The sequence below is a fragment of the Aricia agestis genome, chromosome 21 (assembly GCF_905147365.1).
Source record: "Aricia agestis chromosome 21, ilAriAges1.1, whole genome shotgun sequence".
NCBI lineage: Eukaryota > Metazoa > Arthropoda > Insecta > Lepidoptera > Lycaenidae > Aricia > Aricia agestis.
The window spans coordinates 7,909,203-8,031,098 of NC_056426.1; the positions used below are offsets into that span (position 1 = coordinate 7,909,203).

The 121,896-nt window shown below is 37.7% G+C and overlaps 4 protein-coding genes and 1 non-coding gene across 5 annotated transcripts; 1 reads left to right on the forward strand and 4 right to left on the reverse strand.

The window, feature by feature from the left end:
• Positions 1 to 11,511: 11,511 nt before the first annotated feature.
• Trnan-guu lies at positions 11,512 to 11,585 on the reverse strand. Its single transcript has one exon. It is a non-coding gene; the product is annotated as a tRNA-Asn (tRNA).
• Positions 11,586 to 51,116: 39,531 nt separating this feature from the next.
• Positions 51,117 to 56,602, reverse strand: LOC121737813 (fumarylacetoacetate hydrolase domain-containing protein 2). The gene is made up of 5 exons (XM_042129521.1): positions 56,061 to 56,602; positions 55,095 to 55,314; positions 53,253 to 53,417; positions 51,870 to 52,036; positions 51,117 to 51,534 (listed from the first exon to the last, which is right to left on the reverse strand). The coding sequence occupies exons 1-5, from the start codon at positions 56,339 to 56,341 to the stop codon at positions 51,375 to 51,377; spliced, it is 993 nt and encodes a 330-aa protein (XP_041985455.1). The 5' UTR covers positions 56,342 to 56,602; the 3' UTR covers positions 51,117 to 51,374.
• A 306-nt stretch (positions 56,603 to 56,908) lies between these two features.
• LOC121737814 (39S ribosomal protein L35, mitochondrial) lies at positions 56,909 to 57,683 on the reverse strand. The gene is made up of 2 exons (XM_042129522.1): positions 57,546 to 57,683; positions 56,909 to 57,465 (listed from the first exon to the last, which is right to left on the reverse strand). The coding sequence occupies exons 1-2, from the start codon at positions 57,565 to 57,567 to the stop codon at positions 56,954 to 56,956; spliced, it is 534 nt and encodes a 177-aa protein (XP_041985456.1). The 5' UTR covers positions 57,568 to 57,683; the 3' UTR covers positions 56,909 to 56,953.
• Positions 57,684 to 58,404: 721 nt separating this feature from the next.
• LOC121737815 (MICOS complex subunit Mic60) lies at positions 58,405 to 76,057 on the forward strand. The gene is made up of 19 exons (XM_042129523.1): positions 58,405 to 58,512; positions 59,074 to 59,240; positions 60,396 to 60,543; positions 60,769 to 60,850; positions 61,389 to 61,409; positions 61,697 to 61,771; positions 62,104 to 62,267; positions 64,035 to 64,161; positions 65,770 to 65,933; positions 66,331 to 66,456; positions 66,747 to 66,819; positions 67,293 to 67,381; positions 67,782 to 67,892; positions 70,747 to 70,864; positions 71,684 to 71,818; positions 72,526 to 72,629; positions 73,241 to 73,342; positions 74,516 to 74,601; positions 75,759 to 76,057. Exons 1-19 carry the CDS (start codon positions 58,468 to 58,470, stop codon positions 75,934 to 75,936), a joined length of 2,115 nt encoding a protein of 704 aa, XP_041985457.1. The 5' UTR covers positions 58,405 to 58,467; the 3' UTR covers positions 75,937 to 76,057.
• Positions 76,058 to 87,910: 11,853 nt separating this feature from the next.
• On the reverse strand, positions 87,911 to 121,216 carry LOC121737812 (attractin-like protein 1). Its single transcript, XM_042129520.1, has 26 exons — positions 120,905 to 121,216; positions 118,056 to 118,268; positions 112,173 to 112,339; positions 111,590 to 111,670; positions 110,817 to 111,078; positions 109,891 to 110,034; positions 109,421 to 109,551; positions 109,002 to 109,120; positions 107,812 to 107,961; positions 104,374 to 104,482; positions 103,743 to 103,857; positions 102,834 to 102,941; positions 101,635 to 101,782; positions 101,098 to 101,170; positions 100,377 to 100,489; positions 99,527 to 99,631; positions 95,536 to 95,615; positions 94,993 to 95,146; positions 94,415 to 94,650; positions 93,899 to 94,062; positions 93,191 to 93,337; positions 92,244 to 92,466; positions 91,064 to 91,274; positions 89,676 to 89,781; positions 89,026 to 89,243; positions 87,911 to 88,211 (listed from the first exon to the last, which is right to left on the reverse strand). Exons 1-25 carry the CDS (start codon positions 121,135 to 121,137, stop codon positions 89,035 to 89,037), a joined length of 3,801 nt encoding a protein of 1,266 aa, XP_041985454.1. The 5' UTR covers positions 121,138 to 121,216; the 3' UTR covers positions 87,911 to 88,211; positions 89,026 to 89,034.
• Between the last annotated feature and the right edge of the window lie 680 nt (positions 121,217 to 121,896).

Genomic DNA, 121,896 nt, shown 5'->3' on the forward strand with positions numbered 1-121,896 from the left:
ATACTTGGAGCTTGAAAAATGAGTATACTTCAAGTCTTAAGAAAGGAATATAAACTAGATTTTATCCCGGAAAGGTGTACTGTTACCGCGTGATAGACGATTTTTTAAAATGAAATAAGGGGACAAACGAGCATACGGGTCACCTGATGGAAAGCAACTACCGTCGCCCATGGACACTCGCAGCATCAGAAGAGCTGCAGGTGCGTTGCCGGCCTTTTAAGAGGGAATAGGATAATAGGGGAGGGTAGGGATGGGAAGAAAAGGGAATAGGAAAAGGGAATATATAATATCCTTACCCTCCGTAAGGAAGGGAATAGGGTAGGGGATTGGGCCTCCGGTAAACTCACTCACCCGGTGAAACACAGCGCAAGCGCTGTTTCACGCCGGTTTTCTGTGAGAACGTGGTATTTCTCCGGTCGAGCCGGCCCATTCGGGCCGAAGCATGGCTCTCCCACGTATAAGTTTATTATAGAATTACGATTTTCTGTTTTTTGTGAGGTCCGGTTTTCTGTGAGGCCGTGTTCATCCTGTAGAGTCCATCCGTGCCGAAGTTAGCTCTTCATGCCCAGGTTAGGTTTCATCGAATAAACTGATCCATTCCAACTGATTTGGTCAGGTTAAGTCAATTCAACGTTAGTCGTAAACTATAGGCTGGGTTTGATATAACGCGACCAAATTACATAGGTTCGCCATCTGCCTATGAATCAACTTCTCTGATAGTACATTTAACTCTCGAGGTAAGTTACGCAGGAATTGGAACAAATATAGAAGACACTTGAATACACAAAACCACATGAGCGCAGGGCTGCATTGGCATATTTTTTTTTCTATGCTAATCGTGTACCTTACTTTCTTTCATTAAGTTGCCTTGCTCTATCCTGTTTTTTTTTTTCACGAACTTAAAAGCGATAAATGAAACGTCTTGACTGGGCAAATATTATTTGTAATTCACAAATAAAAGTATTTTAAAAAGATAAAACCGACTCCAAAATTATACTAGTAACTACTGAACCGATTTTGATGTAACATCCAGTATATAAGTTGAACAATACCTAGTACAACAAAAAAAGAATCACTCAGTCCAATTTAGGATTTGTAGTTCTGGAGATATATGCGAACACAAACATAAAAAGTATAAACATCATACACCCTTTTGAAATTTGGCATATTTGTTCAGACGCTGAAATAGACTAACATAATATTATACGAAAATTGGGCAGTTCCGGAAATATTACATACATAAGTGTCGAATTGATAACCTCTTTTTTAAGTCGGTTAATAATATATTAAAATGAATAATCTGCTGCAAATACAGCCCTGCGCGAAGGCTCTATTCTCAAGACCTACATTGCCGAACCGCAGGCGCTATCCGACTCAGTACAGCCACGATCACCTCTAATAACAGATATTGTATCAGTGTGAACTGGCAGGTAACAATTATTATTATAATATTCCAACAAAAAAAAACAAAGTGTTCGAATTTCAAATAAAGTTAGATTACATATCACGTGACAAGCAAAATGGCGAATATGCTTTAGTGCAAGTTACAACTTTAGTAATATTATTGATTTAGAAATAAATAGTTCATTTGTATTTTAATCGCAATTTATAAAAGCTTAATCTAGATTCTTTGTTAAAGAATAACTTGTTTACATTTTAAGAGAAACATTACAATTATACAAAGGTACGTGTCATATTTTAATAAAATCTTCAGTTCTAAAACCGGAAACAGTAGAATATTCTAGAAAACATATCATTATTACTTACTTAGATAAAATTTATATATTTACATTTTTAGTAGCAAAAAAAAAGGTCACAGTTTTGTCGCAGCCTCTTGGACTATGTTTGATCAATTGTGAATTTTTCAGTTTTTTTTTGTGTTAAAATATTTGTGCTTATATGTAATGGTACAAATAATAAGTACTTACTTAGAAGTACTTTTAATCATGTTTTTAATACGAATAGTGTAAAGCACCATTCTCTAATTGTATTGCCAAGCCAAATCATAATTAACATAAAAGGTATTTAGTATATTTTGTTGATAACAACAGAAAAGCGGCAAGAGAAATACAAAATCTGTGAAAATTTAAGTGGTTTTTGAGATAAGTACAGCCTGGAGACAGACAGACGGGCAGACATCAAAGTCTCAGTAATAGGTACTAGGGTCCCGTTTTTAGGGTTCCGTGGTCAACAATGAACCCTTATAGTTTCGGTCTGTCCGTCCGTCCGTCCGTCTGTCTGTCTGTCCGTCTGTCTGTGTATCTGTCTGTCTGTCTGTCCGCGGTTTTATTCAGAGCCTGTAGGACCTACAAAGCTGTAATTCGGCATAAATGCAGATATTAATTATGCCGACAAAATGGTACTTATATAAAATCTTAAAAAATATTTTTTTTATGGTTCCTCCCCTACACATCAAGCGGGGATGTTTTTTTTCGCGTGCACCCCACCGTGTGGGGTGTCGTTGGATAGATTTTTTAAAAGTATTACGAGTATTCATAGGTCATTATTCGATTTAGGGATCCATTTGTGAAATATGAAGTTTCAAAGCGGAAAAAATCGTTAAAGTCTAGTGTCCCCCTTTCTACTGGCTAAACGGCTGCTTCTGGAAATGTGAAAAAATTCATGAGAGTAAGAAATGTGCTGAATTTAGAAGGAAAACTATCACGGCTAAGAAGACTTCATGAGTTATTGAGTATTATAGTCGGTCAACTAAAAAAAATATTCGGCGAAAAACAAATGGAACTTTTTTTCAAATTCCTTTGAACGTAACTGAAATGATGTTGTTAGTAGTGTAAAACACGTTATAAAATAATGTACATTCATTGACCATACAAAAATTATAAAAACTAGCGGTATTACGGAACCCTATATTGCGCGTTACCCGACACGCACATGGCCGGTTTTTACCCTAATGTATGGAACCCTAAAAAAATAATACTACCAAGTGACTATTTTTTGACTAATCATTTACTAGTTCAATAGCCAAGTTCATTGTTATTTGCTCATCCATTAATGCCTTTTCATGACGAATCATTACGCTAATCATAATTAGTTGATTATCATCATTACGATAATAATTAGTTTTCACTCTGTACTTTTAGATAAGAATTCAAAACTCAGAAATTTCGTACGACGTTTTGGTAAATAATAATCGTCAAAGAAGAAATAAATTGGTACCTTAAAATATTTCAAAATATTCCCAAAAATGAATTGCCCCAAAATAATTTGAAATTTTTTTTTTTTTTTACAGACCAAACTGGCGTTTTGTCAAGATTTTGGTTCGTAGAATACTTAACTAGCATCACGCTGGAGCCTGGAACGGTACGTTTTCTCGAAATGATTCGCATATTAATAATTTTATGTATTATTATTTATTATAATAAGAATGATGTTGTAAATTATGGTTTTCAGCTACCGATTCCTCTGAACTCGCGCGTGGAGGAGGAACTACTTTATCACAAAAATAATCATAAAATTTGTAAGAAAGTAAACAACATTAAAACAATTGAAGATCAGACGAGGTCATTACAATAATTACAGTTGTACAAACATAATGTAATTTTGTCAAAATTTTTTTTTTAAGAAGAAGAAAGTGGAACCAACCGGCAGTGGGATCTTGGACTACATTATCCTAAGGGAGCATACCCAAACCCCGTGTCGTCCTTTAATTTTTTTTACCCTCTATATAATAATATTTTCTTTTTCAGAATTAATCTTGTACTTAGTATTTACTGAGGATATCACGTGCGTATTTACGAGATTTTGTCTAATACAAGGGGCCATCCATAAAGTATGTCACACGTAGACGGGTCGAACGTAAAGGTTATATTACACAATATTTAGGTCGTAAATATATTTTTTAAGGGCCCTTTGTGTCATCTTAGAGAAGTTTTTAGAAAACTTAAGAAGACATACAGAAGATACGTTAGCTAGAAATAAGCTCTGTCATTTGTAACCGTGTTGCTTATGGTGCGCTTAAATACGGGCAGCTAAAATAGCTCAACTCCAGTCAATTCTCGTCAACTTTGACGTCACGACTACATCAAGCAATTTGAGGCAACAAGCAGCAATATTGCGCAATACAATATTGAGTGATGTGGCCATCGAATATTTGAGCGATATGACATTGAGCGATATAAAATAAATTGCTCCATATTGTCCCACTAATAGGGATGATGACAAGGTCAAAGATTAGCTAATTTTGTTAATAAAATAAAGAAATCACGGTAAAAAATAAGTGTTCCCAAAATTTCAGCTTGATAGCATATTTTGTATTTTTTGTTATGCGCCTTCAAATTTGGATATTCAAGTCGAATTTTTTTTTCAATTAAATTTCGTAATATTTGTATACCATTCGATAACCTGTGCAATTAAAAGCAACTTTTGTTATGAAACCACTTTCATAAGCGCAATATTTAAATACCTGTCAAGCAAAGTTCTCTCCCGATGCGTACAAACTACGAAAGACTGACGTCATACTTTCGTAGCACTTTGTATGGAGCGTTTCGGGCAGGTCTTTTCTATGAGATATTTGAATTGTCATAACTTGGTGAATTTTTAAGCTATCAGAGTCATTCTTTCAGCGATGTTTCTATTTTTTAAGTGTCTTTCAATTACCGATAAGAAAAAAATAGTCATCATGTCTATTGCTCCAGATCGCTCAATTCGTATCGCCGAGCAATTATTGCCGTAATTATTGCCCGTGTAAGCGCTTCATTAAGCCCTCGTCATCATAGAGAAAATTCTAGGAGATTTTTAAAGACGCCAGACGACATCTTTGGAGGTTACCTAGCGGTATTTAAACTCTGTCATTTGTATTCTCTCTAGTCTCTTATTTTTAACTAGATGATGCCCGTTGTTACGATTTGATATTCGTTTTGTAACAGATATTAAGTATGGATGTACCTACTCATGTTGCAACCCTTGTCATCACAGAGAAGATTTTAGAAGACGCTAGAAGATATCCAGAAGATACATCAGCTAGCGGTAAACTCTGTCATTTGTATAATGTATTCTTTCTAACTTCTACTGTACTCATGTTGCTTTGACCTTTTGTTAACACAGAGAAGATTCTAGAAGACGCTAGAAGACATCCAGAAGGTACATCAACTAGCGATAAAAACTGTCCGGTTTTTGTTTACATTTTTTTAAATAAAGGGACAAACTTTTATCAAAGGGGTCAACTGATGGAAAGCAACTAACGTCGCTCATATACACTCGCAACATTCGAAGAGCTGCAGGTGCGTTGCCGGCCTTTTAAGAGGGAATACGCTCTCTTCTTGAAGGTTTGCAGGTCCAATTTATCCGGAAATACTGCTGGCGACAGCCTAGATACCTTCCTTATTTCTACTGTGTTCATGTTGCATAGAACTTTTGTCATCGCAGAGAAGATTCTACAAGCTTCTAGAAGATGCAAGAACACATCCAGAAGGCAACCAGTTAGCGATGTTGGTTTGTGACCGTCACTAACGGGCAGTTTGATATTTGCTCGTTTTGACGATCGCAAAATGAACTCGCTTGACAAAGAATCGTCTGAAGAAGAAAAGAAGAACTAGAGACATAATAAAAGAACCAGATAACTTACATTTTATAATATAAGGACAGAACTTACTCATTTTTCTTCCTTAAAAGTAATTTAAACAAACCTTATTGTAACTTAACCCTGTAACCTTCATTATCTTGTTAATATTATATTCTAGATCTAGTTATGTAACATAAAATCCACATTTTTTTTAATTATAAACCATTTTCACAACCCTAAAGCCTCCATACCGCCTCTTGGACAAAGTCCCTTTTGTCACCTTTCGTTAAAAACGATCACGAAAATCGTTATCAAAATGTATGGGATTTGACATTAGTCTTTGCAAGCGAAATGTCATTTAGCGATGACTTATGTCAAACCGCATAGGGACTGTGCAGAGCGATGACACTGCCACTAGTGACGAGTAGCCGAAACTTTTACGAATATTTTATTGACAAGCTCAAGTCAAGCTACGGAAAATAAAAGGATTTCTTGAGAAATTTGAGTATTTTCAAGCATTGTTGTATTCCCGGATGTTCTAATACATACCTACAAGAAAAATAAAGGCAAATCGAACGATCTACAATTTTACTATTTTACTGCCAAAAGTATTCACATGCCATGCTTATTGAAAAACGAAAGAAATGGATAAAAGCCAGTAAAACATACGTAAGTAAGTACTTAAAAAGTTCCATGAATGTTATGTGTAGACCATAAATATAGAATGTACGCAGAGCGCGAACCTTGCTAGATCTGTGGTGTAGACTCGTAAAAACACTTAATTTTGTAGATTATAACCGTATATTCATTTAGATGAACACAATGTGAACCTAACCTATAACCGTTGCTTCTTTCAGTAAACATTTTATCAGTTTATCTTGAACCATCTTGTCAAAATGCTGGTTCTCAAAAGGATGATTCTTCAAGTAGGAAAACTATTAATAGTGCAGTCTTTGTGTGTTATTTAAAGAGTACTTACTTATAAAGTGTTTGCACTGATGAGGTACACTAGTTAAAAATAGTGACAGACAAAAGTTGTAAAGATGGTATCGAGCGAATCGCAGAAGGTTGATGAAATAAAAGCATTTATTTTAGTGAACTTGTTTTATTTTATTAATCCACAAGCATTTTCAGTAATTACTTATTATAAGTATTTTTGCATCTTCATTATTTTATTGCAACATTTATCAAGTTTTTACTTTCTATGCTGATGGATGCTACTAATTACTTTTTCAGATATTTTCTTAGATAACTAGATAAGCTTTAAACATTTTTATTCACGCTTTCGTTCTTTGTTTACGGTTAGAAACTCATCCATACTCAATATTATAAATGCGAAAGTGTAGACGTCTGTTAGCACTTCACGCCCAAACCGCTGAACCAATTTTGCTGAAATTTGGTATGGATTTACTTTGAGCCCCGGGAAAGGACATAGGATACTTTTTATTCCGGGAAAATGTACGGTTCTCGCGCGATAAATGATTTTTGGCGCAACGGAGTTGCGGGCGTCATCTAGTCTTTTACTTTAATCCTTCGATCGCGGATTCTTGGAAATCTGTTGTTGTTCTCGCGGCCGCATGTGGCAACTTGGGAGTGTAAGTATTAAATCATTTTATAGTCTAAAACATATAAAAAACACTTATAAACTAGCTGGGGTCAAAGAGAATGCGAAGCCAAAGACACTCACAAGTTACTTCTTTTACTCGCATCGTGTCGCTGCTGTCGAATTACGACGCCCTCTATAGTTTCTGCACGGTCCCTATATCGAATTTTGTCATCGTTTTTAACGAAAGGAACTTTGTCGAAGGGGCCAGACCTTTAAGCCAAGACCTTTTCTTTATCACTTTGTTATATTATAATTGAAATGTATGGAGTTGACATAAAGCCATCCCCTGAGTAAACGACCTTGACCATACATTTGCCACGTTGCCGAGAACGCAACAAAATCCTATTTTTTTTACTTAATCTTCAGTTTCACTAACAATCAGTAAGTAGGTATCTACTAATACTTACTGAGTGTTAGATATCCGAGTAATAAAATATTCTTCAATTAAGTAACTATATGTATGGGTACAAAATGAAACTAAAGCTAATCGATGTTTTTTTTATAAACTTATTTTTTGTAAGTAGAATATCATTGTGAGTTACTTACCTATTTCATTAAAATATTCCAACTGCATAAAATTAGTTTGCAGAAAAAGTACTATTATCGAACTCTAGCATTTTCTTATTCCTACCATTTTAGCTGGCACAATAATTTATTTTTACTTGGTTTAGTTTGGTCTCAGGAGTGAGGAGAGAGAGAAATTCTGCCCTTGATTTGTCTCTATTTCTCTCTTTCGCTCTTACATAAAATACAAAAAAAACCGATATTTAAATACTATGGTACAATTGCAATTTGCAAGTGAAAAAAAAGCGGCCAAGTGCGAGTTGGACTCGCCCATGAAGGGTTCCGCAGCAGTAATAAGGTTTATTTGATGAAATAAAACGTTTTTGATTTATTTTTATATTTCAGTTGATTTAATGAAAATTAATTTAAGGTTTACCATTTATGACGTATAAAAAAACTACTTGCTAGATCTCGTTCGAACCAATTTTCGTTGGTAGTTTTTATAGTAATGTACATCATATATTATTTTTAGACTTATCATGACTACTTTAGAAGTTAGAGGGGGGGGGGCACACATTTTACCAATAAACTTGCTATAGATTTCGAAAACTTTTTTTAATTTAAAACTGCAAATTCGACTACCGACTAGATTAAGTAGTGGTTCGTGTATCGACAACTTTGCTGCGAATTTTCGCGGCTGCGTTAGCAATGTAAAGGAACTAGCGTTGTCTGATCACACTGCTCAGATTGTGCAATGTTCTGTGAAGAAAACGTGTCTTATTACTTCATGGCGAATGAAAACGCGAGACTACTGTAAAGAAAACATGCTGAAATTTAAAGAGGCTATCGAGCAAATTAGTTTCTTGGATGTATATATGACAGACGATGTTAATATAGCCTACCGCTCTTTTATTGAGACTGTAACACTATTCCACGATTTATGCTTTCCCTATAAGGAAATAAAAATAAATAATAAAAGAAAACCAAAGTGGGTTTCTAAAGGCATACGCATATGCAGCAAAAAGAAAAGACAGCTACTATGGACGTATAGATTATCACCAACTGAAACAAATAAAAAGGCGCTTAATTTTTTTTCTTGCCGATATAAAAAAATAATCAACCAGACAAAACGAATACAAAATACCTAACTACTTTATAAAACATGCGACGAACAAATCGAAGGCAACTTGGCAAGTAATAAATAAAGACAAAAAACAATGTCCTACATAAACTGTGCACCATATTGTGAGTGAAGGAAATGTAATATCTGACGGCCAACACTTAGCTAATCTCTTTAACAATCACTTTGTGGACTCTGTAAAAAAATCTAAAAGAAAGACGGAATACTCAAGTTCAGGGTTAACTCAGACTGAAAACTGTATATTTATTTCACCAACTACACCCGAAAAGATAATTAAAGTCATTAAATCTCTAAAAAATTCAAAAAGCGTCGGTATCGATGGAATACCCACAAAGATAGTGAAACAATTTGCCCAGTATTTCGCTAGTCCATTGAATCATATTATAAATTTAGCAATATCCAAAGGCATATTTCCTGATGATCTGAAGATTTCTATTATTAGAACCATTTATAAAAAAGAAGATAAAACCAGACTTACAAATTACAGACCAATCGCCCAACTACCTATATTTTCAAAAATAATTGAAAAGATATTGTATGAAAATATATACAACTTTTTTGAAAAATTTGAAATTTTTACAAAGGAACAATTTGGCTTCCGCAGGAATAAAAATACAACAAAGGCAATACATGACTTTTTAGATTTAATAATGACTTCTGTGGATAAAAGACAACACATATGTACAATACTTATGGATATGACGAGTGCTTTCGACCACGTATCACACAAAATATTATTATCAAAGCTCTATGCCTACGGAGTTAGGGGAATAGCGTTTAAACTATTTGAAAGTTATTTAAGTTATAGAAAACAATATACGGCTATCTCCAAACTTTGTACGAAAACCAAAACTAAAAAAGAGTACATGTCAGAATGTAAAGACATAGAGTCCGGAGTTCCACAAGGAAGCATACTTGGCCCTTTACTATTCATTATTTTCATAAATGACTTTCCAAATTTAATTGATTATCCTTTAATATTATTTGTAGATGACAGTACAGCAGTAATTAAATGTAATAAAATATTGACATACGAAAATGAAATTAATAACGCAATGAATAATCTCAAAATATGGTTAGAAAGAAATGAATTAATACTAAACCCGAAAAAAACTAAAATTATGCACTTTAGACAAAATACTTCAATGCCGAATGTCACAATCAAATACCAAGAAGAAGTTATTGAACCTGTCGATGTTACCAAATTCCTTTATACATTGATTACCAACTCAACTGGAAGCCCCATATTGAAAATGTATGTAGTAGTGTAAGTAGTTTTCACTTTGCCCTAAGTAAGCTGTCTAAAATAGCCAGCACAGAAACTGTGATAACAGCATATCGTGGTTATGTTGAGTCTGTATTGCGTTACGGAATTATCTTTTGGGGCAATTCAACTAACAAGACTCTACTATTTAAAACCCAGAAGAGATGTATTAGAGCTATGAAAGGACATAAGTCAACTGAAAGCTGTAAACCAATTTTCAAACAAATGAATATCTTAACCTTGCCGTGTTTATACATTTATGGATTAGCACTGTATGTATTCCAAAACAAACACCGATTTGTGTCTTTTCCTGAAATGAATCCTAATAGAAAGCACAGAAATGAGCATAGAATATGTGCCTTATCATGTAGAACGGAATTGTTGAATAGTAGTTTCTTCGGTATGGCACACAGAATCTATAATAAAATTCCGAATAAAATGAAAACTTTGCCAATCCAGACTTTAAAAAAACTACTATTATTATTACTAATTGAAAAATCGTTTTTTTTTTTTATGAAATAAGGGGGCAAACGAGCAAACGGGTCACCTGATGGAAAGCAACTTCCGTCGCCCATGGACACTCGCAGCATCAGAAGAGCTGCAGGTGCGTTGCCGGCCTTTTAAGGGGTAACAGGGGAGAGTAGGGAAGGAAATTACAGGGGAGGGTGAGGAAGGAAATAGGGGAGGGTAGGGAAGAGAAAAGGGTAGGGGATTGGGCCTCCGGTAAACTCACTCACTCGGCGAAACACAGCGCAAGCGCTGTTTCACGCCGGTTTTCTGTGAGGACGTGGTATTTCTCCGGTCGAGCCGGCCCATTCGTGCCGAAGCATGGCTCTCCCACGTCAAAAATTACTCAGTGACTGAATTTTTAAATGACGATGCCCTGAAATAATTTGACATGTATTTTCAATTGACACCAAACTAATAATTATATTGTTATTTTATCTATTCCATATTGACATTAATTGATATGAAATGTTTTAATTATTTAAGTAATATTGTTAGTTTAAGTAAAATCGTGATGTACTTTGAAATATTTGTATACCTTGACGAAGGTGTAAATGTAGTGAAACCATTATTAATTTTAACACCTGTTACATGTATTTACCTGCATTTCACAAATAAATTAATTCTATTCCATTCTATTCTATACTGCGTGGTAAAAAGAGACATGTGATACATGACAGCAGCACTCTTTTATTGACGTCCAGTCGGCACTTGCCGCACGTTGACAATTAAATCTCATAGAAATCAACCAATTTCGGTTTCGTTTGACAGCTCGTGATTGTTGCTCTATTCCGCTAGGTACATTTTTATGGATTAGACATAACGCATCGCTAAAATATTATGTCATGTTGCGACGAGCCATCAAAGGTAGGATTAAAATTGTATGGGATTACCACTATCTTCATGTTTATGTCATGGTCCTATAATTTCAGTTTTTTTTTACATTTAGCCGCTATCTGTAAAAAGTCCGCCCCCGGGTGGGCTCGAACCACCAACCTTTCGGTTAACAGCCGAACGCGCTAGCCGATTGCGCCACGGAGGCTGCTGATGATCGACATGGAACTTCCATGAGCTACTTAGTGATGGTAGATACTGCTTATGAAATGTACACCTGGATAAACAAAAAAAAATAGTTTTATTCAAAGACATCATGACGTATCTTTCCCTATCTATAACCTTCGGCACCGATTTTGCTGAAAGGTATGATTATACTTTGAAAAACCTGTGGTTCTCGCGCCATATTTTCTTATTTTTAATTTATCAGGACGTACAGTTACAAGAATACATGAACCAAGTAAGGTAAAAGCACTAATGGTAGACTCGGAACTAATAGATGACACTTACGACAAAAATACCATAAAAATAAGAATTAGTCTAATTTTTTCTCAACACTATAAATTTTATAAGCTTCTCAAGCTATCTGCTGACGTGAAAAAATATATTAGGGACGCCTTCGGGAACAAAATTTTAAAATGGGATCAGTTTTCGTAAAAAATGTGACCGCGTTAACACGCGCTCGGCAGTTTCTTAGCAAATAGGTTAAGGAAGGCGAAATTTTGCACGTAAGTTTTGAATACATTTATTTGATTTTTTGTAATTTCTATTGATTTCATTGGATTAATGGTCATGTTCTTTACACCAATTAATGTTTATTTATGATTTTTTATCCATTTTCCCTAACAATATAAAGGGTGTATACTATTAGTTCTTGAAAATGTAAAAAACCTAATAGATGACATGGAATTCATATCATCATTTTGCAATACATACTAAAGTTATTTTGTAGTTTATTCTACTGCAAATATCATCAATATTCTCTGAAAATATAATTCTATTAACAAGCTAACCAATTAGAACTACTGTACGTAAAAATTGATATATTAGACCTTGTCTGATCTAAAAATCGATTGCTTTAGTTTTTTAGCAGTAAAAAGAAGAAAAAGGAGAGCTGAGAAAAGAAAGAAGAAAAAAGAAGAGGCAAGAGAAGCATGGAGACTAAAGACTGAAAATAAATTTGCTAGGAAAAATATATGAAAAATAAAAATAAAAGGAAAGATAGTTTTAGCATGGAAGGAGATGGATAATATTTTATATGCATGTAGTTACTATGATGAAGTAAATGAAATCTTTTGAAAAAACGGCAAATAAAGACCTAATACTTAATAGGAAAAATGTTAAATGTAATGTAATGTTCTATGTCAACTATTAGTTCATATTGGTGTCTACTATTAGTGATGTTCGTTTACTGTGATGTCATCTATTAGTTGTTATGACTAAGTTTACAAAAAGACCAATAATTTATTTTTTAATTTATTTGTCAGTGAATAATCATAATAGTTTTATTTTGTAAGAGTTAATGAAGACATGGAAGAAGTTATCAATCCTTTATTTTAATAAATATATATTTTACAACATTCAAATGTTCCATGTTTCCTTAAAGCGTCTGCCATTAGTGCTTTTACCTTACTAGAAAGCACGAGACGAATCACAGAATTTCATGTGTGTCAATAATTGTTGTTTGCACCATAAAATACAGAAAGCACCATCTTATTTATTTTAATTAATACAATAATGTGTAAAAACATAATATTATTTTGTTTCATTGTGGTATCAATAATCAAGTTAAAACGTTTTTGTCTTATTTTGTAACAATTCCATTGTTTGAAAAAATAACAACAATCATACCTAATCACTTAAGCGAAAGTGACAAACAATTTAAAAATATTACGCTGATCCTTGTTGTAAACAACTTATTAACAATAAACAAACAACAATCAGTGAAAATTATGAACATCAACTAATGACCACAGGAGCTAAACATCGAAACAATGAGCATAAATCAAATATATAAACTGCAGTTTAAATAATCACATCAGTTGTAACTTATCTCGAGAGAGGTAAAGTACTTAGGTGCATTAGTGTTAAAGTAGCAGTAGCCGCTTTATTTAAAAAAATTCGTGAAAGGTTAGCAAATCTAAAAGAAGTTATTATCGCATAATAGTTGTGTGTTCTAAACTTGTGGCCATAGGTATCAAAGAAGTGCTTAGTGATGCAGGAAAGCAGTGGATAAAGTAAGTGATAGTTTTAAGAATACTGTAACGATTAGTAATAAGTTACTCTTAACTCTAAAATGTAGAGTTTAGAGTAACCCCTGTTTTCCAATTGCAGGGCATTATGCGAACCAGTGGCGCACAATGTCGAAGTTTTCTAATGCTTTATTGGAACTTCATATTCAACGTTAAGCTAGCCGCATAATGTCCATTGTCCTCTAGTGCTGCAATTGGAAAATAGGCCTTATTTTCGGGGTCCGTTTTAAGACATGAAATGACCTTCGCGGTCCAGGACACATTTTTTATACTTTTTTTTATTAAACATAGGTAATTACGGAAATTAAAAAGGTATTTTTTAGATATCAATGAGAAAAGTAACTTTTTTTTGTAGCTAATTGTCTCTCTGAAGTTTGAAGTGAAATATTGGTGCAAGCTATAGATATTGACATTAAATCCTGGAGATGTTGAAGTCCTGAGATGAACGAAGATCATCTTCGAACATGCTTGGTCCGCACACAATGGGTCGGCGGTCCGGATGCGGACCGCGGTCCGCCATTTGGTGACCCCTGATCTAGACCTCTTAAATGCCTCCGGATTAAGTAGAATCCACTTGATTTGTATTAAGCCAAATCATTAGGTTTCTACTTTATTTGGTGGCATTTCATTCTCCGATGTCACCTAGTATAATATAATATTTATCAACATTTGTGGGGCTTATTTATATTACTATTGTCTAAATGTTGATTTCATTAAAATAGCAACGGAATTAAGTAGGAACCTTTCGATTTGTACAGTCATCAAATCGTTTGGTTTTACTTATTTCCGTGCTGTTTTCTTCTACGATATCGCCATAAAGATAAGTGCAAAAGAAAAAGTAAATGGCAACAAGAGTTAAGTAGAATCCATTAGATTTGTTATTTAACTTAAATCCTATGTTTTCTACTTTTCTCTGCGTACCATATTGCAACGTATATATAAAAACAACGGCAATAAGTTACTTGTAATTCTCCAGAATTCTTTTGTAACTTTGTAGACTTTAATTAAGCCTTTGATATGTTAATTAATGAGAAGCGGTCCAAGAACTGAACCTTGTGGTACTCCAAATTTTTACTCGTGTAGGGTGTAAGTAGATATCTTTCGGTTTGTTGCCATTCAAACTGGAAGTAATCTGCTTTCATCCACATGCAGTATTGTCAACGATTAATATTTTTTGGTTGGTTTTGTTGTAGATCAGCAAATACGGAATCGGTTATATTCCGTATTTGCTGATCTACAAGGTCAAGGATGCTTTTGATCGTATTTTGAATCAGAAATAACGTCGCCATTATCTGAAGAATCACTGTCTACTGTCTCTTATAAATTATGTAGTTGTTTACATATACTCTCGTATATAACTGTCATTCAAGGACAAATCCTTGAATGACAGTTATATACGAGACTGACAAATCATTGGCTCATTGCTGGTGACTCATTACTCCAAAAATATCACTGTAGGCAGAGTAGACAGAATTATATTATGTTTATTGTGTGGTCTGTATTTCTTCTGATTATGTGTTTTTTTAAATCGTCATATTGAAAAACATTTACGTTTTCAGAAAGTTACTTTATATTATGGCGTTTCCTTACCTGTTTATGATTTGATGGTTAAATATTTTGGTCCTAATTTTAAGTACGTTCTGGATGGCTATTATTATTTTAGTCCTACGGTACATACTTGATCTGACGGCCATAATTTGTACAGGCAAGAAACCAGAATAATATTGTGGAAATGAGGAGACAAGAAAGAATATGAGAAGAAATAGAAGTATACAGGAAAGGCGAGAGAAGAAATAAAAATAAAATTGGACTTAAGTAGAACCCATACGATTTTGTTCTAAGTTCAAATCGTGTAGTTTTTACTTATCTCTGTATTATTTTATCATCATAAGAAGCAATAATTTATAGCGCTATCAGTAAAACATTACGGTTTCTTCAAAATATCCACGTTTTATTCACACACTGATGTAACTTACTCTAATTTTTGTTAACCCCCGACAAAAAAGAGGGGTGTTATAAGTTTGACGTGTCTGTCTGTCTGTCTGTCTGTCTGTCTGTTTGTCTGTGTGTGTATCTGTCCGTGGCATCGTAGCATCCTAACGGATGGACCGATTTTGATCTAGTTTTTTTTATTTGAAAGCTGACATGATCGAGAGAGTTCTTAGCTAAAGTGCATCATCATCAGCCTGCTCAGTGCTGGACAATCAGGGTTTATCTGGTTCATGAAAGGCCGTTAGCAACTTGTATTCATTTGATAAGTTTTATATTTCATTCTAGTTCGTGACATTTGTGAATATGCAATATACGTATATACATATTAATGGAAAGTTGACCAGGTGCTGCAGTATCACCTGGTAATCAATAGGATATCCAACTCCTCGCCAACTTAGAGCAGAGGTTTCGTGTTTGGGCTCATTTTAATTGCGACAACCAGTAAGAAGTAGATAGACAGTAAATATTTACATGCTGCTGCTGCAGCATCACCTGGATTCTATAGGAACCGAGCTTCGTATGAACCCAGTGGAGGTTTCATGTTTGGGCTTATATTGACGGTCTCATCGAAAAGGACATTGATAGATGGTAATTACGTTGATAGCAATTATTCTGCAATCTGCACTATAACCAACACAAGTTTAAAAAGTATGGGATAAAATTAAATCAAGAAATTTAAAAAAAAAACCCCGCCAAACAACTTTAAAAAGTAATGACATAATATTAACTGCCTTTAAGTTCAAATAATTCCTAACTTGTGTAAAGTAATATTTTAGTCCATAATAATGTTGTCAAGGTGTGTCGGGGGACCGCTAATGTAGATGTTTGATTTGAGATTTCACATAACATTATAGTTTAAGGATCAGTTCAAAGCGAACCGAATGGAGATAATCAGCGACTTGGCGGTTGTAGGTTGTAGTTTACTTGGCGGTCCCCCGACACACCGTAACAACAATTATGGACTAAAATATTACTTTACACAAGTTAGGAATTATTTGAACTTAAAGGCAGTAAATATTATTACATTACTTTTTAAAGTTGTTTGGCGGGGTTTTTTTTAAATTTCTTGATTTAATTGTTACTTAATCTAGCTTATTATTACTTTTAGTGTGCAGGACTGCAGGAGTCAGAGTCCTGACTCAGCCCTCAGGACATTGCTCCAGTTACCCTGACTAGACTATATAAGGTAATCTATACTATAATATTATAATAATATTATAATAATATTATAATTGGGAAGAGTTTGTTTGTTTGTTTGTTTTAACGCGTTAATCTCAGGAACTACTTGTCCGATTTGAAAAATAGGAGCGAAGAAATAGAGGAAAGTGTGGAAAAAACGGGGGGAAATTATTTGAAATGGCTTATTTGAACGCGCTAATCTCAGGAACCACTGATCCGATTTGAAAAAAAATTTCAGTGTTAGATAGGCCATTTATTGAGGAAGGCTATAGGCTATATTTTTAAACGATAAGACTAATGGGAGCGAACAAATAGAGGAAAATGTGGAAACAAAACAAAAATAGGAAATTTGGCACTGATAAGAAGTATTTTTGTGGACTAATTTGTGTGTGAAATATCTAATTTACGCGGGCGAAGCTGCGCGGAACGTTAATATATTTCGCGTGGTCACGACATCACACGTAAATAAACGGCTGGACCCATTTTGCTGAAATTTGGTATAAAGATACTTATACCATATACATAAAGAGTCCCGATAAAGAACATAGGATACATTTTGTCCCGGAAAATGTATGGTTACTGTACATATATTTATATACTTTTATGATTTGCGCGTAAACTATTCAATCTATTTTGATGGAATTTGGAATGGAGATACTTTGAGTCTCGGGAAAGGACAAGGAATACTAATTTTGTCCCGGAAAATGTACGGTTCCTGCACAATAAACTTTTATAATTATCGCCTAAACTATTCAATCTATTTTGATGAAATTTGGTATGGCAATACTTTCAGTCTCGGGAAAGGACAAGGGATACTTTTTATCCCCGAAAATCTACGGTTTCCGCACAATAAACTTTTATGATTCTCGCCTAAACTATTCAATCTATTTCGATGAAATTGGGCATGGAGATTATCTCTAAAATACTAATTTGAATCTGGGACAACGAAAGTATTTTGTTCCGGAAAAATGTGCGGTTCACACACAATATACCTTTCTGATTTGCGCGTAAACGACTCAATCGATGTACGGGAACAACTATAAGTAAACTAAAGTCCACACGGACTACTCTACGCAACAGCTAGTATCTTATATTTCATTGTCGCTGAATATGACGCAGAGAAAACTTTAATTTACGTAAAGAGGACTCAGAATACTATAGGAATCACGTCAACAAGAATTTAATATTTAAATATCGATAATATAACACACAGACATGCAAGGATGTTTTGTGAGTAAATGACATTGATAAGGAGGCTTGAACGCAAAAATGATATTATTAATAACATCATAATTTTAACAAAAACCGACTTCAAGATCATTATCCACTTATAGACACATTTTTTCACAAATATCAGCGATTTTCAAGTACCATTTTAAAGAATTAGGAGTCACACTGCGAGGATATTTTGGTTTCAAATGAAAGATTATAATATATATTTTTTTTAAATGAAATAAGGGGGCAAACGAGCAAACGGGTCACCTGATGGAAAGCAACTTCCGTCGCCCATGGACACTCGCAGCATCAGAAGAGCTGCAGGTGCGTTGCCGGCCTTTTAAGAGGGAATAGGGTAATAGGGGAGGGTAGGGATGGGAAGGGAATGGAATAGGGAAGGGTAGGGAAGGGAATAGGGTAAGGGATTGGGCCTCCGGTAAACTCGCTCACTCGGCGAAACACAGCGCAAGCGCTGTTTCACGCCGGTTTTCTGTGAGAACGTGGTATTTCTCCGGTCGAGCCGGCCCATTCGTGCTGAAGCATGGCTCTCCTATACTTATACGGTATATTATATATCTCCACGTCTACACCATAACATTTTTATAGCCGCATACAAAATCTTCACATAAATACGTTTTAACCATCACAATAATCGCAAAAGATTAAAAAAATGGGGTTTGATTAGGTACCATTATAATAGCTGACGCCTTCGTGGTCTAGTGGTATAGAGCGCGGCTCTTGACTCGGAGGTCGTCGGTTCGATTCCTGCGTTGGAAACATGTTATTTCCAAGTTTGGTTAGGACAATGCAGGCTGATCACCTGATTGTCTGACATAACAATTAGATGATCCATGCGTCCAATGGGCATGTAAAAAGTCGGTCTCATACTTAGATTTGTTACACATGCTATAATATCAATATGGATGTGGATGTTTCGTAAAACGGATCACTATAATATTATTTTCAAGTTGGCAACCCTGAGACTAGTTTAACCATGGCTATGAGAACTAGCGCTAAGTGGTGACATCCTTATTGCGACCAATCTCCCACTTGTGGTCTGATTTACTTTGCAGAACATAAAACAATCTAGAATATAGATATTGCCATTTGCCAGCAACTATAATAGCGCAGATTTTTTTATAATAAAAAAATACGTGTAAATCCGGTCGAAACTCGAATGAGGCGACCTGCATCGACTGATTTGTGCAGACGCGACGTGTGACTATTTAATTAAAAAAAATATATTCAAAAGAATGTATTTAAAATAAAATTCGAACTGAATAATAATCCTTTTGAAAATTCAACAAACGATTTTTTAAATAATATCACTGTTCCACAGTCCACTATTGGGCAAAAACCTCTACCAAGATCTGACCAAGATCTGACATTTCTCTTCCACAGGCCAGTCTGGCTTGAATGGCCATCATTTTCGAGGCCAGTGGTCAAATGAACAAAATAATATGTTATTATAACATTTAAAACATAATAATACTGACCACACCACACCTTAAAGACCACGCGCACTTAATTTTGAGAGCGTCTCAATGAACAGTTAATTAAGTTAATGTAATAACCGGTAAATGCTCCATCCGGTCCGGAATAAGCTACTTCCGGTGTCTCCACTAATTTGGGGTTCCGCATACAACGTTATAAAACAAAACGCCATGAGGGTTCATACGGGTTCAAGATTTTTTTATAAAATAAGGGGGAAAACGAGCAAACGGGAGCAACTACCGTCGCCCATGGACACACGCAACACCAGAAGAGTTGCAGGTGCGTTGCCAGGCTTCTAAGAGGGGAAGGAATACGCTCTCAGATTCTTAAAGGTCGTATTGGTTTAAATTTGAATCTCTTAAGAGGATACACCAAGGGCGAGAGAAATTGAAAATAGGTATTTGAAAATGTATTGCTGTCTCACCAATCTCACCGCGCGCGCAGAGTGCGATAGAGACAACACGACAAAAGTTCTAATAAAAGAACAGAAAATCTTCGATTCGTTGTCCGCTGATTCCTTCTCCAAAACTTAACCGATTTAAGTACTTTTTTCATTACGAATTAAAGCAAGGCTTGAGCTGTGTTCCTATGTTTTTTTTTGTATATTTTAGCCAGTTTTGTTTTCTGGGTGTTTTAGATTTTAATACAGAGGAAAATCCGTTTTTAGGGTTCCGTAGCCAAATGGCAAAAAACGGAACCCTTACAGATTCTGTCTGTCTGTCCGTCCGTTTGTCACAGCCACTTTTCTCCGAAACGATATTTTGGGTTTTTGCACGTTCTTATCTTTTTTAATAATAAAATTATGAAAAAAGAAGAAAACATAGCGACATATGCTAATAGTGGCCATATGCTAATAGTGGCCATATTCAGGAAAAAATTATAACTCTAGTAGCATTATCCAGGGAGGAAACAGGGGACAACGTTTGTATGGAAAAACGGCGGTGTGGACTCCTCTTAAAAACGCAAATCTGACCGAATGAGCGCTTGACCGTTTTATTGCTCTCTCTCTGAGAGCCAGTCGGCATGTACCCTAGCCAACCTGGCTTAGACAAGAGTGCAAATAACTAGATTTTACAAACGCACTTGAAAATAAAATAAAAATTATCAACTTAAGTGCATGCTTGAAACTTACAATGCTCGCGTATCCTCCCAGACACGTTGGATTCCCTTTGACGCACGAATGCACTTTAGTCGAATAATTTTAAAGTTTATTTAAAATCATCTCCGAGTACACTCCGTTCTGTCTGCGCTGTCCCTGAGCAGCCCTGAGGGCCGGGACACAAAAACGACGTCGTGTCGTGGGAATCTACGACGAGCATCGTATAAAACTACGACACGACATCGTAACGTGAAACGACGCCGCGTCGTGGTACGGTACGACACGACGTCGTATCGTGTTTTTGTGTCCCGGCCCTCAGAAGTGTCGGAAGTGTCAAAATGTTGCTAACTCGTACTGTCAATGAGGGGTGTTCGGCCCTGCGGCTGTAGGGTCTATACTCTATCGTGTCAAATAGCTGTCATATGTCACGAAATAGCTTTCACATGTCACTATATAGCTGTCATATTGTCTTTCTGACACGACATTTGACACGAAAGACCACGTACGCATCGCCAAACATTCGTAGCGTGTCGTAGGCCGTAGCCCGTAGGCCAGGCCGTAGCTGTTGTGGACTGATGAAAAGTGTAGACTGTAGACTATTACCTTTATTATAGCTGAATTCAGGCATTTTAGTCAAGATTCTTTATCGCTTCTTTTTAGAATCGCCGATAAAAATGTATGGAATTGGCGTTGGCGTTATAATATTATGTTGACGTTCGACTCGTCAGTCGTCTTATGTCAATTCCATAGAGAAATATAATAGTCAATTCCATACATTTTGATCGGCGATTCTACAAAGAAGCGATAAAGAAAAAGTCTGAGCTACAAGTACTGTAGAGAACATAAAGTTAATAATAGACTTATTTAATATATATAAGTTTATGAAGTTAATATACCAAGCGGAATAGAGAAACAAAGGCCTGAGCAAGAGAGATGTCACTATCAGTAACACTGCGTGGTAAAAAGAGACGTGTGATACATGACAGCAGCACTCTTTTTTTGACGTCCAGTCGGCACGTGCCGCACGTTGACAATTTAATCTCATAGAATTCAATATGTTCAATCATGCTTGTGTAAGTGTATACGTACAAACTGCACATATTTTTCACACAGATGCAAACCAATTTTGGTTCCGTTTGACAGCTCAAGATTGTTGCTCTATTCCGCTAGGTATATTAACTTTATGGTAGAGAAGGGTCTAGGCGAATATTATAATTTCTCTATTATTAACGCGAATATTTCCAAAACACAGGAGGTTTGTGTAACCTATTCACGCTAACTTGTTTTTGATGAATCAATGTAAGCACGAATATATTTAAAATTCTGGAAAAGGACAATATCACCAATAATGTCAATTATTTCACCGAGGAGTCATCCGTTAGTTAGTTTTAAAGAGCATATTATATTAGGGTAAAATAGTAGTGAATAGAAGTACGGTAGCGAATTTCTTTTAATACCATGTAGTGATTGTAACTATTAATATCTATGTAAAATATTGTATAAACAATATTTTATATATTATTGTTGTTAATATTGGTTAGAGTAGTCTACAATTTAAATTGCGGTCTTCATTGTTTACCTGTAACAATTTTCCTGTAGTGTTACAGGAAAATTTAAAATGTTCTTTTTACATTGGCTTATCACGGGCGTATGACATTAGTTTCTGCGGTTTTTAAAATACTTTATCAGCTATTCCACAACGTTGTTAATGACGTTAGCCAATCAAAAGCGTTGATGAATAAATAAACTTAAGAAACCGGCCAACATTCGTCTATGATTGCACATGATCGTCTTTAATAATTGTGCTGTAGCGTCGTAATCATAGTGACAATCATTGTTACCGATCTGATCCGATGGCTCGAAGGGCCCTTGAAACAACTTGGGTCTAGTTGACAATTCAAACTAATTTTATAGGTACATGATACGTTCAGAAAGTTTACATAATATTTAGTTTTACCTTACCTTAGTCTATAATATTACCTAATACTTACCTTAAAATTTAGAAAATTAACATATTATGTACCATAGACTTGTAAGTTGATATAGACATGGCATATTGCGTCAAACGCGTGGACCAAAATTGGTGCCACTTTTAGAGCCTTTTTTTATTTCTTAAAAATAAACCACAAACATATTATTTCTATTCAACTTAATTTTTAAATCTTTGGTAATTACTTAAAATTTAAAGTTTAAATCAAGCATGTAATTTAAGGCTTTAAGAATTCAAAAAACTATTATTTTTATCATGAAAAGGTGCGGAGGGACAATAATGTTGTAGTTAAGGTTAGACGTTAAAAATAATAGGTCAGATAGTCTACTCAGGATCATGCACACCAGTCCCTAGTCAATGAAATAAGTAGATAATAGGCACCAGTATTTAAAGCTAATCAAACCGAGTTAACGAACAGTCTGTGTGCGTGCGCGGGCGCTCGCAGCCGCCATATTCTTTTCAGTTTCCATTCAAATTTCGAACGCGACGGTCGTTCAAAAGTGCTAATCAGTGATATTTTATTTGGATACATTTCCGAACGTTTGTAAGTTTTTTATTGAAGTTTTTTTAATTTCCTAAACGAACCTATTATGAGGACGAGTTTGTTTTATTTATTTTATGTCCAGATAATTATTATCTAAGTTGTAATAGTAAATAAACTAAAATAGAAATAATTTATTATAGGTATATTAATAAGAAATCGGTGTTATAACTTATTCGTAATGTAGAATTAGAAATGTATAAGAAACGGCGCGTCTATAATTTTGGTTGTACGTAGAGACGTAGCTAAGAAACGTTACTAACATTGAAACTATAATATTTATTTTGATACTTATATAAATCATATTTTTTATTTAAGAACTTAAAGTATTATTTTACATGATAATTATTTTTGTTTTATATACTTACTTAAAGGAAAAACCTTTAGGGCCGATTCGACCAAACTGGAGTAAAATTTTACTCGAGTATAACTGTCTCCTAATCTAAGAGTAAGCTAGTTTTGCGTTTTTCCAACTTCTAATCCAAGAATGAGGTAATTACACGGGATATTTTGGTGGAGTAAATATTAAACTGAGAATAGTTGCACAACAGGGTTCAACTGTCACTGTCGGTGTCATTGTGAACTATAATTGACATTTTATTTCATACTCTTTGAGTAACTTGGTAAAATGAAAACGATAATACCCTAGATTAAATTAAAGGAGTAAAATTATTCTCATGATAGTTATACTCGTGTAACTTCAAGTTTGGTCGAATCGGGCCTTATTGATATAAAAAAAGAAAACAGGAAAATGTGTAATAGAACAAAAAATAGTTATGCAAATGTATTTATAGTGTTAACATACTCATTACAGACTAGGCATTAAGTATTTTAAGCCTTTTCCATGTTAAAATGTAAAAAATGTTAATCATACAGTACTGTAACAGTAGGTAAGTATGCTTTTAGTCACAGCAAGTCTCTTGAATCACTCTATTGAATGAAAATCACATTTTATTCCGTTGCCTTTGTAAAGATAACGTATAAGGCAAAAGTTACTGTTTTTTGTATTCTATAGTAATAAAATATACTAACAATATTATTTACATTGTTACATTTGTGGTAAAAGATCACTTACACGAATAAAACAATTCAGTTCAATGAAATTATGTAACTGATTTTTCGATAATTTCTTCTTTTTTTAGTTTTTCGCTCTTTTCTAGCTTCATCTATAAGTAATTTATCATAAAATGTTATATGTATAAGTGTTAATAAATTCTAGTAGCACTTATTAAAATTATGGAATAGGGGTCCAGAATCCAGATATCATTTTTTCATTCATTTTACATCCGTACAAATGCCCTCGCCCGTATGACGCTATGCCGGCATTTAGACCAGACACATCATATTGTGAATCATTAATAAATTCAATGCTAAACGCTCATCAACTCCCCTATGACCAGCTGCGATGAGTTATACTCTTAGAATCATTATCAAGTTATTCTCGACATTATGGAGAATTCACGTTTGTATTTGAAATTCCATGAATAATTATGCAAACTCCGCATGTTCTGTACCTCTTGCAATTAAAAATGAAAAAAAAAAACTATATTTTTGAATTTTGAACGCTTTAAAAAATATTTTTAAATTGGGAACACTAAACATTTTTATATTTGGAACGCTCTATGCTGTCAATGAATAAAACGAAGAAACGGTTGTTCGCCGGGCGTTGGCGATAATGCAGGGTGCCAACCTCAGATAAGAAGGGCAAAAGCTAAAGATGAGTGTGAATATTGATAGTGACGCGACAGTGTGTTGAACTTATAACGAATAAACAGGGCTGTTATTTAGGACAATCACATTTGTATACACTTGGCCTTATAAAATAAATTGTGATAGTAATAAATCAACTGTTGTGAGGAAAAATACTTTAATAATAAGATAGTCAACGCCCATTTTACTTGAATAAAGCACAAGTGAATATAATTTTTATTTTATGAGTAACAATAAAACAAACCCATTTTAACTTAATAAGTGCTTATAGTAATTATTTCCCTAGTGACTAATCTCTATATTTTTCTTGATAGTGATAAAATTAGTGTCATACTTTCTTAGCTGAATTAAAAAGCTTGCTTTACTCTACATTGCTAAGTGACTCCACAAAATATGTGACTTCCTGAATATATTAAAAAGTAGGTATTTGTGGCTTATCCTATGGCACTAAATGCCCATACCATTGCATTGCAACAAAGCTTGGACCACCCTAGTTTAACCCAATTAATTAAAAAAAACGCGCAAAATTCCTTAACAGCTGCGTCATAGCATTTTTTATCTGTTGAAGCAATTAAAAAGTATAAATTCGAATTACAAACGGGACATTGCTCCCGAAAACTCTTTGGTCATTCATCCCAGTACCATATGGACACTCACGCTTTATGTAGAGCTAATATTGTTTAGACACGACACATTGATGATATTATGATCCTTAAAATAATATTTACATATATCTCTATTCAAAAAACGCATGAGAATTTCATATTTTTAAAGATAATAATATATAGGATAGAAGGTCTAAAGTGACTTTGCTTCAAACTATTTAGTGATAATAAGATTACTTTTACCTCTGGAAAGTCTTTTTCGTAGAGAAGCGAAATTATTTTACTGTACTCCGACTTCCGAGATAAATAAGCTCTGGATAGACTTTCCATTAACTTGTGCAAGACAAATGACATGATGGTTTACTTTATAAGGCTAAATGATGAACCTTCTTTCTTCAGTTTCATTCGGCATAATATTATTTATTTTTTATATTAATAATTTTCTTAAAAATATTAAATGGTTTAGTGTTTTATTTTGTGGTATTGTACGAATCCTTATTTACTATAACGTTAGAAATACCTACACAATCGACTTTGTTATTTGGCATTATTAGTTAATTTTTTCCTTTACATACTAAATTCATCTTTCTGCACTCTTTACAAGGAAATCATTTTATTTGGCCTAAATAAATTTATAATGGAAAATAGTTTATACCATCATCAGACCAAAGATATGTAACAAAACTAATTATAATATTATAGAGGACAAAAATTATTGATGTCCTAATATATTGCATTGACCTAATGCCCTTGTGTTTAACAAACGAGCCGAAAGGTTTGATAAAATTATCTTTGTCTAGTTACATTTGAACGTTGATAATCTATAAATACAATATCTTAATGATTATTGAACTTTGCATACTAGCTTTATGATTTGCTTGATGTGTGAAATAAACAGAAGTTTATCTACTTCATATGATGTTGTTTAACGCTTTTAATGTTAGCCAATCCAGAGTCCTAGTGAACTGCTGTGTTTGTGTGCTGTCAAAAAACATCAGAAACCTCAAGCCAGGCATAAGTCATAACTAGTTCATGCAAAGATGATATTTATGTATAATCTTCTCTAAATCTAAAAAAAAAATCTAAATTGTAAAGACCTTTTTTTGTATTTAGTAGGTACAATTTCCGATAACGTCAAAAAGGAGAGCCTAAAACTCTAAAGTAAGCGAATTAGCCGTAAGCACCTAAGTAATAAAAATCTGCCAAGTGCGAGTCGCACTCGCGCACGAAAGGTTCCATACCGTTCGCGTTATAGTGAAAGTAGGGAAAAATAGTTTTTTTTTTGTATGGGAGCCCCCTTAATTATTTATTTTATTTTAATTTTATTATTAACTATTAAAGTACACACACGATTGAGTATATAAGTATTATGAAAATTTCATGTGTCCACAACTCCACATGTTGCCATTATGGATAACGAGCCAAAAAAGACAAAAAAATCACGTTTGTTGTATTGGGAGCCCCCCTTACATATTAACTTTATTTTGTTTTTAGTATTTGCTGTTACAGCGGCACTAAAAATACACAATCTGTGAAAATTTCAGAAGTCCAGCTATAGCGGTTTTTGAGATACTGCCTGGATACAGCCTGGAGACAGACAGACAGACAGATGGACAGACATCGAAGTCTCAGTAATAGGGTCCCGTTTTTACCCTTTGGATACGGAACCCTAAAAATACATATTATAATATTCCACTTTGGTCCACGATAAACCAATGCAAAGTGTCAAGTGATGTTAGGGGTGTCTATGGGCGACGGTAGTTGCTCTTCATCAGGTTATCCAAAGTGATTACAAATGTTACATGTATAACTGTAGAGGACTTCCGGACATTCAGAAGGGATATTCCTCGTCTGTGATCGTCCATCGACGAATGTGCATGCCATAATTGCAATCATGGTGGCAAGCAAAAATGTGCTATGATAGCCTAACTCAACCAATCCTCTGAAAATTTTGTATTTAGTCACAACGATGATTCATTAAAATTTTTAAAATGAAAAAATTTGAACAAATTAAGTATTTATTGTTTTTGCAAAAACAAATACAATAACAAAATACGACAATAGATGACTAACAAGAATCACAACTACGATTGAACGTTTAAACAATTTAGCTGTAACTGTCATCAAATCTCGGTTTATTAGTGCCGTGTCTGATCGTTTCTAGCTCTGTGCGGATGTTACCAATTGAGTAATACTTACAGAAGCTCGTTGTCGCTTCATGGCGTTTCATTAAGTTTTTTTTTAAATACAGAGTGTTTTAAACTTTAATAATCGGCCAAGTGCAAGTCGGACTCGCGCACAAAGGGTTCCGTGCCATTATAGAGCAAAATTAGGCTAAAAATTGTGTTTTTTGTATGGGAGCCCCCCATATTTTTTATTTTATTTCAATATTATAATTATTATTAAATATTAAACAACACATACCTATAACTAAGGGCTTTGAGAAAAAAAACAATTACCTACCTGTTGCCATTATCGATATAGAGCAAAAAAGGCCAAAAAAATCATGTTTGTTATATGGGAGCCCCCCTTAATTATATATATATTTTTTTTTTAGTATTTGTTGTTATAGCGGCAACAGATATACTTACACAATCTGTGAAAATTTCAGATGTCTAGCTATAGCGGTGCCTGAGTTACAGCCTGGAGACAGACAGACAGACGGACAGACATCGAAGTCTCAGTAATAGGGTCCCGTTCCCGTCCCGGAACCCTAATAAACTAGTAAATTATAACTTTAACTATAACTGCAATGCAAAATGTCAAATCTTTGGTTTATCGATAACCATAACCGCAACAGCAACAAATGTCATCTGTCAAATTCTGTGGTCAAAGTTAAGGTTAAAGTTATGTTAGCAATGTTAATGTACTTATACAGATATGTTACGTCCATACTATTTTCCGGCTTGAATCTCTTCCGAACAATTTTCAAATGCAAAATTGCAGACATTGACAAATTTGCCAGATGAGTGAAACAAAAGATACGAAAAACCATTTACGTAAAAGAGACAGTTCTATTTATAAACGTCGAATCGTATCGCTGTCTCTTTCTTCGCCTGAGCTATGACGAAAAATGAAAATTCGATATTTTCCAGATTGTTCGAAAAAATAATTGAAAATGTAAATAATCGAGGTATTTATTGCAATCAAGACATGTGGTAAGAGATTCCACGTGTTTTGTTTACTTTCGAGTCATAATTGGTACATTTTCGATACACGCACGACGTCATTTTCAATTTATTTAGGTAAGACAAGACGCGGCACGTTCGTGACTGCGCTCGATGCAGACTAAACAACAGACGGCCCAATTGGGCCGTATTTGAAGCTTCACAACGCGCGCGGGTGTAACATAATATCTGGTTTGAGTATTTCATCATTGTATTTATTTAGCCTTAAGTCTTAACTATAATATAATCATAACTTTGACCATAACTGGAACTATAACCACGCCTCTTCTTTTTTTTTATTTTTTTTTAATTTTTTTTTGAGGAGGGGATATGCATTACGCATCCACCGCCCCCTCGGGGGAAGGGGCAGGGGTATGTCGGACTCCTCTCTATACTCGGACTCTGTCACATTTTGGCAGCGGTCCCTCATGTCGGCGACGGCCTCCTTTATGTTGGTGACCGCCTCCTTGAGGTACCGCTGAAAAGTCCCCTTAAGGTTGGAGGATTTGCTGGCGACCATGGAAATGGTCTCCAGCGACTTCTCCACGCTAGCGCTCAGCGCCGCGCTCGTTCTCGCTGCATCCTCTGCAGCCGGTGTGGGGCTTTTGCGAAGGAAAGCTCGCGCCTCCCTCGCTGCCCGAGCCGTCTCGGCGACTTGCTCCTCAGCAAGCAGCCGGAGGCTCTCCGCCTTCTCCCTGTTGTAGTCGGCCTTGGCTTTCGCCATGCCGACGTACTGGCCGGTCGTAGGAGGCCGGCCTCGTCCTCGTTTGGGTGGTGCCGGCGCCGTCACCTTGCTGGTGGACGGCACCAACTCGTCGTCATCTGGTATCCTCCTCATCAGAGGTGTCGAACGTCCACAGGTTGCGGGCAGCCTCTCGGAGTCCAGCGACATGTTGCTGCCAGACGCCGAGTAGGAGACCTCGCTGTCACAGTCGGTGGAGCGGTCGCGAACCGGGCGGCCAAGTAGGCAATCCAGTCGGCGCAACGCTTTGGACACAGAGAAATCTGTGTCCTCATCAGTTATGGGCTCTCTGGCCGGTGCGGTAAGGTGCACCGGCTTGGGATCCGCGCGCTTTTTAGCGCTTGCCTTTTTTTTCTTCTCCTCCTTCTCTTCCCTCCTCGCAGAAAGTGGCCCCTCCGCATACACGGACCGCCCGTCACCCGAAGGTGACGTATGGGATTCTCCGGCCCCATCGGGACCGGTACCCACCCTAAGATTATTTTCCTTGCTACGACCTTTCATCTTACAAAACACCGACACCCCGGATCGCGGGCTCTCTCTCGGCTGTGAGCTCTGCCATACACGCACACAATCACACACGCATACCGGCGTTCAGCCACACCTCCCGTGTCACCGTGAAAAAGCTCACGATGGCACGGGGGAGGTGCCCAGGAACACGACGTGGACGGACCGGTATCGCCCCAAATAACCACGCCTCTGGTGCAACCCACCCTAACATAACAAAGTATGATGTTTTAGGGTGTGTATGTTCTGTAAAAGCTATTTACGAATTTAAAAACCTACGTTTTTTTTTCGATTTTAAAATTATTAGTTACTATTTTAACTGCGTACAATCAGTTTTCTATTGACATAATAATTTTGTAAACAATTTTTTTGTAAGTAAATCCACAGCCGAACATAACCTCCTCCTTTATGGAAGTCGGTTAAAAAGGTGTTACGAATTACGATAACAATCAATATAAAAATATCACAGATTTAGCAAGATCAGAATAGTTTAAAATGTAAGCCTTAGAGTTAAGTCCCAGTCTACATTCAGATATCTACGGTATCCATGGGTCATGAAGATCTAGGTCTTCTAAGCTAAATCTTATTCCTAAGTACTAGTGCCGCAGGAGTGATTCACAGTCTCCTGCTGCTTGAGTGCTTATCAATAGATTTAGTGTTACTACAGTCCGTCGAGATGAGAAGTAGAAGAAGAGAGAAGAAATAGAAGAAAAAAGAAGTAGAAGAAGAAAGAAGAAAAATCCCACATGCAAGAAAGGAAGCGAAAAGTTATGTTTATCGATATAAGTTATGTATATACATATAATCTATTTTGTGTTTTACAAGTTACAACTGAGTCCGTACTCCGTAGTTAAAATAAATTCGAGTTCGCCAGTTTCGATAGCAAAGACGTTATATTAAGCACTAGCTGTTGCCCGCGACTTCATCCGGGTCAACATAGTATAATAACAAAGATGGATAGTCCGCTAACAAATATGAAAAAAGTAAAATATAACCTCCTGCTTTTGGGAAGTCGGTTAAAAAGTAGCCTAAGTTACACCTTACTAGAGCTATCTACCAAAAAAAGTCCCGGCAAAATAGCTCCAGCCGTTTCAGAGATTAGCCGGAACAAACAGACAGACAGACAGACATACAGACAAAAATTGTAAAAATAGCTGTATGATACGATTAAGGAAATTTAATATTTAGTTTATGGAGTGCATAGCCACGTTTTTAAGTATGTATGTTGAACAAATTACAAACTATTTGGACTAGGTAGATCAGGGCCCGATCTAAGGGGGGGGGGCGAGCCGGGCATTTGCCCAGAGCGGAAAAATTGACGGGCGGCAAAATGACTTATTCCTATCTTCCAACCTAGCCATTACCCATCCACCACCCAAGTTTGAAAATTATACCTTCCAATCTACTATAGGTTGGATAGTGGAAATATATTTTAAGTATTTTACAGTATGACTTAAATATTCCCCCATTATCCCCCAACAAAACTAGCTTATGACTTGTATGGTTTTCTGTATGTCAAGGGCGGCAAAAATTATCTTTGCCCGGAGCGGATAAATACCTAGATCCTGGGTGATTCACTAAGCGTTTCCGCGCGGAATTTTTCCGATGTAGGAATCTATTTCACTTTCAAGCAAATGACAAGTGAATACTTTCCGATTTTGCTGTCATTTTGACAGTAGTGACATTTTTTTTGTATGAGTGAAATAGTTTCCGCCACGGATTCGAGATCTCACCGCGGATGGGAGTTTGACAACCGACGTCGGAAAATTATCCGAGGATTAGAGCCGTTTTTACGGAATCTTCCCGGCACCTCCGAGACTCGTGAAATCTTTTCACTTCGAGAACCGTGTCATGGGCCATGGCGGATATTGTTAGATGGAATTATTTAAGTAATGATAAGAATAAAACAAAGCAATTATTAATACTTAGTCGTGTCTTGTATACCTTTTTACCATTTTGAATAAATGTCGTACTGTAATAATTATTATGTGTTAAATCTTTAGGAAGTGTTCATTGAACAATAAATATTTTTTATTTATAAATGCAGTATTTGTGTTAATATTTGGTACTTTAAGGTTTAGAAATATAATATTTTTTAAATTTTGTATTAATACTTGTGTAATATGTATATTATGTTAAAACATTATTGTGCTTTTACAATAATTTTCTTCCGAGCTTCCATAGTATCTAATATTTTTTTTTTTAATGAATTAGGGGGGCAAACGAGCAAACGGGTCACCTGATGGAAAGCAACTTCCGTCGCCCATGGACACTCGCAGCATCAGAAGAGCTGCAGGTGCGTTGCCGTCCTTTTAAGAGGGAATAGGGTAATAGGGGAGGGTAGGGATGGGAAGGGAAGGGAATAGGGGAGGGTAGGGAAGGGAATAGGGTAGGGGATTGGGCCTCCGGTAAACTCACTCACTCGGCGAAACACAGCGCAAGCGCTGTTTCACGCCGGTTTTCTGTGAGAACGTGGTATTTCTCCGGTCGAGCCGGCCCATTCGTGCCGAAGCATGGCTCTCCCACGTAAATATAAACTTATATTAAATGAAAAACAAATTTAAAACAAATATAAAATAGTAATAAGTTTGTTTTACACATAAATAAAAAGTGTTCTCACACAACAAGATTTACCGATATAATATACTTAATTGTAATATAATTATGTATTACCTATAGGGACCGTGCAGAAAATATGAAGTCTATCTATACTTCTAATTACTGAAAATACTTGTGGAAAATAATACAAGTTCACTAAAATAAATGCGTTTATTTCATCAACCTTCTGCGATTCGATCGATTCCATCTTCATAACTTTTGTCTGTCACTATTTTTAACTAATTTCAGTCTCAAGATAGGTATATAGGTAATTTTTCGTAGCTCGACTTGAGCTTGACAATAATAATTAATATCTTTGACAACACACAAGTCACAACTTACAGATTTGACAGATTGTTATTGTCGGCACATAGACAATATTTTTTGTTTTAATTCCACTCAACTCCTAAACGGCAGCCGGCAGCCGCGCTATTATATTTGTAATTTGTACTTTTGTAGTTTGTACTGCGCGGTGCGCCATTCACTCAAGCCCCAAGCGGCAGCCGGGTTATAATACTAGCTGTTGCCCGCGACTTCATCCTTGTTAACATAGTATAATAACAAAGATGAATAGTTTTCTCCTTTTTGTTTTTGTGGTTCCTTATACAAAGAGTAAAAACGGACCCTATTTAAGCAAACGTCAAACGCAAACGTCAGTAAACTTTCATGTTTCTAACTCAAGAAATGACGGACTTTCATTGAAAATTTCTACCCCAATTTCACCCCCTTGGGAGTAGAATTTCTAAAAACGCTTAAATACCTATCCATTCATTTTTAATCAGTAACCCAAAAATAAAGTTTCATGTTTCTAACTCAAGAAATGACGGACTTTCATTAAAACTTTCAACACTTATTTCACCTCCTTCGGGGTAAAATTTTCAAAATTCCTTCCTTAGTGGGTGTCTACTTAATAAAACAACCCTACTCACCAAATTTCGTGGCTGTAACTTTTACAGTTTTTGCTCAGCGATGATGAATCTGTCAGTCAGTCAGTCAGTCAGGACATGTAATTTTATAAGTATAGAAGATGTAACGTATTTCGCTGACTTACAGAGTACTTTTGTATTTAAAAGAAGTTTCATTAGGTAAGATCTTTGATGTATTGGCTACATTCTTAATAGTAAATAGTGTTTTGTATATTTTTTTTTTAATGAGTAGCAAATTTTTAATATTCAATGAAATACTCAAAATCATTCGTTGATTAAAACTCAGCTGAAATATATATTTTTTGTATGGTAAGACTAGTCTTAGTCTTAAAAATTTTGTTCATTAAATTAAGAGGTGCAGGAAAATTTGGAGACAATAATTATTTTCCCATCTTTGATCTTGATACTGACAGCGATGAAATAACCAAGGCTATATAATGTTAAACCGTAGCACTTATTGCCAAAAAAAAACTAGTGTCAATTATTCTCTTTGGTTTCGGATTCATTTCGGCGACGGAAAGTTTGTGATACTGACAGATGAAATCTTTTCACGTGAGATCTTTCCGACGATCGTGCATCGTAGGTATTTATAAATTACCAGATTTTTAACATTTTTGAGGGTCCTATAGTATTACGTCAAAAAGCACAGTTGTTTTCAATATATCACCTTAAACGTTGAACCAAACATTTTGTTTACTGTCTGTGCTGGTGCTGCCTCTAGCGGGAAAATATTGCAGTAATTTTATTCTATTGTATTTTTTTGTTACAATAAAAAGTATGTTAATTTTTTTTTAAATACGACTATGCAGCAAAGGCGGATCTCTAGTAATTATTGTCCTTAATTAACTAGTCAGAGCTAGAAAGACATTAGGATTTATTAGGAAACCTAACGCTAGCATGTAGTAGGTAATGCAATACGCGTGAGGAATTCTATGTTGTTCTAGAACTCTAGTATTTGTCTATATCGTTTTAACTTGAAGTACTTTGTTAAATAAAGAAAAATATTATAGGAAAAAAACAGGTTGTATCACCAAACTGAAATTTGGTAACTGTTTCATACATACTTCGTATGTCGTATCACTAGAAAGGATATGATAGTTTCTATCCCGGAAAAAATTACGGTTCCCGCGCGGTAAATGTATTTTTTCACAATCATAACTAATACAAACAGCAGCAAATGGAGCAAACTAGGATCCTTTACAGACATTTAAGCAACTCTTTAGTTTTCGGAATTCAACTAGTATCTCTACTTAGCCTTCGTCGATTGTGCTAAAGCCTTCGACATTTTTAAGCACTTCACTATTATAATATTAACACAATATAATCAAGACACAGATTCCATGTACGTACATAACTCTTTTAAATCGTATATGCCAATAGCACAGCTGATAGAAAGCTAAGCTCTACCAGCCTTTAATTACGAATACTCAAGGGTGTCAGACAAGGCGACTTGCTCTCTCCCATTCTTCTTATCTGTGTGCTTGACAAGTTTCAGAAAACTGCGTGGCGATGGACATAGAAGTTGGTCAAAGAAATAGGTGATATTAAAATAAAAAAATGTTTTATTTCTCACTAAGTTTAAAACAAGTGTTTTCAGAATTGTTCTGCTTCTTGTTGACCGAAAATCTTATGCGGGCCCCACACTCGCGGCGCGAATTGCGGCTGCGATTCACGGGTGCAACGCGCCGTGAACACGACGCGAACAAATACCGCGGCCTTCTACACTCGCGGTTCGCGGCCTTCGCGGGCTTTCGCGCCGCGAGTGTGGAGCCCGCTTTAGTACGAACTATGTTTTCCAGATCACATTGTTTTCTCTACAACAAAATACCAAGTATACGACATATCAACATAATATGTTTAATAATATGTTATGTGTTAGAATAATATGTTTAATAATATTATCGCTTGGTATAATAATAATCAATCTATCTTATCTTATAGAACTCCTACTGCATTTCTAATATAATATAGGTATTAGAAATTCATACATTATGAATGAATGAATGAATGAATATACTTCATTGCGCACATCACAGTTACAAACACACACATAAAATAAAGAACATATAAAATGAAGAGTTGACAACAGTAGGCGCTCTAAAATAAAGGAGTTCGAGTGTACCGTGTTGGCCTATATTCCATCCAGAAAATATATCAATGCAATCAACATTTTAATTCTAATATATGAAAACAGATGGCGTTTTATTTTTTTACTTCATTATTGTAACAGAACTAATCATACCTACTATATTATATATTGTTTTTATTCATAACTAGCTGTTGCCCGCGACTTCGTCCGCGTGGACTTTAGTTTATAGCGCGCGGTGTCAACAAAATTTGCGTGCGTCTTCTACATCGCGCTGACGCTTGCTCAAAAGTCTTTCTATAAGAGGTGGTATCATCTTCCATCTAAGTTTCGATTTTTTTCGATTGTTGATCTATTCTACGGTAGGTATTAAATAACTCAGTACTTTATCTGTGCAGTGACGTAACCCTAAACCTATCAATGATAAATAGTTTATGGGTAAAGTTGTGTAATTGGGGGGCTAAATAAGCTTTAAAATTTGGCATAAAATATAAAGTTTAATATAAAAAAATGAAATACTTATTGTGTGCACACTGGACAGCTGTATTGATTTAAGGGGTACCAGGGTTTTTTTATAAAAGCATTTGACACCAATTTTGTTGACATCGCGCGCTATAAACTGAAGTCCACGCGGACGAAGTCGCGGGCAACAGCTAGTAATTTATAAAAATTAATGTACGGTAATTTATAACATATTAATATTATTATGGTCTGAAAAAAAAATTAAGTACGTATGTTTATTATTTTCTCGTGTTTGTTCGATGGTGATAATAAAATACTATGTGCCTATTTCTTTATCAACACCGGAATTTAATTACAAAAGAGCTCTTCTAAAAACTTTAGTTTTTTTTTTCATGTTAAAATAAACATTACACACACTTATTCAACAATTTGAGTCGTGACTACTGTCAATTAATTTTTATAGTTGGGGGTGAAACATGCGGGCACTGTCATCCGCCGTATTTAATTGATAAGAGGGAGTTCAAAAGGAGGGGAGAGTTTCGCCAAAACTTGGATACTTTAAGTGATAAGTAAATTAAATAGTGTGTGAAAAAATATTATAATATTTTGAAAGATAAGTATACTTACAGAAAGGAACATTTTTGAAAAATCCCCCTTATTATAAAAAATGCAAAACTGTCCGTCTATCTCTTCAGGCCCAAACCGCTGAACTGACTTTGTAAAGTTTTGTATGTCGACTTTGTCGAGATACTTTGAGTCTCGGGAAAGGACGTAGGATGTGAGTAATTTTTATTCTGTGCATAGGGTATTTTTAATTTAGAATTTTGGCGCAACGGAGTTGCGGGTGATAGATAATAATTATGTTGCCTAATCGACTAAGAGCTAAAAATGACAAAAAAAGTAGGTTCAGCTGTATTAAAACTCCGTTAGCTACTTCCTTGAACAACCCTTTCTGATAATCTGCGTGCTGGCAGGCCGTGGGCGGTGGGTGTGGGAGTAGTGGGGTGGGGAAAAGAAAAGAAAAAAAATAGATTCAGCTGTATTGAAACTCCGTTTGCTACTTCCCTGGACAACCCTTTCTGATAATCTGCGCGCTGGCAGGCCGTGGGCGGTGGGTGTGGCCTGTGGGTGTAGTGGGGTGGGGAAAAAATGGAAAAAGTGTCATTACATCAGTTTTCATAAAGTAATTGAACATTTTAATTCTGATAAAAACTGACCAAGTTAAATCTAATCTACTTTAAGGTCTCACATTATTTAAGTAACAGCAATTGTTATAGATATTCAATAAAGAAAAGAAAAATATATAGACTATTATTTGTTCATAATGTTATTTGGTTCCTTTAAACATATATTTCGATTTTCCATAGAACTTGGCACTCATTTAGATCTCCATTCTTTTTACGGCGAAGTCCTTAGATAAGCATAATGTTTGTATTGAACTTGGCTCTCCTTTTTTTACATTTATGTTTTTGGTGGGATATCATTATTTTTTGTAAAGAAAATACTAGCAAGTTTAGACATCTAAATCGTCCCAGTTCAAACTTACATAATATTCGACTATAGTCGCTCGCAACCTTAAGAGGCTGTGAACGTAGACAGACAGACAGACGGACGGACGGACGGACGGACGGACGGACGGACGGACGGACGGACGGACGGACGGATGGACGGACGGACGGACGGACGAACGGACGAACGGACGGACAGACAGATAGACAGATGCCGTTCGCAATTCTTTGTCTATTCCCGGAACTCAAACGATATCTTCATACCAAATTTCAGTACAAGCAGTTTGGGCGTGCAGAGGTTTAACAGACAGTCAGACAGACACACTTCATAAAGTCACTCTCTAGTCTCTATTCATTGCATAAAGTTTCTTCACTTCACTTCAAGTAAGTGATACAACAAACGTGATTTTTTGGCCTTGCTCATTATCAATAATGGCAGCCGGTAGGCACTTGAAATATTCACAAAATCTTTAATCATAATTTTAGTTTCATAATTTATAATAAAAGTAATATAAAATAAATATTTACAATTACACAATTTTTACTTTTTTTCGCTTTGTCCGATTTGAACTTGACCGATTTTTTTGTTTTTTGATTTTTAACCCCCGACAAAAAAGAGGGGTGTTATAAGTTTGACGTGTCTGTCTGTCGGTCTGTCTGTCTGTCTGTCTGTCTATCTGTCTATCTGTCTATCTGTCTATCTGTCTGTCTGTCTGTCTGTCTGTCTGTGGCATCGTAGCATCCAAACGGGTGGACCGATTTTGATCTAGTTTTTTTTGTTTGAAAGCTGACTTAATTGAGAGTGTTCTTAGCTATAGTTCATCATCATCAGCCTGCTCCGTGCTGAAAAATCGCAGTTCATCTGGTTCGTGAAGGGCCGATTAGCAACTTGCAGTTGTTTGGTGGGGTTTATTGCATTCTAGGTTGTGACATTCATGAATATTTACACATTAATGGAAAGTTGACCTGGTGCTGCAGCATCACCTGGTAATCAATAGGATATCCAACTCCTCACCAACTTAGAGCAATGGTTTCGTGTTTGGGCTCATTTTAATTGCGACAAGTAGTAAGACGTAGATAACCAATAAATTTTTGCATGCTGCTGCTGCAGCATCACCTTGGTTCTATAGGAACCCAAAGTGGAGGTTTCATGTTTGGACTCATATTGACGCGTGACGGCTTCATCCAAAAGGACATTCCTAGATGGTATTCATTGGGATATAATATGATCCTGTTGATAGGAATTATTTTGCACTATAACCAACACAAGTTAAAAAAGCATGAAATAAAATTAAATTCGGAAATTTAAAAAAACCCCCGCCAAACAACTTTAAAAAGTAATGAAATAATATATTTTACTGACTTTAAGTTTAAATAATTCCTAAGTGTAAAGTGATATTTTAGTCCATAATTGTTGTCAAGGTGTGTCGGGGGACCGCTAATGTAGATGTTTGATTTCACAAAACATTATAGTATCGAGACAATCAGTGACATGGCGATACAAAATGCAAAAGACACTGTTGGCGGTCCCCCGACACACCGTGACAACAATTATGGACTAAAATGTCACTTTACACTTAGGAATTATTTAAACTTAAAGTCAGTAAAATATATTATTTCATTACTTTTTAAAGTTGTTTGGCGCGGGTTTTTTTAAATTTCCGAATTTAATTTTATTCCCTATTCTTACACACAATTGCCAAGCTGGATTCCAAATTTCATCCTTCTAGGTCATCTGGAAGTGGATTAGAATTTTGATCTATAGGTCAGTTAGTCAGTGAGAAAAAAGGAAGATTTTCGGACGTTATTAATAATAATATCTTAATAACCGTTCAAGATCTGTTTATAAAATTTAGAGCATAATATTATAATATTACGTATCTCGCAAGTCTCAATAATAAGTATATCATATATGAGCCAAATTTGAAATGTTTATGAGCAATAGTTTTTGAATTATGAGGGGGTCAAAAGTGGCTGCAAATGGTTCGTGTAATATTACACACGGTGCTGCTCGCCAGCGGGGCTAAAATGGTCGCTTTGAAGAATCATGATATGAATCATTACATGATTCATTTTTCTAAAATCGCAAAATGCAACTCTGCTTGCAATTCATTTCTGTATTTTTGTACTGATTTGACATTTGTCAGTTTGACAGTTTTGACATTTCATTTGCTGAATTGATTGAGAGGAATTGCTAAATGTGACCATTTTAGCCCCGCGGTTCTGTTATACTTGAACTTGGCTTGACACGCTACCGCGTGTCTTATAGATCTACCTTCACGTGTTCTAGGTAGGTACTTTATATCTGTGACAATTTGACAAATAAGAATAACATAAAAATTGCTTCAGTAACCTGTCTACTCTGTCAGTAGTTTGTGAGATACATAAACCTATTAGACCTGGATCCCAGAAGGATAAGACATAACTTACTCTCTGATGGATGAAACCATAGGTTATTAGTAGTGCCTCGTGTACTTAGAATACCTGCGAATTTGTGTAGCTCTAAGTGTGACACCTGGTCAGGTACCAGGTACCAAAGTGGACTAAAAATGAGTCTTACTTTACTTATTTTCAAATGGCTAATCCTACTAATATTATAATGGCGAAAGTTTGTTTGGATGTATAGATGTATGGATGTGTGGATGTATGGATGTTTGTTACTCATTCACGCAAAAACTTCTGAACGGATTTTAATGAAACTTTACAATAATATAGCTTATACATCAGAATAACACATAGGCTACAATTTTAACCGACTTTCAAAATGGGGGAGGTGTTATATTCGTTTTCTTATGTTCAACGATTACTCCGCCGTTTGTTAACCGATTTTCAAAATTTTTCTTTTGGTATGTAGGGTATCATCCCAATTTGGTATTATATTCACAAAAGTGGTGATCTGATGAAGGATCTCCTCAAAATTTATGGGGAAACATGTGGTGACTTCGGTTTCGTGAGAAGTATTCTAAGCATATGCTACAAACAAGTAAGATTTTGCACCGAGGTATACCTGGTATACCATGGTGGTGAGAGAACTCCTGATTCTTTATAGATACAAGTTTGGGAGTTTCGGCGTTGTTTTAAGAACGGAAAGCATATGCTACTATGCAAATTACATTCATCATCATCATCATCACTTTCATAATAATATACCATGCATCGTCCCATGATTATGAGCCTTTTTATAGTCTTTTAGATAGAGGCTCGAGTTTGTCAAGCGATAATTAAAAAAAATCTATACTTATTAATTATTATTATAAACCTGAAGAGTATGTTTGCTTGAATGCGCTAATCTCAGGAACTACAGGTCCGATTTAAAAACTTATTTCAGTGTTAGATATCTCGTTTATCGAGTAAGGCATAGGCTATATCATAATGAAGACAATATACATAACTTTAATCCTTTTACATTACCTAATAGTATGTTTTATTGTTGTCATGTCACCCCAAGCATTTGTGGACCCTTATTGTAATATTATATATTATATTTTTAAAATATTTTATAACTATAATTATTATAACTTATTTTTAATTTATTCAACATCTTCATTCAACTTTCACATTGTGTTTTATAATATTTATCCTGAAGTTAAAATCCTCTTGTTTTATCCTCTAGCATTTCATACTTTATTTTTATATTATAATATTCCCCAATTAACATCATGCCGCTTCTATTTCTTATTGCCGGAATTCTCTAAATGGAATCTAAAATAAATATTTTCTATCAGAACGCCCGAGGATTACGTACCAAGACCTCTTGTTTTAAAAGGAACATGTTACTGAATAATTATGACATAATCTCAATCACTGAAACATGGCTACTTGAGGGAATACACGACGAGGAATTATTGTTTGATGATCGTTATGTGGTGTGGCGTCGTGATCGAAATTATTCACTAACAAATCAGCTGTTAGGAGGAGGTGTTCTGTTGGGTATTCGGCGTGAGTTTGCGACGGTCGGGCGACCTGAATGGGCTTCCACTGCGGAGGACATATGGGTGGATATTATACCTAATTTAACATGTCTCTCAACTATTCATCTGTGTACTGGTTTATCTCTGTAAACAGAACTCGGGCAATTCTGCTAATCTTCAATTAGAAAACTTTACTATCAACCTTTCTGACATAACCACTTCATGCCCGGATGATATGTTTATTATTATGGGGGATTTCAATCTGGCACATATAGACTGGGATCCTATAGGAAATTTTGTCGCGCCCGGTGGATCACCGACAAATGGGACCCAACTTAATTTTGTTGACACCATTGCCCAATGTGACCTGTTACAACGTAGTCAGGTTCGAAATGACAACGGAAGGTATTTAGATGACGTTCCACACCATAAATCGTTACCCTGTCGCATGCCCGGAAGAACATCTTAAAAAATAATAAAATAATTAAATATTTTTATAATCACGGTGATTTTGACTCAATTTGTACATCTCTTGACAAAATAAACTGGGACGTTAGCCTTAATAATAATAATGATACATTGGACGAAGCTGTTAAATTCTTTTATGATATATATACTCTGCGTGATTCTTATTCACCCTGGTACAGTTCTTCTCTCATAAAGGTTTTAAAAGAAAAACATAAGTTCTTTAAAAAGTTTAAAATTTACGGTAATCAGACCGATTACGCGATATTCTCACTTCTCAGAAAAAGGGCTAAGTCTCTAGAGAAGCAATGCTATTTGTCCTATACAGGGTGTAACAAAAATAAGTGATAATACTTTAGGGTGGGTACGTGTTCCTTGTAGAGAGCTCACTGTGAAAGAAGCAGCGCTGAAAGACCAAATTTTTTTTTCACTTTTGTATGGGGAAACTCGTGACGCTCGGGCCCTTGCCCATACAAAAGTGAAAAATATTTTTCGTCTTTCAGCGCTGCTACTTTCACAATGAACTCTCTACAAGGAACACGTACCCACCCTAAAGTATTATCACTTATTTTTGTTACATCCTGTATAAATAAAACTCAGGATTCTATAGTTCATAATCCTAAATCTTTCTGGTCATATATTAATAGCAAGAAAACATCATCTAATTTTCCTTCCTCTATGTTTCTAGATAATGTTACAGCATCTACTGGTGATTCAATTTGTGATCTCTTTGCGACATACTTTCAATGCAATTTTCTGGAACCAAGTCCCAATACACCCTCAACGACATATAATTCTGATGAAGCTAGTTCTTCCAATATAGGAGATATTATTATAAATCACGAAGAACTATTTAAATTATTAAAAAATGTTAACCTTAACAAAGGCCCGGGCCCCGATGACATTTCACCTATAATTATACAAAAATGTGCTAAAAGCCTGGCTTATCCACTAGGCATATGACGGTCTTTAGATGAAGGTTACGTACCAAAAATATGGAAAGCAGCTTTTATTACTCCGGTGCATAAAAATGGTGTCAAAGCTAATATTACGAATTATAGACCCATTTCAAAATTATGCATTTTTGCCAAAATTTTTGAACGTATAGTTTTTAATCAGGTCTACGCAACATTCAAATGTTGGTTTACTCCCGAGCAACATGGGTTCCTGAAGGGTCGCTCAACTACGTCTAATCTACTTATTACCTATGATTATGTCAGTTCATCAATGGACTCAGGCGATCAGGTAGACATAATTTACACGGACTTCAGCAAAGCATTTGATCGCATTGATCATACCATGTTGCTAAGGAAGCTTCATCTGGCGGGAATACATGGAAACCTTTACCGTTGGTTTTCATCGTACATAAATAACCGTTCTCAAGCAGTTGCATTAAACGGCTACGTCTCGGCATGAATGTCAGTTCCATCTGGAGTCCCTCAGGGGTCTCTGCTTGGACCTCTTTTGTTTGCCATATTTCTTAATAATATTTCATCCTGTTTCCGTTACGCTCGATGCTCAATATATGCGGATGATGCTAAAATTTTTAAAAATATAACTTCGATTGACGATTGTCACCTGTTACAGGATGATTTAAATAGGTTCTGCAAATTTTGCCGAGATCATAAACTTGACCTTAATGTATCTAAATGCTTCGTGATTAATTTTACTCGTAAGCGAAATCCACTGAAGTACAGTTATGAGCTTAACAAACAAACCTTGGCGATTCAAAATAAAATTGAAGACCTTGGCGTAATTGTGGACAACAAACTACTGTTCAACGATCATGTTGACTATATTGTTAGGAAAGCCTCTAGGGCGCTGGGGTTCGTTATTAGATCTTGCAAGGATTTCAGAGCACTAAAGCCTATTAAGGTATTGTATTGCTCTTATGTGCGTAGCATTCTTGAGTACTGCTCAGAACTCTGGAACCCAGCTTACAATACGTATATAAATAGGTTAGAATCAATACAAAAAAGGTTTCTCAGATATTTACAATATAAATGCGGGGATAACCTACCAAATTACGTAAGCAGATGTCATAAATATCATTTTCTGCCTCAAAGAGCCCGACGAAACATTTCCGATGTAGTGTATCTAAACAAGATTTACGGGAATGCAATAGACAACACGGACTTACACAACTTAATCAAAATTAATTTGCCCACCAGATACTTTCGCACTTATGCTCCGTTTTATGTACCATTTGCTAACACAAATTATCGACGTAAGTCTTTTATATGTCGGTCTACTTTTCAATTTAACATTTTCCTGCGTGCTCACTCTGATGTAGATGCCTTTTCAATTAAACTTAATTATTAACTCTGTTTTTTATTTTAATATTCTATTGTTTTTGTAAGCACTCTTCTTACTACACAAGTCAGTATTGTGTTGAGTATTTAGTTAATTTTTAGTTTATAATATGTAAAAACTTTTTAATGGCTCGTAGTTAATATTATTAGTTTTAATTGATTTTATTGCATAGCTGTAAGTTTTTCTGGAGAAATAAAATAAAAATAAATAAATAAATATTATATTATTACGCTAAGACTAATACGACCGAAGAAACTCAGGAAAATGTGGTAAAAACGGGGAAAATATTAGAAAGGGTTTATCTCACGAACTACTAAAACAATTTTTATAGCAATATTTGGAACTTATATAGAGTAGACCACGTGAAAGGAGTGTGGCGGTACCCACAATTCACCTAACATTCCTGCATCGCGCTATCGAAGTTTCGTAGAACGGCAAGATATATACAACGTCTGAAATGACGTCAGTGGGCTTCGGCCTGACCGAGCATGCTATCTCGCTCGGTCGGAAGATCTTCCTTTTCGGCCGCCACGAACAACGTTAAATTGGTGACCACCGACAAGAACACGCATCCTTCTGGACATCAATCATCATCAACACTCCCCGCCCCTCCGCACCACGTCAGCAGACATCAAGCATAACCGGGTCGCCTCGACCATAAGCCGCGTTGGAGGTCCGCGCCGGTCGAACCCGCGTCTGGCTTGAACGGGGCAGCCATAGGCTACAACGACCGGTCAACAAGCAGAGCACGGGGTCCCTCTCCTGGTCATTGCACGCGTAGCTTCGGCCCACACCTGACAACACAAGCGCATCGAAGAATACCACAGGTCTTCGGGGGGGAGTGATGTGGCGGTACCCACAATTCACCTAACATTCCTGCATCGCGCTATCGAAGTTTCGTAGAACGGCAAGATATATACAACGTCTGAAATGACGTCAGTGGGCTTCGGCCTGACCGAGCATGCTATCTCGCTCGGTCGGAAGATCTTCCTTTTCGGCCGCCACGAACAACGTTAAAGGAGTATTTATAGCTATTTTTATTCGAAAATGTACGGTTTCTGTGAAATTCCTAATTTACGCGGGCGAAGCCGCGCGGGACATCTAGTATTTATATATAATTTGTAGAAAGACACTTTTCAATGACCAAAACTATTGTCAGACGTTTTAAAAGTAACTTTGTTTCTATTTTTTTTTCAAAGGCATTATTTTTATTTTATAAATTAATATAAACCTTGGAAAACAATACGATATTGCAAGAATTAATTTTCTACTAGCTGTTGCCTGCGACTTTGTCCGTGTCAGCATACTCCATAGTATAATAACAAAGATGGACAATTTTCCCCTGTTTCCTTACCCAAAGGGTAAAAACGGGACCCGATAACAAAGATATTTCAGCCTGTCCGTCTGTCTGTCTGTCTGTCTGGCCATATTCAGACTGTACCTCCCCTTTCTAACGTGTAGTGAATATTATTAAAGTATAGATACAATTGAGTATTTTTTGGTCATATACCTAGTCAAGTGCCTACCTGTTAGACCCAGATCCCAGAGCGATAAGACAACTTACTATCACAATATGGATGAAACCTTAGGTTCTCAGTAGTTCCTTATGTACTTAGAATACCTTCGAATTTGTGATGCTCTACATGGAGCTATACTCACTCTCACTCACTCACTCATAATGTGTAAAAATTTTCCAGGAAGGGACATAACTATATTATCATGATACATTTATCGTTTTGAGGGCACATCTTTAATCATCTCCTCTAGCATTGAAATACTTGGCGTTAACATAATATCGAGCGAAGACCAGTTCGAATATCATCTAGAGGGTAAGGCCAAGTTAGCCTCGAAGAAGCTTGGTGTTCTTAACAGAGCGAGACAGTACTCCAGTCCGGACCAACGAGCTACAACTCTACAAGGCGCAGGTTCGGCCTCATATGGAATATTGTTCTCATCTCTGGGCAGGGGCGCCTAAATACCAACTGCTCCCTCTGGATCGTATCCAACGAAGGGCCGCTCGAATTGTTGACTGCCATAGTGTTTCAAACAGCTTGGACCCCTTGGAATTACGCCGAGATGTAGCTTCACTCTGCATCCTCTCATCATGCATCTGCAGTGCTCTGAGGAATTGTTCGGAATCATACCACCTGCAACTTTTCGCCATCGTCCCACGCGAAAACTATACCATCCTCATCACCTTGATGAGTGGCAGTCTTCCACGGTGCGTTTCTGGCGTAACTTTCTGCCGCGCACTGTAAAACTCTGGAACGAACTGTCACCAACAGTTTTTCCGGACCTATACGACCTGCAAACCTTCAAGAAGAGAGCGTATTCCCTCTTAAAAGGCCGGCAAAGCACCTGCAGCTCTTCTGATGTTGCGAGTGTCCATGGGCGACAGTAGTTACTTTCCATCAGGTGACCCGTTTGCTCGTTTGCCCCCTTATTTTATATTAAAAAAAAACCTTGAATATAATTTTTAGTACAAGGAGGATCGCCGGTAACTTTTGTGGTTTTGTTTATAACTAGCAGACCTTTTAAAACTAGAGATCGCCCAATGGTCCGGTAAACTCACTCACTCGGCGCACGGCCGTAGCTAGAGGGGGGCATTGGGGGGCAATGCCCTACCTTAAAATCATAATGCCCTACCTTAAAAATACCAAAACCCAAGAAATCAATAAATTATGGTTATTTTTTTGTACTTCTGCCCTACCTGTAACCAATGCTGCCCTACCTCAAATCTGACTGTAGCTACAGCCCTGACTCGGCGAAACACAGCGCTTGCGAAATCTACTTTAAGTAGGAGAGTTTGCAAGTTTTTGACGCCGATCCTTCTTGAGTTTCTTACGTCGGTTCTTCTGGCCGGGTTACTTCCCGAACCGTTGAGCCGATAGGTCATCACAGACTTTCTGAAAAGATTTGATTCAAATTAACACAGAAATAGAACAATTTTTATTTTTTTATTTACTCATGCCGGGAGCCCCGTAAGTAGTTGTGCTGGTTGTGTGTTGTTGTTTAAAATATATAATAAAGTGGTTGTTATGTCCATCAATACCTACATCTATGACAATTTGTCAAATAGATTCTTCCGGTACCTACATAATATCAGGATACATTCGTTACAATCAATTTATATTTTGAACTATGATAATATTAAAATGCAAAAGTATATGTCAGTCTGTATTTTTGTCTGTCTATTACCTCTTTACGCCCAAACTGCTAAACCAATTTTGCTGAAGTTTTGTATTCAGAATTAATATTATAATATTAGTAAGTATGGATTTCATTATTCCTGGAAGTATTGGCATTCCAAAAAATAAACGCCTTTCTAGAAAATGAACCGAGATAGTGAAGATACTTCAATGAATACACCAGTGTTTCCCAACCCTTTTCTCATTAGGTCCCCCTCAGAATTTAACCATAATATCGAGTACAAATATTATATACTTAACTTTTGAACAAGACCATGTCAGGACATGGCTTTTAGGATACCTACTTAGTTCTTTTAAGTAGAAATTACAACCCTATTAAGCCTATTAGCTTAGATGAATGATTGGTCTCGCGCTCGCGCTACGACTAGATACCGTCGGAACTCGGAACACTTGAAAAATGCGGCAACAAATCATACGCCTGATAAGGCGTAAGCGCGCCAGTCGCGCCGCAAGCTTCGGGTGAGGTAGATGTGTCGATACCTAATTTTCGAAATTTTAAATTACGTCCGTAGCAAAATGCCAGTTTGCGTAGTGAGACTATGCAATAATAACACTACAAGAAACAAGAAAGGTACTGGCATCACATACCATCAGTAAATATTATATAAATCGTCATAAACACAGAAAAATAATATAAACCTGAAAATTCGGATCGGAGTACCGCTTGATGTTTAGTGTTGCCAATTACCATAAACTAAAAATTCCCAAATTTTTCTGAGATTGTGATTTTTATTTATTTATTTATTATATCTTATTTTTTTATATATACATAGTGGCCGAGTGGATGAGCGCATTAAAATCTCTAGCTAGGGTAGCTGGTTCGAATCCCGCCAACGGAACAAAAAGTTTTCAAAGTTCCTGGATCATGAATGTGTATTAATAAAAATGAATTATGAGTATCATATTATAATAATAATCTTAAATACAGTTTATATTTTATGTAAGTAGGTACACAATACAGTAACAAATGAGAAAACAAATTTAACATTTGCTTTTTTATGACTCATTCTTAACTTTCGTTAAACTTCCTACCATTGTTTTTGTATTGTTTTCTCATCAATATTGTACCCATTATATATCGTTGACCTAACAACGTTGTTATTGTATCGCATTCTTTTCGAATGGACTTTATTCCAATGGTAAAGTTTATCTGGTGATTGAAAAATCAGCACTTACTATACAATAATAATAAATTACAAGACCACAGCAACTAATTTTTCCCCATTGATTTAGTCACGTATCTGGCAATCCGATTATCTACAACAATATTTGTGCATTGTTTTACACACACTACAATATTGAGGTGCCACATTCGGGAATCTGTGTTTTCTATTATATACAGCGCGGTATCTAGTCGAGCGCGCGCGCGAGACCAATCATTTATCTAAGCCTATTAGCAAAATTTTTAATTTTGGAACTTTTTAGGTAGCTAGTGACAAATAACATAAGAAACAGGACCGACTTTTATTACACGCTTTCACATCCATCCATCCGACGCGAAAATCTTTTTATTATCACACAAGCCAAACAGACTGCATTTTCTAAACCGAGAAACAATATTTATTTTGTTCCAACGCGGGAATCGAACCGACGACCTCCGAATTGAACCACGGAGCATCTCAATACGACATATCTATTTCAGCACTCAGCACCCACGGTCCCACACTCAATTGCAATCAATCTATGATACCAAATTGCATAATGCATCGCCCGACCAGCGTATCCTGAGCTGTGGTGTGAAAAGATTCAGAGGATCACGAGATCAAATAACTTTGGTGACCCGTATAATTTTCCCCTTGATTCTATCTGAAAGGGCGGCAAATACGTCTTCCTGCGGCGAACGGAAGACAGCTATTGGCCTAATTGAGTAGGCTATTGACCAATCAGCGAGCTACGTTCAAAACGGTTCTAAAATTGTCTCATTGTCGTTGAATTTGTATCAATTCCGTTGGAGATTTTAATTCGATTCGATCTGTTACTAGGCCCATAGCTACTAATAGCAGAGTTTATGTCTATTGTTAATAGCCTACTAGCTGTTTGACCGAGCTTTGCTCGGTATCCGATGAAAATGACATTTTCTAGAAATGATTCCTAGCTAGATCGATTTATCGCCCCCGAAACACAGGAATTGCTCGTTTAAAGATATAAGATTAGGTCGATGGTCATACGGATTTGATTACAGTGGGTTGGCGCGTTTTTTTTAACACTTTAAATAATTATTGTTATGATTATTATTTCAGACTTTGGTGGTCCATTAAGGGGCTTCTTTACGCTGGTTCATGAACCAATACAGGCGATTACGAACATGTATAGGGAGATTTGCGTCTGTGATTGCTCATGATGACATTTATAATGTTATACCTACTGAAAAAAGTTGCATTTAAAGCATAAGAAACAAACACCTGTCCTGTGTCCTATGAAAAAATACAATCAGGCAAAGATGGGATCAAAATGATAATCCTCAATTACAATTAATCTTTATTAGATACACTTTATACAATAAGTAATAACAATAATCAACTTTAAAATGACAACATATACAATAATATATACAGATTTTGTGATTGCTATATCATTTAGGCACTTTTAATGTTTTTAGAATACAGTAAAGGTTTAAGATGGTTCGTATTTTATTTGAACAATATGATTTAAAAAAAACCTAACCATTAACTCGAGTCCATGTTTAATCGAGTGAGGCCTCTGATATCAGTTTAGGTACATACTCCTGCCAAAACAATAAAAGCAATTTTATACTTGGGTTATTATTGTAAATGTTTCCGAAGGAGTTTGAGGTATGGTGGGCCCTTGTCGTATAAACGTTACTTAACTACTTTTCTCTAATCGAGTGAAAGATACAAGTATAAAGACGTGATCAATGTATCATTAAAGTAATTGATTTATAGGCAGGTGACGGGCCGACGTTATTTGGTCGTGTTATATCAATTTAATGTTACAACTTATAGCTCGACAAGGCTTTAAATGAACGTGGGTGACATTGACGGGAGCGCTGCTGGTAAAGGAGGACTGTCAAACACATGTCAAAAATGACGTTTACTGCCTTTTCTCGCCACGTTCACATAAAGCCTTGTCGAACTGTACTCACGATCTGCTAGGTTTGGCATAACGCGACCGAATTATGTTCGCCATCTGCCTATGAATCAACTTTCTGAGTATTTTTTATGCGGCCCGCAACCAGACTATATGTAATAATAATTCGATTTGTTTCTGACTCAACCCTTATCAAATGTTCAACCACTTACTAAGAAAGGTATTTAGGTACGCAATTAACCATTCAAGATGTACTGTCTTTTCTATCATGTGACGACCTCTGTGGCTCAATTGGTTGAGTGTGTGGCAGCTCAAGCCGGGGGTCGCGGGTTCGAATCCCGCCGACGGAATAAAAAAAAATGTTTTCAATGTTCCCGGGTCTGGATGTGTATTAAATATGTGTATGATATAATAAAAATCTTAAATATATGCATAGTATAAAAGTATTAAATATATTTCCGTTGTCTGGCACCTGTAACACAAGTCCTTCAGGTACTTAGCACGGGGCCAGACTGACGTGGTGTGAAGCGTCCATAGATATTATTATCATGTAGCTTTTTCAGGTATGCCAGATATATACAAGCAGATCTTATATTAGCTGTGTTAATATTATTAAATTATTACTTCAAAGAGTTCCTTTATGAAATGGGCCTATGTCAAATATGGTGTACCAGTGTTTTTCAACATCTTACCCTTATATTTTTTGTTATTGTAAGGTTCACAAATTGACTGCATCACAGAACAATTTGTGCAATATACGCGACTATGTAAATATTTTTATTAGTAAAGGGCAAGATTTTCTAGTCCAGTGTTTCCCAAACTGTGGTCCACGGACCCCTAGGTGTCCGCGGTATCGTCTCTGAACCATAGATAAATGCTAATGTCTCATAATCGCTACGCTTACTTAGCACGGCTTAAAACTGTGCTTGATTTTCTAGGGGACCGTGGCTGAAAAAAGTTGGGAAATACTGCTCTAGTCCACTAACAGAACCGCTCAACACGGGTCTCCAGCACCCCAATGTTCTGTATCTCGCTGGTGATGACGTCATTGGGTTTGAGGTACTCCGGGGGGCTGCGATACATGCCCACTCCGCCGGGGGTGCCGGTGAGGATTATGTCGCCGGGGTAGAGGGTCATTACGCTGGAAGAAGAAAAAAATTAGATAGAGAAGTGTCAAGTTTTTTTTTTCATTATAAAAATGATGCATCCACCCAAAATTATATCAATGGGAACTGTGAGTTACTGAAAAAAAGGAAGTAAACTTTTTAGGATGGGTAGAAAATAAAAATGTAATTACGGAAAACCGCATCTCGGTCGAGCCTTAGTAAATGTAATACTCGTGTCAGAACACGTGACCTGATCCAACTTTGATCCGAAACATACAAAAATCAACAGAAACATGACATTGACATAATATGTTTAAAGACATTGACATAATATGTTTAAAGACATTGACATAAGGTTTTTTTTACTCACCTGCTCAACCGCGCGATGACATCAGGTATTTTATGCACCAGCTGGTTTGTGTTGCTCGTCTGCTTCAGCACGCCGTTGATGCTGCACTTGATATCCAGGGCTTGCGGGTCACCGATCTCGTCGGACGTCGTGATGCATGGGCCGATGGGACAGAAGGTGTCCATGGACTGGCATAAGAAAAAAATACATAAATATTAAATAGTGATGATGATGAACTTCATTATTCATCAATTACATAAGATAAGATTGACACTGATAAACCTAAACTGTGGAATAAACATTAAACCCTTAAATCAGTACTGGATTATTGCCACATTTTTTTTCATATCATCGAATTTTTATGAGTATAGTATATGGGCTTACCTAATTCAGGGTTGACAAAAATCATTATTGTTTTGTTTATGACAGATTTTTTTGGTTTTTTTTAATCAATTAAATCATGATTTATTTAATTTCTTACCGGAATATGGTAAATAACTAATAACTTTTTAATAAAACTACCATTTTTTTATACTAGCAATACTCAAAACGAATGAATGACAACGAACAAAGCATGGGGATTCCCCATTTTCCCGCCGAACGTTTATTCGTTCTCCTACTGTCGCACTGATCTCCATTATACAAGTACGCTGGATAGATGATACCCAGCTGTTTTTTGTGCCTATTTGAAGCGGAATCAGCGCCCCCAAAATCGGGGGAAGAGAACTTGATTTAAATCACTGATTTAAATCATGATTTAAATCAAGTGATTTAAAACAATCAACCCTGTTATCTATGAAAAGTACAGTTTTTGCGTAAACAAGAAATAAACATTAGTAAATAGAGCCTTAAATGACGACGAATTGAAGAAATGAAGTCTTGTATTATATCCAAAGATTGCATAGCGACAAACCAACATGGTTTAAGATAACAACCATACATCATAAGCACGAAATATTTCTCGAGTGTTGACAAGGTCAATCTTTATACAAACACGAAGACTACTGTTTATCACTTTACTGATAATATCTTATTTAAATAATATAATATTTTTGTATAAGTATTCGTAAAATTTTATAAACTAATGACTAATGAGCATATTATTTATATACTAAGGTAAAGTCTGGTTACCAGAGCAGAGGCACCAATGAGCATAATTTTTGGATGTGTTAGTCCGGTACAGAGAGAATTTCGGTAACCCATGGGCCGTAGTTGTTTGTCTCTATCAAACGCGTACGAAAATATCAATATACATATTATCATCCTGCTCAGCGCTCCCATATGATCGTGTGCAAGAGAGTGACAAGAAACAATAATATAGTTTAATGGCTTTTCTCTCTCTATCCGGCGACCGACCTTGAAAAAATAAGTTTTGGGAGCCTAAAACCTTCCCAGACAGCTTACCTTGCCCAGCAGGAACTGTCCACCGTTCCTGGTCTTCTGCCAGTCACGAGCGCTGATGTCCTGCGCCACGGTGTACCCCAGCACGTAGTCGAAAGCGCGCTCCGCCGTCACGTTGCTGCAGGGTTTCCCGATCACAACCGTCAGCTCGACTTCCCAGTCCACTTTCTGTGAATATTTTACATAGTATATTTAACCTGGTTACCAGTATTAAGCGCAGTCTCAGGGAACACATTGGTCATATTGACCCCCCCCCCCCAACAGACTATGTGTATTGTAAATCGAAATTTGAGGCTGGGACCGCGCATAGCTTTAGTCATAGGTAATACGCATTTGGCCACGTAAAGGAATAGAATTTCCTGCCAATTGAGTTCTTCTAGAGCATAATCAAGTTAGGTACGTATAACTAAAACGTTAAAACATCTGTATCTAAGACTTCATGAATCTTTTAATTATTCAGGGAGATGGACAACATAAAATATAAATGTCATGTTCATGTCATGTCAAAATCGTTATCTTTTTGCATCATAGTCGGGTAATAATAAAGTTCGTAATGTGATACGTCCCATGGTCCTACCTTCCTGCATTATATCACTGCCCACGCGTCCACAAATTCAATTTGTCCCCCAATTGACCCCAATTATGTGTGAGGTCATACCAGTGATTCAAGACATTCAGGGATCAGTAGCTTGAAGCAAAAACCCATGACGCCCCATCCCTCATATTATTAGAAATGTTTCATCAGATAAGCAAAACTCAAGAGAGTTTCGATTACATTACATCGCGAATATGTTAAAGTATTTGTTAAACGACCAGAAATAATAGTATTAGGTACCTAAATGTTTTCTCTTTGATATTCTGGCTATCATTATAATTACATTTTATTTGTTATAATATGTTCTGGTAATAAAAATATTTAAACTTATTTAATTAGGTAAGTAAGTATATAGGTACTATATTATCACAGGGACGACCCATGATAAAATGTTTGAGAAACTGATATAAATTCCAGTCCATGACATATTTTTTAATTTCTGCTTGTCTAGATACGAAAGGTTTGTTATAAAACTTTTTTTAATTTCTGCATAACATTTTAAGTATTTAATCTTCTTCTTCGTCTTTAATGGCACTTAACATTTCTTTTTCATTTCTGCTTAAAGGGCCCATTCACGGCAGGACTGCACGGCAGTCCTGCATTGAATGGGCCTCACTGATTGGTTCACACTTGGTGTTGCCGGCCGGAAACACCGAGTGTGAACCAATCAGTGAGGCCCATTCACTGCAGGACTTTTTTTTTATGAAATAAAGGGGCAAACGAGCAAACAGGTCACCTGATGGAAAGCAACTTCTGTCGCCCATGGACACTCGCAGCATCAGAAGAGCTGCAGGTGCGTTGCCGGCCTTTTAAGAGGGAATAGAGGAGGGTAGGGATGGGAAGGATGGGAAGGGAAGGGAATAGAGGAGGGTAGGGAAGGGAATAGGGTAGGGGATTGGGCCTCCGGTAAACTCACTCACTCGGCGAAACACAGCGCAATCGCTGTTTCACGCCGGTTTTCTGTGAGAACGTGGTATTTCTCCGGTCGAGCCGGCCCATTCGTGCCGAAGGATGGCTCTCCCACTCGTGAATGGGCCCTTTAAGACAAGCAGACATACCAAAGTTTTATTTAACTTTTTTTATTGAATTTATTGATTTGTCATCTCAAAGGGGTCCCATAAAAAAACTGTTTGGGAAACACTGAAATACAACTTATTCACCAATTCACATTTATACCCTATTCACCATAATATTTATATATTTTTATGTAAGTTTGTGCTGTTGACAATTTTAAAATTAATAAAACTCACATCAGTAGTATTAGTCCTTAGTTTCAAAGCATCCTTTTGCCCGATGATCGTACTGGAAAACTTGCTGAATATCATCGGAACTTCAGGCGGAGTCAGATTCTGCTCCTGGCAGTGGTCTTTGTAGTTAAGTCCTACACACAGGACCTTGTCATTGCCAGTGATTGGAGCGGCTAACAGAACTTCCGATAGAGGAATTGCAGCTGGATTCTTTGATTTCAGGCTAAAATTAAATGTTATGTGTTGATTATTAATTATGAAATAATAAATATTAAAATTTAAAAATATTTAAACTTATTTAATTATATTCCCTTAGCCCAGCAGTGGGACAGCAATAGGCTTAGGCTTAAAAAAAATAAAAATATAAAATAGTAAAACCATTGCATTCTGGGATTCTGTAAGCCTAAAGTTCTTAACACCTGTATACAGATGCTGCAGGGGGTCCCGACTCCCAACCCACAGGATTTCATTCTGATTTAAATGTACACAAAAGCTTGGCGTATGGCTTTAATTCTATCAATTAAATTGGACACATTAACTGCTGGGTACTGATAAAAGTAATAAAAAGTATTCAAATTTATTGTTATTTAAGTAGGTACTTCTAACAGAAATAATTAATGTTAGTTAATAGTTAATGTAGGCCTCACTACAAGTTTTTAATTAATTTACATACATGATACAACAATATAAGATAGACTTTGGACTGAACATTATGCCTAATGAATTAGGCATAATGGTAAAAGCAAAACCATTGAAGTTATTGAGTAGATCCTAAAGATGTCTGGATGAAGATTGGCTGAGTATTTATTTTAGATTTGAGCTCCAGTTTTATAACATAACTTTTTCTTAAAAAACTGATTAAAAAACTAGAGTATTTTGATATCGTTGGTTAACTCAAGTTTGGAGCATCTGGTTGGGTAGGTAAGGAATTAAAATAAGTACTTATTTATAATCAAGTTCTTAACTTACCTTTTGACTTTTTCAAGAGAATTGCTTTTTAAAATCTCTATCATAGTACATGGTATGCTACTATCTGCTTTGTTTACATCAACCACATTATTTCCCTCCAAATAACCGGCTCGGAGAACATTTGGTTCATTTTTGTAGACAAATTGAACGAGTTTCATGTTTCTTTGGGATCCAACCGAAAAACCTCTTGCGCCGGCAAAGAATTCTGTCGTTTTGAGAAATGTTTTTGATCGAAAGGCACTCTTGGTTGACGTTATCAAATATGGCTTGATAAAATTCATCGTTTCGAGTTTCCAGCAAAGAGTTTTTAAGTGTTTACGTCAGAAATCGATTTGAAGTGCTATTTAGAGGTTATACTTTGGCTTATTTATTTTTGTTCTCTTATCAGCTGTTATGTCAAATTGCTCTGAATAATCTGATAAAAGTTACGTAAGAGTTGCCGCCCTTTTTGAATTAGCAATCGTGTTTCTGTTTCTGAGGCTTTATTAAAGTACTCATCGCTTGCTGCTTGCATTGGGATTGGAAACAAGACTTCCTATTTATTTTTAAATGAAAATCGATATCTGAACTGACAATAATAATCGATTCTGCGAATTTAAAATAATAAAGACATTTCATATAACACCAAATTGCTATTGTTATTCTCCAGGCATTAAATTAGCAATCTTCAATAATAATTATAAACTAAAGTTATTAGTAAATAAGTCTCAATTTTGAATATAGATAATATTATAATGTAGATAATAAGTATTGATTTTTTAGAGTTATAGAATAATATGCTAGGCTATTTTGACATTACTGCGTTATATAATGGGGTAGCAAAATGTATGAAAAATATATAACCAAAATCTATTACAATATTATATTGAACTAAAATAAATAAAAACTAAATTCTAATACACAATTCTTGGTTTTCTTTTAGTGAAGATGAACTCTTCTCTCGTGTGGTAGGGTGCATAAGGATCTTCAACATAATGCTTTGGTTTCTTCCAAAAATTGGTAACCATTTTATCGAGCATGTAACTTTGAGTAGAATTACAGAGAACATGCTGCCTTGCTCTACGTTGGTTCGCAAGAGATTTCTTCCACCTCCTCTTGTTTCTACCGGCTTTGGTCCTGATCCAAGCGCCCCAGTGCAAACGGAAGAACTTTTTCAAGACAACTTTAACAGATTTCCTCTTACCCTTCCTCAAGCTAAACTTAGTAACACTTCTGACTTGAGGAGCTGTTATGTTGCTTGATATATCTAATATCTGCTTATTATTTACTAGTGGCTGAATGTTAACGCTACTGAAATAGTTGACAGAAATATTTTTGAGGTTAGGTGTGCAAATCCTCTTGTATTCGTAAGTGAATACTCTTCCAACATTGCGAGCAACTTGTAGTGGTTGTAATACACGACACGCTGTAAAAAGCGGAATGTTTTATTGAATAATTAACGAATTTAAATGAAAAATATTAGGGCGAGGAAATAGTATTTATTACCCAAGATTGCACTTCGTAGCATTGTTAGTGTCCAAACACCTGTTACGATAGTTAATTCATTAATTAGCACTAAATATTTACTTTATTTTGTTTTAAAGCACAAATTCTGAAGAGTGCATGAAAATTTATTTGTGAATTGTGATTAGAAAGATTTGCTGTCATCGGACATGATAGATCTGTCAATCAACTAGGTATTTTGCCAATCACAGATTACTAGTATATATTTGTAGTTGCCAATAGAAGCATAATAGACGGTTCATACTTTCTTTTTCCGCCTTTTTTAAGAGTTACTGAATTTTGTATATATAAAATGGTGATTTAACTTTTTACTTTTACCCCAGTTTTTCTAAATATCACTAGGCCATGTATTCATTATTTACCATAATGTATAGAAATGACGGAGTTTAGCCGGGAATGTAAAAGAGTGATGTTGTGTTTTTTTTTTGTATTATTTTCCTAAAATTGTGTTAACTGGGTTTTTAATGTGTAATATCGGTAGGATATTAACTATTAGATATTTGTTATCGTGCACGTGCACCTGCAGGTGTAGGAAAGTGATGCAATATCCAGAAACGTTCTATTTTGTGTTCCCTCCAAAACTCCATCGAAAGTTTCAGTAAAGCGTCTACCACTTTTATTGAATCCACGGACTTGACTTCTTGACTATATTGACTTTTACTTAGACTTCGAATAGACTTTAGACCTGACAATATAGAAAAACGATGCTGAAAATTGTATCTAAGAATATTGTTTTCCCTTTGTTTTTCCGCCATAATATACTCGACATTGGCCATGGTTAAATAGCTGAAGTGCCATAATAAAAAAAATGAGTGTTGACATTTGTGATTTGTCAGTTGCAGTCAGTTGTCATTTCGCCATCCGTAGTCCCGATTTTCAAAAATACTATAATTTAGTGATAAAAATGTATAGATTTACAAACCATTTAGCAAATCCTAGCCTAGTCTTGGTGAGTATTTATTTGTAAAATATATTATTTGTATACTGCAGTTTTGTTAGGTAATCAAATTATATATCAGCCGTATTTGAGAGCATCTTTCACACTTTTATTACTTACCATTAAAATAGTTTACAAATTCAATTATTTTGTTCATATTTTTCATATATACCGTCATTTTCATTCAATATTTACAAAAACAAACCATAATTTGTTTTTGTAGACCTTACATAACAATCTTATCGTACGTCATTCTAAACAACCTAACCTAATTTACCATAATCAAAACATTACAATATTATAGAATTTCGCTATTCTTGCTTGTTTTAGCATAACCTTTTTAAATTTTAATCAATATTTATGCATTATGCTGGTTTAAAAAGCTGGTTGCTATCTTAGTGTAAAATAAAAATGGAAAAGTCAGCTTTTATTTTACTAATCTATTCTAATATCTGTATTATTTAGACATTTATAAATGTCTAAATAATGCTTATAAGCATTGAATATTCCACGCATTAAGTATTAATGTCTATAACAAACAATAAAAACTTTACCAGTTATTAAAATTTTCAGGTACGAAAACAAATTGGTGACTCATCATGCGCTGCACTAATCGTGATGCGAGGTCCGCAGCGACAGTACTCTAGCCAGCACGGCTCAGACAAGCCCAAGTCCAGAAAACTCTTATGGAGTACAGTTGGTGCTACGATGCTCACCGGAGCCGCTGTTGTTTATGCTAAGTGAGTATTTTACTGCTTCATTTGGTTGGATCATGTTAATTCAATGTAAGTTGTCATCAGTCGGCTGGGTTTGACTTAACACTACTAAAATATGTAGGTCCGCCATCTGCCTATGATTTTGTTGATAATAAAAATATAAAACCGAAAACTACTTACATAGTAGGTATAGTATTCCTATTGTATCGATGTATGAAGTTTAATAATAAAACTAACATAGAGTCAGTAGGCCTACTACAAAACCGTTTTGAGACTCAAACAATCGGACGAGAATGCTGCGTCCTGCTCTAACAACGTCATTTCACGTTTGTTAAAGTAGGAGGCGGCATTCTAGTCCGATTGTTTGAGTCTCAAAACAGTTTCATGGTAGAAGCCCTGGTTCTAAGATAGGGAGATATTCGTTTTGTCTCTTTAATTCAAGCTACACAAAATATTGATAACTAGCTGTCCCGGTGAACTTCGTGTCACTTTAAAACTTTCCCTGGACTTCTACGAATATTTTAAGACTATAATCCGTTCAGCCGTTTTCGAGTTTTAGCGTTACTAACACAATAGGCATGATGACTTTTTTTTCTTATCGGTAATTGAAAGACACTTAAAAAATAGAAACATCGTTGAAAGAATGACTCTGATAGCTTAAAAATTCACTGAGATATGAAAATTCAAATATTTCATAAAAAATACCTGCCCGAAACGCTCCATACAAAGTGCTACGAAAGTATGACGTCAGTCTTTCGTAGTTTGTACGCATCGGGAGACAACTTTGTTCGACAGGTATATTAAATATTGCGTTTATGAAATTGGTTTCATAACAAAAGTTGCTTTTAATTGTATAAGTTATCGAATTGTATACAAATATTAAGAAATTTAATTGAAAAAAATTTTACTTGAATATCCAACTTTGAAGGCGCATAACAAAAAAAATACAAATGCTATCAAGCTGGAATTTTGGGAACACTTATATTTTACCGTGATTTCTTTATTTTATTAACAAAATTCACTAATCTTTGACCTTGTCATCATCCCTATTGAAAATCCATTTTTTATATATATTATACATACATATACAATTTATTTTACAGGTGTGATAAGCAATGTCTCATTACTGCTGTTACATTAAGTAAAACCAAAACCGTAAATAAAATTAATTTATTTCAGAGAAAATCCAGAAGTGCGCAAATGGCTCCGTTCGAATGCACCATGGGCTGACGACTTTGTCGCTCTAGTTTATCAGGAGAACAACTCATTCCCGGGTAAACAGCTTGGGGAGTTGACAGCCTCTATTAACGACATGATATTTGGAAAGGTAACTTATAAATAAAAATAAAAAAAGCCTTTTTCCTAGTTACACTAAAGTTAGGATGTAATGTAAAGCTCTTTACTGCGAAAGTAGCAAGTCCCCTTGCTACTTTTGCAGTATACGCTAAAGTTCACAATGTTCTGTTACACAGCACACTCTGTAAATATTCTATCATTAAAAACTAGATAATGAGTATACTTACTCATTTAATTAAAACACTATATTTTTCAGGAAAAACCCGCTCCTGAAATTCCATCAAAATTAAAAATGGCAATTGACAAAGACACAAAAAATGCTGCTAAAAAGATTGAAAGTAAGTGTATTCACATAATATACAGGCTGCAATTATACTTTACTGCCAAATTTTGATAAACCTATTAATCCTTGTTAATTAAAAATAAAAATACACGTATTTTTCTTTTATAATTACTCAGTACTAAAATGTTGAGAAATAGCCTCCGAAAGTTACCCTAAAAACACTACAATTAATGTACACTACAAGTCGCCCGCGCGTGACGTGCCCCCGCGTGCGCATGCCTACCCCCGCGTCACCCCCACTCATACCTACCGCCGCGAGTGACCGTTCTGCAACGATTTTAAATGGGATAAATACGTCATTAAAAAAATAACACCCAATTTTTTTTGGTTAAATAAACTCTCCAAATGATATTTAGCTCTGGAAAAATTTGGCAGGAAGATTTAATTACACCCTGTATGATTTTATTTCTACTATTTTAATTTGTGTGTTTTTCACATTATAACAAACTTTATTATAATGTGAAAGTGTGTTAAGCATCATTTGTAGCCTAATAATATTTTTCAATAATTCTTCAAACTTGTTTTTCATGCAGAATCTAAAAATGAGGAAAGAGGTACTTTTATTTCTTTTGATCAAATTAGTATGACCTTAATTATTAAATTATGTAGTTAAAAATACTATGTTATTTGTATATTAAGTACAAGTAAGATTGACATGACCAAATAATGTAGGTCTTCCTTTTGCTAATTGGTTTCTATTTCTACTTATATTGTTACTTATTCATATTCACTGTATGCTATTTCATATATTTTATAACGTTTTTGTAACATGTAACTACATAATTTCATAGTAGATTTACATAGTGTTTATCATGTAACTGTATTAATAACTATCACTTAGCTGCGGTCGCACCACCATTAGAACCGTTGAGAGAAGAAAAGAAAGTTGAAAAACCACCCGTTGTTACACAACAAGGTATGTTTTGTAAATAGCTTTAATAAATAATCTACTATATAAAATTCTCGTGTCACGGAGTTCGTGTGTGAAATCCTCCAAAACGGCTCAACCGATTTTAATAAATTTTGTATGTATTACATTGGTTAGGCCTGAGAATACATTTTTATCTACTTTTGATATTGATACTAGAAATAATTTATATAGCAAAATAACGTTGCTACTAGCTAGTTTTTTTATATATTTTTTAAATATTGTTTCGATGCCCTCTGTGGCTCAGTCGTGGAGTGTTTGGTAGCGCAAGCCGAGGGTTGCGGTTTCGAATACCTTTAAACAACTTTATAACTTTTCAGCTGCTCCAACAAAATCGGAAAAACCACAATCATCAGGAGGAATAAAAATAACGAAGGATTTAGTGGAGTTGGAACACGACATGCACGAGAATACAAAATTGGCTCTAGAGAACTACAAGAAGGCTACAAGATACTGTACAGATTATACTGCTGCACTTTTCAAGGTGAGATACTTTCTATGTATTTAAATAATTACCTCCTTCCCTAGTAGGCAAGTGGCAAGTGATTATCGTAAAAGCTATGTCCACACTATGCAATTTCATCTTCAATTTTCGTCATCATCTTTTTATTCAATTTTCGTTTGGCATATTCAATAATTGAATGCGTCAAAATCCACCCGCGTTGGAAAGAAAAGTGTCATAGCGTCGCGGGCATGCCTCACGTGCGATGTTGACTGCGCTATATCTATGGACGCTTCACACCACGTCAGTCTGGCCCCGTGCTAAGTACCTGAAGGACTTGTGTTACAGGTACCAGACAACGGAAATATATTTAATACTTTTATACTATACATATATTTAAGATTTTTATTATATCATACACATCCATGACCCAGGGACATTGAAAAACTTTTTGTTCCGTCGGCGGGATTCGAATCCGCGACCCCCGGTTTGAGTTGCCATACACTCTAACCATTGAGCCACGGAGGTCGCCATGCCCTTGACGAACAGAAAAAGGCGCAGTGTGGACAAAGCTAAACGCTAACATAACTGACATAAGTCATCGCTTCGCTAGTGAATACTATTGTCAAATCCCATACATTTTGTATCGTTGGCGTTTACACATTGAGTTTCTAAAATACTAGAGTAGCAATGTCTTACAAAAGATTCTCAGAAATGCGTAACCACTTTTTTGTTCAAAAGACACTGTCAAGTCATATATTCGTTATGTCATTATGTATATGAGATATGCCTGCAGGCATCTTCGAAGTGGCAACGCGTTGCTACCGTAAACTTCCAATCTAGTTACGTTAGTAACATAGAATATCATTGCGTTTACAATAATCGCTTGCCGCTTGTCTAGGCCCTCTTATCCTTATTAATATTATTTAAAAGTAAATAATGGCGCAAGTTACAATTTCACATTTTAATATTAGTATCAAATATCAATGCGTTGTGTAAATCAGTTTGTAGGTCTGTTATCTCGCGCGACTAACCCAAAATATTCTATTTTTCTTAATTCATTTGTATACTTGAAAATAAGCCGCGAATTGTCTCATTTTCTAAAATTAGATACTAATATTATATTTCCAAGAATTCGATCTGAGCCAAAACACGATATCTTAAAATTTTCACGATAGACAAAAAAACACAAAGATACATCTAATTTTTACGAATTTTTCATTTATTGCCATAACCGTGCATTGAACTAAGTTAATATTTTAACACATTGTATAGAATTCTATCATTGAGAAACCGACCTAGCGGATTTTTAAAATGTTGTATATTTATCGAGTTAGTGAGAAAAAACTAATTTGGTGTTGAATCCGCGTCGTCCTGTTTCACCTGGCATATAAAGGCGGGCGTGAGCGTGAAGAGAGAAGGACGATGTTTGATTTTTTGGGTTACTCGCTCTCTTAAACGGCTGAACCGATTTAGATGAAATTGATTAAGATACTTTGAGAGATGGCAAAAATGTACGGCGGGGCTAAAATGGTCATATTTAGCAATTCCTGTCAATCAATTCAGCAAATGAATTGTCAAAACTGTCAAACTGACAAATGTCAAATCAGTACAAAAATACAGAAATAAATTGTAAGCAGAGTTGCATTTTGCGATTTTAGAAAAATGAATCATATTATGATTCATATCATGATTCCTCAAAGCGACCATTTTAGCCCCGCTGGTCTCGCTCTTTGTAACGGTGTTGTGGGCACTAACTAGTATGTAATAATATAACGATGATGAATTGATGATGATGATGATTTTCAGATCGTAGAAACGTCAGTGGAGGATCTAGACAAAAGGCACTTCGCGGCGCTACAGAACGCTATAAAAGAGCGAGATAGCGCGATAAAAGTCGCCAAGGACGCCGCTCACAAAGCCAAGTGTGCTATAGGTATGTGATCAGATATACATATTTAATGATTAGTTAACTTTAAGCTTATACGCGGGAGAGCCATGCTTTGGCACGAATGGGCCGGCTCGACCGGAGAAATACCACGTTCTCACAGAAAACCGGCGTGAAACAGCGCTTGCGCTGTGTTTCGCCGAGTGAGTGAGTTTACCGGAGGCCCAATTCTCTACCCTATTCCCTTCCCTACCCTCCCCTATTCCCTTCCCTACCCTCCCCTATTCCCTTCCCATCCCTACCCTCCCCTATTACCCTATTCCCTCTTAAAAGGCCGGCAACGCACCTGCAGCTCTTCTGATGCTGCGAGTGTCCATGGGCGACGAAAGTTGCTTTCCATCAGGTGACCCGTTTGCTCGTTTGCCTCCTTAACATTATAGCAGCGGCCTAACGGGAAACCGACGTAAATTAGTGCCAATGTAGTAAAGCTAAAATAAGTTTTGCAGCATAATATAATGATTGACTTTATTTTCATTGCAATGTCATAACTCATAACGCGTGTAATATTCTTTTCATTTTACTCCAAAACCTGTCTGTCTCCAACCCGCTCCTGCTCAAATCCCTGGACTGATTCTGATGTTTAATAACTTCATTTTGGTGTTACGAATTTTAATAAACAAATTATGTTGCAACGAGTTACTGGGCAACATCTATAGATTTTATTTTTTTCAAAATCGTAGGTGCTATGTTTCTTATTTACAATAACCAAATTAATTCGAAAAATATAATACGTACGCTATTTCTGTATTGGATTGACAGACGTCTTGCAAATCTGTCATATCCATACGTTCACTCGGCGTAACTTGGCGGTAACGGTGATTGACTCCCTGTCAAAAACTTGTCATTTTTTATACAAAGCCGCGATCTACGTGGGAGAGCCATGCTTCGGCACGAATGGGCCGGCTCGACCGGATAAATACCACGTTCTCATTGAAAACCGGCGTGAAACAGCGCTTGCGCTGTGTTTCGCCGAGTGAGTGAGTTTACCGGAGGCCCAATCCCCTAACCCCTACCCTATTCCCTTCCCTACCCTCAACTATTCCCTTCCCTACCCTCCCCTATTACCCTATTCCCTCTTAAAAGGTCGGCAACGCACTTGCAGCTCTTCTGATGCTGCGAGTGTCCATGGGCGACGGAAGTTGCTTTCCATCAGGTGACCCGTTTGCTCGTTTGCCCCCTTATTTCATAAAAAAAAAATCTACGAATAATAAAAACTAAGGAAGAGTAACTCCTTAAAAAAACATGCTCCAAAATACTTGTCAAAAAACCTTACCTTACCTTAGGTACACATTTCAATACATTTGCAATATTTGGGTGACCTTGAGCGGTTCTAGGCTGACGTTACATGACAGTTCGAATGGAACCAAATTTAAAACGGTAATAGTATGAGAGTTATGTTTCCTTAGTTTTTATTATTCGTAGGCCGCGATTGACAATATCTGACACCTTATTGTCAATCGCGGTGTATATAGAAAATGGCAAGTTTTTGACAGGGAGTCAATGACCGCTACTGCCCAGTTACGCCGAGTGAACCTTAGAAATGCATCTACGCGTCGCGGTCTGAGTTGACCCTAAAAAGTCGTATTTAACTTTCAGACACGATAGATCGTATGATCGCAGCGGGCGTGCAGGCTCCGGAGCAGAGTTTGGCCGCTACGGGCAAATACATAAAGCAGTTCAGACATGACATACAGACGGCTGAATCCGTATATAGAGAGTGCGAGGATAAAGCCATACTGAGCGACAGATTTTGGAATAAGGTAAGATCGGCAACGCACCTCCAGCCATTCTAATGTTGCGACTTGCAAGTGTCCACGGGCGATGGTAGATGCTGCATCAGCTGACCCGTTTGCTCGTTTGCCGCCGTATTAAAAAAAAGACAATGTCATCTGATTGGCTTTCCACGTATCTGATTGGGGGGTACAACAATGATAATATTATATCAATGTTTTTGTAAACATCTGGGTAGTAACCACAATGTGACTCCTCCACTGATCCGCTTTTTTAATTTTTGTGATGATTGTTTATATAGATAAACAATAGCCACAGTGTGGCTATACCACAGTTGAGAGGATATCTGGACTCACTCTATCCGAATTTACCCTGATTAAACTTACCCTGAAAGCCCTATTTTTAATATATGACCTTAATTTCCAGGTGGAAGCAGCCCGCAACGCTTACAGAGAGGAGCTGCAAATGCTCTTCCCTGGCGTAGACCTCACCGCGCGGAAACTCAACGTGGGCGGCGACACCGACCTCCTGCTCGTGTATATGCAGAAACAGGTAGGTGGGAGAGAGATGGAAGATGCTCATGTATATGCAGAAACAGGTACGTGGGAGAGAGATAGAAGATGCTCGTGTATATGCAGAAACAGGTAGGTGGGAGTGAGATAGAAGATGCTTGTGGAAAAAATTATTACCCCTCCTTTTTGTTGCGTCGCAATGCGTATAAGACAGTCAGCCTTTCTCGTTCGCGTTATGTATAATATATTTTAAATAGCAATTGTTGTGTTTTACTGTCGCAATGTAATTTATTTTGCTATGATTTACAATAGTGTTATTCCTGTTTCCAGGTTCAATTCTTACAAAACGAGTTGGCCGAACTTCAGACATTGCGGGACATGAAAGTCAGCAGAGCTATTGAATGTAAGTACATCAAGTTTATGTAATTTAGAATATTACACCTCTGAGGAAATTTCAATTAATAATTAGATCTAATAGAAAGAATAATGTATCAATAATAATAATTAAATCAAGATCAGCGGGGCTAAAATGGTCACATTTAGCAATTCCTCTCAATCAATTCAGCAAATGAATTGTCAAAACTGTCAAACTGACATATGTCAAATTGGTACAAAATTACAGAAATGAATTGCAAGCAGAGTTGCATTTTGCGGTTTTAGAAAAATGAATCATATTATGATTTACCATTTTAGCCCCACAGTTATTATATTTTCTCTAAGGTTTACATTTGGGAAGCGCTACTTGTTTTGATTTTGTAAATCGTTTGAAGACTAAGATACGCTTGGCATTAGTATTAACTTAAAATAAGATTCCTAACCTAAAATAAACTTGTAAATCGAAAAAAATAATAATTGAGCCTCTAATATTTTTTGCAGCACATGACGAAAAAGCTTTGATCGATGCAAAAGTTGAAGAAATACTAAAGAGGGAGAGATTGGCCAAGGAGAGGGAATACCAACTAAAGGTACATAACATTTATAGAAACAATATTAACCATGACTTGTTAACTGATTCCCTAAGGGTGGGTTGCACCAACTTACTTTAACTATAACTGTAACTTTAACTACAACTTTAACTACAATCCAAAATGTCAAATCTTTGGTTAAAGTTAAAAATGACATCAAGACGCCATATTTAACCATAATTATCCATAGAGCTCGACAAGGCTTTAAATGCACGTGGCGAAAAAAGGAACTAACGCTGTCATCATACAAAAACGTCATTTTTGACAGTTCTCCTTTACCAGCAGCGCCCCCGCCCACGTTCTTATAAAGTCTTGTCGGACCAGCAACATCATCTTCAAAAAATACATTAGAATATCGAATGACACAAAATAAAATAGTAAAAAACAAATTAATTTTCAGACGTTAGAAGCACAAGCGGAAGCGAACAGAACTCTGAAGGAGCAGCTGAAGAAACAGTTCGAGATACAACAGGAGGTGCTGCAGGAGAAACTCAAGAATAAGGAGAAGGAGGTATGTGACATGCATTTGATATTTTTTATTAGCCTTATCGGTCTTTGGCATTCTTAAGCCACTGCCATAAGTGTCTTGCAGTCGAAGACGAGACACGAGACTAATATTATAAATGCAAAAATGTGCTGGACTGTCTGTATGTTTTTTACCTCTTCACGCTCAAACTGCTGAACCGATTTTGCTAAAATTTGGTATGGAGGTACTCGGAGTCCCGGCAAAGGACATGGGATACTTTTTATCGCGGAACAATGTACGGTTCCCCCGCGGTAAACGTATTTTGTCGCAACGGAGTTACGGACATCATCTAGTCTTATCTAGTCTTATATATATAAAAATTCTCGTGTCACAATGTTAGGCCGCGTATTCCCCCGAAACGGCTTTACTGACTTTTACCAAATTTTATATGCATATTCAGTAGGTCTGAGAATCGGCTACTGGGTACTTTTTATATTGATTTGCATTTGCATTTGTTGAGTATATAATAGTAAATTATTACAATTCGTGACTGACGGCGACCGCGTGGCCGTTGTTTGTGCGACGGGATAGACCTAATGGACGCTGCCATGGTGACATACTTTTTTTTTTTTTTTTTAATTAAATAAGGGGGCAAACGAGCAAACGGGTCGCCTGATGGTAAGCAACTACCGTCGCCCATGGACACTCGCAACATCAGAAGAGCTGCAGGTGCGTTGCCGGCCTTTTAAGAGGGAATACGCTCTTTTCTTGAAGGTTTGCAGGTCGTATCGGTCTGGAAATACTGCTGGTGACAGTTTATTCCAGAGTTTTACAGTTTTCGAGAAGAGAGAGGTTATAGCGATTGGTCTGTAGTTGGAAGGATTTGAGCGGTCACCTTTTTTGGGAATCGGGTGCACCAAGGCTGTCTTCCAGGAAGCCGGGACGATGCCAGTGGAATAGGAGAGCCGAAAAAGACGCGCCAAGACCGGAGCCAACTCTGGAGCACACTTTTTCAACACAATAGGCGGGATTCCGTCAGGCCCACTCGACTTTTGGATATCAAGGGAACAGAGGGCTTTTCGCACTGAGCGCTGATGAAACCGAATATCCGACATGATGCTCGTGCATCGCGGTATGGTCGGCGGTTTCTGCCCCCCGTCATCCAGGGTCGAGTTTGACGGAAAGAGCTTGCCCGAAGAGAAGATCGGCTTTGTCCTTTGCGTCCTGGGCCAACGATCCATTTCCTACGTGTAGGGATGGTAGGGTTGGCTTGCAGAAATTTCCTTCAATAGCTTTGGCCAGAGACCAGAATGCACGGGTTCCCGAGGGGAGGCACTCAAGTCTCTTGCCAATTCTATTGACGTGCTGTTGCTTTGCCCGAGTAATCTCTTTCTTGAGGGACCTAGAGGCAAGGTTGTACTCCTTTTTATATGTGCTGGTATTTAAATCCCGAGCAGACACTGCGTTGGCCCAGGATTGGTAAGCCTCCTGCTTCCGGCGAGAAGCTTTTTTGGGAGATGAACCAAACCAGGGACGAAATCTGCCGCCAGTTGGCACTACCGAGGTCGGAATGAAAAGTTCCATCCCCTGCATCACCACATCGGCAACAGAGTTGGCAGTGTTGTCGAGATCATCCGGCGAGAAGCATACGTGCCCCCAAGGATAGGATGCAAAAAACGACCGCATCCCATCCCAGTCTGCTGACTTGTAGTGCCACACACGACGGTATTTAACAGCGCGCTGTCTTAACACCGTCGTAAGTGGCACAGAACTCCTAAGAAGGCAATGATCCGATGAACCAAGTGGTGCGGTTACGGATATTTGGTAGCCGTCAGGATTTGAAGTCAGTAGGAGGTCCAACAAGGAAGGATTCTGACCATCCACATCTGGGATTCGCGTAGGCGTAGTAACCAGTTGTGTCAAGTCGTTCGCAAGGGCAAAGTTGCAGACAGATCTCCCCGCATGATCAGTTTTACTGGAATTGAGCCAGTCGGCGTGGTGGGCATTAAAGTCGCCAAGTATTATGATCTCTGCGGATGGGATCTGCTGCTGCACAAAATCTGAAGCAGCTTGCAGGTGCTTCAAGAGTCGGTCCGTCTCGGGGTCACCACTATGGGACCTATATAGACACGCATAGACGCGAGGGTGGTCGTCGCAATCTATGCGGAGCCATAAGTTTTATATTTCCATGACCTCAAGATTGCTGAGGCGGCGAGAGCTGATATCATCTCTGATATACACACACACTCCAGCTTTGGGTAGAAAGGAGTGCTCGAGGTGATACCCTGGGTGAGAAAGGTATGATGTGTCACTCGGAGATGATATCTGCGTCTCGGTTAAAAAGAGCAAAGCCGGCTTTGCCGTCTCAAGGTGGTAATGGACGGCATTAAAGTTGGAGTGTCATACCCTGATATTACAAAAGTCCATGTTTAATATCGAGGGGGGTGCCTTTGTGTGTTTGCTCTTGCCCCAAGCAGATGAGAGCGCAGTTTTGCCCTCCCCAGAATACGAGGGGCAGCCTGGACGTCCACGTTCAGTTCCAGGAGTTCCTGAGCCTGGACGTCCAGAGAGGGATTCTCCAACGCAGTTGGTACCCTCCTGGGGTAACAAATTGTTTTTCAACTGCGGCATTTCTAGGGGGGTAGGGGATTGGGCCTCCGGTAAACTCGCTCACTTTTCTGTGAGGCCGTGGTATTTCTCCGGTCGAGCCGGCCCATTCGTGCCGAAGCATGGCTCTCCCACGGACAAAATATATTTAGTCACTTCAATAAAATAATATGGGTGAAATACTTTATATGGCAAAACAACGTTTGCCGGGACAGCTAGTAGTATATAAAATCGTAGAAACTAAAAAGCCATCCGTTGTCACGAACGTAGATATTATTACGTATATTTGCAGGTGATGGGCAAATACAGTCGCGCTGTGTCGGAGCAGTTAGAGCGGGAACGAGTACAGTTCAAGGCGGAGCTGGCCGCCATGTCGGGGAAACTGCAGGCCATACAGCAGACACTTAAAGGTACTATATTATTTTAAATATACTAATAAACTGTATAGAAAACCTTAACATAAAAATAAACTCGGCTCTTACGCTGTGAAAAGAAAGTTTGACAGACAAAGATTATAATCTTTTGTGCGTAGCCAACGCCGCCAATTTATATGTGCGGCAGTCGGTCAGTTGGTTTTATGTACAATCAGAGAAGTTGATTCCTAGGCAGATGGCGGACCTATTAGTGATTAGGTCGCGTTAAGTCAAACCCAGCCGACCGATCACAGCTAACATTGAATTGACATAAGCCGACCACATGACGTAGGTCCGTCAACTGTTTAGGAATAAATTTCCTCGATGGTACTTCATGTATGCAACTTCCAGTGATTTTATTGGATCAATATTTTGTAGTCTGAATATGCTTATTAGAGTTTTTAATCGGATTTTATTTATTTCATATATAACATTTTTATCGACTTCAAAAAGGCGGTTTCTCAATTTAATCAAATATAGTTTTTTGTATGTTCACGAATAACTTCGCCGTTTGTAAATCGATTTTGATGATTCTTTTTTTGTTGGAAAGAAGATGTTTTAAGGGTGGTCCCATGATAAGGAAATACTGTTTGAAGTCGGTTTTTGACGTGGCAATGTCTTATTACTCGCTCGATACTACGGGCTGCATGCACGAAAAAGAATACACGCTCATGTCGCGTTCCGCTAGCGAGAGCGCGCACGAACGAAAGAGAGGCATGATCGGCTCAGTTCGTAGTTGACACGTCAAACTACCGTCCGTAAACCGACTTTACAGACAACCAAGTTTATTCGTTAAAATTATTTGTCTGTTCCCAGAGCGTAGCCTCGCGGAGGCGGCGGCGCGGCGCTGTGTGTCGCTGTGGTCGGCGGCAGAGGCGCTGCTCGCGGCCACGCGCGATGCTGCCGACGTCACACCTGTCGCCGAGCAGCTCAAGGCGCTGGAGAAGGCCGGTACGTGGAATACTATCAGAGAAGTTGATTCACAGGCAGATGGCGGACCAACGTCATTTGGTCGGATCATGTCAATTCAATGTTAGCTGCATAAAGTTAATATACCTAGCGGAATAGAGAAATAAAGGCCTGAGCAAGAGAGATGTCACTATCAGTAACACTGCGTGGTAAAAAGAGACGTGTGATACATGTCAGCAGCACTCTTTTTTGGACGTCCAGTCGGCACGTGCCGCAGGTTGACAATTTAATCTCATAGAAATCATGTTCAATCATGCTTGTGTAAGTGTATACGTACACATATTTTTTACACAGATGAAAACCAATTTTGGTTTCGTTTGACAGCTCGAGATTGTTGCTCTATTCCGGTAGGTATATTAGCTTTATGGTTAGGTGTGATCTGTCGGATGGGTTTGACGTAACGCGTTCAAACTACGTAGTTCCCCCATATGCCTAGTAATCAACTTCTCTGATAGTACTATAAGATAAGTTGATTGGCAGATCATATAAGCAAAAATTATCTTATGTCCTTTATCGGGATAGAGATACTTTGAGTCCCGGAAAAGGACATAGGATACTTTAATCCCGAAAATGTACGGATGCCGTGAGATAAACGAGTTTTGGCACATTGGAGTTAGCATGGACTAGTGTTACGTAAAAAAAACATTTCGAATTCGTAACTTATTAAACTCTTATTTTAATATTTCCAGCGAAGGATGACCAGCTGGTAGCTACAGTGGTGAAGGGTATACCGCGCGAGGTGGTCGAGAGCGGCATCTACACTGAGAAGGCGTTGAAAGAGAAGTTTGATGTGGTATGTATTACAGAAATTCGTGGGCAGACCATAAAGTTTATATACCTAGCGGAATAGAGAAACAAAGGCCTGAGCAAGAGAGATGTCACTATCTTTAACACTGCGTGGTAAAAAGAGACGTGTGATACATGACAGCAGCACTCTTTTTTTGATGTCCAGTCGGCACGTGCCGCACGTTGACAATTTAATCTCACAGAAATCATGTTCAATCATGCTTGTGTAAGTGTATACGTACACATATTTTTACACACAGATGAAACCAATTTCGGTTTCGTTTGACAGCTCGAGATTGTGGCCGGCCATTATAATAATAATAATAATTATCTATGAACGCTTCACACCACGTCATTCTGGCCCCGTGCTAAGTACCTAAAGGACTTGTGTTACAGGTACCAGACAACGGAAAAATATATTTAATACTTTTATATTATACATATATTTAAGATTTTTATTAATAAAGTTATTTTTATTTTTTTATTTATTTAAACCATTTTAGCATATGTTAAGGATTCAATAAACCTATTAAACCTAACTTGTCTTTTACTCTGTACGGAACCGAACCACCGTACATGAGTTTTCTGATCTGTAACAATGTTTGTGAATGTTTTCAGTTGGAGCGTACGGCGACGAAGGTGGCCCTGGTGGGTCGCGACGGCGCCAGCCTGCCTGTCTACTTCCTGTCCTGGCTGCAGTCCAAGCTGCTGTTCCTAAAGGTGAATATATGTACATTGTACTACTAAATGACGCCCGCAACTCCGTTTATCGCGCGGGAACCGTACATTTTTCCGGGATAAAAAGTATTATATGTCCTTTCCCGGGACCCAAAGTATCCCCATACCAAATTTCAGCAAAATCGGTTCAGCGATTTAGGCGTGAAGAGGTAACAGTCAGACAGACGGACAGACAGACAGACACACTTTCGCATTTACAATATTAGTATGGATAGTATGGATATGGATGCTTGATAAGTTGATCCGGTAGATATTGTTTTGTCATATACATTATGAAATGAAAAAACTTGAGAGGTGGCATCTGGCAAGGGACACCCGGATGGAACGAAGTTATAAAAAAACGCCTCTATTGACACCCAGGAATATTAACAACGACACTTATGTGGAATTGTAATAAAATTTATTTAAACGTCCGGTAGATGTCGCTGTTTATTCTCAAAAACTCCATCTAGTTGACGCACAGGAATACTAAGTACCACTCAATATACTTATCAACGCCATCTGCCCCTACTTCGCAGGTACTAAAAAAGTGTCGAGGTCAAAATATGTCGTTCCGTTTAGCCTCCTTTCGCAACGCCTTACGCGCGATAAGGAACTTCGTTCCAATAAATAGAAAACTTCCAGTCGAGTAACTCTATGACACCGCTTCATAATCCGTTGTGCAGTTTTAAAGATCTAAACACAATATAGGAGTGGACAGCTCGACGGGATTTATTTTAAACTATACAGTGAAACTCCGAATCGGGAGTCGGGACCCAAAATAATAAAAAAAATCCTCGAAGCTTGCGTATACAAGCAGTTCACAGTTCACTGTGAAAGTAGCAGCGCTGAAAGACCAAAATTTTTTTTCACTTTTGTATGGGGACACTCGTGACGCTCGGCCCTTGCCCATACAAAAGTGAGAAAAAAATTTCGTCTTTCGGCGCTGCTACTTTCACAACAAGGAACACGTACACACCCTAAAGTATTATCACTTATTTTTGTTACACACTGTATATGCGTATATATAAAAGTTTGGAGATGAACTTTTAAACTATTTTTACATGTCTGATTCATTCGCACAAAAAAAATCTCTAACTGAAATTGACTATCTTTAGGAACTGATCTTAAAACATGCCATTTCATTTTAATAATATGTCATTTTATTTATTTAAGTTCTCCGAAATACCGAAAGACGAGCTCGATAACCAGGCGACGGACTTTTCGCAGCTCGACACATACGACATCCTGCAGCGGGCGAGGTAATTTTGATTCAAAATTGTAGGCTAGCAAGGTTCTCGTGTCTTTGTCCTGTTATATCCCACATCTGTACCCTAACATGCTCACCCTAGCTTTCCCATATTGCTGACCATAGATTCCCTCTGACATCCTATGCTTTAAATCCCAGACCAGCCAGACAGTCAGATCCCGTCTTCCAATCGACACAGTTGTGCCATTTTATACTATTTCGTTGTTTCAATTTTCTATGTCAAAATATATTTCTTTGTTCTTCAAATAAATCCTTTTTTAAAAAGTGAGATTCGGACCTCCGTATAACAGTCCGTTAAATTCTTAAGTGTCATGACGGACAAAGACACTAGACACTGAACCAGGTTGATTTGACAGCAATTGAATGCCCAAATTTCTAAGCCATTCAAAGCCGTAAAGATAAGTTTTTTTTTATGATACGGCATTATTACGGCATATTTGATATACGCTGCGTTACTGTTTTAAACTAAAATTGTTTTCTTTGTGGGACAAAATAATCGGCCAAGTGCGAGTTGAACTCGCGCACGAAGGGTTCCGTACCGTTATAGAACAAAAATAGGCCAAATTTTTTGTTTTTTTTTTTTGTATGAGAGCGGGGGGCTCAATTAAATTTTAACTAGCTATTTGACCGAGCTTTGCTCGGTATTCGATGAAGATGACATTTTCTAAAAATGATTCCTAGCTAGATCGATTTATCACCCTCGAAACCCCCTATATAATAAATTTCATGAAAATCGTTGGAGCCGATTCCGAGATTCCAATTATATATATATATATATATATATATATATATATATATATATATATATATATATATATATATATATACAAGAATTGCTCGTTTAAAGATATAAGATTTTATTTTTATTATTAATTATTAAAAAGGAAAAAAATCACGTTTGTTGTATAGGAGTCCCCCTTAAATATTAATTTTATTTTGTTTTTAGTATTTGTTATAGCGGCAACAGATAATTATTATACACAATCTGTGAAAATTGCAGAAGTCTAGCTGTATTGGTTCTAGAGTTACAGCCTAGAGACAGACAGACAGGCAGACGGACAGACAACTAAGTCTCAGTCCCGGTATGGAGCCCTAAAAAGTGAAAAAAAATTTATGACCAAAATAATTTAGTATAACTGTAATCCCCAGATACCACATGGACCGTGGCAACCTGCCCGCCTGCCTGCGCTACGTGAACCTGCTGAGCGGAGCGCCGCGCGCCGCCGCCGAGGGCTGGGCCGCCGCCGCGCGTGCGCATCTAGAGGTGGCGCAGGCCGCGCGGGCGGTTATGGCGCACGCGTCAGTGTCCGGGCTACTGTATCTCTAGACTGCAACTTAAAATCGTTAGAAACTTTTAAATGTGCGGTTAAAATTTATTTATTTCGATACCGATGAAGGAATGAAAATCTAAATATCTGCCCGGGCGCGCACTAGCGGCCAGCTCGCGGCGGCCATCGAAAGTATGGTGTAGCCGCTTGTCAGCGTGCGGCCAGGTGCGCGTGGTCTATGGCGGTTTCATACTAAGGTATCTATCTCGATGGCCGCCGCGGCTTGGCCGCTAGTGCGGCCGCCAATCTAATTTGTAAATGATGACCAATATGGAACTTATACAAATAATTCACATACCAGCTAGGTTGTATGTCTATGGATGTGTGCTTAAATATGTAATAGAGATACCTATTTTACCCTTCACAACACTTAAACAGAGAGAACCATCACCTTAAATGAAGTTATAAGATAATATAACTATGTTTTGAACATACAAACTGTAAAATTCAATCAATTGTAGAAATAAATAAACTATAAAATATAGACACAGTTAAATCTCTTTATTTGAAATTATTTTCTACAGACAAGAAGTTTTTGTTTCTGGCATAACAGCATTTATTTCATAACAAAAATCCCTCCCCTCTAGTTATATTTTTATGTAAATATTTATAATTTTATTTTAATTAGACGATTTTAATTTCACATGTCGTTTTATTTGCAAAACCTATTTTAAAACCTTTAAAACACTATTTTTCTTAAAAATCGTACAACAATAAATTTAATCAACTATAGAAACTAAGTTGTACACCAGCAGGCGTGCACGGTCACCATAGAAACGGTTTCTTTCTACCGAAGAATAGACAAAGTGACAGACAATGCAAAACCGCCATTTTGTCGACAAAATCTGTCAGTATGTCGATTCTTTCCCATGTCTACTGTTGTTATGCTAGCCCTGCTGACAATGATCAGCAGACTTTGTTAATTGTTTTGCTGTGCAAAAATTTTTAATATAACAAGCATTCGACTGCGGGTAGTTAAACGCTCCCAAGTTACAACTACCCGCATATATTTTTTTTAACAAACTACCCTACTGAAGGAATTTAACATTGATATTATGTGTATATCTGAACATTGGTTTAGATCACATGAACTCATTTTCAACTTCAATGATCACCAGATAGCAAGTTCGTTCAGTAGAGAAAATGCCATTAGAGGCGGCTCTTTAATATTAATCAGAAACAATTTTAAATTTAAGGAACGTAAGGATATTGTGAGTCTCTCTACTGAACGAATAATAGAAGTGGCCTGCATAGAGCTGAACCATCTAATAATTGTAAGCGTATACAGGCCTCCATCAGGGTTATACGAATCTTTTGAAGTAACTATGGAACAAATTTTGTCAAAAATATGTGCATCTAACAAAAAGGTTATTATATGTGGCGATTTTAACATTAATTTATTAGATTTAACCTCAACTACTGTTAGATTCACATCTTTATTTCAATCGTATAACCTTTACAGTTTGTTTTAGGAACCAACAAGGGTCTGTGAGACTACAGCCACTTGTATTGACAATATATTTACTAATCTTATTCCAGACAAAAAAGAAATAATTAATAAGCTAAGTTCTGATCACTGTGGACAAATAGCCTCTTTTAATATCAAATGTGACAGTGATGCGAAGAAAAATCTTGTGTTTATTCCTGTGACCACAAAACGTATTGAGCAATTTAGAAGTAAATTAAATTCAAATATCCATTTATTGGACAGCTCACATAGCTCTGATGAAGCTTTTAATAAATTATTTAAGGTGATAAGAACTCAATTTAATTCAATATTTACTTCTAAAACGGTTAGAAACAGTAATAAAAAAACTAAATTTATTAATTGGGCAACAAAAGGAATAAAAATAAGTAGGAAAAGATTATATGACTTATATGATGAAAGGTGTATTAACAATAGTGAAGTATTTAAAGCATATGTTAAAAACTACTCAAAAACCTTCAGAAAAGTTTGTAAAGCTGCTAAAGCCCTATATATAAAAAATAAAATTAAAAACTCTAAAAATAAAATCAAAACAACATGGCAGGTAATAGCGGGTGAGACTGGAAATGTCACCTGTCGTAGCTCTGATTTTGAACTATACTTTGAAAATAAAAAGATTACTAATGATCAAGAAGTTGCGACGGTCTTAGAAAAGTTTTTTGCTGACATTCCGGTCTCAACGACAAAAAATTTAAATTCTTCGTCTGAAGCTGCCGAAATGCTACTCAGAGACAATGTAAAGGAATGTGATGTCAATTTTAAGTTTAGAGAAATTAACCCCAGAGATATTATTGATACCTTTAAATTGTTGAGTATCAAAAATACTGCTGATCTCTGGGGCATGTCCACAAAAATTATTAAATCAATAATTGACATCGTAGCTCCTCATTTAGCAATGATTTTCAATGACTGTATAAAAAATGGTGTTTTTCCTGACTTAATGAAGCATAGCAAGATTGTTCCTTTATTCAAAGCCGGAACTAAATCGGATCCCACGAATTTCAGGCCTATATCAATTCTACCGACCTTTAGTAAAATATTTGAAAAAATTATTTTAAAACAATTACTAGTACATTTTAATTCTAATAATTTATTACATGATAATCAATACGGATTTACTAAGGGTCGATCCACAACGGATGCTGGTATAGGACTCCTTTGCAGTATTTTTGAGGCTTGGGAGGAGTCGCAGGATGCCTTAGGTGTTTTTTGCGATCTCTCCAAAGCCTTCGATTGTGTTGAGCATGCTACATTGATCAGGAAATTGCGCCACTACGGAATTAAAGACTCTGCTCTCAGCCTTTTGACTTCTTACCTTAAAAATAGGACTCAAAGGGTTGAGGTTAATAGTAAAAGGTCCAAAGGAACCAAAATAGAATTAGGTGTCCCACAGGGATCTATATTAGGCCCATTTCTTTTTCTCATCTATATAAATGACTTACCTTATCTAGTTAAGGATAATAATAATGAGATAGTGCTTTTTGCTGATGACACTTCACTTATTTTTAAAGTGAAGCGACAACAGTCGAACTACGACGAGGTAAACAGTGCTCTCTCAAAAATAGTACATTGGTTTAATGTTAATAACTTACTTTTAAATTCTAGTAAAACAAAATGTATAAAGTTTACTTTGCCCAATGTTAGGCAAGTCCAAACCAATGTAGTATTAAATGATGAGAAGATGAATTTGGTAGACAACACTGTATTCTTAGGTATTACACTTGATAGTAAATTACAGTGGGGTCCTCACATTGTTAATCTTGCAGGTAGGCTCAGTTCTGCAGCATATGCAGTCAGAAAAATTAGGGAAATTTCTGACGAAGATACGGCACGATTAGTATATTTTAGTTATTTTCATAGTAGGATGTCATATGGAATCCTTTTATGGGGAAACGCTGCCGACATTAATACAATATTTGTGCTGCAGAAGCGAGCCATACGTTCTATTTATAAAATGTCTGCTTTAGAATCTCTGAGATAAATTTAAAGAAATTGGTATTCTAACTGTTGCTTCTCAATACATTTTGGATAATGTAATATATGTTAGAAAAAATATAAGTAAATTTAAAGTTAAAAGTGACATTCACTCTAGGAATACTAGAAATAAGCACAAGCTAGATATGCCGGTGATCAGACTTAGTAAAGTCAGTAAATCTTTTAAAGGTCAATGTATACGCCTTTACAACAAAATCCCAGAAAACGTTCAAAATCTTTCCATTAATAAATTTAAAAAAGTAGTTAAAGAACGTTTGTGTGCCAAAGCCTATTATAAGGTCAATGATTTCATAAACGATGGCACACCTTGGGAGTAGGATGGCTTCTTGCAAGGCTACTTCTTCATTATTATAGGACTTACAATTATGTATGTGGATATTGTATATAATATTTAGTTACAAAATTGTAAACTTTATTTTAAAAGATTAATTTTTTTTCTCACTTTTTTTGGTAAAAAAGTGGGCCCCGTGCGAGTTTCTTACGCCGGTTCTTCTCGCCGGGTTAGTTCCCGAACCGGTGGTAGGCATCATGTAGGACTTTCTGAAAACATTTATTTTAAATTTATTCAGAAATAAAACAATTTTGATTTGATTTGATTTGAAAACCCACTTATAAGATTTTTTTGTAGTCCCACCTCTTGGCTGTTTCTGTGTTCCTAGTACTTTAACCCTCCGTGCGTTATTAAATCGAAATGAATTCAAATATGCGAGAAAAATAGATTTTTTCACATTTCACAATACCCTGTCTATACTTACAACTTTTTAACGACGTCCTGAACTACGTGGGGTTTGTGGGACCCCAGCGCACTTTGTGTACGTCTGTTCGTTGCATCGGTGAAAAAAATCCTAAACTACTGCCGCCGAACGGTAATGCAATGTCTTAATCCCAGCTACATAGAGCGTCAAAAAAATCACGCGATTATTAAAAAAGTTATGAAAATTTTGGTACGTCTGGGGTTTGTCAGACCCCACGTGGTGCACGGTGTAACTTTTATTCACGTGGTGCACGGAGCGTTAAGTCATTTTTTGCAGTTATGCCCAGTTAACTCTATTAATTGTCTGATATTTTATCATTCTTGATTTAATGACAGGAGCGTTTGTCTACCCGTAAATATTTTTTAATAAACTACCCACCAAAGATTTTTTTGCAGTCGCACCTCTTGGCTATTTCTGTGCTCCTAGTACAACAAAAATATATTCGCGGGCAGGCGTTCAACTACCCACGAAATATATTTTTGTAGCTTGACTACCTTCATAATATTTTTTAACGGACTACCCACTTATAAGATTTTTTTTTGTAGTCTCACCTCTTGGCTGTTTGTGTTCCTAGTACTTTAAATTAAGTAATTTTTTTGAAGTTATACCCAGTTCTATTTGTCTGATATTTTATCATTCTTGATTTAATGACAGCAGCGTTTGTCTACGTTTTACAACCCCAAATGTTTTTTTATATAACCCACCAATGAGTGCCTGACTTACCCGCAAATTATCTTTTTAGTAGACTACCCACCATTGTTTTTTTGTAGTCCTACCTCTTGGCTAAATCTGTGTTCCTAGTACTTTTAGACATTTTTTCCAGACATACCCACTTTTTTGTACTTTTATTAATCTGGGAAAAATTACCGATTTTTTTAATTACGTACATACATTTTTTTACTAAGTACCAACAAAAGTTTTTTTCTACCCACAATTTTTTTTCGCCAAACAAGTTGCGCAAAAACAAGTTCTTCAAAAATACCTACAAAATATATCGTTTTAGGAAAAAATTACATCAAACAAAATAAAACTCAAACAATGCGATCTGTTAAATTTTATTATGAAATACAATAATTTATGTCAGGATATTTACATCGTTTTTACAACTAGCATACACAGTGCCTTCAACTGAAAGCACTTAATAGGGGCACGGAATCCCCCTAAAAGGGGGAGTGAGTTTTAATTGGGGCTAGTACTCCCCCGACTTAATATTAATATTTTCAGCATTTACATTATTAACAGCATGCAGTATAAGATATTACAAATGTAAAATTCCACTCCCCCTTTTCCAACGCTGCGGTCGTAATTTCGAGTCTTACATTACAATAAAAGCAAATTTACATACGTTTAAATAAATTTTAACATTTCTCATTTTCATAATACAATTCGAATAACATGTCAAGTTTTATTTCATTCTTACATTTACACTTCAAACTAAAACTAAAAAATTGTTCAATGTGGTAATTAAATGGCTAATCAATGAATTGTATATTATGTTTAAAGGAATAAAGCGTTTGAAAAAATTAGGTATAGTTTAATTAGCCAACTTGTATTCCATAATTTCGACGGGCTTAGTACTTAGTAATCATGTGTGTTATATGATATAAAATATGCTTTTATGAATAGCCCTTGCAATGTTAAATCCTATACATTTTTGATTTCTACTTTCGCTGTAAAATAAAATTATCGAATGCAATTTGACTTAGTACCAGAATAAAGTCTTTTACGTTGACTAAAATTAAAGAACACAATTTTAACTTATAAGCTGGTGACAATACATTGTGATTAACTTAACAATAATATAATTATTAAAAATAAAAGTATGGTAAATTATAGCAGCATTTAAACTAAAATATTACATAAGAATTATTTTTAGATTACAGTCTTAAGCTTAGAGATGTGCTAAAAATAAAATACCAAAGAGTGAAAACATACTAATCATACTATGTGGTGACTAATAAGAGGAAAAATTGTAAAATATTAATATATCAATTAAAAAAGATCATTGACAGCAAAATTTAATAAAAACGGGATGGTAAATAAATTTAAACAATAAATAAGAATACAGTTAGGTTCAAGATGTTTCTTGAAAGATATTGTTGTCTAAAAATGAATACTGTTGTATTCATTTTTATTACACCCATCATACATCAGTTTTTTTGATTCGTTGGTTGAAAGTAAAGTTTATTATGTTTAAGCAAGTGACTGTGTGTGAAAAAACACTTTTACATAACAAATATCAGATGACGGATATTATTATCTGCTGTAAAAAATGATCAATGTATGTTGACGATTTAAACTTTGAACCAACGATACACTTTAAAGTTGAAAAACACATTTTACTTTTCATACAACACCCAAAAACATGATTTTTTAAATACACAATCAAAAGTAAAAGCTGCACAAGTATTGCTTGTAATGAGCAAAACGTCAAACGAGGTAGTGAAATGAGCTAAATATTACTTCTCTAAAAAATTTAATGTAGATATTGCTTTTGAAATAATGCTACTACACATACATAATTTTAATGTTATATGTGTTAGGAATAAGCGTATAAAGAAAAGATTCACTAAAATGCATTAAACAGAAAATTATGTAGATTATAAAAATATGTGATTTCTAAAAACGAATTTAAAAATGACTGCCTTAATAATTTTCATTAAGTAAGGACTAACCAGGGGGCATTTCTCTTATCACCTAAAGTTGGCGATTTACTTAAAATAAAATTATATCTTATGGATACTTTCAGTACAATAAAAGTTTTAAAATATATAATTTAACGCTAAAATACAAAAATATGATAAACTAGTCTAGTCTTTATTTCTGTAGTTTCAAAACAATAGTAGAGGGGAGTCACACTCCGTTTTCACTAGGTGAATATTCCGTTAGATTTCAATCAAATAATTCTTGAAGCTAAGGATTTCTTAAAACGTGCATCTAAGCGATGTCCATATAAAAAGTGTAACTACCTTATATACTAATTAATAAAAATCTCTGCATTACAAAACGTAATATTAGACAGCTAGCTAAAACTAACCGACGTTGTACAAATACAACAGCCATTTTTTTTAAACGAAATAAAGTGATGACTAAATATTCCATTGTAGTTTTGTTGGTTCTCGAGAGTATTAAAACTTAAAAACTTCCTTGTATTGAATAATCTTGCGAAAATACATGAGAAGACATTATCGAAGATTGTCTCAATTCTTATGTTCACTTTTTAGACATGAAATAGGTCGTTGTGTGTAGGTCGGAATATTTTTGTGTTAAAATAGACATCAACTATAATTATTGTTCATACAAATCATACAACCATACAGCAAAAAGCCAGTGGCGTATTCAAAAACTAAAATAGTAATAATTAAAGGGGGATTGCAGCCCCATACCTTTTTATATGAAAATATTAATCAGACAAAATTCAGTTGAAAAGTAAAGGTCTTTTTAGTAAAATGCCACTGGCAAAACACGTTTACACTACTCAGAACTTATCAGAATAACATTATTTTATCGAGTAGAGGAAAATAATATAAATATTAAGGTTCCGTTTTTACCCACTGGGTATAAAATCCTGAGTTACATATCCCACCATTTATGTAATTCAAATAACTTTCAGTCGAAACATTTTTTGCAATCGTAAATACTGTAGAAGCACATGGATAGTTTAATACTGCAAGGTTACTTCATAATACTAAACCGATATAACTATGACACCGAAGGATGGCACAAAGTGTAGCCTGTTTCAATGAAATATAGAATGGAGACTCAACTTTATGAAATAAGATTATAAGATTAAATATATATATTGCTATTGGTAGATAAACATTTTAATACTACTCTAAAATTATGATCAAAAATTTTGGGCATAAGATCCCCCTTTTGTCTAAACACAGGCATGCACTCCTCTTTATATCACCCCCCTTTTTTAAATTAATTAGGGGAAGAAAATCCCCCTTATGTGATGTGATTCTTGTATTCTATGTTAATGTAACAAAACTAAGTGAGTAAAACAATAATTTAGAGTGTATTTTAGAGTGAATGTGTGTCTTGCATAGAGTTCACCGTGAAAGTAGCAGCTCTGAAAGTGTTACTTTGGACTCCCATATTTCTATGTAAAACTCTCAACGTCATGAAATTTTCTCACATAAATTTCGTAACACCTGTATAGCCTACAAATAACATTTTTACGCATCCCCTCTAGTTTTTTGTTCTATGTACCTAACTCTTATCACTAAACTACTACAGTCTATACTGGCAGTGTAAGACCTTAAATCTATGACCAATAGCTATTTGCAGTAACAAGTCTTAATAAAAAGTGAGATTCTTTCTTGTCTTGTCTGTTGTCTGTCTGGCATATTGTCATCTTATGGTTGGAAAAAGACAGCTAACCTTAAATAATCAAATAAAGGCTGAGTGAATATTTATAATGCTGTTTTTAGATCCGGTCATGTCTTATATTAAAGGCTTTATGCACGTCCCCAAAACCAGAAATGTTGCCATCTTGTAAAATGTCATTTGACAGCTGATATCTGTTTGACAATGTCATTCAAATGCTTTCGTGTCATCTATACCACTGTCCGAAAAACCTCAAAATGGGACTAGCTGCATTATCTGTACAGTTCGACAAGGCTTTATATGAATATGTCAATGATGTCAATGTGCGCTGCTGGTAAAGGAGAACTGTCAAAAATGACGTTTTTGTATGATAGAAGCGTTAGTTCCTTTTCTCGCCACGTTCATAAACAGCCTTGTCGAACTGTATCCACATTTTTATTGTTATATATTTTTACATAGCTGCATATTAATTATAGGCGTGTTGCAAAAAAAGTTTCGACTAAAGTATTTCGAAATTCACTATTTTTTTTATTATATGACATAAAAACTTAAAAAGTATCATCGAATATTTGATTTCAGCCATTTATTAATTTATTTATCAAATTATAAGTATATATTTTATTAGAATTTATTTCAAAGTTAGTCGTCAGAATCGATAACAAAATTCACCAATAACGCATCCGTACTCATACTTCAATAGTCAAATAAAAAATCTGACGCGTCACTGGTCAATTTCAGACGACTCATTTCAAATTTAAGTCAAGACTATATCTGTCCTTAACTGACTGACATCACAAAATATGTATTTATTGACATACAAGTGGAATATACTAACAAAATTCGTCGCACTCAGAGACATTTAATTATTATGAAACTTCAATTTAATCAAGGCTGCCCCACACAGGGGCGTTATTATCGGTCGATAATATCGCATGCATTATTGCGATATCTGTTTTCACTTTTCAGTTCATTTTGTATTAGGATGGTCATGTAGTTACACACTACTGCGATAATAACGCCGCAATGGAAGTAGGACGTTGCGTTTCCCCGTCCTGCGATATTCCGATATGAGTTCTAGAATGTTTTGTATCAGGATTCAGGACGCAAACGACCGTACACACACCTGCGATATCGGCGCTCTAGTAAGAAATATCGGACGATAAAAACGCAACTGTGTGCAAGGAATCGGGACGCATTATCGCAATATCGCATGCAATATTATCGACCGTTAATAACGCACCTGTGTGGAGCCTTAAAGAGTTTGACAGATAATGTATGAAGAATCAAAATCTTCATTTAATTACAGCTAAGTAATTAATATTCGTCTCTGAGTGCTACAGTGTGTGATAAATACAAAAAGTCCGCGTTACAGTCTAGCTGTGTATAGTTGGCATTATAATTTTATTTTGGCAATCTTTCAAACGGAAGATCTCACTAAACGCTAGGTCGACTAAACAGTTGCAGTGTAATCAATAATATTAAAAATATAAATGTCAAATTTTTTACAACAATTTTATTTTTCTTAAGTTTTAAGGTCTATTTCATTATGATGTAGTATATGACATTCTCTTTGATTATGATAATTTGACTCTTTCAGCCCAATACTCTATTTCTTCTTTGCATCTGTTTTTCACATATTAAGAGAATTCTGTAATTTTAATTTTAAAAACAACGCAGAAAAGTGACGAGCGAAGAAAAAAGTGTGGTAAAAAATTTGACATTTCCTTATTTTTATATTTCTTGATCAGACTATAGCCTGGTCACCGAACAAGTAAATGGCCATCGATCTTTTGCTACTTGTTCCTTTCATACACGAATAGATTTTGTCATATTTTCAAGTGTGAATGAAAGAGAAAGGCAGCCATAAGTCCATAGCTGTATTTCTACATGTTCAGTGACCCCGCTTTATATTTGATACACTATATTATATATTTACAATGTATATTGAGATACAAATGTATACATACGCTTATTATATTAAAATAAATTGACTTGATTAAAATAGAAATAATAATTATTGTGATTTTACTGCGTGATGTATGTTTTGCTTACACAATGCTTGTCGCTAGTCGAGCTAATGTAAGAACTACTTACATTACTTACAGTATCGCTAGTAGCTACTAACAACACTCGAAAAAACTAACGGTCTTGCTATAAAAGATTAAAACACCTGTTGAACAGTTGATTAGAAAAAAAATCAGTACATAATGGTCTCAAAACGACTGTTCAATAGATGTTTAAATCTTTTGTGGTAAGACCGTATGTTTTATAGTCATACTTGAAATGTTCTTTTATGTATGATAGTATAACTTATAAGAAGATATTTGATTACTAAAAATAGTACAGCTAGCATACCGAAAAAGTACTATTGAACTTGATGTTACTTTCAACATGAAATAACTACCACAACTTTTTAATTTTCATTTCTTGACTAGCAAAGCTCTAGCTAGGCTAGCATTGTGTAAACAAATACTCTGGATTTATGTAAATAGCTATAGTCTGGTCGTTGGATAGAGATAAATTCGGCTATTGATCTTAGCTAGCTTTCTCTTTCACACGCATGAAAATATTGGTATCCTGCTCACACAAGATGTAGAAATGGGACACCAATATTTTTGTATGCGAGCAAAAGAGGAAAACTATAGGGCAATGATATATTTAATAGGCTTAAGATAGAAGAATACTTTTCAGTAAAATGAGTCTAGGTTGAGATCAGAGTGGCAAAAAAGGTCAGGACTAAAAAGGAAAAATCTAAAAATGATTTCATACATCTCGAAAATAATAAAGTAACTAAAATCTATAAGATTTAAAATATTATTAATATTGTCGTTAAATATTAAAAATGCATGTGTCTTTTTAGATCGATGGCAGACTTAAAAGACGGAGATTTCGAACTGATTTTAATAAGCTTAAACTATTCTATAGTACGGCCGCATGATAGAGAGAAGTTTAGAGCTGATCGCATATTTGTCAGCACCGTACGCGCCGTAGGCGTACCGCACAGTACACGAAATGCGGCGCGTACGGAGCGGACGAATGTGCGAGGTTTCGCATTATTTCATACAACGAGTTCTAAAATGCGGCGCGTTCGGCGCGTACGTGCTGATAACTGTGCGATCACCTAACAACGAGACCTAATGTTACATGTCTCTTTCACACACGACTATGCTGTCGGTTTTCACGCAAACCAGTAGAAACAATATCTATATATATAAAACTCAAAGGTGACTGACTGACATGGTGATCTATCAACGCACAGCCCAAACCACTGAACCGATCGGGCAGAAATTTGGCATGCAGGTAGATGTTATGACGTAGGCATCCGCTAAGAAAGGATTTTGATCAATTCTACCTCCAATGGGTTAAAATAGGGGATGAAAGTTTGTATATAATAATACTTCTTAACGCGAGCGAAGCCGCGGGCAAAAGCTCGTCTTGTATAAAGTTTAGCGTTAAACTCTTCCACGAGAGAAACTTTTTCTCTAACTAGCGGCCGGACTATAGCCGCCCTAACATATCGTAGACGTGACGCATGGTTATAATATAGGTCAAGTCGTTATTTCTTCAGTTCGCGTCGCGTACTTAGCGATAATGCTTGGGCCATAATCCATATACGTATGTATCGTTGAGTATTTTACATGTATCTTGAGCAACGCACCTCTATGTACATGACTTATATAACATCTATTTACATTGGTGTCTCCATCTGAAACAAAATATACAATGTTGTAAATTAAAATCTACACTAATTAAATATATTTATAATAAAATGTAACTTTATAATTGGTTGGGTTTGACATAACCCGCATAGATAAAGTCCGCAAATGAGTACATAAGGGGCTCGTTTGGGGTAGCTTCTGTTGTGGAAAAAGTCAAAAAGTCCAGACTGAGATGGTCACATACTTACAAAGAAGAGACGATGCCTACGCCGTAAAGAAAGTCCTCAATATACCAAATGTGTACAACAGACCAGGATGACCACCCGCAACCTGGTGGAACAACATCAAGAGAGAGATGGACCAGGAAAGCCTAACTACTAAGACAACCCAGAACAGAAAACTCTGGCGCAAATGTACAGGGAGATCCGACCCCAGATAAACTGGGAACATGGGGTGGACAAAAAAGAAAGATAGCGCGACCAAACTACGTAGGTCCTCCAACTGCCTAGGAATCAACTTCTCTGATAGTTCATTTCGAAAAAGTTATTAAAAATCGTCGGGAGGTGTGGCCGTACATGTTACGTATACGTACGTGTAGCTATCAGCAGGCGCGTCGTTTATGCGTGCGCGGCGGGGGGCGTGACCCAACGTATAAAATAGTACTTTTGCGTGCGTGTAAGTTATGTATACGTACGTGTAGCTAACAGCGGGCGCGTCATTTATGCGTGCGCGGCGGGGGGCGTGGCCAAGCATCACGAGCTCTTATTATAAAATTTGTGTGCGTGTTAGTTACGAATATTATACGCGGCGGGGGGCGTGGCCGAGCGTATGTGCGTGTATGTTCCGTGTGCGTATACGTACGTGTATCTATCAGCGGGCGCGTCGTTTATGCGTGCGCGGCGGGGGGTGGTGGCCGAGCGTGACGAGGGCGGAGGCGAGCGCGAGCCCGCCCAGTGGCGGCGCGCGGCCCGTCCCGCCCGTCGGCAGCCGCACCACGAGGGACAGGACCGCCGCCCGCCCGCCGGCACACGGCTCTAAAGCGACGGGTGCGGGAGGACCGCCCACGCTGCCATTCACACCTGGAAATACAAGTGTTAAAAATAAAACAATAAAAGTTTAAGGCCCAATTTCACCAACGTCTCTTAGTGTTAATAGCTTGTTAAAATAATATAATTCATATGAAAAACGAAAGAGGTAACGTGATACTGATTCGAGCGTTACCTTCAACAGTCGTTGGTGAAATTGGGCCCAAGTCGATTGTTCGAACTAGACAGGCACCCCTGAGTTTATATCAAAGGTATTTCGTGGTTGGTTTCCCACAGTTGATCCTGACGACATAGTTTTGGGAATGTGTGGTGACTGGTGGACCATATTTTGCCCGTTTAAAAATGCATATACAATTTTGCATTTATAGAGTTTTTCGCAATTCCAAGACAGGTCATAGTAGTATAGTACCGCGGTTACTTTTGTAGTTAGATTGCATTATAGTATAGATAATTAAAACAACGTACTGGAACCACTCCTCTCTAGCTCAATGCTGACTTGACTGAACGGCCGCGACGCCATCTGCTCCATCTCAACAAACAGGCGTTGCCTTCTTCTGTATAGATCATATTTCTGAAATACATGTTTAAAAATCATAAATTTACTTCTTACAAGACAACGCCGTGTACAGACAAAAAAAAGTCGATCATAACAGCTTTTAATAAAATAATAAACCACCTTTTTTTTTAATGCTGTCTATTTATGCTAATCTGTCTATTTATAAAGTATTTTCAAAACGTAGTAACCACTCCTCAAATACTGTAGTGCCTGGGACAACATTTAAATGTCCTTATGGTTGCCCAAGCACATACAGCATTCTCGCATCATAGTCGGCCTAGTCCAGAGGAAAGAACTAGTCGATACGTATGGGACCAACTATGTGCGGGTTTCCTCACGATGTCTCCTATCTATTTCCTACAAAACTTGACTGTGCAGGGAAACAATAATTATTATATTTTAAGGACTGTACCTAAATCAGGTGACTCTAGGGATATACAAAATTATAGACCAACAGCCCTCCTTTCCGTGTTTGCCAAAGTACTAGGTCTGTCCACACTTGAACAATCATCTAAATATGGTATTAAAATCTGAACAACATGGATTTCGTAACAGGATGTCCACCCTAACTAACCTTAGTTCATACATTGATGATTTGTGTAATGCTGTAGACAAGAATTTAGAAGTAGATGCTATATATATATGGATTTTAGCAAGGCTTTCGATAGGGTCCGTCCGTGTTGTCCGTGGGAGAGCCATGCTTCGGCACGAATGGGCCGGCTCGATCGGAGAAATACCACGGCCTCACAGAAAACCGGCGTGAAACAGCGCTTGCGCTGTGTTTCGCCGAGTGAGTGAGTTTACCGGTGGCCCAATCCCCTACCCCCCTAGAAATGCCGCAGTTGAAAAACAATTTGTTACCCCAGGAGGGTACCAACTGCGTTGGAGAATCCCTCTCTGGACGTCCAGGCTCAGGAACTCCTGGAACTGAACGTGGACGTCCAGGCAGTTGACATTACCGCTCACAAACTTGCTCCTTTTAAGCGAGTGCTAGCAGAAATCCCCTACCCGACTTAATGTGCGATATTGTCATCATCGACCTCATAAAAGCAATTTCGCTATAAATATTATATTATTTGCATGCTGAGTCTGCCTGTAATTGGGTCTGCACCTCAATAAGGTTCGTGTTGTAATATTAGTGAAATAAGTTTTTTATAAGATGTAGACCTGTTGGCAGACCAAATAAATAAATAAATAAAAAGGCCTTTTGTTTATTTAATTTCAGATTTTTTTAATTTATTGATAACTTTAATGTAATGTTCTTTCCTTAAAAAATCTTTAAACTTGAATAGTTTACCTGTTTAATTTTCCACAACGCCGCAGCCACCAGCAACAGCAGGAGGAAGCACGACGAGAAAGTTATGAAGAACTGCTGTAGATTCAGTTTGGGGTACTGCGAGAACGATATCTGTATCCACAGCGGCGGTCGAAAGTCGTACACGTAGACGAAGAATGTCGTCAATGTAACGTTGTCCTCAACGCCGAAAGCGTGCTCGGACTTCGCGAACCTGTAATAGAAAGATCTATTGTTTGTTCGCACATTCGTGTACTACAATTAGCACGCAATAATGAAATATATTTAGAAATAAATACGTAATGTAAATATGTTACTTTTCAGTCAGGAAGCTAAATATGTAGACTAATTTATAACTTCATGTCATAACTTCATTCATAAGAATAATACATTTTTCACATTAAAAGTTGAAAAAAACTTGAGAGGTGTCAAGGGACACCCGAATGGAACGAAGTTTCTTATGTTACATATGCACTCAAAAAAAAATATTAAAAAAACACCATATTCTATTGACGCCCAGGAATACTAACAACGCGTCGCTGTTTATTCTCAAAAAACGCCATCTAGTTGACGCACAGGAATACTATCAACGCCCTCTGCCCCATGTACTAATAAAAATTGTCGAAGTCAATTAATATCGTTTTGTCTAACCATCTTTGCGCCAAACGTGCGATAAGGAACTTCGTTCCAATTATAGCAAGTTGAATCTTAACATATTTATAACGTGCACGACATGTGCGTAAACGCAATTTGCGTAAACACAATTTGCGTACGCCGAATTATGTCAGTAGGTTAGGGATGTAGTTAAATAGGGTACCACTAGTTAGATAAGTGTGACGTATTATAATGACATCTTAACAAAATCATGATACAATATTAATATGTCAAACGCACTGGCATAGGTTCCGGAACGAAATAAGTATCAATAGTATATCATCGATTTTGGACGTCATAAGCGCTGGCCAATATATGGTTAAGTATATAAAATAGGTACTACAGAACTTTGGAGGGCTAGATCGGGATTTGATTTTGAAGTAAACATGCCAAACCCCGCCCATTAACACCATACCCCGGCCATTCACACCAAACCCTGTCCACTCACACCAAACCCCACCCACTCACATCAAACCCCGTCCACTCACTCGTTTCCTTGAAATGATCACGCCAAGCCCCGCCCACTCACTTGTATCTGAAGTTGGTGCAGTTGAGATCACTGAAGAGCGTCCGCTCGGGATGCGTGCGCGTACGCACGGTGAGGTTCATGCGTGCGTGCGCCGAACACGTGATGCTGAAGTCCGCGTCCACGTCCGGCTTGACCGGCGCGTTCCGGAAGTTGATGGCGGAGAGGTGCCGGTCCTCCTTCTTGGAGAGATTGAACGTGAACTGGTAGTCCACGGCGAGATCGTCTGAAAATAAAGTGTTATGAAATACTAGTTATTTGATCGAGGTTTGCTCGGTATTGGTTAAAACACGAATAAAATGACATTTTCTAAAAATATACTATCTAAATACCGTTATCCTTGAAACTATCAAATGAGACCGTCAAAATGAACAACTTTTACTATGAGAAAAATGCTGGGAACTAAAAAAAAGCCGTCTTCATACCCATACGGATGCCCGGATCGGCAATTTGTATGGGTATGTAGACGGATTTTTTTTAATTCCCAGCGTTGTTCTCATAGAAAAAGTTGTTCATTTTGACGGTCTCATTTGATGGTTTCAAGGATAACGGTGTTTACACAAACACACTGTATATTGTCGGCGGCTTATAAACTCTAATCGTTTGGGCGTTGTGTCGTTGAACTCGGTGTTTTGACGGAACTACAAATAGGAGATAAAGTGAGACTTGTTGTTTGCATTGTTTTGTTTTGTGTTGTCGCGCGTCGCCAGACCAGGAGCAGAACAACGTGCGTCCTGTTCGTAAAGAACACAGCCTCTTTTTTATACATATATTTTTCGCAATTCAAAAAGGAGTAAGAAGCCCCACGGAATCGCAGTCGCAGTAACGAAAGATTAGTGCCTGCTTTCCGAGCTTATCCTAAGCCTTCGGTTCCCAAAATAATAATGATAACAAAAATCTCTTGGAACTACCAGATAATGATGATTTCAACTAATATTTATGCCACTTACAATAACATCCCTTATTATAGAGGTCGGGATGGTAGTGGTTGGTGTTGTCGCACTTGTCGCAGCGGTCGCCGGCAAGACCCTTGGTGCTGCAGAAACATCGCCCGGTGTCGGCCGCGCACGCAACCGCTTGAGCGTTGCACTCGCACGCTGCAAAAATAGTTGTATTTTATTTAGATCCCAATTTAGGGCATAACATTTTAACGAGCTATTTCAACTAACAGACGATGGTGAAATTGGGCTTTAGATCGCAAAGTTTTTTTTTTATAAAATAAAGGGCTTCCGTCGCCCATGGACACTCGCAGCATCAGAAGAGCTGCAGGTGCGTTGCCCGCCTTTTAAGAGGGAATAGGGTAATTATAGGGGAGGGTAGGGAAGGGAAAAGGGTAGGGGAAAGGCCTCCGGTAAACTCACTCACTCGGCGAAACACAGCGCAAGCGCTGTTTCATGCCGGTTTTCTGTGAGCCCGTGGTATTTCTCCGGTCGAGCCGGCCCATTCGTGCCGAAGCATGGCTCTCCCACGTCAAGTTGTACGAGTATTATCTGTAGACTGTGAGGTTAGGTTAGTCTGCTGAATAATCTTACTACAAAGTTATAAAAAAAAATAATCACCCGCAACAGTATGCCATATCGTGCTCACGTTAAAATAGTCTCGTACAACACGTTACAATATTTATGCCGCTTATATACAATATGCCACGCCGTACTCACGCTGACATACGCCACCGTTGAGCGGGGAGCCCCAGTGCTGCGGCGCGCACTGCTCGCAGTGAGCCCCGATAGCGCGCGCGCCGCACGGCTGCACGCACCGAGCGGACGCGTCGCACACCGCATGCCCGTTGCACTGGCACGCTGGACAGCGGGTGAAGTGCCATCTGTGTGTCAGAATAATTATATTAACTTAAATTCTTTTTATTCCAGGCAAAAATATAAATTAAAAATGTTTCATTTCTGAAAAAAAAAATCTTCGAGAAAGTACGTGTTGATCTAGCGGTATGAGCTATAATGCTGAAATTTTAAATGCCATATAAATCACAACAAAAAACATACACTATAGGACACTATTTGGTCGCGTTTCAATCCTGAAACCTTATATAATTATTTGGATCTGTCCCTTATGTAGGGAACACTGTGTTCACCTATGAGGCTGACATTGACACTGAGTGTTAAAACCTCTGTAAAATAAAAAAGATAAAAAAAAACCTGAAACCATGACGACGCTCGTACCTTCGGTGTGGACACACGTGCGGGTGGTGCGGGCGCCGCTCTCCGCCGGGAAGACACGCACCGCGCCCGCCGCCTGCGCCGTCGTCGCACCAGCCGCACGCCGGTTCCGCGCGGCACGCCGCACACGAAGCGTGCGCACTGCACCCCGCCACCGCCGCGCTAGCCCCGCCCCCCGCGCACCCGCTGGTCGACCAGGCGCGACACCCGCCCAACGGGAAGGATGCGCCGTACGCGTTCTGATGAAAAAGAAAACTAAGTTTTAATCTAAAACGAATAATTTAATATTGCACTTTTGCAACTAGCAGACAACCCTTGATTTTCATAAATGCTATTTTGTTATTTTTTCTCTTCTTATAATATCTATTTTGTTGATTTTTTATCGCTTTGAAACATCCTAGATCATTTCCCCAATGTTGGTCTCATGGTCTTCCCCATTTTTTTTATTGACTGTGTTATTAATGATACATTTACATTAATATTTAATTAACTCCTCTCCTTAAGGAAATAAACGAAAAAAAAAAAAACATTCTTCAACAATTCTGTACGCAGTTGCGTACTGCACGCAAACGTGTACGCACCTTGTCGACGCATCTCGCGGCGGACGCGCACCATATGCACTCCTCGGCAGTGCAGTTCGCGCACGTCTTGTACGTCGAACACGCCGCGCTGCACGCCCCCGCGCCGGGGCCTCCCACACTCGACAGACCGACGCTGGATACGCCACTGACACCCCTGTAACGTTATATTTATATTTTTAGAAATTGACTGTTTTATAATTATAGTTCTTCACTCTTACTTATATGAAAGTATTTATACAGCATATAACGGGTCATTTCAGACCGCAACGCAACGCGTAAATGGATTTTTAAATTTGAACTGAATTGATAGATTTGCATGACGCCTCAGGCAATTGAAGCCTGTCAAATCCATACAAATTTAGAAATGCATCTACATTCTACGCGTCGAGTTGCGGTCTGAATTGACCCGAGTCTGTCATATGACGACTCCAATGTCAGATTGCCTTGAATAATTGTTCGCTATGTAAATTTTTTCAGATCAAATAAAAAGGAATTATTTCTATATTATATAATACTATTTAAGCGATTACTTGAGAAAACTACCTGAGATCAACTGTAGTATTGGCCGGCCTGCACTTCACCGAGTCGTAGTCCCAATAACACGCACGACTATCGTCATTTCCCTGTAAAATAAAACATATTATATCCGGTTAGAAGCTACTGTGCTGGGGGCGATACCGGTCCGTCCACGTCGTGTCCCTGGGCACCTCCCCCGTGCCATCGTGAGCCTTTTCACGGTGACACGGGAGGGGTGGCTGAACGCCGGTATGGGCGAGTGTCTGTGTGCGAGTTTGTTGTGTGTGTTTGGCTGCGCCCGCAGTATGAAGAACGGGCCCGCGACCAGGGGTGTCGGAGGGATTTAAGATGGAAGAACGCATTTTGAAAAATACTCCCCGGGCGGGTCCCGGTCCCTCAGGGGCCGGGGAATTCCGCACATCCTCGAAAGAGGTTGTCTGCCGCACGTATACGGGGGCGGCACAAACTGCGTTGAGGGAATCGGAGGCCGCTAAGGCGGCGAGGCAGAAGGCCATTTTGGCGGCATTAGGAGGAGACGACGGCGCGAAGAAGCGCGAAAGCCCGAAGCCGGCGCCCATTACCGCGCCGGCGGCGGAGCCACGGACTGAGAAGTTGAGGGGCGACAAAGAGTTTCCGCGTGTCCTGCTGACAAGCGATGTGCTCATGCCGCCCCCGACTCGAATACCCCAACGAGACACTCCTGGACTGGTCAGCGAGGACTTGCTCTCGGACTCCAGCGAAATGTCTGGCATGTCGCTGGACTCCGAGGGCCTGCCCGCATTCTCGTACAGGACGCGCCGAAAGAGGCGCTCGGATGATGACATGGCACCGCCCCTCAGCAAGGGGGCGGTGCCTAAACCTAAGAGAGGATGCGGCCGGCCTCCAACGACCGGCATTTATGTCTTTAATAGGCAAGATGTCCTTCGGCTACAAACCGAGGAAGAGATCGTGGAAGCAGCGCGGGAGGCGAGGAATACGCGAGCGACCATCAGCTGCGCCTCCTCCCACTCCGGTCTCCCCGTTTCTTCTCCTTCGCGAGAAGAGGCTTTGGAGCGGACAGGCGCTGATCTAATGAAGACGATGGAGACTTCGCTGAAGACCATTGAAATGGTCGCCACGAAGTCCTCTAATCTTAAGGGTACCTACGTGAGGTACCTTAAAGAATCGGTGGCGACCATCAAAATGGTCTGTAATGGCCAGACTCGCTGGGTTGGAGGACCGTCTTCTGCCCGAGCCGAGACGAAGACCCACGCTGGCGTCTGACATAAGGCCGATCGAGGAAGTAATGCCGGGACCTCCTCTGCAGAAGGCGAAAGGGAAACCGGCAAAGAAGAGGACGCAACCGTCAGTTGCTGCATCGGCCCCTCTAGAGGCCTCTGCTGCACCCACGGTGCCAAGGCCTAAAAAGGCCAGGAAGAAGAAGAAGCGGCCGCTCAGGAGGCGGCGCAAGGGGGAGCGAACACCAGCTGCCCCCATACAGAGACCCCTTGGACCACGGTGGGTCCGAAGGGTAAGAAGAAGGGGGTGGCTACACATCCACAGCCGCCCCGAACAAGAAGAAGAAGAGGAGAAAGCTGCGTCCGCTCAAGTCAGCCGCCATCACTCTTACGCTGGAGAAGAGAGTGGACCAGAGCGTGACGTACGCTTCTATCTTAGAAGAGGCGAAGAGCCGGATCGATCTTGAAGAGGTAGGAATCAACCAGAGAAACAAGTGTGGCGGTACCCACAATTTGCCTAACATTCCTGCATCGCACTATCGAAGTTTCGGAGAACGGCAAGATATATACAACGTCTGAAATGACGTCAGTGGGCTTCGGCCTGACCGAGCATGCTATCTCTCTCGGTCGGAAGATCTTCCTTTTCGGCCGCCACTGACAACGTTAAATTGGTGACCCCGACAAGAACACGCATCCTTCTGGACATCAATCATCATCAACACTCCCCGCCCACGTCAGCAGACATCAAGCATGACCGGGTCGCCTCGACCATAAGCCGCGTTGGGCGTCCGCGCCGGTCGAACCCGCGTCTGGTTTGAACGGGGCAGCCATAGGCTACAACGACCAGTCAGCAAGCAGAGCACGGAATCCCTCTCCTGGTCATTGCACGCGTAGCTTCGGCCCACACCTGACAACACAAGCGCATCGAAGAAAACCACAGGTCTTCGGGGGGGAGTGATGTGGCGGTACCCACAATTCGCCTAACATTCCTGCATCGCGCTATCGAACTTTCGGAGAACGGCAAGATATATACAACGTCTGAAATGATGTCAGTGGGCTTCGGCCTGACCGAATATGCTATCTCGCTCGGTCGGAAGATCTTCCTTTTCGGCCGCAACGAACAACGTTCGATTCCGGCTAGCGAGGACGGGTGCCCGATTACTCGAGGTAACCGGAGAGGATGCCCAGCAGAAGGCGGACGCCCTCGCTAACAGGATGAGGGACGTCCTTGACAGGGACGTCGTTAGAATCGGCCGCCCTGTCAACAACAGAGCCGAATTGCTCGTCTCCGGCATAGACGACGCAGCGACCGCCGCCGATGTCACCAAGGCGGCGGCAAAAGAAGGTGGTTGCCCGGCCACCGACATCCGGTCGGGCAAAATTACGGTGAGTCCTGGAGGAGTGCGCGAAGTTTGTGGCTCCACGTCCCCACGGCTGCTGCCAAGAAGCTGGTGGCTTCTGGGCGACTGCAGGTAGGCTGGGTCATGACGAAGGTGGTGCTGCTGGCTGCGAGGCCAACGCGGTGCTACCGATGTCTTGACACCGGCCACTTGGCGTCGAACTGCCAGTCCCTGGTAGACCGTAGCAGAAATTGCTTCCGCTGCGGTAAGCCGGGGCACAAGGCCGCCGACTGCGCGGAGGAGCCCAGCTGCTTTTTCTGCGCCGAGCTCAGCAAAGAGAGCAACCACGTGCTGGGGGCTAACGGCTGCATCACAGCAGCTAGCAAGCCGCCCGGCGCGAGGAAGAAGCGCAAGGCTCCCTACAAGGCTCGGCTGCGGAAGCGGCCTGGAGCCGATAAGGCCGGGGTGAATGAAGTCGCCCCCGCTATGGAGGTAGAAGCCTAGGCCTGTGGGCGGCTGATAGGGGGATCACTGCCCATAACATAGGCCCCGAGGAGAAAGGCTCCCCCGATGCCCGGGGAGCCTCTCGGTGAAGGCAGGCGGCGGCAAGAGCTGCCGCAGCAAAATGTGGTGCCGTTGCGGAGAACGCGGTTGAATGCGTTGCGATCCCGCTCCTCTGCGTGTAGCGTTGACGAGGGCATGGGGGGGTTTTAGTCGGTAAACCTCTGCGGAGGGAGTCCGACATACCCCTGCCCCTTCCCCCGAGGGGGCGGGGGATGCGTAATGCATTTCCCCTCTTTAAAAAAAAAAGGAGCTACTGTGCTACGCATAATCTATACATATTATATAGCACAGTTTTTTTCCTTCATGTCCCTTTGTTCCCTTTAATTTGTATGATTTTGATGATTCTTTCAGTGGTAGATAGCTTATTTATCGAGGAAGGCTAAAGGCTATATTTTATCACGTTAAGACTAATAGGACCGAAGAAATAGAGGAAAATGTTGAAAAAACGGGGAAAATTATTTGTTGGGCTAACTTGGACGCGCTAATCTCAGGAACTACTGGTCCGATTTGAAAAATTATTTCAGTGTTAGATAGCCCATTTATTGAGGAAGGCTATAGGCTATATTTTATCACGCTAAGACTAATAGGAGAATGTGGAAAAAACGGAAAAAAATATTTGAAAGGGCTTATCTCGCGAACTACTGGAGCCATTTTTCTATTATTTGGCACAGATAATAAGTAGACCACGTGAAGGATCATAGGCTACCGATTTTAATAAATTTTTTCAGTGGCTATATATTTAATACCCGTGCGACGCCGCGACGGGTCGCTAATAATAATACGTCAAACATATAACTCTTTTTTTGTATCTAAAAAGGTTTATATACTCTTCACGTCACTGCGACCCGAATGGATTACGACTCCTTCACAAATGGGCGGATGGGCGTGGCAACTTACGTGCGGGTGGCGGTGTAGGTGGGCGTGGCAGGCGGCGCAGGAGTGGTAGCGGCCGCAGACCGCCGAGGTCTCGCTGCCGCCGCACTCCTCCACCGACAGCGCCATCTGTTGAATAAAAATGATGAATTGTTACAGTTTCATACTTTTTGCACTGTTGACTGTGTGACTTATCACTGCCCCATAAGAACGCCGATGACCGCGACAACAATAGAATAACAATAAATTTCCAAGAATCCGCGATCGAATATCAGACAATGAAAGCGACAACTTTTTTCAATTTTAAGGTCATTTCAGCCTAGGCCCGATTCTTCCAATTTAGTTACGACTGCATCCCGCTCACGCGCACATGCTACGTCAGACAAATCGATATTCGAGCTACAAATCATAGGCATATCTGTGTGGGTCGTCTTAGACAGAGTCGTCTTAGACAGAGTCGTCTATCTCACTCGCACACACCGGGTGTCTCAGTCGCTCGAGCTGCGAGAACGGGCGCGGTAACTGTTTAGGTCGTCTCAGACAGAGAGCGTAGTGCGTCTCACGCCTGCGTTCGTAGCTATATTCGAGCGCTGAGAATCACGCGTACCTGTGTAGGTCGTCTTAGACTGAGTCGTCTATCTCACTCGCACACACTGGTTATCTCAGTCACTCGAGCTGTGCGAACGGGCGCTGTACCTGTGTGGGTCGTCGATATTCGAGCGATGAGAATCACTATACCTGTATGGGTCGTCTAGAAGACAGTGTCGTCTATCTCACTCACGCACACTGGTTGTCTCAGTCGCTCGAGCTGCGTGAACGGGCGCGCTACCTGTGTGTATGTCGTCGATATTCGAGCGCTGAAAATCACGCGTACCTGTGTGGGTCGCCGCAGACAGAGCCTGGCGGAGGCGAGGCAGGCACCGCACCACGCGCAGCCGGCCGCCACGCACGCCTCGCAGTACCCCGCCGCCGCGCACCGACGACCGTCTACAACATTTAAAAAATTCGTTGTCTGTAAAGTAGGTTTATGGACGGTAGTTCGGTTTAAAGATCTTTATTATTCTCAATAAGACAAACGTCACTTACATGAGAAACAATATTTTAACCTTAACACTATAAGTACTATCACAAAAGTTCACAATACATCAAAATTACAGTTATCTAAGGTTGAATAGTAAGTACTATTCAACCTTAGATAGTTTGACGTGACAACTACGAACTGAGCCGATCATGCCTCTCTCTCTCGTTCGTGCCGCGCTCTCGCTTGCGGAATGCGACAATAAGCGTAACGAGACAATGACGTCATTTTTTTCTTGCACGCAGCTAGTAGTATCGAGTTATTAGACGTTGTCACGTCAAAAAATTGTACTAAAGTGTATTAGGCTTAGATCTAATTTCATCAACGTCTGTTAAAGTTAATGCACAAATTAGTATCACGTTACCTCTCTCGTTTTTCATAATAATGAAAGAGATGTCATGACATTTTAACAATCCATTAACACTAACAGACGTTGGTAAAATTGGGGTTTAGTCGCTCTGTAACGGTACAGAACGGTAAAAGTTGTTTTTTTTTTTTAATTGAATGTTTAACTTACCGAATACAGGATCCGCACTGCAGGACTTAAACTTATCAGCGTTGAACGTGTCTTGCCAACTGACTTGTGCTAGCTGAAATTTTTTAAAAGTCCCATCATATACATTAAATTAAGTGAAAAGCCATTTTGTAGACAATGACAGCAACATGGATTAACATAAGCGTAAATCAATATCAAGGTCAAATATTTTTCTTTTAAAAGACTCATGGAATTACCATTTTTACATCAAGATTTCTTCAGCAAACACAATATAAGAGACGTTTACTTGTGTTTTAATGTCAATTATAGCGTGAGACGTCTTGCGAATCTGTCAAATCCATACAAATTTAGAAATGCATCTACGCGTCATGTATCGTTCTGAATTGACTCTTAATTTTCACGAACAAATAGACAGTTAAATTTTTTCAGGAAACGCTTATAAGATCACTACAGCTACTTATATTTTAAATATATCTCCTACTCTTTAATTTTCATTAACAAAGAGACAGTTTATATTGTCAATGAGGCATTATCTTTAAGCTCATAATAAATACTCACAGATTCGCACATCTGCTCTTTGATTCTCCACACACAAGCTATGGCCGCTCGCTTGGCGCTGTTGAGGCACGATGTTTCATCTTTATGTGTCGAGCATTTGCTGCCCGTCTCGAAGAGCAGCGCGTCCGAGCGAAGACGACCGTCGAATCTAGAAAATAATTTACATGTAAGTAATGGAAAACCTTTTCACCTTATATTATGTCACAGAAGAAAAATTGTTATACATAATATTGTGAACAGTCTTAGGGTCAATTCGCAACTTCGCAACAAATTTGTATGGATTTGACAGATTTCAATATATTTTTTTAATGAAATAAGGGGGCAAACGAGCAAACGGGTCACCTGATGAAAAGCAACTTCCGTCGCCCATGGACACTCGCAGCATCAGAAGAGCTGCAGGTGCGTTGCCGGCCATTTAAGAGGGAATAGGGTAACCAGGGGAAGGTAAGGAAGGGAATAGAGGAGGGTAGGGAAGGAAATAGGAGAGGGTAGGGAAGGAAAAAGGGGAGGGTAGGGAAGGAAATAGGAGAGGGTAGGGAAGGGAAAAGGGTAGGGGATTGGGCCTCCTGTAAACTCACTCACTCGGCGGAACACAGCGCAAGCGCTGTTTCACGCCGGTTTTCTGTGAGCCCGTGGTATTTCTCCGGTCGAGCCGGCCCATTCGTGCCGAAGCATGGCTGTCCCACGTGTCACGTCAATTGCGTGAGACGTCGTGCAAATCTGTCAAATCCATATTTTAGAAATGTATCTACGCGTCGCGTTGCGGTCTGAATCAACCCTTATGTAAGTACATAAATTAAGTACTATCAGAAAAAAATATTTAAATAAGCACATTGGACCAACGTCATTTAATATCAACCCCAGAAGGTCAATAATATTACGCAATACGTGATTTGCACAATGAAATTGATCGTCTAGAGCAGCGGTAGGCAACAGGCGGACCGAATCTCGGACCGCGAAGTATTGTAACGGTATTTTATACCAAGTATCAATTAATACATAGATAAGATATGCGTACACCTTTATTAATTAAAATAATATTTTAAAGCTACATAGAACAAGACGAGTGTTTTTCCTGGACCTTGTTAAAATATTTCCTCAGTAACCGGACCTCGCCTAAAAATTAAAATTAGTTGCCGACCCCTGGTCTAGAGGCCCGCTTAGACAAAACTTTACAGTCGCAAACGCTTAGTACTTACCCAGCTATAAATATAGCGGTGCTGGTCCTCGCTTTCGGCAGTAACGCGACGGCGGAGGCCGCGCGCGGCGCCGTTAGGGGACTGCTTGTTGTCAGCCATCGAGCACATCTGTAACAACAGGAAGTAAGTAAAAACGTAATTATTTAATAATTTTATAATATATAAACGTAATTTTATTTATTTTGTTCTGTTACACTCTCGTATCTAAATAATAAGAATAAGTAAGAACAAGTTCACACGCGGCGTATTTTGACGCATAGCTGTTATTATTTTTTTATTGATTGATACAACCACATCGCATAATTTTTTTAATTAAAACTAAAATAACAATTTGTATTATATCTAATGCATACGACAACTACGGTGTACATAGCATTAATAACAATAATATTATGTAATTATTATTCATCAAAATTTAAATAAAATATATTTAAAACTTAAACAAATGAGTCTCTTAATTTTTTCGTAAAATCAAAATATTATTACAAAGCGCATTAACGTCAACACCCCCTCCCACTTCGTCTCGGGGGCTGCTGTCTGTTACGTGTGCGTTGCGACGACGCAGCACGCCGTGTGAACACCTTGGTTATTTGTATGTAAAACGCAACGGCAGCGCTACGTCGACGCAACGCGCCGTGTGGACTGGCTCTAACATATCACAAGATGGCGGCATTTTTAAAATTAAAAATGCCGCAATGTCAAAATGGAAATTTTGACAATACTGAAATTATGCTAATGCGGAGTCTTATGTAGTTATGTATGATATAGAGGAGAACTGAGCATTACAATGCGCACATCGTAATGATCAGTTCCCCTCCTTTATTCGCCTCGATGACACGCGAATGCTCCCGGTAAGGATAGGCTTTTGAGTACCATTTTGTAGACTAAAGGGATCCTTGTATAACTGACCTGACGTCGTAGAGGTAGGCGTCGCCGGAGTAGCACTTGTTGGCGGCGGGCGTGGCGAGCGGCGCGGCCGCCGCGCTGTCGTTGTGGGCGTTGCCACCGAACACCAGCATCATACCTGTGAGTCGTGACAGGTAGTTATTTAAATATTCATTCAATGTGACGGGCCGCACAAAGGGTTTTCCAAATTTCATTTTCGATTGGCGGACCTACGTAACTGTAGAGTTATTCGAGTCAAACAGCTTCACATGTCACGGAGTGGCTGTCATATTTCGTCACGATTTATCTGTCAAATATGACAGCTCTATGGTGACTTATATAATAATTATTGTCTGTTTGACAAATGATCGCAAATAAAATATTCTTTAATTCATTTGCGACCATTTAATTTCATCACCCTCATTTATGTGTATGTGATTTGCAGTGCATGCAGCATTTCATAATACTTACAATATTAGCTTATATTTACATTTATTAAAAACATAAAAGCTCTATACAAGTTTGTATGTCTTTAATAAATGTAAATTAGATACATGCAACTACTAGCTGTTGCCCGCAACGGTGTAAAGACGTAACATACAAACAGAGAGGTTTGTCTGTCTGCCTGCTTTTATAATATAAAGATATGTATTACCTGGTGACACAAATATAGCGGCGTGGAGGTACCGCGGCGTGGGCGCGCGCGGCAGCGGCCGCCACACGCGTGAGTCCACGTTGTACTCGTACAGCGCGTCAGACGGTGCCTGGGGACAGACAGACATAATGTTTTTATACTAGACTAGATGTCCCGCACGGCTTCGCCCGCGTAAATTAGAAATATTTTTTTTATTTTTTTTATTTTTATTAAATAAGGGGGCAAACGAGCACACGGGTCACCTGATGGTAAGCAACTTCCGTCGCCCATGGACACTCGCAGCATCAGAAGAGCTGCAGGTGCGTTGCCGGCCTTCTAAGGGGTAATAGGGGAGGGTAGGGAAGGGAATAGGGGAGGATACGGAAGGGAATAGGGGTGGGTACGGAAGGGAATAGGGGAGGGTACGGAAGGAAATAGGGGAGGGTAGGGAAAGGAAAAGGGTAGGGGATTGGGCCTCCGGTAAACTCCCTTACTCGGCGAAACACAGCGGAAGCGCTGTTTCACGCCGGTTTTCTGTGAGGACGTGGTATCTCTCCGGTCGAGCCAGCCCATTCGTGCCGAAGCATGGCTCTCCCACGTCAAAAAAATATTACGGAAACCGTACATTTTCCCATAAAAAATAGCTCTTATGTCCCTACTCCCTTCACTTGGTTTACTCTATATCTGTGCCAAATACGAGGGCTGCTATTTATGTATCCGGAATTAAAAAAAGAAACAAACATATATCATTTAATATGGTTTTATTGCTTTTCAAAATATTCGCCGCGATGATCGACACACTTTTGCATACGCTGGAACCAATTTTCATAGCACTTTTTCCATTCTGATTGAGGTATCTCCAAAACGTGCATTTTGAACGCATCAACAGCCTCTTCGCGGCTCGAAAAACGTTGACCACGTAATTTGTTCTTCGCGTATGGAAATAAAAAGAAATCGTTAGGTGCCAAATCAGGGCTGTACGGCGGATGACCAGTCAATTCGATCTTTTGACCCTCCAAAAACTGAGTTGTTTCAGCTGAGGTGTGACAGCTAGCATTGTCGTGATGTAATATGATTCTGCGTTGTCGGTTGTCCTTTCTTATTTCTTCAAAGACTTCTGGTAAACAAATGGTCGTATACCATTCAGAATTAACCGTTTTACGATTCTCTAATGGCACTGTAGCCACATGTCCATTAATTCCAAAAAAACAGGCGACCATTTGCTTCAAAGTACTTTTTGCACGAGTAACTTTTGTTGGTTTCGGCTCATCTTGGAACACCCACACCGTTGACTGTTGTTTAGTTTCGGGGTCATATGCATAGATCCAAGATTCATCACCTGTGTAGATATTATAAACGGCTTTTGACGTACCACGGTTGTATTTTTTTATAATTTTTTTGCTCCAATCGACACGAGCCCGTTTTTGATCGATTGTCAAGTTGTGCGGAATCCAACGCGAACATATTTTTTTTACAGCCAAATGTTCGTGTAATATCTTATGTATGCTCGTCATACTTATGCCTAAGGACGCCTCTATCTCGCGATATGTAACATGACGATCACGCATTATTAGTTCCCGCACAGCATCTATATTTTGTGGGACAACAGCTGTTTTTGGGCGACCTTCTTTATTTTCATCCGTGAGCATAGACCGCCCACGATTAAACTCACTGTACCAGTGATAAACAGTGGTTTTTGATGGTGCTTCATCTCCAAAAGTTGCGGTGAGTTGAATAAAGCACTGTTGTTGATTTAGCCCACGCCGAAAATCGTAGTAAATCATTGCACGAAAATGTTCACGCGTTAAATCCATGGCAAATGAAGACACGCAATTTTCAAAATGACGCCACAATGGAAAAATAATTGACAGTCACATGAAACAAAATGTATTCTTCAACCAAAGAGTTCTATTTTCAAATGTTGTAATTACTTTTTAAATATTGTTCTTGTAAGTGGCCAGTTCCGGATACATAAATAGCAGCCCTCGTATTGCCATAAAAATTGCTCCAGTAGTTCGTAATTTCTAATATTTCCCCCGTTTTTTCCACATTTTCCTGAGTTTCTTCGGTCGTATTAGTCTTAGCGTGATAATATATAGCCTAATATATAGCCTCGATAAATTAGCTATCTAACACTGAAATAAGTTTTTAAATCGGACCAGTAGTTCTTGAGATTAGCGCATTCAAGCAAACATACTCTCAAGCAATATTAAGTATAGATTTTTTTCAATTATCGCTTGACAAACTCGAGTCTCGATCTAAAAGACTATGAAAAGTACCAATAACAGGGTCATTACAGGCTCATAAGTCATAACCATGGGACGATGTATGGTATAAAATGATAGTGATGATGAATGTAATTTGCATAGTAGCATATGCTTTCCGTTCTTAAAACAACGCCGAAACTCCCAAACTTGTATCTATAAAGAATCAGGAGTTCTCTCAGCACCTTCCGAACCACGGTATACCAGGTATACCTCGGTGCAAAATCTTACTTTTGGTAGTATATGCTTATAATACTTCTCACGAAACCAAAGTCACCACATGTTTCCATATAAATTTTTAAGGAGTTCCCTCGATTACTTATGCATCCTTCATCAGATCACCACTTTTGTGAATATAATACCAAATTGGGATGATACCCTATATACCAAAAGAAAAATTTTGAAAATCGGTTAACAAACGGCGGAGTAATCGTTGAACATAAGAAAACGAACATAACACCTCCCCCATTTTGAAAGTCGGTTAAAATTGTAGCCTATGTGTTATTCTGATGTATAAGCTATATTATTGTAAAGTTTCATTAAAATCTGTTCAGTAGTTTTTGCGTGAAAGAGTAACAAACATCCATACATCCAAACAAACTTTCGCCTTTATAATATTAGCAGGACTAGTAGGATGATGTGCGCGGTCTTCTGGGGGGAGTAATGTAGCGATACCCACAATTAGCGCCACATTCCTGCATCGCGCTATCGAAGTTTTCTAAGTGCGTCGGTATATATACGAGAGCTGAAATCAATCACGTGGGCTTGGCCTGACCGCCTCCCTCGCTCGGTCGGAAGATCTTCCTTTGCGGCCTCCGCGCATTGTAAAATGCAATTCCCAAAAATTTTGAACGATTAATCTTGCGATGTCTAATGCTAAGTACTCACATACGGTTTTGCTCGATAGTTTTACTCGAAATCGAGCAAAAACCACCGTGTGCACCGCAAAACTCACAGCTCGAAGGCTCGAATCGAACCGGCTTGGCAATTTTTTTGACACAGTCTCTTCCTTAGTTTTTATTACTCGTAGCTAATTTCCTTCGAACTGGAGTAAAACTATCGAGCAATGCTGAATGTGTGGACGAAAGCCCGAGCCGTGGTTTTTACTCTACGCGATTGCTAGATCGAGCAAAACCGTATATGAGTACTTACACTATTACCTTATAACTTGCTACTTTTAAAAACGTAACGTTACCTGTGTGGCCTCCGATTCGGACACGAGACCGGCGTGTATATATACTCGGTTAGAGGCGTCGTCGTACGCCGCGGTGTGGCCGAACCCGGCGCGCGCCGGCCAACCCTTAGTTTGGGCGACCGACCACACACCTTCTTCTATGTAGTACTCCTGAAATGTACAAACATAATAATTAGCTATAGTTGACTTTTTTCTCATTGGTAATTCAAAAGAACTGTCAAAAATAGAAACATTTGTGAAATAATAATAATAATATCTTTATTTAAACCAAGTAGTATAATGACTCTCATACTACGAATAATAATATATAAGGAAACGTAACTCCCATACTTCAATCGTTTTAAATATGGTTCCTTTTCGCACACTAAAATATGACAATAGCTACGAGTGTTTCGTAGCTATCAACATACACTCAAACGAAATAAAGCCGTTGACAATAATTGTCACTTCTATAAAGACACAAAATTGTGTACCGAATACATGCATAAAATATGCATGTATTCGGGACTCATTTTGTAGCCTCATGGTGAAATTTTTTTGACGGAATTACTCTTCCTTAGTTTTTATTATTCGCTCGCTTTTCTCATTCAAATGTCTCCAAGATATAACAATTCAAAAATCACATAAAATGAACCTTCCCAAAACGCTCCATACAAAATGTCAGCACGCTAATGACGTCACACGCTTCTAATTTGTACGCATCGCAGATCGCTGTTAGATAGCTATGTTAAATATTGCGCAGAAAGTTTCGTAAAAAAAATGTTATAAATTGCTTGACAAATTTTATTAGAAAAGAAACGACCTGACCATTTAAAGAAAGGCTCATAACAAACATTTCGAAAATCGGTTCACAAACGGCGGAGTAATCGTTGAACATACAAAAAAAATATATATCCACAGCCGAACATATAACCTCCTCGTTTTTTGGAAATCGGTTAAAAAAACCACCAAATTTTTATCCTGGCAACATCCCTATTATAGGGAATCTACAGCCGACATTTAATTAGTGGACACTCTCCACAAGTACTATAAGAGAAGTTGATTCCTAGGCAGATGGGGGACCTACGTAGTTTGGTCGCGTTACGTCAAACCCATCCGACCGATCACAGCTAACATTGAATTGACATAAGCCGACCAAGTGACGTAGGTCCGTCAACTGCCTAGGAATCAATTTCCTCGATGGTCCATACCTGAACCAGATGTAAGTATCCATAGTGCGGCGAGTGGCCGAAGAAGCTCAGCATGACCGGCTTCTTGGCCGGGCCTATGTACACCAGCACCGCCGAGTGACCGGATAAATGGAGGCCGCCTGGAAATAGCATAAATATTTTTAGAAAACCACGTACAAACATATAAGGTGACGCAAAATTCGATTATCGCGCGGCCGCCATGGGATTCAATGACAAAAGTATTTCTATACTCCACAAAATGAGTTCACCGGTTTGGTACCGCAAACCGCTTTCAGATATACTCACTTTCGCATTTATAATATTAGTGTGGATATAAATTGCGCTCTCTGGTCATAAAATCTTCCCAATTTCTCGGTATTATGTGCGGACGTATACGTACTGCATCGTGCGTATATGACCTGCATCGTGCGTATACGTACCGCATCGTGTGTGCGGCGCACACGAGGCCGGCGTCGCGTTCCGCCACACGAGCCGCTCGCCCGCCAGCCGCCCGCGCCACACCTCGTTGCTCACCGCCCCGCCCCCGCCCTCCACGCCCGCCAGACCGCCGCTGTAAAGAGAGATAGTTGGTTTAGATAACTCTGTCTCACTCTCACGTTCATGTCACTCGCACACTTAAGTCTAGTCACATCATAAAGGTATTCCTACAAAGCATACTTAAATATAAATTATTATCTTCTTCCTCCCTCTCTCTCACACCACACTCCTCTTTAACACTACACCCCTCTCACTCACACCACACCCCCCTCTCTCACAGCACACCCCTTCTCACACCACACCTCCCTCACACGCCACCCCTCTCTTTCACACCACACCCCCTCTCTCACACCACACCTCTCTCACACACCACACCTCTCTCTCACACTACACCCCCCTCTCTCCTACTCACCCTCTCTCCGGGTCGTCGGCGGCCACAACACCGCCGTACACTATCAACTCGTGTCCGAACACTATGGCGGCGTGCGCGAACCGCGGCGCCGGCACCTCCCCCCTACTCTCCATCGCTATCCACTCGTGATCAGCAGATTTGTATCTGAAAATGAAATAAAAAAGAGTATGCAATGAAATAATTAAAGTCCAAAACATTTGAGTATTAATTTAGGTATTAATAGCTGATTTTTAGGAAAATTACAGGGTGAATGTAAAAGGAGTTTTTCATCATAATAATTAATCTTTTATTTAATAAAAACAAAAAAATAACAACAAAGAACTAAACAAGAAAATATTAAAGCTTTAAGCAGTTAAAGCAGTATCTTCATACTATATTACATATTAAATGGCACATATTATATGGAAATATAGTGTTACGGATACCGACACGTAGTGCCATCTAGCGACAAACCAGCGAAACTTATCGGGGGAACACTAACAACATAAATCCCCTACTCAATACTAGATGGCGTAAGGTGCGCAAGTACATGCTCGAACTTTTTAGAAAGTTACCACACTCGTTTACTTGTTTAGGTGAATCGGGCAAGGAACTTTCTGGAACTCGTCTCGCCCATATAAATAGCCGCAGGTAGACGGCCCGGCAGTTTAGTTTAATCGGAGCGATCTTCGAGGCGACTCGAAGTGAAAATAAGTGATCAATAGTGAGTGATAGCGAACCTACGACTTGGCTACGACCTAGGACAGTGATAGTGATTAGTGTTTGAACATAGTGATTTGTGTGACCTAGTGTTAGTGTTAATAAAGTCTTCAAGAGAGTCAGCAGGTCTTTCTCTACGAATCCTCGAACCCTAGCACGTAACAATAGCATTAGGTTCGTTGATGGCTATGGCACCATATTATATCACTATAATGATACACACTCACCGATAAACAAACTCCGCTTCACCGAAGCACTCCCCACCGACTCTCAGCAGATCGTCGTCATAGTTTAGCAACACGTGACCCGCTGTGGCGGGCGGGACGTTCTTGGGCCGCAGACTGTCCACGCCCTCTCTCGCCTCATGCCACGCCCACTTCCAGCCCGCTACGGACACTTCCCGCCCACAGTTCTCACCCGACCGCGATGGAGTGCAGACGCATCCCTCAGATGTGCAGGAACCAGCGCCGTATTGAGCGTTGCAGTCGTCTGAAGTATTATTAATTGTACAGTTATCCTTACTAAATTTATTTCCATTCAAAGTCTCATCATCAGTTAAAAAGTTAATTAATTTTTATTAATTAACTTTAGTTTGTAGTAAAATGAAAAAGTCACAGTTTTTTAACCCGTAAATTGTATTTAGCAAAGGAGAACGTAAAAAGCTCTTTGTTTATTTAATAAAATAATTATAAATGCAAATCAGGAAAAAATATAATATTGCTGTAATATTATGTACAGATGTCAGGAATTTCTGTCCGATCGATTGACGGCCTCCATGATAAAATACTATATAATATTATATAGAATAGAATACGTTTATTTTTTCCAACACACAACATATACAGAATAGAAAATAAAAAGTAAAAAGGACTTAAGCTATGTACAATTATAATTATAGGTATATGTTATGTGATGTCAAAAATTGGCCCCAGCTCAGCTATACGCAGCATATTATATCGTTTTGTATATTTTAATAATAAATAATAATAATCATTCGCACCTGGACAGAGAGGTTTGTCACAAGCCACACCAATCCAATTCGGTTCACAGCGGCATATCCCCTCATCACACTCGCCATGATCTGAAATGGACAATGAACTGAATTAGTAAGCAACTAAGTCTCTTTTTACTACATTCAACAAATCTTTGAGAGAGACTTAGTCACTTAGGCCGGTATAAATAGTCAGTACTCAAGATGCATCTCGGTTTCGAGACACGGTTCAGGCTCTGTGGTTGGTTGGCTGTCAAAATTTGGACCAATCACAGAGCCGAACCGCGTCTTGAGACCGGGCCGCATTTAAGTACTGACTATTTATACCGGCCTTAGTGACATATGTATCTCAATTTAAAGTATAGAAATTATACAAAGCAATAGAACTACATTTTATATTTTAAAAAACTTAACATTCTATTCATTCATGCTAACATTTTGTGGAAAAAGATCTAAATTAAACGAAATTCTTTTACATATTCATACTTTGTTTTAACATATTAAACTTGACATTTTTTGGATATACTTTTTTAAATAAAACAAGTTTTTTAACATGTTTTAATATACTATACAAGTTTAAATATATACTCACTAGAACAATTAGTATGAAACTCATCGGAGGGGCAGGAATACGCTGCGTATGTGACGTTGAAGCCCTCCATTGCATATGCATCATCGGAGAAGAAGTGCATCAACACGCTGCCCGAGTGAGCCACAACCTGACGGGTCCATGTCGACCCGTCCGAGTCCATCACACCACTGGAAAGTACAAAAAATACCATTATATAAATAAAAAAAAGTGATGTTGACATGGAGCACAATACAAATGAAAGAAACCAGAAATATCTTTCCTATTCGGAAATTCCATACAAAGCTGCTGATACAATTTTAATTAAATTGTGTTTTTGAATAGTTTATGGACCAAATAACAACTAGATAATGTCTTTTTTTAATTCTTGTACAGCCATAACAATATGTTTTCTTTTAAATATACAATTTTAGTTAAATATACATTATCATGGCAAAACCAATCATCAGACATTGTTTAAGCATTATAGATTATTGTTCAAAGAAATAATTATTCATACTTCATAGTGACCTTTTGACTTTTATGGATTTTTTAATACATAAGTCATAACAATAGCTTATATGGTGATCTCAGAAGCCAGTCGTTCCCAGTTTGAAATTGTTTGGGGGGCAAATTAATATTATTTTGGCGTCGCCTCTTTCGCAAGAGGCCCGTAGTTTAATTCATCAAGCCCTATACGGTCACCGGTGACTGAGACACAATAGAAATTCTATTGTGTCTGGTTTTTCCACGATCGACGGGTTAATCAGGTTCTATCTATTGTCAATGAAGGGTCACATTATAGTTTAATTTATAAATTTTTGAACAAATTTTGAATAATAATATGAGGCTGGCATAGATGCCAAGTGCATTTTTAAGCCTCGTCAAAAATTTTGAATAATAAAAAAAAAAAAAAACTATAGCATACTAATAAAACTTTATATCACTGTCAAACGGAACGCGATCGCGTCAGTTACTTACGAAAATCAAATACTCAAATAATTGGTGCTTTTTCTCCTAAAACTTTAAAAAATAGTGTTTATTTGCATAAATAACACGTAAATAATTGTGATCAATAAGAATTACACAAAAAAAACATTGGTTTTAAAGTGCAACTCGGAAGTGAATAGTGACTAACCTCAAAATCTTGTGAAAACTTGATAATCATAATTAAAAAACTAAACAAATAGTGCTCTTTCGCTATGTATACCGTTAAGAAATACGAAAACGGTTAAAATTATACGAAATTGCAGTCACAATGGGGAACGAAAAACAGTTTTCCTCCGAAACGCCGAAACAACAATCAAACAAACCTTTAGTGCAACAAGTGTTTCATAAAGCACTATTTAACAATGCTCGACCTCGAAGTAATTCAGATAGCGAACCCCTACGACCGGCGGTACAAGAGACCGCTACGGAACAAGCCATACCCCAACCATCAAATTCATGCGTAATTAGTCAGGTCCCTTGGCAAAAAGTTCCAGACAGCAATAACAAAAGAAACCGCTCGCCTGAGCACATTCTAAGTGTCAACAAATTACCAAAAAGGCATGAAGCCAGACAACAAACGTTCAATAACAACAGACAGAACATAGATTCCTCAGATGTAATTCAAACTAACAATAGCTTTTCATTGCTCAACTGTGATGAATTATGTGAAAACAGTATTAATGCATCGGACGAAACAAACAAAAAACCAAAAAAAGTCTCAAAGCCACCGCCAATAGTATTATATGGCATATTGAATCTACAAGATCTTACTGATTTCTTAAATGAAGTGGTGCAAAAAGATAATTACACCTTTAAGATACTTTCAAAAGATCAACTTATAATCTCAAGCAAGTCAGTCGAAACCTATAAAAATTTAATCTCACATATTAGGAATAAGGGCCTAGTAGGACATACTTTTACTAGAAAAGAAGAACGATGCCAGAAAATAGTAATTAAAAACCTACATCACACTACCCCCACAGAAGCGATAAGAGAAGCAATAGAAGTAACCGGTAACAAGGTGAGAGGTGAGATTGTCAATGCCCGTAAACCAGGTACAAAAGAACCATTTAATGTTTTCTTTGTAAATCTTGAGCCACATGAGAATAATAAATTTGTCAAAAATATTGAATACATTTTTCATCAGAGAGTCAAGATAGAGGACCCTAGAAAAAGCAAAACTGTTGTGCAGTGTACAAGATGCCAACAATATGGCCACACCAAAAATAATTGTCTGAGGCCATATAGGTGTGTCAAATGTGCGGGCCCACATCGCACTACAGATTGTGGCAAAGATAAAAATACCCCAGCCACTTGTGTACTTTGTGAAGGCAGTCACCCAGCAAATTACAAAGGATGCCAAGTGTATCAGGAGATCCAAGCTAGAAAAAATAAACAACATTTAATACATAATAAGCAGCGTAGCAGCACGGGTCCGTCGAACGCATCCAATATGCAATCAAACACAATTTCTAAACCAAACACTGTGTCTTCAGATACATCCAGTAGTCGACCAACTATATTTAATCAGCCTGTTGAATGCACAGAACAAACGCAACTACAAACAAGCGTGCCCTTATATAATGAAATTGTACGGGGCCAGGTAAAAGACTTACATCCTCCAATAAATAGTGAAAAAAGTTCACAGCCAAACCTTTCCTATCAAAACAGACAGGAAAAAAATAAAGGTGGTGATAGAGACTACCTGACCCAAATAAACAACTGTTTGCTAGAAACTATCAACAAACAAGCAGAAAAGCTAGACTTACTCATCCAGCAAATGGGAACACTTATTAACCTTATAACAATGCTTATAAATAAGTCAAAATGACAAGTTTAAGGGTAGCAGCGTGGAATATTAATGGTTTGACTCCCAATAAAGATGAATTAAAAATTTTCATGGAAATTAATAAAATTGATATAATGCTTGTATCTGAAACACACTTAAATAATAGAAAAACTTTCAAACTAAACAACTACTGTGTTTACTGTACAAACCACCCAGATGGCACCTCGCATGGTGGTACTGCTGTCTTAATAAAGAACAACTTGAAGCATTACATACATAGTGAATTTCAAGAAGATTATCTACAAGCTACTACTATCACAGTCCAAGATAAAGAAGGATCGCTCAATGTAAGTGCAGTCTATGCTCCGCCAAGATTTACAATTACAGAAGATATGTTTAAATCCTACTTTAGAACACTTGGAAACAAATATATATGTGATGGAGATTGGAATAGCAAACACACACACTGGGGTTCCAGATTAATAACGACCAGGGGTCGTGAGCTAAAGAAGTGTCTAGATTCTCTGAAATTATCAACACTATCTACAGGAGAGCCTACCTATTGGCCTACAGACAAAAATAAGGTACCAGACCTTTTGGACTTCTTTGTAATTAAAGGCTTATCTAATAGTTATTTTGATATAGAAAATTGTGTCGATACAACATCTGATCATACCCCAATTATAGCAAATATTAGTTCAACAGTCATATACAGGCAGCAAGATACAACATTATACAATAAAAAAACAGATTGGACTGCATTCCGTGAAATTTTAGAATCAGAAATAAATCTCAAAATCAGACTTAAAACCATAGAAGACATTGACAATGCTACATTCATTATCACTAACAAAATACAAGAAGCTGCATGGCGCTCTACGCCTACCGTCAAAACGACAGATAAGGGATTAAATATACCACTTCAGATTCGAGAGACAATCATGAAAAAAAGGAGACTCAGAAGACAATATCAACTTTATAGAAAGTCTGCAGACAAAAGGCAATGGAACAGGGTTGCTCGAGAACTTAAAGAAATGATAAAAGAGCATGAGAATTTTACATTTCAGCAACAGCTGTCCTCGCTCTCTGCAACAAAGCAGGATAACTATTCCCTGTGGAAAATAACAAAAAAATTTAGAAGACCACAACAATCAGTTCCACCGCTTAAAACACAAGCAGGAAACTGGGCAAGGAAACCAATTGATAAAGCTGAATGCTTTGCTGAACACCTAAGCAAAGTATTCGAATCAAATACCTCAAGTATGATGGAGTTTGAGGAAGAAGTAAACAATGTAGTAAATAGTGACCAACAGCTGTCATTACCAATCAAATCTGTAACTCCCAAAGAATTGGCAGCCGAAATAAAAAGACTAGGAAGAAGAAAAGCCCCTGGATTTGACATGATAACGGGTGAAGTATTAAAAAATTTACCAAGAAAAGCAGTAGTATTCTTAACAATACTTTTCAATGCTATATTAAGATTGCATTACTTTCCAAAATTATGGAAAATATCACTGATTACCATGCTACCTAAGCCAGGAAAACCACCTACTGATCCTAGCTCCTATCAACCAATAAGTTTGCTGCCAGTTATTTCAAAACTATTTGAAAAGCTTTTACTTAGAAGGCTTAAACCAATTTTGGATGAAGAAAATATAATTCCTGACCACCAATTTGGGTTTAGACAGCATCACTCAACAGTAGAGCAAATCCATCGTGTAGTAAGAAAAATAAGACAGTCCTTGGAGAAAAAAGAGTACTGTGCTGCTGTATTCCTTGATATACAACAAGCTTTTGATAGAGTCTGGCACAAAGGCCTTCTATTCAAAATAAAAAACAAGTTACCTAACTCTTACTATATGTTATTCAAATCCTATCTTGAAGACAGAAAATTCCAAGTTAAATTTGACGACGAAGTATCAAAACTGTATGATATCAAGGCCTCCGTACCACAGGGCTCGGTCCTCGGCCCAATACTGTATTCTATTTTTACAGCAGACTTGCCCAGTAGCAGAAATGTAGTCACAGCAACATATGCTGATGACACTGCCTGCCTTGCTAGTGATGAAAATTCGACCATAGCATCACAAAAACTGCAAGAACACCTAAACAAAATAGATAAGTGGCTTGAGCAGTGGAGGATTAAGCCAAGTGTTAATAAATCTGTGCAAATCACTTTTACACTGCGAAAAGGTGACTGTCCACCAGTCACTCTACGAGGAGAAAAATTACGGCCAGAAAACAGTGTGAAATACTTAGGGATGCACATTGATAGAAGACTAACCTGGGCTACACATATTAAAACAAAGAGGCAACAGGCAGATCTGGAGTTTAGAAAACTGTACTGGCTTATTGGACGACAATCACCTCTGACATTAGACAATAAACTTCTTGTATACAAAGCTATCATCAAGCCAATATGGACATATGGTATCCAACTGTGGGGCACCGCAAGCAAAAGTAATCTGGCCATATTACAACGTTTTCAGAATAAATGTCTGAAAACAATAGCCAATGCACCTTGGTTCATAACAAACACTGAGATACATGAATATTTAAATATTACCACCATAAACGAAGAGGTATCTAAATATATACAAACATACAAGAAAAGATTAGAAAATCACACCAATGAACTTGCTAGGGACCTGCTAAGGGATCACGACATAAGAAGACTGAAACGTCTGCATATACTAGAACAAAGAGAATGAATAATCGTTCTAAAGTAATGAAAGAGCTGAGTGTTCAGTGGAACACCTCTCATAAAAGTGACTACCAATGAACACACCATCTGATAATGGCTAGTGAAAGCCGATAGCAGATAATAGAGAAAAAAAAAAAAAAAAAAAAAAAAAAATATCCTTTCATAAACAAAGTTAACATATTTTTAACCAGCAACCAAAACGGAGTTGAATATTAACATATAGTGATGTAGCTGGTAACGAATACATTTTACGAATACTATTGCAAGCAGTAAACGTAAGTCTGGCCTGACGCGAGTTTAACATTTTATACCCATCCCAAAAAAATCGGATAGCACTGTCACATTTCACTTCAAAATATATCCAATCCCTGTTCCACAAACGATTTGTCTATTACTACATTTACCAGGAAAACAAAACATTTACCTGAACACAGCCAACAGTCTCTCCGCTCTCACACTGTCTCCGTCATACACATAAAGGTGATCCCATCCACACTCTGTCGCGAAGCTCTCCAACCTCACTCTGATGGAGGGGGCGTTTGGGCCCAGCCATGGAGGGGATATCAGCCAGGAGCATTGCGTGCTGACGCTGTAGTTGCCTACGCCATCTGTTATGATGCCCATCGGATCTGTTAATCTGGAAACGGAAAAATATTATGAATTATTTACATGTATTTAAGTGTTATTTCTAGAAGCCCTAAATCAGGGGTCACCAAATGGTGGACCGCAGTCCGCATCCTGACCACTGACCCATTGTGTGCGGACCAAGCACTTTCGAAGATGAACTTCTCTAAAAATAAATTTCCATCTCAACTTACTGATGAACATCTCCAGGATTTAATGTCAATAGCTTGCACCAAATTAACTCCAAACAAGCAACAATAATTGTCACTTTTCTCATTGATATATTTTTTTTAAATATGTGGATTGCGAAGTTCATGTCAGTTCTTAAAATGGACCCAGAGCAAAACTACTTGGTGACCCCTGCCCTAAATCATCTGATTAAGACATCCTTAAAATAATGTTTAAATGTTCACATACTAGATTGGACTTGATAAAAAAATGGCTATAATCTGTTGTGCATTCAAAATAAATGAAACAATTTAAGTGTTTGTGCTTTAATCTATTTCAAAAGCTTGGCTAATTTAGCAAAATTTATTTTCCCAAATTGGTCTTCACTATTTTCTTGCGAACAAAGTAAATATTATAATCCTTAAAAAACAAAGAACATCCTTTATTAGTATGACCAGCTGACCCTAAAACACTGTTCAAAATAAATTAATTATTTATCAGAATTTGGGTTGCTTTTGGTGAATAAAAATAAACAACAAATTTTAGTTGTATTGCAAATTTTTGTGATAAACATGAAAGGAAGTCAGTGTTTGGTCAATCTGAATTTTTATACAGTATGCATTTCATCCTTTTGAATAGGCAGCTAAATTTTTTTTTAAATGCAAATGAACAATGACTAATTTGTTTAATTGTTTGATATTTATCACCCACAACTTTATTATAATATACTAAATATAGTACCACACAGAAAGGATACTTTTTAGGTTTCCATGCCCAAAAGGTAATTTCACTTTATTCTAGAGCAGCAGTCACCAAATGGCGGGGTGGGACCACGGTCCACATCTGGACCACCGACCCATTGTGTGTGGACCAAGCATGTTCGAAGATGATCTTAGTTCATCTTAGGACTTCAACATCTCCAGGATTTAATGTCAATATCTATAGCTTGCACCAATATTTCACTCCAAACTTCAGAGAGATAATTAACTACAAAAATGGTTACTTTTCTCATTGTTATCTAAATTTGTAATTTCCGTAATTACCTTTGTTTCATTTTTGAAAATAAAATCTATGAACCGCGAAGGTCATTTCATGTCTCAAAACGGACCCGAGCAAAATTAATTGGGGACATCTGTTGTAGAGTAAATAAAGTACAATAATTTGTTTAATTTTTAAATATTTGTTTTAAAACTTAGTATTATGATATAATATAAGCAGTTATTTGAATTCTAGGTTAATGTTAGGTATTTTTTCCACAGTAAACAGATGTTAAAATATAATATTACATCTGTTTTGTCCACATTATTATATTACAGACGCAAACAAAACAGTAATATTATCCAAGTTTAGATGAAAAATTAATATGACAATATAAGCCATGTAATCTTGCTAATCCGATAAACATAACACAGATAAATTTACTATCAGAGAAATTGATTCCTAGGCAGATGGCGGACCTAAGTGATTTGGTTGCGTTAAGTCAAATCCATCCGACCGATCACAGCTAACATTGAATTGACATAAGCCAATCACATGACACAGGTCCGTCAACTGGGCCTAGGAATCAACTTCCCTAAAACTACATTGTAGGCAACTTTTGTCATATCTTAACAAATGACTGTTTGCAAAATTGAAAACTCAACATCCAGAACAAGATAAAGAAATGTACTCGAAGCTTCTTTAAAGGAAAATGGTTTGTAGTTGAGATAAAACCATATAGTTTGCTCTCATTTTTAATCTCTCTATCAAATGCTGAGTTAATCCACTTTATGTATTAACCTTGATTAGTTGTTGTATTTTTGGTTACTTCCTGGACCAATGGTAGGAATCAGGTAACACATTTTATCATTTCCATCGTAACTTATTCAGAATTCAAATTGGGAGGAAAACCTATGATGTTATTTTAATTTATACAAAAAAAATACATACTAACAGGTTTTTTTTAGCGCAAAACCAGTAGACGTAATGTGTTAAAATATAAAGCAGTTTTTAGTCATAGGTCATAATTTATACCTTAAAATCACAAGTATAGAGGCAGATTTTCAATTTATGACTTAAAATAAATCGAAAATCTGCCTCTATATTAAGAAATCTATCTAAGAAATTAAAGATTAGAAACTTCTGTTACCAGTGAGACCATAGGCGGTCTTTCTGCTAACAGTTTTTTTTTATTACTGCTAACAACAGTTTTGTACATAGTTTTCCTATATTGTGTTTTCAGGTTAAAGTTTAGTTTTAAGTTGTACTTGAATAAAAAAAAAACTATTCTATTCTATTACAAATTCCAAAATACAAACATCTAGCATTAAAGTTTTTTCGTCATAAAACTATAGAAAAGTACATCGTAACATGCAGAATCGACCTTATCATGTGTGCCAGGAGAAAGAAGCCAAAGTATATAATAGGATTAGCCAAGTATCAGGGTTCAGACCAGAACGTCTGGTGCCATCTAGGTCAAAGAATATTTGCGAGTAAACTCACTTTATTTTGCCGCCGCAGTGCTGGCATTCCGGCCCCTGCCAGCCCTCCTCGCACACACAAGTATCATTCTTACAAACACCATTTAAACAATTAAGTTCACTACACTTAGATAGAACACCATTACAAAACAATAACACGATGATCACGGAACACAGGAATGGCGAGAACCACGAGCATTTTCGCCTGTATTTTGATTTAAATAGGAATAGAAACATTTGGAGTGCCTCTACCATTTTGATGTATGCATTTTCAACGAGTTTTGTTGGGATTTCGCGGACGTTAAAATCGGTCGTGCGTCGTGTAGGATCCGTACGGTACTACTCGGTGTTGCCATATCGAAAAACAGTATCACCCCGGAGAAAGGCGTGTTTAATAAACTTTTAACATATTTTTCACGATAATAGATAATAAATATTCTTAATCCCTTAACGGCCTTAACCCTTTACATTACTGAATACTTACAAGTAAAATTACGAATGATTAAAACAAAATATGATAGTTAATATTAAATACCAATTATTGGAATAAACTATTGCTAAAAATAATAATATTAATAATAATTAAAGATTTATTGATGTTTGCAGCGCATTTTTCTATTTTTTAAATAATAAATTAAAATAAGAAATATTTTACTTGCACCTAAAATATTTCTCATTTTAATTTATTATTCATAGCATTCAAAACCATTTGAATGCTGTTGCATTTTTATTATATTATTGATTTCAATTATTATAATATCTATGGACGCTTTGCACCACATCAGTCTGGCCCCGTGGTAAGTAGCTAAAGGACTTGTGTTACGTACGGGTACCAGACAACGGAAATATATTTAATACTTTTAAACTATACATAATATATTTAAGATTTTTATTATACACATAATATGTAATATGTACATCTATGATCCAGCAACTTTGAAAACTTTTTGTTCCGTCGCGCGTCGCGCGGTGGGATTCGAACCCGCGATCCCCGGCTTAAACTACCAACGCGCT

What these genes read in the sequence shown, in the direction of transcription:
- LOC121737815 (XM_042129523.1), top strand. Translation starts at nt 58,468, where the DNA reads ATGTATAGATTTACAAACCATTTAGCAAATCCTAGCCTAGTCTTG. An exon ending in ATACTGCTGCACTTTTCAAG is followed by an intron (nt 62,268 to 64,034) that starts GTGAGATACTTT and finishes GATGATTTTCAG; the next exon opens with ATCGTAGAAACGTCAGTGGA. An exon ending in GCGACAGATTTTGGAATAAG is followed by an intron (nt 65,934 to 66,330) that starts GTAAGATCGGCA and finishes CTTAATTTCCAG; the next exon opens with GTGGAAGCAGCCCGCAACGC.
- LOC121737813 (XM_042129521.1), bottom strand. Translation starts at nt 56,341, where the DNA reads ATGAATTTTATCAAGCCATATTTGATAACGTCAACCAAGAGTGCCTTT. An exon ending in TCTCTTGAAAAAGTCAAAAG is followed by an intron (nt 55,315 to 56,060) that starts GTAAGTTAAGAA and finishes ATTTAATTTTAG; the next exon opens with CCTGAAATCAAAGAATCCAG. An exon ending in GTCATCGCGCGGTTGAGCAG is followed by an intron (nt 51,535 to 51,869) that starts GTGAGTAAAAAA and finishes TTCTTCTTCCAG; the next exon opens with CGTAATGACCCTCTACCCCG.
- LOC121737812 (XM_042129520.1), bottom strand. Translation starts at nt 121,137, where the DNA reads ATGGTAGAGGCACTCCAAATGTTTCTATTCCTATTTAAATCAAAATAC. An exon ending in CACTGCGGCGGCAAAATAAA is followed by an intron (nt 118,269 to 120,904) that starts GTGAGTTTACTC and finishes TTCCGTTTCCAG; the next exon opens with ATTAACAGATCCGATGGGCA. An exon ending in TGACAAACCTCTCTGTCCAG is followed by an intron (nt 111,079 to 111,589) that starts GTGCGAATGATT and finishes ATAATACTTCAG; the next exon opens with ACGACTGCAACGCTCAATAC.
- LOC121737814 (XM_042129522.1), bottom strand. Translation starts at nt 57,567, where the DNA reads ATGCTACGAAGTGCAATCTTGG. An exon ending in GCTACGAAGTGCAATCTTGG is followed by an intron (nt 57,466 to 57,545) that starts GTAATAAATACT and finishes CGCTTTTTACAG; the next exon opens with CGTGTCGTGTATTACAACCA.